This window comes from Heteronotia binoei, chromosome 1 (assembly GCF_032191835.1).
Source record: "Heteronotia binoei isolate CCM8104 ecotype False Entrance Well chromosome 1, APGP_CSIRO_Hbin_v1, whole genome shotgun sequence".
Lineage (NCBI taxonomy): Eukaryota > Metazoa > Chordata > Lepidosauria > Squamata > Gekkonidae > Heteronotia > Heteronotia binoei.
Window position 1 is genome coordinate 258123759 of NC_083223.1, and position 107085 is coordinate 258230843.

Here is a 107085-nt window from a genome sequence, read left to right on the forward strand (position 1 = left end):
AATCTGGCTTCTTATTCATTGCCAACCCTACGCGCAAGCACCCTTCTCCTCCTCCTCCTTCTGAGGGGTGGGTTTCTATTTGCAAAAGGGGGGGGGAGGGGTTTGCGACCGTGATCAAGTTTGATTCCGCTTTTTGAGGGGAGTCTTCCGTTCATAAAACAAGAAGAAGAGGAGGAAGACTCTTGATGCATTTTGCAAAAAAGGGGGAGTAGAGAGCTGCAATCCACTGGACTAGGAAGTTTTCTGTGGATTTAGGAGATCTCTCCCTATCCCTACGCTCTACTCTTCCAGGGCGTGGGAATGGGAGCGAAGGAGTCCCCCGGTGGGCTGAGGGAAAAAGGGCCCAGAGTTCTCCGTGTGGCCTTGAAGTCCTCCTTTTCGTTTCTCCACCAGACTGAGGCAAGGTGGCAGAAAAAAGGCCCAGGAGAGAGGAGGAGGAGAGCTGATCCAAAGGCTTGCGGAAGGACGGGAGAGGCTCCAGCAGGCAAGTTCTTCCGCGAAAGCGGGAGGGCTTGCAGTGTAAGCAGGGGGTACCTGGCTTCTTGAAGCCTGGCAGGACGCCAGGCCCCGAACCTCCTGATGAGGTCGGCTGGCAGAAGCTGGCAGCAGTCGGCTAGCGGGAGCGGGGTGTGTAGCGGGCAGCTAGGGGGAGGGGAGTGAAAGCGTGAGCGAATGGAATCCCGAAGGCCCGTCGCTTGAGACGGCGAGAGCCCCGGGTGCATTGGGGTCCATTAGGTCCGTGGAGCGAGGATGCCCATCCCTTCAAAGGGACAGGGCGGGTGCTCAGATGCCCAGACCTTCAAGGGGAAAAGATGATGCCCACTGCCTCATATAAAAACCTGGTGGAAGAACTCCATCTTGCAGGCCCTGCAGAACTGCAAAAGGTCCCACCCACAGGGCCCTGACCTCTAAGAGAAACTTGTTCTAGCAGGCTGGAGCCAGGGCCGAAAACACCCTGACCTTGGTTGAGGCTAGTCCGACGTCTTTTGGGACAGGGATCAACATAAGATGTTGGTCAGGCTCAAAGGGGCGTATATGGGGAAAGGCAGTCCCAAAGTTATGTTAGCCCCTAGCTGCTCAGGGCTTTGAAGGTTGGTAGCAGTCCAGAACCTTGAAAAGGATTTGTATTGGCAGTCTGCCTTTGAAGACTAGTGGCAGTGAGGCATTGGCAGGGTGGATATATTTCCCCCTTCAGCTTCAAGGGAAGGATAATATACAAGTACCATTAATTGAGGAATTCCTTCCTTCCTTCCTTCCTTCCTTCCTTCCTTGTAGACTTCAGCTACTTAGCCACTCTGAAAAATGGGATGCTGGATTCCAGATGTTCTTCATGTGTTTTTATCACTACTCCAAAAATCGTTACATTATTGACAACAAATTGCTTCTGCTAGTGTTCAGGGTATCTGGGGCTCTGGGGGGGCTGTTTTTTGGGGTAGAGGCACCAAATTTTCAGTATAGCATCTAGTGCCTCTCCCCAAAATATTCCCCCAAGTTTCAAAAAGATTGGACCAGGGGGTCCAATTCTATGAGCCCCAAAAGAAGGTGCCCCTATCCTTCATTATTTTCTATGGAAGGAAGGAATTGAAAAGGTGTGCCGTCCCTTTAAATGTGATGGCCAGCACTCCCTTTGGAGTTCAATTATGCTTGTCACAGCCTTGATCTTGGCTCCACCCCAATGTCTCCTGGCTCCACCCCCAAAGTCCCCAGATATTTCTTGAATTGGACTTGGCAACCCTACTATGAGGGGGCCTGTGGGGACACAGCCCCCTGACTTCTGGAAGAGGCCCACTGACTCTGGGGCCCCAACCAGCCCCTGGGGCCTCTGCCATGGCTCCAGGACAGTGGAGAGGTCGCTTCTGGGGCGGGGGGCATAAGCACTCCCAGCCTCTGGCCTGAGTTAAAGGCCCGCCAATCAACTGAGCTGCGGGCCCTTTAACTGGCAGGGGCTGCTTCTGCTGCCGGCCCGCACGTTATTTTACTGGTGGGGAAAAGACAGCGGCGGTGAGCTTGCCACAGCCCTCCGTTCCCTACCATTAAAACAGCGTGCGGGCTAGCAGAAGTCACTGCGAGCGGGGAGAGGAGGGGCAACAAGCAGGAGACCGCTGCGGCAGCAGGCGAGCAGAGCACGGTAGCTGGGGGTGGGGGGTGGCAGTGGTGGGTGGGGGCAAGTGGAGCGTGGTGGCTTGACGGTGCGGGGGGGGGGGTTGCCTGCCTAGGGCCTGTTCACCCTAGAGCTGCTTCTGGCAGCAGAAACAGCCCCAGTCCCCGCTACTTAAAGGGCCCATGGATCAGCTGTTTTGCGAGCCCTTAGCTCATGCGGGGCCTGCTTCTGCTGCCGGCCTGCACATTACTTTACTGGTGGAGAAGAGAGTGAGGTGGTGAGCTCGCCACAGCCCTCCGTTCCCTGCCACTAAAACAGCATGTGGGCTGGCAGCAGTCATGGCGAATGGGGGGAGGAGGGTCGGCGAGCGATGGAACGCTGCAGCTGTGGGTGAGCAGAGCACGGCAGGGGGGTGGCAGCAGGGGGCAAGAGCACCACGGCAGCAGGTGGGGGTGAGCGGAGCACCTTGGCTGCGGGGGCGGGGAGGGTTGCCTGCATAGGGTCTATTCACCCTAGAGCCACTCCTGGCAGCAGAAGCAGCCTGCAGCCCCCCCCCCCCCCCGCGGGCCCTTAACTCACGCAGGGGCCTGTTTCTGGCATGCTGCCAGCCCATGTGTTATTTTACTGGTGAGGAAAAGAGGGTGCTGATGACCTCGCCACAGCCCTCCATTCCCTGCCACTAAAACAGCACGTGGGCCGGCAGCAGAAGCAGTCCCCACCCCCCACCCCTGTGCAAGTTAAAGGACCTGTGAAATAGCTGATCCTCGGGCCCTTTAACTCACCAGGGGGCTGGAGGCTGCTTCTGCCCCCAGCCCAGAAGCAAGTTGGTTGGGGGGAGGGGAAGGGTTGCCAATTCCCAGGTGGGGGCAGGGGATCCCCCGGTTTGGAGGCCCTCCCCCCCCCCCCCGCTTCAGGGTCGTCAGAAAGCGGGGGGGGGGGGGAGAGGAGGGAAATGTCTGCTGGGAACTCTGTTATTCCCTAGGGAGATTTATTTCCATAGAAAATCATAGAGAATTGATCTGCGGGTATCTGGGGCTCTGGGGGGGCTGTTGTTTGGGGTAGAGGCACCAAATTGTCAGTATACCATCTAGTGCCTCTCCCCAAAATACCCCCCAAGTTTCAAAAAGATTGGACCAGGGGGTTCAATTCTATGAGCCCCAAAAGAAGGTGCCCCTATCCTTCATGATTTCCTATGGAAGGAAGGAATTGAAAAGGTCCATTTCAATGTGAGGACCAGAGCTCCCTTTGGAGTTCAATTATGCTTGATCTTGGCTCCACCCCTAATGTCTCCTGGCTCCACCCCCAAAGTCTCCTGGCTCCACCCCCAAAGTCCCCAGATATTTCTTGAATTGGACTTGGCAACCCTAGGGAGGGGAGGGCGGTGGCAAGAGAGAGAGGCAGGCAGGGAGGGAGCCACTAGAGGGAAGGTCATTTGGGGCACTGGGCAGGGCATCAGTGCCCCCCAAAAAATTTAAATGCCCCCCCCCCACCTTCCAAATTCTGACTACGGTCCTGTAATCCACACTGCTCTGAATGTATAGAAAGGGTGGAAACTAATTTTCCTTGAGCAGATTTCTGGTGACAACTCATGACTTTTTGGTAGGAATAGTCTAATGTAGGGGTGGCCAAACGGTGGCTTGGGAGCCACATGTGGTTCTTTCACACATATGGTGTGGCTCTCAAAGCCCCCACTATCCTGTCAACCAACTTGGAGAAGGCATTTGTCTCTTTAAATCACTTCTTCAAGCCAAGTCAGCTGGCGGCTTGGAGAATGTGTTTAAAGTTGTTTTCTTTCCACCTATCCCTCCCCCACCCATCTATTTTCCTTCCTTCCTTCCTTGTCTCAAACATCTGACATTCATGTCTTATAGCTCTCAAACATCTGACGTTTATTCTATGTGGCTCTTATGTTAAGCAAGTTTGGCTACATAAGAACATAAGAGAAGCCATGTTGGATCAGGCCAATGGCCCATCCAGTCCAACACTCTGTGTCACACAGTGGCCAAAAATTTTTTTTCCATGCTTGTGGCCGCCACCACCTCTTGTGGCAGTGAATTCCACATGTTAATCACCCTTTGGGTGAAGAAGTACTTCCTTTTATCCGTTTTTACCTGTCTGCTCAGCAATTTCATCGAATGCCCACGAGTTCTTGTATTTGTCAGAACTTAAGAACTTCAAACAGACCCCATGCTTGATTTCAAAGCTAGGATTTTATTGGAGAGAACTAAGTCCTGGTAGAGACGAGATAACAGTGATGGCCAGGGCCGGTACCAGCACAGTTTTATACACTAACACAAACATTTCACAAAGCTGCAATTCACACCCGTGAGAGCACATCTGTCTTCTCACCATCCATTATCAGTAAGGAGTTCGCCTCCTTACTTCTGAAGGCCACACGATTTGGCTTCAAAGGGCACCAGGGTGAGAAAGTACAGAGACAACACATAATTCAGTCTATAGCCCCAAATAACTTGAATACCAGTGGGGCAGGGTTAATTACTACATAATAAAACAGGGTTAGTAAAAGGTTACAAAATGGAGTCAGTTTGGTTCAGTCACATTTTGATTCCACTATAGATTCAGTACAAACTTTAAAGCAACAAGGCAATAGCAAAAGTTACAAGTTCTGACATACTGCCCCCCCTAAGCGCCCCCTCCACCACGAGGGGCTGGTTTGGGCTTGTGTGGGTACAGCAGGTGAAACTTTTTCAGCAATTGCGGTGCAGAGATATCTTGAAATTTAACCCATTCATCACAGCTAGGAGGGAAATGCTTCCACCTAATCAGATAGTACAATTGGCCCCGTTTGGTTTTGGAGTCCAGAATTTCCTGGACCTCATGGTGAGGTTGACCCCTCACTGTCGTCGGAGGGGGCGGTGGGGCCCTGGGATGAAAAGACGTGGGTCCAGGGTCCTTCCGGAGTAAGCTGCAATGAAAAACAGGATGAATCTTACTCAGAGACTTAGGCAAGTCAAGCTCTACTGTCACCTTATTGATAACTCTCTTGATCTTAAAGGGTCCCAGGAACTTGAAAGCTAATTTGCGACAGGGTTGCGAAGGAGGAAGGTTTTTAGTAGACAAAAAGACTGTATCCCCCACTTTGAAATCCCACGCCGGGGCATGCTTTTTGTCAAAGTGCTTTTTGTATGCTTGTTTAGCTTCCTCTAGGTTTTCCTGAACCACTTTCCAGCTGCTACGGAGCCCCTCCCACCACTGTTGACAAGACGTCGGCTCGGAGGGGCTAGCGGGGAGGCTGAGCGTGGGAAACGGTTTACCTTCGTAGCCGTTTATGATTTGGAAGGGGGAAGTTTTGGTGGAGCTGTGTAGGCTGTTGTTATAGCCATATTCAGCAAAGGGCAGGATGTCAACCCAGTTGGTTTGTTGGAAATTCACAAAACATCTTAAGTATTGTTCGAGAAGCCCATTAACCCTCTCAGTCTGCCCGTCGGATTGCGGGTGGTAGGCAGAGCTGAGGCCCTGTTCGATGCCAGCTAGTTTACAGAACTCCCGCCAGAAGTTGGCAACGAACTGTGGCCCGCGGTCACTAATGACCTTGTCCGGGAATGAGTGTAGGCGTACAATGTGGGTAAAGAAAAGCTGGGCTAGTTTTTTGGCTGTGGGGAGTTGCTTGCAAGGAACAAAATGGGCTTGTTTGGAGAAAGTGTCTACGACAACCAGAATCACCGTTTTTCCCTTGGAAGGGGGCAGCTCGACAATGAAGTCCATAGAAACTACTGACCAGGGTCTGGTGGCCGTGGGGAGGGGAACGAGGTGACCAGGAGTTTTACCTCCTCTCCGTTTTGCCATGAGGCAGGTTGGGCAGGCGAGGACAAATTCGGAGACATCCTTTTTGATTTTTGGCCACCAAAATTGCCGAATTAATAGATTGAGCGTTTTGACGTAACCAAAATGACCAGCCAGGCGGCTGGAATGACAGAGTTCCAGGACTTCCCTCCTGAGGGGCGGGGGCACGTAGATTTTATCGTTGTGCAACCACAGTCCGTTTTCCCCCTTTGTGAGACTGGGAGGTCGGTCAGTATCCAAATTCGCTTCGTTGAGTAATCGTGACACTAAATCTGCATCGGGGGGGTCGGTTTGCTTGCCGGAGCGGGTGGTGACCCCCCCTGATATGGCGGAAGAAGGAATGAGTGAGTCTACAATCTCCTCTCGGAGGCTTTCATGTTGGGGCATGCGTGAGAGGGCGTCTGCCAAAAAGTTTTTAGAACCAGGGATGTGTTTCAATACGAAATCAAATTTTGCAAAGAATCCCGCCCATCTGATTTGCTTTGCAGTCAGTTTGCGGCGGCCGGTGAGGGCCTCCAAGTTTTTGTGATCGGTCCAAATTTCAAAGGGGACCCGCGCCCCCTCCAGCCAGGATCTCCAGGTTTTTAGGGCAAACATGACTGCAAATGCTTCCTTGTCCCAAACTGACCAATTTCTTTGTTCGTTTGAAAACTTTTTTGAAATGTAGGCACAAGGCCGGAGGGTTCCGTCTCCCCCCTTTTGCATTAATATTGCCCCCACAGCGGCGTCGGAAGCGTCGCATTGCACCACGAAGGGCTTTAGCTCGTCAGGGTGGGCTAACACGGGTTCGGAGGTGAACAGACGCTTCAGTTCATCAAATGCTCTCTGGCAGTCGGGCGTCCACGTTAAGTGTGCGCCTGGCTTTTTGGCTTCCTCCCCCTTTCCCTTGGTTTTTAATAGTTCGGTCAGGGGGAGCATTACAGTAGCGAACCCTTGTATGAATTCTCTGTAAAAATTTGCGAACCCGATGAAACTTTGAAGCTGTTTGCGGGTTCGAGGGGGTTCCCAATCTAACACCGCTTGGACCTTGGCTGGGTCCATTGACAGTCCCTCCCCCGACACCCGGAACCCCAGGTAGTCGAGCTCTGTTTTATGGAATTCACATTTAGACAGCTTGGCATACAACTTGTGTTTACAGAGGGTTGTCAACACTTTCCTGACAAGAGGTACATGAGATTGGAGATCTTGCGAATAGATAATGATGTCATCAAGGTAGACCACCACCCCCTTAAAGAGGAAGTCCCGTAGCACCTCATTGATAAAGTTCATAAACACCCCTGGCGCTCCTTGTAACCCAAAAGGCATAACTAGGTATTCAAACTGTCCGAGAGGGGTGTTGAACGCGGTTTTCCATTCGTCCCCCTCCTTGATGCGGACACGGAAGTACGCGTCCCGGAGATCAAGTTTGGTGAAAATTTTCCCTTTTGCTACAGTGTTTAATAAGTCTTTTATTAGCGGGATCGGGTATGCGTTGGACATGGAAATCCCATTTATCGCCCGAAAGTCAGTGCAAAGTCTCAGGGTCCCGTCCTTCTTTTTTCGGAACAGGACGGGTGCGGCGTGGGGGGCTGTAGCCGGACGTATAAACCCACGCTTTAGGTTCTTATCCAAAAATTTCCGGAGTTCCTCCTTTTCCGCCCACCCCATAGAGTAGAGCTTTGCTTTAGGGAGCTGTTGCCCCGGGATCAGTTCAATGGCACAGTCCGTAGGGCGGTGGGGCGGCAGCTCGTCTGCCTCCTTTTCACTAAAGGCTAGTTTGAGGTCTCGGTATTCCCGGGGGATCGAAGCCACTTCCTCAAGGGTGAGGCAAGCTCGCTCGTTCTGGGGGGGAGCATGTGGCCCCCATTCGGGGCGCCAGTGGTGGTGCTCGCATCGCCAGTCGGGGAACCGGACGATTTGTTCCGCCCACCGTATGTCCGGCTGGTGTCGGGCGAGCCAACCTGAGCCCATCACCACGTCAAAAGAGCAGGACGGGGCAATTACGAAAGTCTCAATCCCCCAGTGTTCTTTAGTCCCTAGTGGAACTGCTTGGGTCTCAAGGGTACAAGGTTCCCCTCTCATGGGCCCCCCGTCCATCTGCTGGAACTGTATCGGCTGCGGTAGGGGCGAGGTGGTTAATCCTAGCGCCTCCACCAAGTGGGGGGTGATTAGATCTCGGTTACACCCGGAGTCAATCAGGGCTCGGGCATGCATGAAACGTTTCAGGTTGGGATTTAAGAGGGTAACGGCCATAAACACTAAACCCCCGGAAGTTCTCACCGTGAGGAGTGCCGGCTGCTTTTGGACCTGCTTTGCGGCACTCATTAAAGCAGGTCGCTGTCGTTTCCCGCCGACTCGGGGCCATCTGATTCCTCCGTCGACTCTTCCACTACGGTCGGCTCGGTGGTAAACTCCTCGTCAGTCGCCGCGGACGTGGCGGCGGAGCCTCGACCAGGCTCTTTTGGACGGCTGCTCTTCTTCTTCTTTGTCCCCGAAGTGGTGGGTTTCGCCGAGGGCGACGGAACCCCCCCCTTCACCGGGCAGTTGGAGGCGAGGTGGTTCGGGTCGCCGCACCTGAAGCACTTACGGGCAGTGGAGGGGGTTGAGGTCGGTGTGGCCTTTCTCCCCTCCGATTTCGTCGGGGTGAGCTTGGCGGCTTTCTTGGCCAGCTGCTGCCTTCGCATTCCCACGTGTTGGAGGTTAGATTCCACCTCTCCTGCCAGTTGGATCCACCCGACCAACGTGTCGGGTCTTCCCTGGCTGTAGCACCGATCTAGGATGTTGGGGTTCAACCCGTCGCGGAACGCGGTGTACTTCATGACCTCGTTCCACCCCCGCGCGGCCGCGCAGTACCCCATGAACTCGGTTGCGTACTCCCGAGTGGTGCGGTTGCCTTGCTCTATATTTCTGAGGGCAATCACAGCCTTCTCTTCCCGGAGTGGGTCGCCGTACTGGCGAAGCATCGCGTGCAGGAACCCGTTGACGGTGGCTATTTCGGGCTTCCTCCCCACGACGAGCCCCACATACCATTTGCGGGCTGGACCCCTCAGCCGGGAGGCGATGTGGTCTACCCGGCTGGCTTCCGTCGGGTAGCCCGCACCCCAATGGGTGAAAAATGTGTCGCACTGGATCGTAAAGTACTCCACATCTTCCCCGTTCCCATCGAACGTAATCTTCAGCTCTCTGGATGGGCCGTCGCCCCCCCCTGGGGCGGCGGGGCCGGGAGCTTGAGGTCCCACCGGCGGCGGGGCCGGGAGGATTGGGGCGGGCGGCCCCGCTGGTACCGGAGCTGGTGCTGCCGGCGGCGCCGGTACTGGTGGAGCCGGCGGGGCCGGTGGGGCTGGGGCCGCTGGGGCCAGCGGCGCCGGGAGTGGCGGGGCCGGCGGGGCCGGTGGAGCCGGGGCCACTGGGGCCGGGGGCGCCGGTGGTGCCGGTGCTGGCGGTGCCGCGGGTTGCCCGGGGGCCGGAAGAGCCGGCGGGGCCGGTGGGCCTCCTGGTAGCAGCTGCAGGACCGCCGTCTGCAGGGTGCGAAGTTGGTCGTGGATGGCGCCGATGTTCTGTTGCATCTCTTCGGCCATCGACATGCGGGACATGTGCACTTCTCCTTGTATCTCTCGCACCCAGTCGAACAACTCGTTGCGGAGGGTGCGGACCGGATCGCTCCCTTCTTGCGATCCCTGGCCTTCTTCTTGGCCTCCGTCGCCGTCTCCGGCCCCTCCGCCGCCCAGCATGTCTCGGTAGCGCTGCTCCGCGGCGTCGATGGCTGCGGTGGACTTCCGCGGGCTCCAGGATCGGGGCGACGGGAACGCGTCAACCGAAAACGGTGCTGGGACTTTGATTTTGCGCCGAGCCCCAGTCACTTTTGGGTCGAGTGGCGGGTCCTCGGGAGGGGTAGTGGGCTGTCCGTTGTCTGGAACTTTTGCCGCCATCGGACCAAGTTTCCAGCTTCGATAAGCCTCTAAACAATGGGATCACTGTTATAATGTCAGAACTTAAGAACTTCAAACAGACCCCATGCTTGATTTCAAAGCTAGGATTTTATTGGAGAGAACTAAGTCCTGGTAGAGACGAGATAACAGTGATGGCCAGGGCCGGTACCAGCACAGTTTTATACACTAACACAAACATTTCACAAAGCTGCAATTCACACCCGTGAGAGCACATCTGTCTTCTCACCATCCATTATCAGTAAGGAGTTCGCCTCCTTACTTCTGAAGGCCACACGATTTGGCTTCAAAGGGCACCAGGGTGAGAAAGTACAGAGACAACACATAATTCAGTCTATAGCCCCAAATAACTTGAATACCAGTGGGGCAGGGTTAATTACTACATAATAAAACAGGGTTAGTAAAAGGTTACAAAATGGAGTCAGTTTGGTTCAGTCACATTTTGATTCCACTATAGATTCAGTACAAACTTTAAAGCAACAAGGCAATAGCAAAAGTTACAAGTTCTGACAGTATTGTGAGAAAGGGAGAAAAATACCTCTTTCTCTACTTTCTCCACTCCTGCTATACCCACTACATAACACTACTTCTTACAGCTTCCCTATTTGAAAGCTGGTGTTTGTTCATCTGAGTTGTTTCAAGACAGATCAGACAAAGTTTGCCTTAGGTGGGGCCCACTGATACAGTCAGCAGCATGAAGTGGGAAAGCTTTTTCTGTACTCTGCCAGCCAGATGAAACATGATGGCTCCCCCAAGGCTAAATTCTTTCTAAAGCTAGGAGGGTGGGAAGCATGCAAACGTGGAAACAAGCACAGCATTTGGCCTGAAGTGGGCACAGGCTAGGAAAAAGGACTTGACTGTGCCACTTGTGTTGTAAAAGAAATGCTTTTCAGTGCATTTCTCATTCAACCTCACGTTGCATCCGCCGCCTCTTGAGGCTGCTGGCCTTGAGTGGGGCCTACTGTAGTTTTGTCGCCCACTCGCCTCCATTTGGGCAGGGCTGCTCACTTCATCTGGAAGCAGGGATGACTCACACATGAACCTTCCCCTCTTTATTGGGTAAACTTGGAGAGCATCAACAAGTTCCCCTTGTGTGTCCTTGAAATCCTTGTGCCTCATTCAGAGCAAACATTCCATCCTGCCCGGTCTAGAAATGAAAGATGGAAGGGAACAAGTCCCAGCTACATCCTGTTTGCTACCAGGGAAGAGAACAGAAGGTTTTTGACACCTAAAAGAGGAACAGATTTGTTAAGCTTTCAAGCCTAGCCTGTCATCTAAGAGGTTGAAGGACAGAAAACCTGGAAAAGATTTCAAACACTGGAATGAATAAAATGAAAGACTCACCTAAAGTATCAAAGCAGGTGATGGTTGTATAATACACAAAGATCGAATAATGCACAAAGCTGTTAAGAATAGTTTGAATACAAGGTCACAAAACATGCCCAGGAAAAAATCTCGGTTGTTTTGATGCCTCCCAAATTTTGGCTGCGATTGCCTGATGGGTGGTGGGTGTTTCCACAAAATCTTCACATTTGAAAGAATTTGACAGTCTTAAAATTTTTTAACAAAGATTCCTTAGACGTAGGGTGAACTAGCCTAGTAACAATCTGGTGGAGCTCCTCCCCTGTGCAAGTGTTCACAAGTGTAGCAGGGGTGGAATTCTAGCAGGAGCTCCTTTGCATATTAGGCCACATACCCCTGATGTAGCCAACCCTTCAAGAGCTTACAAAAAAGAGCCTTGTAAGCTCTTGGAGGATTGGCTACATCAGGAGGGTGTGGCCTAATATGCAAAGCAGCTCCTGCTAGAATTCTACCCCTGCCTGGTTGTGTTTCAGGTCAAGGAAAAAAAACATCTGGGGAAGCCTGAAGTCCCTCTGCTATCTGTGCCACCACGGTCCGCACCTGAATTGGGGCCCCGCGATTCTTCAGAATTTAGTTTCCATAGGGAACTCACAGATTCTATCTGACTGGTAGTCCCCACAGCAACCACATGTTACATGTAATGTCTAGTCTGGGGATAACTTGATTTCTGATTAAATAAGCAAGAGCTTTACACCACTTAACAAGACTTCATTCTGGAGTCAATTTCATCAGATGCGTGAAGTGCATCCTCATTACACGGAGTCACAGGTGTGAGGGCAGAAAAACAAACATTACAAACAGTAGGGACGAAATCCCAGGAAAATGCAGGCTGAAATTTTATTATGTAAGAATCAAATTTAGAGATGCCAGTCTCCAAGTGGAGCCTGGGAATCTCCTGGAATTTACAGCTGATCTCCAGCATACAGGGATCAGTTCTGTTGGAGAAAATGGATGCTTTGGAGGATGGACTGTATGGCAGGGGTGGCCAAACTGTGGCTTTGGAGCCACATGTGGCACTTTCACACATATTGTGTGGCTCTCAAAGCCCCCACCACCCCATTGGCCAGCTTGGAGAAGGCATTTGTCTCCTTAAATCACTTCTCTAAGCCAGCTGGCAGCTTGGAGAATGCATTTAAAATTAGAACTGCTTTCTTTCCACCTCCTCCCTCATCTATTTGCCTGCCCGCCTGCCTGTCTGCCTTCCTTCCTTCGTTCCCTCAAACATCTGATGTTCATGTCTTGCGGCTTTCAAACATCTGATGTTTTTTCTATGTGGCTGTTACGTTAAGCAAGTTTGGCCACCCCTGCTCTATAGTATTGTACCTCACTGAGGTCCTTGTCCTCCAGTCCCCAGACTCTACCCCCAAATCTCCAGGAGTTTCCCAACCTGGAAATGGCAACTTTACTCCCTGTCCCCCACTGGGGGCCAGGGAAGGAACTGGTAACCCTAAATATAATCAACCAAGGGACCACGTACCAATACTATTCCCAACAATGGTAACTGGCATTCAGCCAGTGACTTTATCAAAAGTACAGAGGAGCGTGTCCTTATTTTCATCTGTGAAATATTGGAGGGCCTGGCCTATAATATGTTTAAAACGGGAAGGAGAACTCCCCAAAGTGCTCTGAGGCTGCTTATTATGTCCAAACGCTGAGATCCAAAATATTTTCAGTCGGAGACCTGCTCACAGTGTCCTAGCTGAATTTAAGCATGGATGAAGTCCCAGTTAAATCATTGGCTGTTTATAGTGTCTCCCCCTGCCCCCGCAACCACACACAACGTTTCTTAATTTCTCTGCGCCAGGGATATAAAAGTGAATCATATGTTGTTTCTAAGAACTTGGATTAAGCGATTCCCTCCACCCCAAACACTGGAAGGCGGTGACAGATAGGAAGTGTTTATGAACTCTGGGGAGGGAGGGAGGAGGCAAGAAGTGGACTTCTCTCACAAGTTGGACATAAACAGCCCAGACCTCAAAATACAGCTTCAGTTTTTGCATGCTCACAGATATATGGACCACACTCATGCACAAACCCATGTAGTCAGGTTTGGGAGATAAACATATGATAGGGTTTCCAATCTTCAGGTGCTGGCTGGAGACTGGCAGAGATCAATTCCCCTACAGGAGATTGGCAGGTGGCAGAGATCTATTCCTCTACAGGAAATAGCTGCTTTGAAAGGAGGACTGTATGGCCCCTCCCCAAACCTTCAACTCCACCCCGCAAATCCCCAGGAATTTCCCAACCTGGAGCTGGCAACTTTATGTGTGAGCCATTTGCGCTGTCTCTCTCTCTCACACACACACACACACACACAAACAAAGCCACACCTCTCTCAATACGTGAGGACACATCCAGCGGAATCTTATTTGAGTAAATGCTCACCAGGTTGTTGAAGGTCATCATCACTAGAACATAAATATCGTTGCACACTCTGGGATCCATTTCCTTGAGATGAGAGCTCACCCGAGGCTTCTCTGCTTTATTTTCAAATACTCAAATAGAAGGATGTCAAAGGACAAGTCGAGGGCAAGAAGCATTCCTGTAAAGAAAGGAGATCTGCAATCCCACATCAGTAGGGGTTCTAATTACTGATACTTTCCTGGAAATAGACACCTCAGCTTCCGGTCTAGACAGATCAGGGCCCAGGAGAAAAAAACTGAATGTGCTGGTGGTGGTGGATGCTTGTCCTAAGCTACCAAGGATGGATGCGCTAGACCAAAGGTGTCAAACATATGGCCCATGGGGTCAGAGCCAGCCCATCCAACACACTTATCTGGCCCACAAGCAACTGGTCACTACCTAAATTGCCAGATGACAGAGACTATGCATTATATCCCTGTATACCAGGGGTGGCCAACGGTAGCTCTCCGGATGTTTTTTGCCTACAACTTCCATCAGCCCCAGCCATTGGCCATGCTGGCTGGGGCTGATGGGAGTTGTAGGCAAAAAAAAAATCTGGAGAGCTACCGTTGGCCACCCCTGCTTACTGTTCCCATGCTAATGCGTAATGGGTGGTGGAAGTGGGAGGGTGGGCATCAGGAAGATACTGTAAGGAAATACCGCAAGAGTGTGAATGTGTAAACATGTTTGTATTTTGAATAAAAATAATATAGTTAATTGGGTTTGCCTGTGTCCTTTTATAAATTTAATATCTCCCATACCTGGCATTACTTTTTATGTTACGCCTAACCCAGCTTAACAAAGTGACATTTATGTCAGCTCCAGCTCTTGTAACAAATGAATAATAGAATCATGGTGTTGGAAGGGACCTCCAGGGTCATCTAGTCCAACCCTCTGCACAATGCAGTAAACTCACAGCACCTCTCCCCCACCACACACACAATGATACTTACTCCACACCCAGAGGATAGCAAAAAATCTCTCCAGGATCCCTGGTCAAACTGGCCTGGAGAAAAACTGCTGCCTGATCCCAAGGTGGTGAACAGCAACCCTAATGCCCTCTCAGCCCCACCCACCTCGCAGGGTGTCTGTTGTGGGGGGAGAAGATATAGGAGATTGTAAGCCGCTCTGAGTCTCTGATTCAGAGAGAAGGGTGGGGTATAAATCTGTAGTCGTCTTCTTCTTCTTCCCTGGGAAGCCAGAAATTCCAGGGCCACCTTTACCCTTTTCCTTTCCTTTGGATGGGAGCAGAACAGGGGTTTTGGATAAAGGTCACACTGGATGTTTTTGCGTTAACTGCTTTACTTACTACTCTCGACTGGCAGCCAAGCAGTTCTCCAACTGAGCAGTAGATCCCTCTGAAAGCAATCTCATGATCCAAGGATGGAAGCATATTGGAGGACAATTATGAGTTTCCAAGGGATTCAATGACCCCCCCCCCCAAAAAAAATAGATTTTTAAATTAGTGGAAAACAAAGTAAATTAATACAGACTGCAGCAGCAGGCATATTTCAATGATGTGTAATAGCTGGGGAGGGGGCTTGGGCAGTGATCCTTGTGGAACATTATAAGTTCATCCCTTTTTGCATAATGGAGGGGACTTTAGAGAAAGGACTCCGTAAACATCTTGCTTTGGGCATGCAAAGAGCAGCCCATCCTCCATATGTGGGGTTTGCTGTTTCGGTGAATTCCTATGCGGTCTGCATCCCTTTCTTTTTCTCTCTTTCCAAGCTTATTTTAGCCTGGTAACGTTGGCATGGGATGGGGGAGAGGGAGGTTAAGGAATGCAGAAGGAGTTGCCAATTGGGCAAACCGCAAACAGGTGGCAGACAAAGCTCCTTTGATTCTTTCCTACAGCAGCCTTCCCCTCTTTCCAAGCATAAAAACAACTCTGCTGACAGGCATTCCCTCCATGTGACAGAGAACATAGGGTTGCCAGGTCAGGCTAGGAAACTCCTGGAGATTTGGGGATGGAGCCTGGAGGGGGAGGGACATCAGTGGGGTACAATGGCATAGAATCCACAAACTCCCAAAAGCACACATGAACATGGCAATGTTCATCTCTGTCTGTCTCGACGACGAAGAAGAAGAAGAAGAAGAAGAAGAAGAAGAAGGTTTTATACCCTGCCCTTTACTACCTGAGAGAGCTCTGAGAGAACTGTGACTGACCCAGATCACCCAGCTGGCTTCACATGGAGAAGGCGTGGGAAATCAAGCCTGTTAATTAAATTAAGGCAGTTGGGAAGGGAGTAGGGTTGCCAGGTCTGTGTTGGAAAATACCAGGAGACTTTGGGGGTTGATCCAGGAGATAGTGGGGTTTGGGAGGGGAGAAGCCTCAGCATGGTATAATGCCATAGACTCCACCCTTCAAAGCAGCCATTTTTTCCAAAGGAGCTGATCTCTGCCAGCTGGAGATCAGTTGTAAAAGCAGGAGATCTCCAGGCCCCACCTGGATATTGGCAACCCTAGGCCTGGGTAAAAGGGGAGGCTTTGCCGGCTTCAGCACCTGGCTTCCTAGTTTGTAAAGACATGTCCAGGCAAAGAGGGTGGGCAGAGCTGCATAAATTGTAATACTGGGGGTGGGGGCAGAATTGCACATAGTATTCCCAATGAGGCCACACCTTAGATCTATACGGGGCATTACAGTATCAGCTGTTTTATTCTCAGTCCTTTTCCTAATAATCCCTAACATAGTGTTTGCCTTTTTCACTGCTGCAACACACTTTTATTGACACTTTCATTGAGCCATCCATTATGACTTCAAGATCTTTTCCCCTCTCAGTTCAGTTAGAGGAAATGGCTGCTTTGGAAGATGGACTCTATGGCATTAACCCCATGGAACTCCCTCTTTTCCCCAAACCCTGCCCTCCTCAGGCCCCACACACCCCTGCCCCCTAAATTTCCACATGTTTCCCAACCTGGAGCTGGCAACCCTAGTTACCCGGGAGTTAAAGGCTAATGTTCTTTGTGTGGACCTAGAGAGAATTTTCCAGTAGTTGCATAGCAACAATGAATTCTGAGGCCTAGCCTGTCACCTGGAGTGGGGGCCAAAGCTGCATTTTCTGAATCCCTCTTGTACCCAGACCCTGTTTTACCCTCTCAGAGGCATCTAGGAGAGGACACCCGGTTTGGGGTTGGATCTCTGATCCCAACTAAGTGGACAAAACTCTGGCCGTCCCTGCTTCCACTCCCAAAGGCTCTACGCAGGACACTCCAACCTAGAGGCTGCTGCTGACCCCACAACCCTTGCCATGGCTAGTCAAGATGTGCTTCACATCAAGATCTTGTTCTGGTGAGGTGGGAATAGGTTGATCATTTGGGTCCCTCTGTCCCAAATACTCATCCACACAGGGTTGCCATTCCCCAGGTGGGGCCTAGAGATCTCCAGGAATTGCAACTGATGTCCAAATGAAAGAGATCAGTTCCCCTGGAGAAAATGGCTGCTTTGGAGGGTGGACTCTATGGCATTGTATCCTGCTGAGGTCTCCCCCCTCCCCAAACCCTGCCCTTCCCATAGGGTTGCCAATCCCCAGGTGAGGGCAGGGGATCCCCCGGTTTGGAGGCCCTCCCCCCACTTCAGGGTCATCAGAAAGCAGAGGGGGGGAGGGAAATGTCTGCTTGGCACTTCAGTATTCCCTATGGAGATTTATTCCCATAGAGAATAATGGAGAATTGATCCGTGGGTATCTGGGGGAGCTGTTTTTTGAGGTAGATGCACCAGATTTTCAGTATAGCATCTAGTGCCTCTCCCCAAAGTACCCTCCAAGTTTCAAAAAGATTGGATCAGGGGGTCCAATTCTATGAGCCCCCAAAGAAGGTGTCCCTATCCTTCATGATTTCCTATGGAAAGAAGGCATTTAAAAAAGGTGTGCTGTCCCTTTAAATGTGATGGCCAGAACTCCCTTTGGAGTTCAATTGTGCTTGTCTCAACCTTGCTCCTGGCTCCCACCCCAATGTCTCCTGGCTCCACCCCCAAAGTCCCCAGATATTTCTTGAATTGGACTTGGCAACCCTACCTCCCCAGTCTTGCTGCCATAGCCATATATGAAGGAATGCAAATACGAGCCAACATCCTTCCGACACTGACACTTCTGTAATAGGGCCATAATCAGGCTGTGACCAGCAGCTGTACCACCCATTTAGAACCCTGACACAATACCTAGGAGTCATTTTGAGGGGGCTCTTCCATTTGTGACATGAGAGTTTCCATTGGGAGAAAAAAACAAGCTGTGCTCTGAATTCTGACTTGACTCTACACCTCAATGGATTTCCAAGGAATGAGAAATGGTTTCCTCTCCCCTTCCCATACCCCTAACATTTTAGGTTGCGTTCTAAAGCACCAGAATGTTTTTAACTGTTTCAATGGTTTTAATAATGTAATGTCAACTGTTCTGTTTTACATGTTCTGAGCTGCCCTGAGCCTGCTCCGGTGGGGAGGGCGGGATATAAATCCAATAAATCTAAATCTAATCTCTGTCATTTGGGCCAGAGACAAGATTTTGGGTGGCATGTCTTGATGCCCCATTCCAATTTCAATTGTTAAATCTGTTTCTGGGCTTCCAAAATAGTTTCCAGGTCAGAGCCCATTATGTGTATGTCCATTTGTGGGGCATTTGGTTTTGGTTTCTCCTGTAGCATGAGGCTAGGCTTACTGGCTCGATTCAGTTACTTGAAGTTCAGGTGGAATAAATCAAGTAACGGGCAATTTGGACTTTGAGGGAAAAACAGGTCTTATCCAGGCTAAAGGTGAACTATTCAAACTAGGCTTACTGCCAACCTCCCAGTAGGGCCTGGCAGTTTCCCCAGAATTATACTTTTAGGGTTGCTGGGTCTGTATTGGAAAATACCTGGAGACTTTGGGGGTTGATCCAGGAGAGGATGAGGTTTGGGAGGAAGGTGCCTCAGCATGGTACAATACTATAAAGCCCACCCTTCAAAGCAGCCATTTTCTTCAGGAGAGCTGATCTTTGCCAGCTGGAGATCAGTTGTCAAAGCAGGAGATCTTTAGGCCCCACCTGGAGGATGGCAACCCTCCATCTAATCTCAGACTACAGAGATCAATTTATCTGGAGAAAACAGCTGCTTTTGAGGGTGGACCCAATGGCCTTATACCTTGCTGAGGCCCAGCCCTTCCCCAAATCCTACTTTCCCCCTAAAACTTCAAGAATTTCTCAACCTATACTTGGCAAACTTTATGCAAATCTATTTGAATGGCAAGATCCAAGCTGCTTGAACCAAGCCTCGAATGTGTGGAGTCCTAACAAATGAAAATGGCCTTTGTCCAATAGGGTTGCATGTCCAATAGGGTCGCCATCTTCCAGGTGAGGCCTGGAAATCTCCTGCTTTTACAACTGATCTCCAGACAGCAGAGATCAGCTCCCCTGAAGAAAATGGCTTTGAAGGGTGGACTCTATGGCATTATACTATACTGAGGCCCCTCCCCAAACCCCTCCATCTCCTGGAATCCCCGCCCCCCCCCCAAAAAAAAGTGGCCAGGTATTTTCCAACACAGACCTAGCAACCATAGTCCAATGTGCCTTTCTTCACCAGCTTGCCCCCATTAGTCTGGGATTCTTGGGCTCCAAGTCTTCCTGGCAAGAAGATTCCAGATAGACTCAGGTATAGCTGCTGAACAGAAAATGGGACAGTTTTGCCAAGCATGGCTTTCCATGGCAGTTTGGCATGATGACTTCATAGAAACATAGAATCATAGAGTTGGAAGGGACCTCCAGGGTCATCTAGTCCAACCCCCTGCACAATGCAGGAAATTCACAAATCCCCCCCCCCCCCCAATTCACAGGATCCACATTGCTGTCAGGTGGCCATCCCGCCTCTGTTTAAAAACCTCCAAAGAAGGAGAGCCCATCACCTCCTGAGGAAGAATGTTTCACTGAAGAACTATTGGAACTGTCAGGAAGTTCATCCTAATGTTGAGCCGGAAACTCTTTTGATTTCATTTTAACCCGTTGGTTCTGATCCTACCTTCTGGGGCCACAGAAAACAATTCCACACCATCCTCTATAGGACAGCCCTTCAAGTACTTGAGGATGGTGATCATATCACCTCTCAGCTGCCTCCTCTCCAGGCTAAACATGCCCAACTCCTTCAACCTTTCCTCATAGGACTTGGTTTCCAGACCCCTCACCATTTTCGTCGCCCTCCTCTGGCCCCGTTCCAGCTTGCCTATATCCTTCTTAAAATGTGGTGCCCAAAACTGAACACAATACTCCAGGTGAGGTCTTACCAGAGCAGAGTAAAGCAATACCATCACTTCACATGATCCGGACACTATATTTCTGTTAATACAGACCAGTATTGCATTTGCCTTTTTAGCCACCGCATCGCACTGGAAAAGCTGTCCCTGGAGAAACATTGCCTTTTCTTAAAGGTATACAACAATGAACTGAATCTATTCATGATCTCATACTGATAAACCGTAGGTAACTTTGAAAGCAGAGTTCGCCCAAATCATGGTAAAAGCCACATAAAACACACATGTATCCTTTATTTTTGCCTATTTACCCCCAAAACTATACCAAAATAATGCCTGAAAAGTTCCAGAGTTGCAAACTTACAGGAGAAAAAACATCCTCTCCCTTTAATAAAGGCTCAATAGAACTTTATTGAGCTTCATGTCATGAAAAGCTTCAGCTGCCCCTACACTACATCTTTATTAACATGACAGGACATTTTTCACCAGGCCAGTTAGCAATTGTAGATTATTTCTCCCATCATTTCCCCAAAATAAATGCTTAAAACAGCTTATGAAATGCAATCATAATAAAACAGTAGTTAGTCCAAATGTTGGTTTGTACCTCATATGGTTGCCAGCTGGCTAGAAACAAAACCCACTCAGCTTTTCTCCTGTGCTTTTACTAGCTGCTTAATCTACAGTGATCAGCACATGAACCTTTTCATGACATTGCCATGGCTTTTTGCTAATATCTGCTGTTAAAGACAGAGAGGACCTGTTTTATAGGGATGCCAACTTCCAGGTGTGCCCTAAGGGTCTCCAGATGGGATTACACCTAATCTCCAGATGGCAGTGATCAGTGCCCCTGGAGAAAGTGGCTGCTTCGGAGGGTGGCCTCTAGGGCATTGTAGCCCACTGAGGTCCCTGTCCTCCCCAGACTCCCTCCCTAAATCTCCAGGAGTTTCCCAGCCTGGGTCTGACAACCCTACTCCCCCTCCTCTGCCAGTACCCAGGGGTGACTGGGCAACCCTAGTTGGCAATCCTACTCACAAAATTTTCATTTCTGCTTTACAGAGGCGGATGAGGATACAAAAGCCGAGTAAGTAACCCTATTCCTATCCTGCGGCAACCCCTTTAGTCCCTCCATTACAGCCTTTAACCCTTAAACCTTCTTTAATGTTTTGTGTCTTAGAGCTCCTCTCCCCAAGCATTGTGATGCCCTGTTTTTATTTTCCCCTATGCTTTTGCTGCCACCTCAATGCTGAGTTGAGCAGCACATCTCTTTCTGTTCCCCACATCTTTCTGTTACTTCTCTGGTTCAAAAATGAGCTGACTTCGCACCCCTGTGATCCTCTCTCCAGTACATGCAGTTGAAGCAACTCCTGGAAAAATGCTTCCCGACGCAACTAGACATTGTAAGTGACTGGGGAAGGGTGGGAGGGATGCAGCAAGACATTGAGGTGGTGGGTGGAAGGAAAGTACCCTCAGTACTGGGGAAGGACCAGGAGTGATTTGACTGGCCCTGCTCATGTGAACGTCAGCAGAGCTCCGCTGAATCATTGCAAAGGTCAGTCTGGTTCAGCACCCTGTTTGTTTCATAGCAGCCAGTCAGCTTGTGCCCCTGGGATGTCCACAAGCAGAGCAGGAAGGCAATAGGCCTCTTTTGACCTTGGCTACCTAATGGATAGCATAAGGAGGTATACTGCTTTTGAACCTGGAGGTTCCATTTAATTATCAAGAATAACAGGAGCAGCCTTGATGGATGAGGCCCAAGGTCCATTTACGTCCACCATTCTGTTTCCTACAGTGGCTAACAACCCTGTGAGTGGGGTTGCCAGGTCTGGGTTGGGAAATATCTGGAGATTTTTTGGGGGGTGGAGCCTGCGGAGGATGGAGATTGGAAAAGGAGCAGGGTACAATGCCATAGAGTCCATCCTTCAGAGTCGTCATTTTCTCCAGGGGAACTGATCTTGGTTGTCTGGAGATCAATTGCAGTAGCAGGAGATCTCCAGGTGGCAACCTTACCTATGAACTAGGTGAAGCTGGAAGAGAGTGATCAGCTGAAGGTCATCCAGCAGGCTTCACAGCTGAGTGAGGATTTGGTGCTTCCCTGCTGCTAGACTGACTCAGTAACTCCTACAGCATACTGTGTATTAAACAGCTATGGCTTTACCTGGACTGGAGAGTGTTTCAGTGGAAATTCACCTGATGAATTTATTTCTTTATGATCTTTGTCAATCTCCTCTTACCATGCAGCTCACATTTCTGTGTGTCTAGCTGCTCGTAACAGCACGGGCCCGTGAAAAACATAAGGCAGGTGCCCAGGAGCTCTACAGTGCCCACCCACACTTTTTCTGGCTCCTGCCAGGTGTGTTTAGGAAGTGTGTGGGGGCAGGTAGGGCTTCTGGTTTACTATTAGAGATTTGATTAGCTGTGCAGATTTTTTCAAGCGTTGCTTTGGCGGCAGCCGCCCCACAGCACAAGGATCTGCACTGCGTTAAGTTGCAGAAATAATTCTGTGGCTGGCTCCACCTCCTGCGGGAGACATTTTGTAGCAGCCGTTTTGTTGCTGTGTCCGCCATGCATGCCCCAGAATTCCAAATGTACCTACAGGCTCGAAAAAGTTGGGGACCTCTGACATAAGGTGCTGTTATCACCTCCCTGTATGTCCAAGGGACTCAAGTAGGGAAATCTGCTCACCTGGAAAGGGCTGTCACTCATCCTAAATGGATAAACCTGTTCAGATCAACCTTAATATGTCCCCACTTGCAGCTGCCATGTTCAGTTGTCCCCAGTTAGAAGCAAAGAAACTACCAGGTTCCTGTGATGTCTATCAGTTTTGTCCTGTTCAAACAAGACAGATTGTGTCTCAGTTTTTTCTTGCCTCCTCTTCAGAGTGGTGACGTTGCCCCAGAACGAGGAGCCTTTGAGGTGATCCTTCTAGAGACTGGAGAGTTATTGCACTCTAAGAAAGTGAGTATCCAGTAGATCCTTTGACCTGGCACTCACCTGACTTTTGGAGCTCCTGGCAGGAGCGTGCTGGAGATGCATTTAGTTATACTTTGCGGCATGTTAAGGAGATACCATACTGGGGAACCATGGCTCCATGGGTACAGCACATGCTTCTCGGTAGGGGTTGTTTTGTAGAAAAATAGGTGGTGGGGCTCATTAGCATAACTCATTAGCATATGCTGCCCCCCCCAACAGCCAAAAGCAACCTGATGCAAGAAAGGAGAGCCCCAGGTAAGCAAGGCCTGCTTGGGCTGGCTAGAGATCCAGCCCAAGCAGGTCTCGCTTGCCTGGGGCTTTCCTGGGCCGCCCCTCCCCCCCATTCAGAGGCCAGCAAGCCACCCGCCACCCAAAATCACATAAGAAGTGGAGAAAGGATGGTGCAGGCTTCTCCAGGGGTTAATGAGGGCTGCTGGAGGTATGGCAAAGTCCCTGGTGGCTGGCTGGCTACCCTCTCTCCTAATCCAGGGATTGTTATGCAGCTGCATCTACAATTCAATGGACAATGTAGGTGGAGAGGAAGAGGGGGAACTCTCAGAAAGGTTCAGGAGCTATGCTCTTGTGAGCTCCTTCTGAATCCAAGGCCTGCTTCTCGGGCAGAAGTTCCCTCAATCAGTTCCTTGGCATCTCAAGTGTCAGAAAAGACCCGTCTCTGTATAGTTGCCACAAGTCAAAGTAGACCACTGCAAGTTAGATAGTCTAAAGGTCTTGCTTAACAGCAGGTAGGTGATTATGTTCCAGAGCAAAAAAAATCCTTCTGCTTCGTTTTGTCTGCTTTGACGGGCCCTAACTCTGGGGCAGAGTACCTGCTTTGAAAGTGCTGAGGTTCACTCCAGAAAGGGTCTGAGCTAGCTGGACTGGAAAGGACTTGCTCTGCTGTAGGAATGAGCTGTGGCTCAGTAGCAGGGCATCTGCTTGGCATGCAGAAGGGTCCCAGGTTCAATCCCCAGCATACCCAGTTGGAAGGACCAGGAACTAGGTGGCGTGAAAGATCTCCAACTGAGACCCTAGAGAGCCGCTGCCTATCTGAGTTGACAATCCTGCTTTTGATGGACCACACATCTAATTCAGTACACAGCAGTCTCATGTGCTCAAAAGCAGCCTATGCTGAAAGGTCCAATTCATTCATGACTTTCACAGTCTAGGGCGGGGGTCCCCAACCCCTGGGCCGCAGGCCAGTACCGGTCCATGACCTGTTAGCAACCGGTCTCTGAGTTGTATAATTATTTCATTATATATTACAATGTAATAATAGAAATAAAGTTCACCATTGCATCATCCCGAAACTATCCCTCCCCCACTAGTCAATGGGAAAATTGCCTTCCGTAAAACCGGTCCCCGGTGCTGGGGACCACTGGTCTAGGGCACAAGTAATAGGGCCTGTAAAGATCAGATGGAGTTAAGATTCTGGAATGCCTACAGACAATTACTGTGTCAAGCCAAGCTGGGACATCCCTGTTCAACAGAGACCCAGTATAACAAAGCATGAGCCCCCTGACATCTTTTAAATTTAATTCTGGGTATAAGCTTTTGTGTGCCGTTGTATAGCTGAACTAATGCAGTGATGCCACCTAGTGGGCAAAAGTCATGTCTCCCAATTTTGAAAGACACTGAATGGCAAAAAAATTCCCTCTACTTGAGAAGTGCAGCCCCCCCAAAAAGAATAGTTTTTTAAAAATGCATTAATTAAATGCAGAAACTATTACAATGCTTAATAATATATATAGTAAGTTTAATCTTTATTTTGTTCCAAAATAGCTGCTCTGTCTGTGTGCTAGCAAGTGAAAAAGTTTCTATATCCACTAGAAAAAAAACTCCTCAGATTAGAGCTACCTGGCTGCCTATCTTAAATGCAGGTTGCAAAGGAACTAAAATCCTGAGAGCCACTTTTCTGGGCTTTTGTAGTACATGTTTTGTGAGTATTAGCTTGATTAGCTCAGAAGAAGAAGAATTGCAAATTTATACCCCGCCCTTCTCTCTGAATCAGAGACTCAGAGTGGTTTACAATCTCCTATATCTTTTTCAGGACCTAATGAGTTTCATTTAATTTGCAAAACTGATTGCATAGGCCAGGGGTCCCCAAACGTGGCGCCTGTGGGTGCCATGGTGTCTGCCAACACCTCTTCTGGCACCTGACAAGTGTTTTTAGGAAGCGGGGTGAGGCCAGGTAAGGCTTTTGCCCGGCAAGGCTTCTGATTGGCTATTGGAGACCTGATTGGCTATGCAAGGTTTTTAAATATTGCTTTGGCAGCAACTGCCACCACAGCACAAGGATCCTAGGTTAGGGTTGCCGATCCCCAGGTGGGGCAGGAGGAGAGAGCCACACAGGCGTTCACGTTAAATCAACCTCAAATCCTTAGAAATTCAATTATTTATATAACAAATTATTCATAGAAAATACAGTGTAGCACAAAGTGCAAAGAAAAACTACTCCCGAAACAACCAGTCCTATATTGATGTCCAAAAGTTTGTTCCTTGAGATTGGAGTCCGGAAGTAGTGTGCAATGCCGTGAAAACAGAGTTCAGTGCTCCAATTCTTCTCTGTTAGCCAATATCTGGATGGAATGCAGCAAGGCAGTAAGACGCAGCAGGGATGTGCTAAATGCAGTGTTTCACGTGAGGCTTCAACGAGCTTCAGCAATGACTAAAACCATTCATATCGGAGACCAACGCTCCTACATTCGACAGACAATTGACAGACCCATTCCCATATGGAGAACTGATTCACAGGTATCTGAGGCTCAGCGGGGGCTGTTTTTTGAGATAGTCAACAATTTTTCAGCATAGCATCCAGTGTCTCTCTCCAAACTACCCTCCAAGTTTCAAAAGGAATGGACCAAGGGGACCAATTCTATGAGCTCCCAAAGAAGGTGCCCCTATCCTTCATTATTTCCAACAGAGGGAAGGTATTTAAAAGGTGTGTGGTCCTTTTAAATGTGATGGCCAGAACTCCCTTTGGAGTTCAGTTATCCTTGTCACAACCTTACTCCCAGCTCCACCCCAAAGTCTCCTGGCTCCATTGCCAAAGTCCCCAGATATTTCTTGAATTGGACTTAGCAACCTTATCCTACACTGTGTTAAATCAAGTGAAGCTGTGGGCGTGGCAACTGTTTTGTGGCTGGCTCCGCTTTCTGAGGCAGCCGTTTTGTTGCTGCTCCCACCAATCCTGTGTTAGAATTCCAAATAGGCCTGCAGGTTAAAAAATGTTGGGTACCCCTGCCACAGGAAATGTCAACCAGAGGTGGAAGGGCTTTGGTTTTAAAGATGCTGCCTTCTTTGGAGGGGCCGGTGAGCAACCTGAAGAGTCTGGGGCAGAGCGGCCATAAAAGCTGGCAGTTCAGGATGGAACCAGGGCAAGAATCTAGCAATACGAAGACCAAAACAGGCCGTATTGCCAACAGGCCTGGGGGGGGGGGGGAAATGTCATGTTGCTGTGCTACAGGCATCACGTGTACAAATGGGCGGCTGAGGCTCTCATGGCTAAGGTTGCCAACTTCAGGTTGGAAATACCTGGAGATTTTGGGGGTGGGGCCTGGGGAGGGGAGGGGAGAGGCTTCTACAGGGTATAATGCCATAGCGTCGTCCACCTTCCAAAGCGACCATTTTGTCCAGGTGAACTGCTCTCTGTTATAAATGATTTAGAGTTGGGAGTGAGCAGTGAAGTGGCCAAGTTTGCAGATGACACTAAATTGTTCAGAGTGGTGAGAACCAGAGAGGATTGTGAGGCACTCCAAAGGGATCTGTTGAGGCTGGGTGAGTGGGCGTCAACGTGGCAGATGCGGTTCAATGTGGCCAAGTGCAAAGTAATGCACATTGGGGCCAAGAATCCCAGCCACAAATACAAGTTGATGGGGTGTGAACTGGCAGAGACTGACCAAGAGAGAGATCTTGGGGTCATGATAGACAACTCACTGAAAGTGTCAAGACAGTGTGCGTTTGCAATAAAAAAGGCCAACGCCATGCTGGGAATTATTAGGAAGGGAATTGAAAACAAATCAGCCAGTATCATAATGCCCCTGTATAAATCGATGGTGCGGTCTCATTTGGAGTACTGTGTGCAGTTCTGGTCGCCGCACCTCAAAAAGGATATTATAGCATTAGAGAAGGTGCAGAGAAGGGCAACTAGAATGATTAAAGGGCTGGAGCACTTTCCCTATGAAGAAAGGTTGAAACGCTTGGGACTCTTTAGCTTGGAGAAACGTCGACTGCGGGGTGACATGATAGAGGTTTACAAGATAATGCATGGAATGGAGAAAGTAGAGAAAGAAGTACTTTTCTCCCTTTCTCACAATACAAGAACTCGTGGGCATTCGATGAAATTGCTGAGCAGACAGGTTAAAACGGATAAAAGGAAGTACTTCTTCACCCAAAGGGTGATTAACATGTGGAATTCACTGCCACAGGAGGTGGTGGCGGCCACAAGTATAGCCACCTTCAAGAGGGGTTTAGATAAAAATATGGAGCACAGGTCCATCAGTGGCTATTAGCCACAGTGTATGTGTGTATATAAAATTTTTGCCACTGTGTGACACAGAGTGTTGGACTTGATGGGCCGTTGGCCTGATCCAACATGGCTTCTCTTATGTTCTTATGTTGCCTGGAGATCAGTTGTAATCCCAGGGGATCTCCAGCCACCATTCGGAAACCGGAAACCTTATGAGGGAGGTAAATAACATCCCACTAAGCCTCTATTAAAGGAACTAGATTTTCTTTTTCTCCAGGCAGTAGGCAACGGTGACCCCAGAAGGTCTCTTCTACTCCTGATTGACATTTCCCATGCAGTCAGCTTTGCAAATTAAATTAAACGCTCAAAATCCTGAGCCAAACAAAAGATGCCCTGACCTGGAGAGCCCAGGCAGGCCTGATGTTGCCAGATCTAGGAAGCTACGCAGGGCTGACTCTGGCAAGAACTTGGATGGGAGACCTCCTTGGAATCAGTGCTGGGTTAACAATTAGGCCAAGTAGGCATTGGCCTATGGGCCCCCACACCTTTAGGGGCCCCAGGTTGGCTTTCCCCCCCTGCTTGCAGTCCTCCCAGCCTGCACACACAGGCAGCAACTGAGCTGCTCTTTGCCCAGCTTGCCTGGTGCGGCTGCTGCTGGCATAGTCACCAAGTTTGCCTCTCTCTGCCTCTTCCCTGCAGCTTTGTCAAAGGGGCTGTTGAGAAGGTGCCTGCAGGCTGCAGCGGGGGCCCTGGGCAACCAGGCAGGCCCTCTGATTCTGAGATAATTTGTGAGGGGGCCCCAAGATTTGGGCTGCCTAGGGGCCTCCACAAGGTTTAATCCGGCACTGCTTGGAATAACAGCAGTTAGGAGAACAGGGGTAGGCTTTATCCAGCCACCTCTTTGAATATCCTCCAGGCCCCGATTAGGGGTCAGTAGGGTTGCCAATTCAAGAAATACCTGGAGACTTTGGGGGTGGAGCCAGGAGGCATTGGGGGTGGAACTAGAAGCAAGGTTGTGACAAGTATAACTGAACTCCAAAGGGAGTTCTGGTCATCACATTTAAAGGAACTGCACACCTTTTAAATGCCTTCCCTCCACTGGAAATAATAGATAGGGGCACCTTTGGAGGCTCATAGAATTGGACCCCCTGGTCTAATCTTTTTGAATCTTGGAAGGTGTTTTGAGGAGAGGAACCAGATGCTATGCTGAAAAGTTGGTGCCTCTACCTGAAAAAAAAACAGCCCTTCTGGAGCCCCAGATACCCACATATCAAGTCTCCAATATACCCTATGGGAATCGATCTCCATAGGGTATAATGCCCAGCAGACATTTCCCTCCCAACCCCAACCCTGCTTTCTGATGACCCTGAAGCAGGGGAAGCCGGGGAGGGCCTCCAAACCAGGGGATCCCCTGTCCCCAACTGGGGATTGGCAACCCTTGGTCAGTCACCAGAAGTCACCATGACTTCCAGCTGTGCATATGCACACAAACACACTCACAATTAAAAATTGCTTTGTAAAACCTGTGCTGCTAGAGCAGAGGTTACACGTGACTTTGGCCTCTCTTTTGGCGAATGGGCAAAGCTGGGGGTGGTTGTCTCTCATGGCAGTGAATCGTTCCTCTTCCTCCCTCCAAGAATGGCGATGGGTATGTGGACTCCAACGAGAAGGTCAAACGGATCTGCAACATCATCAAGACCAAGCTGAGGCCACCGAGGTCCATGTCTGATCGGAAGCAACCAGCCGGGGCCTTCTCGCAAAAGAGCTCAGTGTTGGGCGATGCAGCAAGAATTAAGGCGACAACCTCAACAATAGGCAGTGCAGCAAGAACTAAAGGGGCTGCCGAACAGACCTTGGAAACGAAGCCCGAGGTGGAAGGGAGTTTGGGACAGGAGGATGCAATGAATGCTGGACTGCAAACAAAAAGTAACCTAGCGTCATAAGCAGCAAGGTAGTGGGAAAGGACTCCAGCAAAGGACGCTTGATGCTTGCATTAGAAAAAAGCAAGAGTCCAGGCAGGGCCGGCCCTAGACTGCCAGGCACCCTAGGCAAGGCTAACTTCTGACACCACCTCTGCACTGATAACATCACTGTCACATGGGGGTGCTCACTGAGTCCCATGGGGGCACTCAATTTCATGCACCCAGAAGGTTGGCGCCCTAGGCGATTGCCTGGTTTGCCTAGTGGCAGAGCCAGCCCTGAGTCCAGGAGCACCTTCAAGACTAACAAAATTCACGGCAGGGTATGAGCTTTCGTGAGTTGTATCTGAAGAAGTGAGCAGTGACTCATGAACACTCATATCCTGCCACAAATTTTGTAAGCCTTTAAGGTGTTACTGGACTCTTGCTCTTTTCTGCTGCTAAAAAGGTAAAGGTGGTCCCCCGTGCAAGCACCACTGGTTTCCGACTCTGGGATGACATCGCATCATGATGTTTTCACGGCAGATTTTTTTTTGCGGGGTGGTTTGCCATTGCCTTCCCCAGTCATCTACACTTTTCCCCCAGCAAGCTGGGTGCTCATTTTACCTTGAGACAGACTAACATGGTTACCCATCTTGAGGCTTATATATGGGGGATACATGTGGGGTGGCTGGAGAGGGGAGGGATGTGGCTCAGCAGAAGAGCCTCTGCTTTGCATACGGAAGGTCTGTGGTTCCATCTCATATGACAACATAAGAGAAGCCATATTGGATCAGGCCAATGGCCCATCCAGTGCAACACTCTGTCACACAGTGGTCAAAAAAACAGGTGCCACTAGTGGGGCCAGGACACTAGAAATCCTCCCACTGTTGCCCCCCCAAGCACCAAGAATACAGAGCAAAACTGTCCCAGACATAGTGTTCCACATGCACTGGGGCTAATAGCCACTGATGGACCTCTGCTCCATATGTTTATCCAGTCCCCTCTTGAAGTTGTCTATGCTTGTAGCTGCCACCACCTCCTGTGGCAGTATCTCCAGCACCTGCATTTAAAAGGATCAGGCTGTGGGGGATTTGAAAGACCTCCACCTGGGACCCTGGAGAGCCGCTGCCAGTCTGAGTACACCTTAATGGTCCAAAGGTCTGATTCAGTTTTCCGTATTACGTAGCTTCATGTGGGTTCATGTAGGAACAGCTATAAAAAGAGAAAAGGAACCAGAATGGGGTCCCCTCTCTGTTAAGAATCTTCCAAGTCATTGGGCCGTAGCTCAGTGACAGAACACCTGCTTTGCATGCATAAGGTTCAATCCTATGTGAGAGAGCAATACAGAGAAAGACTGTGCTTGAGAGCTGGTATTATATCCTATTGAAGTCCCTTCCCTTCCCAAACCCCAACCCTGGCTCCATCCCCCCCAGTTTCCAGGGATTTCCCAAGCCAGATCTGGCAACTGTATGTAGGAGAGAAGAGCCTTCAAAGAATCCTCCTTTGCCCTACATCCCAGGGCAGATTGGTCTGTTAACTGACCAGAAAGGTCCTGATGGGCTGCTGCTATGGTTGCCGGCTCTGGGTTGGGAAATACCTGGAGATCTAGGGGGGAGAGTGGATCCTGAGAAGGGTGGGGTTTGGGGAGAGAAGGGAGAGGTATGATGCCACCAATGGGGTATGATGCCACTGCGTCCACCTTCCAAAGACGCCATTTTCTCCAGGTGAGCTGATCTTTCCACCTCTCCCTCCTCCCTCTTGCGGCTCTCCGACATCTGACATCCAAGTCTTGTGGCTCTCAAATGTCTGAAGTTTATTCTATGAGGCTCTTACATTAAGCAGGTTTTGCCACCCCTGCCCTAGAGCCTGTCTACAACAACAGAACATGAACAGCCTCCCTCCTGGAACCAACTCTGCAACTGAAGCTGTAGACGACAGCCTCTCCCAGCAAACACATTGATCTTGTCTGTCTTCTTGCAGGATGTGAATATACCATGAGGGGCAGACTGATGACGGAATCGTCCGAAAAGGAGCAGCAGCCTTGGGCGATCCTTGATTTCCTCCTCTGCCCTTTGCAGGTCCAGTCACACACTTGCCTCTAATTGTGGCGGGCAAACAATAAAAGACTTTAAAAAAACTGATTTCCTAGGTTGTTTATTCTCAGGTTTTCTTGGAGAGGGGGGAGAGCTGGTGGGGGTGGGGAAGAGGAGCAAGAAGGAATATTTCCTTTTTTAATTCTGGCCTTCAGGGTCGACTGTTATGCTTTTACTTTCCCAGTCTGCTTCCTGGCTGCTATCTACATTGCAGGGCCATAGCTCAGTGAGAGAGCCTCTGCTCGACCTGCAGAAGGTCCCAGGTTCAATCCCTGCCATCAACAGCTGAAAGGACCAGGCAGTAGGTGATGTGAAAAACCTCTGCCTGAGACCCTGGAGTCCCACTGCAAGTCTGAATAGAATACTGATTTTGATGGACCATGGGTCTGATTCAGTACAAGGCAGCTTCATGTGTACCTCATGTGCAGCAAAAGTTACAGGATTAGAACTCGGAACAAACGCATCTAAGAATTACATTTCTGCAAAGTCTTTCGGTCAGGTCTTCTGCAGCATTGCCTACCTGGTATCCAGGACCAGGGCTTTTTTTGAGCAGGAACGCAAAGGAACACAGTTCCAGTCGGCTTGGTGTCAGGGGATATCGTCTAATATGCAAATGAGTTCCTGTTGGACTTTTGAAGAAAAAGGACTATATGCACATATATATTACACTTTTATCGGTCTCTTTAAAAATGCACAGTGTGGAATAAGTGGATAAAGATCATTGTCTCTGTGCTGTGGTAACAGGTCACCCAGTGAAGCTAGTGACAGGAAAAAGGGGATACTTCTTCACATAGCACACAATTAACTTACGGAACTCATGACCACATGATGGCTTTAAAAGCTAATTTGTGAAGGAGAGAACAATCAGTAGCTAAATGTTCAGAGCCTGTGTACTTCTAAATACCAATTATTGGGTGGGGCGGGAGAGGGGTGCAATAATTGGGAGATTGAAGTCTTAGTGGTCTGTTTATACGTCTCCTGTAGCATTTATTCCAGTGCTGATCTTGAGGAAAGACAAGATGTTATTCAGGCTCCTTCCTGACCTCAGGCTTCTAAGATTTCCTGAGATTCTGAAGGCTTCCTCGGGTGTTATGCACTCTGAAGTCCATTTTCAGTTTCAGTTATAAACTTCATGGCCGAGACTTGAATCTCTGCTTTTTGTCCTCACACAGAATTGTAGCATCCATACAGAATTAAGTATATTGTGGGCGTATGCACCTTTCACTAGATACCTGTGGGCTATTCTTCCCAGCCATAAAGGTCACTCAGCTCACTGTAGGGTGGACGGGTCTCCTCTTCTGGCAACTCTCTTGTGGCCCACGGCAGCGTCCAGCTGGGAAGTGGGGCCTCCGTGGCAGATCTTTGGAGGCAGGGATGCAAGAAGTCGGGGTGCCAACTCCAGCTTGGCGAAATCTGAGGAGATTTGGGGGTAATGCTGGGGCGGCTCAGCAGGAATGTGCCATCTCACCAGGACTTCCGTTTCTCCTGGACTCTGTGGTATCAGAAGCTGCCATTTCTCTCTGGTCCAAATCACTGTCCGGATCACTGTAGGACAGAGATCAGTTGTGCTTCTAGACAAACTCCAGGCTCCAGCTTGAAGTTGGCAACCCCATCTAAAAGGCAGGTGACGGTGGCATTGTAGAATGGTCCACATCACATTCCTGCTGATCCCACTCAGACTGTGGTCTCATACTCCATCATGAGCTTGGGGCTGGGGGCCAGGTATCCGTTGTGTGGGGCTGGGCTGCCCCCTCTGTGGCATTCCCTGCCCTGGCAAGTGCCGAGCTCAGGCTGCACTGTGGCCATGTGGATGCCGTGCTCACAGAAGACCTGCCGGACTCGCTCCATCACAGCCTCAAAGGTGGCAGTGTTGAAGCAGGAGACCTCCACCATGGCCACCAAACTGCCCAGGCCGTCCAGCTGCCAAACGTGGAGCTCCCGCACAGCTGCCACGCCTTCCGTGGCATGCAGCCGCAACTCCAGCAGCTGTAAATCCAGGTCCTCTGGAACGGCCTGCAGGAGCACCAGGGCGGAGCCACGGAAGGCTGGCCACAGCAAGAGCATCAGGGCTACAGCTACCACCACAGCAAGCCCAGGGTCCAGGTAGAGCAGCCAGCAAGGGACTGGTGTGTGTGGCAATGGCTCAGAGACGGGCCAGGCCCAACATGGGCGTCCGGTGCAGTGCCAGAAGCAGGATGTGTGACGCAGACACGGACTCCACAGGATGTGAAGAGTGAGTGAATACAAAAGGACAGCGGCAGGTCCCAAACAGGGCACCATCCAGCCAAAGCAAAGGGCTTGCCACGGTCCAGACTTGTCCGTAGGTGACGCGAGGTTGGAGTCTGAGGGTTCCTCTAGCCAGAACAAGCTCTTGGGTGAGGATTCATTCCCCAGGAGATCTGTAGAGAACAAAGAGAGAACAAGGAAACTGAAATGGAGAGGACATTTATTTTTCATTACAAATATTTCCCAGCTGCCATTCTTACACAGGGAGCTCAAGGGGGCTTACGATATTTATTAAGTACATAAAATATATTATGTAAAAAAAATTAAAAATAGATTATGGAAAAACATTACTAAAAAACCTTTAGGATCACAGCTTCGGATTGCTTTAATTAAATGCAGTCCTAAATAAAACTGTTTTCAGCTGCCTCCTGAAGACCGTACAAAGCAACTTTTAAAGAAAGCAACTTTACCTCCCTTTCTGCTTTGTTCCCCAGCATCTTGTACTCAGAGAGATGCTGCCCCTGAGCATGGAAGTTCCATTGAACTGTCATGGTTCTCCATAGACCCATTCTCCAGCTAACTGGTTACCATCAAAACTTGTGGTGGTGAATTTTGTGAGTTACTTAGTAGTAGCATTCATTGTATGCAGCCAAAGTTTGTTAATAATCAATTACAAAGATACAGAGTATAAAACATGAACCACAGATAACATTTTATATATAAATAAAACATATATATCCTTGTTGACAAGTTGGTAAAATGTGGTTTGGATGCTGTTACCGTTAGGTGGATCTGTAACTGGCTGACAGATCGCACCCAAAGAGTGCTTGTGAATGGTTCCTCATCCTCTTGGAAATGAGTGACAAGTGGAGTGCCTCAGAGATCTGTCCTGGGACCTGTTTTGTTCAACATCTTTATCAATGATTTGGATGAAGGAATAGAGGGAATGCTTATTAAATTTGCAGATGATACTAAATTGTGAGGGGTTGCAAACACAGAAGAAGACAGAAACAGGACACAGGATGACCTTGACAGGCTGGAAAACTGGGCTAAAACCAATAAAATGAATTTTAACAGGGATAAATGTAAAGTTCTGGATTTAGGTAGGAAAAATCCAATGCATGGTTATAGAATGGGGGAGACTTGTCTTAGCAGTAGTATGTGTGAAAAGGATCTAGGGGGTCTTAGTGGATCATACACTGAACATGAGTCAACAGTGTGATGAGGTGGCTAAAAAGGCAAATGCAATTTTGGGCTGTATCAACAGAAATATAGTGTCCAGATCATGTGATGTGATGGTATCACTTTACTCTGCTCTGATAAGACCTCAACTGGAGTATTGTGTTCAGTTTTGGGCACCACAATTTAAGAAGGATATAGACAAGCTGGAACGGGTCCAGAGGAGGGTGATGAAGATGGTGAGGGGTCTGGAGACAAGTCCTATGAGGAAAGGTTGAAGGAGCTGGGGATGTTTAGCCTGGAGAGGAGGTGGCTAAGAGGTGATATGATCACCATCTTCAAGTACTTGAAGGGCTGTCATATAGAGGATGGTGTGGAATTGTTTTCTATGGCCCCGGAAGGTAGGACCAGAACCAATGGGTTGAAATTAAATCAAAAGAGTTTCCGGCTCAACATTAGGAAGAACTTCCTGACCGTTAGAGCGATTCCTCAGTGAAACAGGCTTTCTCGGGAGGTGGTGGGCTCTCCTTCCTTGGAGGTTTTTAAACGGAGGCTAGATGGCCATCTGACAGCAATGAAGATCCTGTGAATTTAGGGGGAGGTGTTTGTGAGATTCCTGCATTGTGCAGGGGGTTGGACTAGATGACCCTAGAGGTCCCTTCCAACTCTATGATTATATATATATATATATTATATATATATATATACACACACACACACACACACATATATATGTACACACAAATAAAATAAAATGTTATCTGTGATTCATGCCCAGGAGCGCTGCCCAGTTCACAAAATTAGAGAGCAAAGCTCTACACAGATGTTCCAAGACGTGCTGAAAATTTCCTTCGACAAGCAATGGTTGTATAATTTCAACAGTAATAGTCATGACACACTTCTGGAATCTCCGTGTGTTTTGGACAACCTTCGTCTGACACTGTTTATTTTAATATCTGGAACCAATGCTCAAATGAGTGCATGTGTCAAGTTCCAGAAAACTGCTAATGCCATTGATGAAATTGACAAAATTGACAAGCAGACTTACGCGTTGCGTCCCTTTTCCTGCCCACAAAAAAATCCCAGACCAGAGAGGGCCACATAGAATAAACGCCAGATATTTGGGAGTCACATAGAATAAATGCCAAATATTTGAAAGCCACAAGACACAAATGTCAGATGTTTAAGAGCCGCAAGGGAGGGAGGGAGGCAAATAGATGGCGGGGAGGTGGAGGTGGAAAGAAAGCAACTTTAAATACATTCTCCAAGCTGCCAGCTGGCTTGGCTTGGAAAAGTGGTTTAAAGGGAGAAATGCCTTCTGCAAGCTGGCCAAAAGAGCGGGGGGGGGGGGCTTCTAGAGACAGACAATATGTACGAAAGAGCCACATGTGGCTCCTGAGCTGCAGTTTTGCCACCCCTGCCCCAGACTCACCTTCTGTCTCCTGGGCAGAGCTGTCAGTCCGTGTGGCTTTTCCACTACAGCAGGGTCTTGGGCCAGGGGCCACGTGCTGTTTTTCATGCAACCCTGTCCTGGCTAGGTGAATGGGGATCCCCACAGCCCCGATGCCCATCAGCACCAGTGTGTGCTCGGTGACTTGAGGGTCAGCTACCCTGCGGAATGCCTCAGGCAAAACGGTCAAGCTCAGGGCACTCAAGAACACAGTACTGACCAGGGTGCCTGCCACCCTTGCCCGCGCCCACCCAAAGGTGTTCCTCTCACTGGGTCGGTCTTCGGTGGCCAGCCAGACATCTGCCAAGGCCACTCCTAAGGCCAAGGCACCAGCCAGGGTATGGAAGGAGCAGGAAAGCAAGAGGAGAGACCCGGTGGCCCGACTGGCAACCACCTCCACCACAAAGAGGGAGATGGAAAGACAGAACTGGCCAGCTGGCCAACCTGTTGAGCCCCCAGTCCACAGGGACCCCATGCTGGTCCAGAATCCCATCTGCTCCTTCCTCTTCTGCCCACCCAGCTTCCAGTCCTGGCTGCCACTTCTACTCTGCTCTGCTTTCATCCTGGTCTGTTTCCTTCCTACACTGGGTGGCACTTCAGGGCACCTGCTTGAAGCCCAGTCTCCCTCCTGTCGTCTCCCAATTTCCAACTGCCTCTTCTCCCTGCCCGTGCCCACTTTCAGGCTGGACTCTGCCCACTCCTGCCCTTGCAAGTTGCTGGCTTTCTTGTCTGCTAGCCCTCCTCGGTGGCCTGTGCTCTGCTGCCTCTTTCAAGTTTCAGCTCTTGGATAGAAGTTTTGCACTCCAAATAGCTGGTGCACACAGCCCCACAGACTCCAGGGATCCTTTAAAGAGGCAGTTCTTTCTCTCTTGCTCTCTCTGGCACCCTGCCCGGGCTTCTACCAGCTGCAGAAGCAAGTCATAACCATGCATGTGATTCTCTATTACAAAACAGAAGTGTGCAGGGGGAGTGGGGGGAGAAATCCCTCCAGTAGGGTACAACATTGTTCTTGTGGATCCAGGGCGAGAAGAGTGTTTGCACATTTATGACTCATGCAGCTGCCCTCCCCTTCCTCCAAACTGTCCAGCAGCCAACAAGCTTAGTGAATGCCTGTACCAGCTTAATTGGGGGACATGAGTTGGGCACAGAAATGCCACAGACTGCAACTAGTGCATTTATTCGCCCAGGGTAGCTAAGCGGGGTCAGCCATGGTTAGGACTGGGATGGAAGGCTGCCAAAGAAGACTGACAGTTGCTACATAGAGGAATACAATGGCAAACTGTCTCTGAACATCTCTTACTTTGAAAACACACAGCCCCAGGGTTGCCATCAGTCTGTTATGACTTGACAGTACACTATTGTTGTTGTTGTTGTTACACCAGTTTGGTGTAGTGGTTGTGCACAATTTGTATTTGTATTTATTTGTATTTGTAGCTGGGATTCTTGCCCCCAATGTGTATTACTTTGCACTTGGCCACATTGAACCTCTTCAAACTCTGGGAGCCACAGAATATGTGTGAAAGAGCCACATGTGGCTCCTGAGCTGCAGTTTGGCCACCCCTGTTCCAGTTTGTCTATATCCTTCATAAATTGTGGTGCCCAAAACCGAACACAATACTCTAGGTGAGGCCTAACCAGAGCAGAGTAAAGCGATACCATCACTTTGTGTGATCTGGACACTATACTTCTGTTGATACAGCCCAAAATCTCATTGGCCTTTTTAGCTACTGCATCACACTGTTGACTCATGTTCACTGTATGGTCCACTAAGACCCCTAGATCTTTTTCACACATACTACTGCCAAGACAAGTCTCCCCCATCCTATAAAATTATACATGCGGTTTTTCCTACCTAAATGCAGAACTTACATTTATCCCTGTTAAAATTCATTTTATTTGTTTTAGTCTAGTTTTCCAGCCTGTCAATATCATCTTGTTTCTTGACTCCTACTGTATTTGCTACCCATCCCAATTTAGTATAATCAGCAAATTTAATAAGCATTCCCTCTATTTCTTTATTCAAATCATTTATAAAGATATTAAACAAAACAGGTCCCAGGACAGATCCTTAAGGCACATCCAAGAGGATGAGGAACCATTCACAAGCACTCTTTGGGTGCAATCTGTCAACCAGTTACAGATCCACCTGACAGTAATAGAATCCAAACCACATTTTACTGATTTGTCAACAAGAATATTACATGGAACTTTATCAAAAGCCTTGCTGAAATTAAGATAAACTATGGTCCCTGATAAGATAAGCATTCCCCTGATCCAGCAAGGTAGTAGCTTTCCCAAAAAAGAGATGTTAGTCTGACATGACTTGGTCTTGAGAAACTTTGATGGCTCTTAGTAATCACAGTCATCTTTTCTAAATGATCAAGGACTGATTATTTGTTCTAAAACTTTTCCAGGAATAGACATCAAGCTGACAGGTTAGTATTACCTAGATACCCCTTTCTTGAAGATGGAGACATTTGCCTGTCTCCAATCTTCTGGCATTTCACCTGTTCTCCAAGAATTCTCAAAACTAATGGGCAGAAACTCAGAACTTGCACCCACAAGTTCTTTTAGTACCCCTGGATGCAATTAATCTGGCCCTGAGGACTTAGTTTCATTTCAAGAAACTATGTGTTTATGTACTACCTCTGTCTGCTCTGGTGCAACTAGAATTAGTCTTTCTGTTTCTTTCTTCAAGTGCCCATTTTGGAGTCACAACCAAGTGTGTTTGTTATCAACTTTATTCTCTGTGTCTTTCAAATATTGTCCCTGCAAGTGTCTTTTCCTTCCAGTTGTCAAAGTGAGTTTTCGTTGCAATCCTGTTTTAAGCTTTGGTTTTCTGTTACCTTTAATAACTGTGCCTTGTACACTTCAACTAGAAACTTCTCTTTGGTTTTCTTGGTTTAGTCATTATCATCATCAATCATCATCATCCCCACTATTCCCTATTATTAAGAATATTTATAAGATACTTTCCTCTTGAAACTCAAGACTCAAAGCAGCGTACAAAACATATGGCCAATCTAAAATCAAAAGACACCAACGCATTCAGCAGTATTAAGTCTATTTACTACAAAGCACAAAGTAACCCACACTCCTTTCTTGATATCACTCACACTTCAACACCTTATTTCAATAATTGCAAAAAAAGCTCTGCAGGGACAACTGGTCTGCTGCTAAAATACTGCACAACAAACAAAGACTCTGCTGAGACAAAAATTTGAATAGGTGGCAATCTGTAGGCGAAGGTTATGATTGCAAGTCAGGCTCAAAAGGGCGGGTCATTTTTTTCTCCAGAACAAACAAATCAGGAGAGCAAAGACTGAATGACCGGATGAATGAACGAAAAAAAAATCTACTTCGAATACAAAGAGCGAGCAGATTCGTTCCTATGCCTTTAAGGCGAAGCTCCCGCCTCTCCGCTCACGTATCTTTCTGTCCCTCAACGGCCACCGTCGACTCTTCCGGCAACTTCCTCAGGTGACCCAAACAGCGGCCGCGAGACAGAATCGTCGCTTCCGGTGCTGCCGCCGCCTGTAGGAGGGAGTCTCCGGAGCCGAGCCCAGCGGGGGGTGAGGGGTGCCCTTCTCTTCCCCCCTCCCTCAGTAGCCATGGGAAAGGCGGGAGGGGGTCTCCCCCACGTGACCAGGCCTCTCCTTCCCTTGGTTTCCTTGACGGCAGTGCCCTGCAGAGGGGGGGAGGAGCCTCCTAGGGGATCCCCCTTCAGCCCCTCCCCCTTTCCAGATGACTTGCTTTAATACGGGGGGGCCCCCTCTGTTTTTATTCTTTAAAGTCTGCCTGGGGGAGCTGTAGGGGGGCTGATGTGGGGAGAAATCTGGGGGTAGTTATGGGGGGTGGAAATTGGCCCCATCCCTGACTGGTTCAATTGGACTTATTGTGGGGATGGGGCAGGGAGGAAGGGAGTTTGTGTTTGGGCTGATCTCCCAGGGGATGGAGCTGGACGTTGCTGAAGGACTTTTCGGGAATGAGACAGCAGTTATCTAAGAACCAGACATCTCCATAGGGAGTGGTCAGGGCTCAGTGGCAGAGCCTTTGCTTTTTGCATAGGTTGTCCCAGGCTCAGGCCCGGTATCTCTGGTTAAGGGAGTCAGGTGAGGCAAAACAGCTCTGCTGTCAGTTGGAGTAGACAAGACCAGTGTTCCCTCTAAGCTGAATTAGCTTGAGCTAGCTCACAGTTTTTTAGCCTTCAACTCACACATTTCTGTCTTAGCTCAGGAAGAATAACCCAGAGCACGATAATTTATGCAGTAGCTCACAACCTTAATACAGTAGCTCACAAAGTAGAATTTTTGCTCACAAGACTCTGCAGCTTAGATGGAACATTGGACAGGAAAGAAAAGGTCCCATGTGCAAGCACCAGTCGTTTCCGACTCTGGGGTGACGTCACATCATGACGTTTTCACAGCAGACTTTTTACGGGGTGGTTTGCCATTGCCTTCCCCAGTCATCTACACTTTCCCCCCAGCAAGCTGGGTACTCATTTTACTAACCTTGGAAGGATGGAAGGCTGAGTCAATCTTGAACCGGCTATCTGAATCCAGCTTCCGCCAGAATCGAACTCAGTTCATGAGCAGAGAGTTCAGACTGCAGTACTGCAGCTTAACCACTCTGCGGCACAAGACTTGCTTTAATAGACAAATGGCCGTACTCAGAATTATACATCTTTGTGTGGAAAGTTGGGTTTGTTCCTTGTAAAAATTGGACCTCCCCCAAAATGGGCAGGGACTTTCCTTTTTATTTTATTATCCTTGCTCCTGTAACAGTATTCTGGCATGCAGAAATGAGGAAGGTGAGGGTACTTTACCTTCACGAACTTGGCAGGGCTGGATCAGATCTATGGTCTGTCTAGGTCAACATCTATTTTCACTCAGCAGCTAACTAGATGTGCCCAGAAGGACTACAACAGGGTATGAAAACCATACCTCACCAGTCAAAGCACCCTCTGTTGTTGCCCCCTCCAGCATATTGATATTCAGAGAGTTACTGCCTCTGAATGTGAAAGTTTTATTATTATTTATTGACTTTATTGATTTATTAAGGTCACCCAGCATGCTTCTATGGTGGAGTGGGGATTCAAACCCAGTCCTTCCAGATCCTAGTCTGACATTCTAACCACTTCATCATTCTGTCTCTCTGTTTAGGTTTCATGTAGTCATCACGGCTAAAGTCATTCATTCTATGGCACCAAATTCCAGTTGCTGGTCATTTTTTTTTTTTGAGCGAAGAAATGCTTCCTCATGTCTATCCTTAGTATTCCTCTTATCAGCCTCAGTGAGTGCCCCTGAGCTCTAGTATTACAGGAAAGGGAGGAAGAGTTATCTTTATCTGTCCTTTCTACTTTATGTATGTTATGGAAGAGCTTTCCAAGAACACGTCTAGGGGAGAAACCAGAGTTTTGGCTAGCAGAGCATACAGTCTTTATTAAGGATGAACAGCCATATTGATGCTTGCAAGAACAGATCATTAAAGCATCCTGAACAAGATACTGAGTCCTTTTGTTATAGGATATAGTAGGGAAAGGTCAGGGTCTAGCATTTGAAAGAGAATTCAGTAATTCTGTTCCCAATCTCTCTAACCTCTGTTCAGAATACATTCTACATTCCAAAAAGAAAAACAAACCGTGAAACTCTTCCCTCAGAGATAACATGGCACCAACCATGCGGGAGCAGAGGTCAAAAAAGAACAGATCCACAGTGGGAGGATGCAGGCAGGAACACAACGTTTCTAAAATTTGGCAAACCAACATAGGCGTATAATTTTAAAGACTATTATAAGACATGTGAAATTCCTTAACAGCGTAAAACAGTACTGAATCTGCAAGGGGTACAAGGGACGGGTGGGCAGTGCTTTGTGGCTGAGACCTGCAGTCAATCCCGGGGCTTCTGCTGTTTTCTTTTGACAGAGTTTCCTGCAACAGTTAATGATGGAGTGCACGGCACTGGAGAGCCTCATCGAGATGGGCTTCCCCCAGAACAGAGCGTACGTCTCTATGTCTGCGAAGGGTGGGATACAAATTTGATAGATTAAATAAGAATATGGGAGGGGGGAAAACACAAGGCAGAGAAAGGGCAGCCCTTCTGGAAATGCGTCTGTGATCATTGGGGGGGCAGGGGGACTGGAAGTGAAGCACAGCATCCAGAGCTTAATTCAGCAAGGCAAATGGGAGAGAGTTAGTGTGTGTGTGTATGTGTGTGTGTGTGCAGGAAGGTTTCCCTGCTGTCTCTTTGTGCTTGAGCACACAGCTGGATCTGCAGAAAACAGTGAAGGAAGTAGAAGGGGAGATTCTGCAGCTTTTTAATGGGCATGGGCTGCTTTCTACATCTGTCTTTGGAAAAGCGGAGAGGTGGGGCAGGCTTGCACATGTACATTGACAGCTTTTCTCAAGGGAACCATGAACCCTAGTCCAAAAGTGTTTTTGCTCTCTTTCAGAGAGAAGGCGCTGGCCCTGACAGGAAATCAGGGCATTGAACCAGCAATGGATTGGTGAGTGTTATCTGGGTGTGGTTTTTCTGTTTTGCAAATTCCTGCTCCTTTTTCTTTCCCTGACCAGTGTGCCTCTGTTCCCTCCAGGCTAATGGAACACGAGAACGACCCTGACCTAGATGATCCCTATGTAGCACCCCAGGGCCATGTCCTGAGCACTGAGGAGCCTCCTGAGGGAAGGACGCCTGAAGTGGTGGAAGGCGGAACAGGTCAGAGCAAACCGGGATGTGCTGAGGTGGGAAGACTGGTCTGTGGTAACGTCAGTAGAGAATCACCTTTATCCCAGCTTGGTTGTTGCCAGCATCTGCTGTGGGCAGAGGGTGCAGAAGAGCTAGATTTGGTTTCCGTTCATGGTTGCTTTTTCAAACTAGGCTAAGACAGTCATGGGCTCCTCTTCCAGTGACTTGCGCAACCAGAAAATGTTGCTTGTACAATTGGACAGTCTGTTTTTTAAAAACGCGTGCATAATTAATTTTCTCACCTCTCTTTAAATCTCAGTATTGTAAATAAAACACCCCTCTATTTAAACTGCCCTGACCTGGATAACCAAGGCTAGTCAGAGCTCAGAAGTGAAGCAGGGTCAGCCCTGGCTACTGTATGGTTGGGAGACTTCCAAAGAATACCAGAATCATGACACGAGGCAGGCAATGGCGAGGCCACCTCTAGATATTTCTTGCCTTGAAAACACTGTGAGGTTGCCATTAGTCAACTGTGACTTGATGACCAAAAAAGAATTTAAAGCAAATTAAAATGGTTTTACGTTCCAATGCTGATATGGTTAAAATTTACTCCTAATGGTGTCAAAGAAGAGATCTTCAAGCTGACTAAGGAAGACCTGGTGTGCAATTGCGAGAAACTCTAGTGGCACTGCCCACAGTCAGGCAGCAAGATTCCAAAGATTATAAACATTCAGACTTTCACTACTACAGGTAGTTCTTGGAAAATTTTCTGCCTGTTAAAATAAAATGCAGAGGCTCACGAAATTTTGTGAGAGGAAGACAGTACTATGCCAGACTTCATAAATCCATCTTATTACTGCTTCCATTTCTTTCTGAATCTTCTCTTCTCCCTCACCATCTCAGGCATGGTTAATCTTAAAGAAAAATCTCACTACCCTTAATATATGTTACTTACTGTTTTAGCTAAACACTATACAAAACAGAGATAAGCTCTGCTTAGAGGTCCCAAATCTTTTTGAGCCTGTGGACACCTTGGGAGTTCAGACACTGGGTGGTGGGCACAACCACGAAACAGCCACTGTGGGAGGTAGAGCCAGCCACAAAATGGCCACTGCAGGAGGCAGGAGAGAGAGAGATACAAAGGAAACCCAAATGCATGGAACAAGAAGAGTAATTTTTAAAAATACACTGTAAAAGAGGAGAGAGACAATAAAACAAATACTATAGCAACAGCTTGTGCTGAAGCAATGTTATTTTAATCTGCACAGCCTGTCAGACTCCCAATATTAACTAGATCCCCTGCTGGGCTGTAGCCCCAGCTGGTCATACACTTTCTAAAAATACTTGATGGGCAAAAAAAAAGGTGTCTGTGGGTGCCATGTTGCCCACAGGTACTATTTTGGGGACCGAGAAAGAAAGAAAAGAAAAGAGAGGCAGGAGAAACTTAATCCAAAAGAACTGAATCCAGAACCAAAAAGATTAGTTGTGAACTAATATAGGACCAGTTACTGAAAACTATATATGGAACCTAAATATTATCAAAAATACATTATCAAATGGTTAAAACATTTATGGGCCCAGTTGTAGCCTCATTACAGCATAAAAATTCAATGTATACATGAGGGAACTATTGCGACCTGATGCATTTCGGCCCAAATAGGCCTTCTTTAATAGTCAAACGATGTCTGTATGTAAAGGCTTATGATACAACAGTAAATACCATATAAAAAACAATATACAAGTTGATATAAGACCAAGAAAGGAGTTTAAAAATCAAGAATAGATTACAAAAGGCAAAAGAATGTTCTGAGGCCTCCTTGAGGCAACTGTGCCTTGACTTTGTGCCTTGGTCAACTGCATACATGCCAAGTGATGTTTCTTATTGTTTGCCTTCCAATTTTGGTCCAGAGAGTATAGGTGCGGTCTACTGATGAGAGCCATGTACCATAGATAGTGTTAATTCAGGGAAGGAGAGGCAGAAGTTAAAGGTCAAAGTCTTGAGAGGAGAGGTACAGTTTTCAAGCACAGTTTCAAACAACATCCTTGAGGTGTTTGATGAGGGGTGGACCCTCAAGTTAAAAAAAAGTTAGTTCCTTGATCTCTCTCCTCAAACACTCAGCTTTCCTCCTCCATGGGTCAGAGGATAATAGGAAACTTTTCTCCCCACAGATCCCATGTTAGAGGAGTTAGCCGAGGCAGATAACCGGCGCCCCCTGAGTGAAGAAGAGAAACGGGAGCAGACAAAGAGGTAATCATCCAGGGGTGTGTGTGTGCATGCAAGTGTGTTTGTTACACTACGATGTATAGTTCTGTGCATGGTAATCTAAAGGGCCCTAGCAAGGTTTGTTGCATTCTGAAACCTTTTTATATTACAGTCTACTTAAGCAGATGTCATAAGAACATAAGAGAAGCCATGTTGGATCAGGCCAATGGCCCATCCAGTCCAACACTCTGTGTCACACAGTGGCAAAAAATTTTATATATACACACACTGTGGCTAATAGCCACTGATGGACCTGTGCTCCATATTTTTATCTAAACCCCTCTTGAAGATGGCTATACTTGTGGCCGCCACCACCTCCTGTGGCAGTGAATTCCACATGTTAATCACCCTTTGGGTGAAGAAGTACTTCCTTTTATCCGTTTTAACCTGTCTGCTCAGCAATTTCATCGAATGCCCACGAGTTCTTGTATTGTGAGAAAGGGAGAAAAGTACTTCTTTCTCTACTTTCTCCATCCCATGCATAATCTTGTAAACCTCTATCATGTCACCCCGCAGTCGACGTTTCTCCAAGCTAAAGAGTCCCAAGCGTTTCAACCTTTCTTCATAGGGAAAGTGTTCCAGCCCTTTAATCATTCTAGTTGCCCTTTTCTGTCCATGAGGTTTTTTTTAATCTTTGGTGTAATTCTGGGGAGAACTGTTCAAAGTGCCTGAAGCTTTCCTCTCTGCAGAAGATCTTATCCAGAAACCCCTGCAGTTTTAAGGATCCTACCAGAAATGTACTGCACTTTTACATACATAAGCCAGTGTGGTATAGTGGTTAGGATCTGGGGGACATCTGCACAAATAATCCCAATCCTTACATGAATCTTGCGGTATAACTCTGGTCCAGTTGTTCTCCCTCAGCCTAACCCACCTTGTTCTCCCTCAGCCTAACTCACCTTGTTCTCCCTCAGCCTAACCCACTTTGTTCTCCCTCAACCTAACCCTCTTCAGCCCAAAATGCTGCTCTTGGGGGAAAGGCCTCAGGGACAGCTGGGTGTGAGGCGAATGTTCACAATTGGACATGAGGATCAGCAAAATTCATGCCCCCCCCCCCCCCAAAAATCCTATGTGTGTTTCAATCCAATCAGTGCAAGAGCATCTGTTTCGCATACTTAAAGTCCTGGTTTCAGTCATCAGCATCTCCAGGTTAGGGAAAGCCTCAGCATGATATTTGGGAGAGCTGCTGTCAAGCAAAGTAGACAGTACAAGGCTCAGTGTAACAATGGAGCTGACTGAGTACAAGGCAATTTCACTTGCTTAGGGATTATGTGTAGAACATGGCCAGAGGGAACCATACTAAACTAGATGGACCACTCTTAGGGTGCATTTCAGATATCTTTAGTGCTTTCTGTATCTTTAGTGCTTTCTATAACGTCGACTGCGGGGTGACATGATAGAGGTTTACAAGATTATGCATGGGATAGAGAAGGTAGAGAAAGAAGTGCTTTTCTCCCTTTCTCACAATACAAGAACTTGTGGGCACTCAATGAAATTGCTGAGCAGTTGGGTTAGAACAGATAAAAGAAAGTACTTCTTCACCCAAAGGGTGATTAACACGTGGAATTCAATAATAATAATAATAATAATAAATTTATTTTGTATCCCGCCCTCCCCCGCCAAAGGCGGGCTCAGGGCGGCTCACAGACATTCACTGTCACAGGAGTTGGTGACAGCTACAAGCATGGACAGCTTCAAGAGAGGATTGGATAAACATGGAGCAGAGGTCCATCAGTGGCTATTAGCCACAGCATATTGATGGAACTCTCTGTCTGGGGCAGTGAAGCTCTGTAATATTGGTGATGGGGGGGGGGGCAACAATGGGAGGGCTCCTAGTGTCCTGGCCCCACTGATGGACCTCCTGATGACACTTTGTTTTTTTGGCCACTGTGTGACACAGTGTTGGACTGGATGGGCCTGATCCAACATGGATTCTGTTACGTTCTTATGTTACATTATCTTGGAAAAGGGAGATTCTTTGTAAAGGGAGATTCTGTGAAATGACAGGCTTGAAGCAGGGATTTTGGGAAAGCTCAAGGGTGCAAAGTAGCACTGTGACCCGCCCCTTCTCTGACTATTCAGGATGATGGAGCTGATCTCCCAAAAGCAGCGGGAGCGAGAGGAGCGGGAGAAACGGGAGAGCATTGAGCGGGAGAAGCAGCGCCGGAAGCAGGGCCAGGAGCTCTCCCTCATCCGCCAGAAGCTGCAAGAGGACGAAATGAAGAAGCTGGCGGAAGAGAGGCGCAGGGAGAAGATGGAGGAAAAGCTGGCTAAGTGAGAGCCCTGCGGTCAGGGAAAAGGGAAAGGTTCCCCAAGCCAGGGAGGTTGCCTCTACGGGCTGGATGGCAGGAAGCCTAGCTGTGGGGTTAGGCAAAGGAACTGGCCACAGGGGCCGTGGCTCAGTGGAAGAGCAGCTGCTTTGCATGCAGAATGTTCCGGGTTCAGTTCCTGGCATCTCCAGTGAAAAAGGATCAGGTAATGGGTGACGTGAAAGACCTCTGCTTGAGACCTTGGAGAGAGACTGCTAGGCTGAGTAGACAGTCCTGACTAGGGATGGGCACAAACCGGGAGAACAGAGGTTCATTGCGATTTGTGGGACCACAGGCCTCACCAGTGACCAAACTGGTTCGTTTCATTAGGTTTGAAACTGAGTGAACTCGCCCCTTGGACTTCACTCATGCACGGCACACCTTGCAAAAGCTATTTAAAAGGGAACGTCCCTTTAAATGGCTGTTGCAAGGCATGCTGCTGCAGCCTCAGCTGGGGTTTTGCTGGGCAGCCGGACTGCCCAACAGAGCCTGCAAAGGAGCTGATCCTTAGAGGAGAACTCTCCCCACGGAGTCAGCTGGGGCTCTGCTGGGCAGCCTGGTTCAAACCAGATTGCCTGACAGAGCCTGCAAGTTGTTTCAGTGATCCCTTGGAAGCAGGGGGTGGGGGAAGTGAAAGGAATCTCTGAAACAGCTTGTGTCTATTTCAGCCTAACAGCTGACAGGCACAACAGCCCCACTGTTAGGTGGAAAGAGAGACTAGCCATTTCAGTGATCCAGTGAGAGCCAGTTTGGTGTAGTGGTTAAGTGCATGGACTCTTGGAATCCAGACTTGGGCAGAAATGTTTCCTCCCTCCCAAAATCCTAGAACTCAAGGGCATCCAATGAAGCTGATGGGCAGTAGGTTCAGGATGGACAAAAGGAACTCTTACTTTACACAGAGTGACTAAAATGTGGAATTTGCTGCCAGAGGATGTAGCGATGGCCACAGGAATAAACAGTTTTTAAAAGGGATTAAATAGATCCATGGAGTATGTCTGCAAATAGCTACTAGCCACGATGGCTGAGGGGACCTCCACAATCAGAGGCACTAAGCCTCTGAATCCCAGAGCCAAGAGGCAATGTTAGGGGAAAGCCTCAGCCTCTGTGTCCTGTTGTTGGATATCCAGAGGAACTGGTTGAGACCACTGTATGATACTGGATGCTGGACTAGATGGACTATTGGTCTGATCCAGCATTGTTACGCTCAAAAGACCGAGCCTGTGCGTGGGTAGCATCCTTGTTTTTACACCGACCTCCGTTAAACTGCTCTTTTTATCCCCAGGCAGCGTGTGCGAGAGAAGATTGAACGTGACAAGGCCGAGAGAGCCCAGAAGGTGGGTGTGCACAGGAAGGGGATGTTTCTGCTGCTGTTCTTCAGTGGGAGGAAGAGATCAGAGTCTCGGTGGCTTTATGGGTCACTCAGTGTGAGACACAACAGGATCGGATTCAAAGGTTGTTTCCCACTAGCGGGAGGAAGGGGAGTTTCTGCTGATTCCACCCCACACACACACACACACACACATGCTGCCCTGAGTGCCCCTTGTCCCCAAGGCAAAGCATGTCAGGAACCAGCCAACCCTCCTGCCTTGCAGATGTGAGTTAAGAGTTACACCAGTGGAGGATAGTCTCAGCCCTGTTGGTCTGCAGTGGAAGAGCAAGATTCGAGTCCAGCTGCAACTTGGAGACAAAGAAAATTCCCTGTGCATATCTGACAAATGGAGCTTTGACTCTCAGAAGCTAATACCCTGGAAATCTTGTTCGCCTATAAGGTGCTATTGGGGTCAAATCTTGCTTTACCAGTGGAATGACATTTGGGTTCAGCAGAAGCTGGATTCATGACAGCTGAATCTTTCAGTACAAGCTGTTGGAATGTCCTAGTGTTGCTTTCTGTCTGCTTTCTGTCTTTGTGTGTGTTGCATTGCAGCTTTGCAAAGAACCCAGTACAGGTTGATTTCCTTGCAGGCGAGTGCTCCAGCCTGCTTGCAAGTAGACCTATGCCTGGAGAAGTGTGCTGCAGCTTCCCATGTCAGGTGTTGGGTGACTGTATCTCGATGGACCGATTTGCATGTTAATTGGGGGCGGGAGGAGAGCCTCCTTCCGGTAACTTGTCACGATGCAAAAATACAACAACCCAAGACATTTCTGCTGCCCAGAGCAGCTCTCAGAAGCAAGTCCCTCTTCACCCAAAGGGTGATTAACATGTGGAATTCACTGCCACAGGAGGTGGTGGCAGCTGCAAGCATAGACAGCTTCAAGAGGGGATTGGATAAGCATATGGAGCAGAGGCCCATCAGTGGCTAATAGCCACAGCATATTGTTGGAGCTCTCTGTCTGGGGCAGTGATGCTCTGTATTATGCTTGGGGAGTGGCACAGTGGGATGGCTTCTAGCCTCACTGGTGGACCTCCTGATGGCACTTGGGTTTTTTGGCCACTGTGTGACACAGAGTGTTGGACTGTATGTGCCATTGGCCTGATCCAACATGGCTTCTCTTATGTTCTTATGATTGTCCCTCGGCAGTCCTGTCAAACGCTCTATGAGATCATTTACTATTGCAGTGGATTGTCAAAATGGTTTCAGCATCTTCTGTGGAACTGGGCTGTTCTCAGCCATCTGATCAATGCTGCTGGATTGTCCTTCTGGGCTCTACTGTGGCCTCTAGTGCCTGGCAGTGATATCAGGTGTCACTTCCATCCTCAAATCAAATGTTTTCTGCGAGGCACTTCTTCAGTAAAACCAAGGTGTCCGACTTGGAAATTAATACAGTGTTGAGAGCTTTATGTAAACCTCCTTTTGAGACTGTGGCTTCATGTGGTCTGAAAGGGTTAACCTTTAAAACTTTGTTTTTAGTGGGAATAACTTTGGAAAGAAACTTCCTTCTTCATGCTTGGGGGGAGCACAGTGGGAGGGTTTTTAGTGTTCTGGCCCCACTGGTGGCCCTCTTGATGGCACCTGGGTTTTTTGGCCACTGCATGACACAGAGTGTTGGACTGGATGGGCCACTGGCCTGATCCAACATGGCTTCTCTTATGTTCTTATGTGACACAGAGTGTTGGACTGGATGGGCCACTGGCCTGATCCAACAGGGCTTCTTTTATGTTCTTATGTGACACAGAGTGTTGGACTGGATGGGCCACTGGCCTGATCCAACAGGGCTTCTCTTATGTTCTTATGTGACACAGAGTGTTGGACTGGATGGGCCACTGGCCTGATCCAACAGGGCTTCTCTTATGTTCTTATGTGACGCAGAGTGTTGGACTGGATGGGCCACTGGCATGATCCAACATGGCTTCTCTTATGTTCTTATGTGACACAGAGTGTTGGACTGGATGGGCCACTGGCCTGATCCAACAGGGCTTCTCTTATGTTCTTATGTGACACAGAGTGTTGGACTGGATGGGCCACTGGCCTGATCCAACATGGCTTCTCTTATGTTCTTATGTGACACAGAGTGTTGGACTGGATGGGCCACTGGCCTGATCCAACATGGCTTCTCTTATGTTCTTATGTGACACAGAGTGTTGGACTGGATGGGCCACTGGCCTGATCCAACATGGCTTCTCTTATGTTCTTATGTGACACAGAGTGTTGGACTGGATGGGCCACTGGCCTGATCCAACATGGCTTCTCTTATGTTCTTATGTGACACAGAGTGTTGGACTGGATGGGCCATTGGCCTTATCCAACATGGCTTCTCTTATGTTTTTATGTGACACAGAGTGTTGGACTGGATGGGCCACTGGCCTGATCCAACATGGCTTCTCTTATGTTCTTATGTGACACAGAGTGTTGGACTGGATGGGCCACTGGCCTGATCAAACATGGCTTCTCTTATGTTCTTATGTGACACAGAGTGTTGGACTGGATGGGCCACTGGCCTGATCCAACATGGCTTCTCTTATGTTCTTATGTGACACAGAGTGTTGGACTGGATGGGCCATTGGCCTGATCCAACAGGGCTTCTCTTATGTTCTTATGTGACACAGAGTGTTGGACTGGATGGGCCACTGGCCTGATCCAACAGGGCTTCTCTTATGTTCTTATGTGACACAGAGTGTTGGACTGGATGGGCCACTGGCCTGATCCAACATGGCTTCTCTTATGTTCTTATGTGACACAGAGTGTTGGACTGGATGGGCCACTGGCCTGATCCAACATGGCTTCTCTTATGTTCTTATGTGACACAGAGTGTTGGACTGGATGGGCCATTGGCCTGATCCAACATGGCTTCTCTTATGTTCTTATGTGACACAGAGTGTTGGACTGGATGGGCCATTGGCCTGATCCAACAGGGCTTCTCTTGTGTTCTTATGTGACACAGAGTGTTGGACTGGATGGGCCATTGGCCTGATCCAACAGGGCTTCTCTTGTGTTCTTATGTGACACAGAGTGTTGGACTGGATGGGCCATTGGCCTGATCCAACAGGGCTTCTCTTATGTTCTTATGTGACACAGAGTGTTGGACTGGATGGGCCACTGGCCTGATCCAACATGGCTTCTCTTATGTTCTCATGTGACACAGAGTGTTGGACTGGATGGGCCATTGGCCTGATCCAACATGGCTTCTCTTATGTTCTTATGTGACACAGAGTGTTGGACTGGATGGGCCATTGGCCTGATCCAACAGGGCTTCTCTTATGTTCTTAAGATGAGCACCTGAGTTACATGCTCTGTTGGTAGATAAAGAGCTTTGCATTTTACATAACAGACTGGTGTGAGACCTGCAAGGAAGTCCAGGGTCACTAAGCAGAGGCAGTTAATGGCAAACCGTATGGGGCTACCATGCCAGCTGCAACTTGACAACACTTTACATACACACACAACTGATAACTAAGGGATGCACAGAATAAACTGAATGGCAAGTGGGAACTCTAACTTTGGTTGTTGGCCTTAACTTCGTGCTCCTGTCTGAGCGCAACATGGTGGTATCTTCTTGTTTTAAAATGCTTTGTCATCCCTCCTGAAAATCACAACTGGAGGCTGGTGCTTTATTCTTGGGGCTGTGTTAGTCCTCCTAGTGGCAGATGTCCTTAGCTCAGGCACTGAAGATGCTTGACTCTGGGCTCTAGAGAACAGTTTTCCCTGGAAAAAGGGGGCCCCTCCAGGGAGCCCTAAATGTACTAATTGGCGCTCTGGAAATAGCATTACCAGGGACAGCAGCCTGGGTTGCTTATGCTATCAAACCAGGCCTAACAGAATGAATGCAGACCGTCGCGATCGCTGATGGCTTTGTGGCGGGGTCTGCTGTGCACATAGCATTGAAAGGGAAATGCCCTGCAAGCTCCGGACCCAGGGGCTTCCATCCTTCTGCAGCAACCCTGGTCTGGCAGCATAGCATATGGCAGCTTGAATCGTTTTCTCTTTTCTCCTTTCTCCAGTTTGGCGGCTGCAGCAGTTCTTCCCAAGCATCCAGCCCACCTGAGCCAATTGCCCCAGCACCGGTTCCCTCCTCACCTAGCCAGGAACCCCCTGTCAAGCGAGAGTACGATCAGTGCAGGATACAGGTAATGGATCAGAGGGGGGCAGGAGGGCAAAGGCCTCATGATTTCTCTTGGGCTCTACTAAAGACAAATGCGTTTGTCAAGGAGACTGGAGAGATGAGGCTTCGCTGATTGTGGTTTTCCCTGGTTAGAAAAGTAGGTTTTAGCTGTGGGTTATACTTTGTGTGCACTCTTGCTTTTTGGTCCAGGTAGGCTCCCAGAATCACTTGCAATCAATGCTAGCCTCATGAAACTGCTGTAGCAGCTGCATTATATTGAGAGCAGTTGACCAAAGATGATTGTGCAGACAGAAGAACTGAGAGCAGCAAAGGAGGAAAGTGGGAGGTGGAATTGGCTCCGGGCCACATTGTGGTTAGCAGCATTGTAAGCTCTCACTTTGGTTCTCACAGCATTCCAGTTGCTGCTGCTGCAGTTAATTTCTGAAGACCACAACAGCCACAAGGGGAAGCGCGCGCACACACACACACACACACTCTGGCATCACACACAGAGCTGATCATGCTGGCTGTAGGGTGGAGCTTCCCTTACCTGGGACCAAACTGGAAGGGCCATGGCTCAGTAGACGAATTACAGAGTTGGAAGGGGCCAACCGCCTGTTCATTGTAGGATCAGCCTAGAGCAGGGGTGGCCAAACTGTGGCTTGGGAGCCACATGTGGCTCTTTCACACACACATTGTGTGGCTCTCAAAGCCTCCACTGCCCCATTGGCCAGCTTGGAGAAGGCATTTCGCTATTTAAATCACTGCCAAGCCAGTCAGAATCTTGGAGAAAGCATTTGAAGCTAAAGTTGCTTTCTTTCTACCTCTGCTTCCCTCCCCCATCTATTTCCCTCCTTCGAACATCTAATGTTCATGTCTTGTGGCTCTCAAACATCTGGTGTTTATTCTACGTGGCTCTTTCATTAAACAAGTTTGGCCACCCCTGGCCTAGAACATCGTCCAGCCTGCTGCCAGTGAGAGGAAGCTCACCACCTTCTTAGGCAGCTGATTTCACTGCTGAGCTATTCTTACGGTAAACATTTTCCCTTATATCCAGCTGGTATCTTTCCATGCTTCATTGAAATCCATTGTTGCAAGTCCAATCCTCTGGTGACCTCAGGAGCTCCCTCCCCTCCTCTAAGTGACAGCCCTTCAGATACTTCAGGAGAGCCATCGTGTCACCCCTCAACCTCCTCTTCTGCAGACTGACCATTCCCAAGTCCCTCAGCCTTTCCTCACAGGGCTGGGTCTCCAGGCCCGAGCATCCTCGCTTCTCTCCTCTATACCTGCTCCTTTCCGTCTGCATCCTTTTTTGAAGTGCCTCCTGAACTGCACATAGTTCTCTAGGTGTGGCCTGACCAATGCAGCATACAGTGGGATTGCGATGTCTAACGATTTCGACGTTATGCCTTTGTCGATACACCAGAAGACCCAATTCTCTTTTTTCCCCTGCTGCATCACACTGATCTCAGGGAGGGACATACGCAGAGGCATTTCTTCCACACGTTTGCACCGTGCAAACAATTGGCCAGTTGTATGGAGTTGAGGGCAGCATCTTTGTAAGAGAGCGACAGTTGGTTTTGTAGGTGTTGAAGCCACTCTCCCCTTTTCCTCCAGCACACAAAGCCTCCTCAGTTGGCCTGACCTCTCTCCTTCAACAGGTGAGGCTGCTGGATGGGACGTCACTCACACAGACCTTCAGAGCCAAAGAGCAGCTAGCGGCCGTTCGGCTCTACGTGGAGCTGAATCGCAAAGACGGTGGCGAAGAGCCCTTCATCCTCCTCACGAGCTTCCCCCGGCGCGTCTTCACCGAGGAAGACATGGAGAAGCCCTTGCAGGAGCTGGGTGAGTTTGGGACAACTGGCTTGCAGGGTTCCCTCTCCCAATGCTCCAGGCATGACTAGAATCATAGAATAGGCAGGGTCATCCAACCACTAGCTCACTATGAGTCTCATATGGAATTGGTGGAGCGCACAATCATGGAGTTGGAAGGGGCGCAGAGGCCATCAAGCCGCTTCTCTGTACAGGAAATCCAAAGCTATAGCACCCCTGGCAGACTGGCTGGTCCAGACTTTGCTTGAAGAGGTGCAGCCCTCCCTAAAAATATAATGTAAGAGGTAGTATGGTGTAGTGGTTAAAGTGTTAGACTTGCTCTGGGAAGCCCACCTTCAAATCCCCACCTTGCCATGGAAGCTTGCTGAGTGACCAATCACAGGCTCTCAGCCTAAGTTACCGCACAGGGTTGTTGTGAGGATGAAACAGCAGAGAGGAAAATGACATAAGCTGCTTTGGGTAAGGGAGGAGGTAGATAAAATAATTCGTTCTGGGCAGAATCATGTGACGAGAAATCCACCTTCCCCTGCTAGCTGGATCCAAAGCATACCTCAAGAATAACATCAGTTTGCTGGGGACGCCTTTAAGCCCAAAAGTGGAGGTTTAAACACACTCTTAAATGTTTTCGTGCATAGGGAAGTTACCCACTAAGTCAAGTTATTTCTTTCTAACGCTGCAAGTTCTGGTCTTTCAGAGAACGGGTAGCTTGGTTTGTGGAGAATTCTAGTCTCCGTTGTCTTTGCTTCTGCATTTAACATCAGACTCTGTCATGTCATATAATACAAAGCTGAACTAACAGCAACATAGAGCCTTATTTTTTACATAAACTGCAACTCACTGAAGGTCAGTGAAAATCAACTGTTTGGCAGGGTTCTGGGAATCCTTGACTGCTGGTATTTGGATTCTCTGATTTTGGATTCTGTGATGGGAAACGAACAACTAATCTTTGCTCCTCCTCCCTCTCCCCAAGTGTTCTTGCTGAGCTCTCCCTTCAGCTTCTTTCTTTCCTCGCTGCAGGTCTGGTGCCTTCAGCCGTGCTGATCGTTGCCAAGAAAGGGAACAGCTGAAAAGGGACCCTCTTTGCACTCTCAACCTTGGTCTCAGCCCTCCTTCCTCTGCAGCTGCTGGAGGTGAATCTCTCCTTCCCTTTGGGGGCTGCCTCACAGCCCTCCTCCCTTTGGTTTTCCAACCAGCTCTGCCTGCAGAGACTCCAAAAGCAGCGATCTCATTCGGGCTGGGATTCAGAATCAACGATGCTTGGAGGCAGGAGGGGGGGTGGTAGAGGTGTTCGGGCTCCCTCCCGGCCACTTGGTGAGGAGGGGCAGCGTTGCAACTTGGCTGCCCTCTGGGGCCCCCCGAACCATGAATAAAAAACCCTGTTTCTCTTCTGCGTCTTGTTGTGGCTGTTCTTTACCTGCAGAGAGGCAGAGCAAGAGTCGGGGCTTGAGGTAGTGCCGTTTCTGCTCATCTGACTGGTCTAGGGCTTATATCAATATCAAATGTGAGAAACACAATTTGAATATAACGGGCTATCAGAAAAAAATGTGGCCACCAATTACATATAAACACTGTATTACAGCAGCAACTCCATGTATATAACGTTAACGAAGTATAAGGTATCATCATACATGCAGGGCTTTTTTTGTAGCAGGAGTTCCTTTGCATATTAGGCCACACACCCCTGATGTAGCCAATCCTCCTGGAGCTTACAGTAGACCCTGTATGAAGAGCCCTGTAAGCTCTTGGAAGATTGGCTACATTGGGGGTGGGGGGGTGTGTGGCATATGCAAAGGAGTTCCTGCTGCAAAAAAACCCCTGCATACATGTATCCTCATCATACAAGAGAAGCGATAATAGCCGCAAAGAAAATGGTGGAACTAAGGTCTGAATGATTGGAGAAGTGCTTCAATTAGAAAATTATAGGTGTTTTGCATGTGAAGCCTCAGGTTGAGGAAGGTGAATGCACCGAAACTAGTCCCCTACTAGTGCTTCTGACCATGTCGGAGCAAACAACGGAGGACTTCCTTGAAAGAATTTCTAGTTTTGTTTTGAGACGCTTGAAGTGAAGGACGTTCAACTGTGAACAAACCAGAGAGACTATACATGAGCTGACTGTGTATTGCTGTTTGTTTGATGATACATGATACTTTGTGAACACTGTAAAGAGACTATACATGAGCTGATACATGATACTAATGTTGCTATGTACATGGAGTTGTTGCTATAATACAGTTTATATGTAATTGGTGGCCACAGTTCTTTCTGATTGTCTAGGGTTTACGCAACTTTATGCACTTCCTGTTGGGGCCAGGGGTTCATGTATCGCTACAAAGATGTGAATGTGGTCATGCTGTGGCAATGATTCCATAACAGATGAAGCCGCCTTCTACTGAATCAGTCCATCAAGATCAGTATTGTCTGGCAGCAGCTCTTCAGAGTCTCAGGCTGAGGTCTTTCACATCACCTGCTTCCTGCTTCTCTACCTGGAGATGCCAAGGATTGAACCTGGGACCTTCATGCCAAGCAGACGTTCTACCGCTGAGCCATGCCTCCCCCCCAAGCACCCTGGCGCTCATTGGAGTGTGTGTGAGCCCTCTGGCCTGCTCACAGTCTTGTGTATGGCTTCCTGCGGAGTGGTGAGGGCTGAGATGTTTGGCTGGAGTTGTTCAGTAATATGCCCTCTGGGAAACTTCTGTAGCCCATCCCACAAATGAGCGACACACAGGGGGAGAGCACTTCCATTCCAGCCAAAGAACTGATGAAAGGATTGCTTTGCTGCAACTCAGCCCTGACTTGGATAGCCCAGACTAGCCCAATCTCTGAAGCTAAGCAGGGTCGGCCTGCTTGGAGGGGAGACCACCAAGGAAGTCCAGGGTCGCTATGCAGAAGCAGGCATTGGCAAAACCACCTCTGAACTTCTCTTGCCTTGAAAACCCCATGGGGTCACTGTAAGGCAAGCTGTGACTTGAACACAGCACTGTCCACCACCACCACTACCAGTTCAGTGTGACTAATGATGAATCCTGGGGACAGTGAATTAAAACAGGAGGGCACCTCATCTACCTTTTTAAAGTTGTTGTCTTTCTGGTTAAGAGGGAAGGGAGAGATTGTGGATGGAATCACACAAGGAATCTGGCCCAGCAGTATCCCGGTATTCTTTGATGCATACAGGGGCATTCACACAGCTTCTGTCCTGCTACCAGGAGAGGCACTGGCCACACACGCATAAGAGGAGCATTCAGACTGCTCTTGCACATGTGGGGTGGGTGCATCACACCCCCAGCCATTCAGAGAAATAAGCCTTACATATGGTTTAGAGATTTGCTACTGGGAAGTTCCTGGTAGCTATTTAATCCAATCCCAGCCCATCCTAAAATGCAGGTATGGGTGGGACTCGGGTGGCAGATGTGCACGTGTGATTGCGCACATTAGATGGGAGGCATGGCTAGGTCAGGCCAAATCTCTCGTGTGATCGCACCCTGTCTATCCCCTCCCTTTTATGTGGCTGAAGTCATTGGAGCTGATTTCCTAAACATCCCTAATATATAATTTCGTTCTGAGAGCATGTTGCAGTGTTTCTGATGCAGCTCAGGATCATTCAATACAACTGTGGGGTGGCTGATCCAAGGGCAGATGCTGCATAATCCATGGAATTCACTGCTCAAGATGAATTCCAACTTAAATGATTTTAAAATCAAGATAGATTCATAGAGGATGGGGCTTTCTTACTGGCCCCGAGCACACAAAAGAGACCAGGGCTCTGCATTTTTTGCAATTGGGGCCAAACTATTAAAAGACCAACAAAGAGCTAGTATAATATGACCTATTGGCATAAATGATATATATAAATAGTAAGCAGTGGTTGTGAATTCTTTATTAGGCAGTGGTGTACATGAGAATGCATAAATAATGAATACATACAGGAGCACCCTGGCTAATCATTTCTGTAAAGTACCTTCTAGAAGCTCTTCAGGACCATGCAGTCTTTGCCTGCTGTCCCTCCTTCACAGCCAGTTATTTTAACACTGCAGACATCTGAAATAGATCAACCACCTTCAGAGGCAATCTACCACTAAATATTGGAGGTGTGGGAAGAAGGCGGCTATTGCGTTTCTGCCAGTTTGGTCTAGTGGTTAAGTGCATGGACTCTTATCTGGGAGAACCGGGTTTGATTCCCCACTCCTCCACTTGCACCTGCTGGAATGATCTTGGGTCAGCCATAGCTCTGGCAGGGTTGTCCTTGAAAGGGCAGGTGCTGTGAGAACGCTCTCAGCCCCACCCACCTCCCAGGGTGTTTGTTGTGGGGGGAGAAGATATGGGAGATTGTAAGCCGCTCCGAGTCTCTGATTCAGGGAGAAGGGCGGGATATAAATCTGCAATTCTTCTTCTGCCCTGCAGCATTATGGAAAAACTTTATGCCGGACTATGTGGGCCTGATCCACAGTGCTGCTCCTATTAAATCACACAGTCCCAGAATATTAAAAAAGGGGAAACAAACAGTGCTTGTTAAAGGCACAGAGCTGATGGGGTATGGGACAGCATCAACCTATAACTGGGGTCCCCAACCCCCAGTCCGTGGCCTGTTAGCAACCGGGCTGTGAGTTGTATAATTATTTCATTATATATTACAATGTAGTAGTAATAATAAGACAACATTGGATTTATATCCTGCCCTTCACTTCAAATCTCTTGAGTCTCATAGCAGTTCACAATCTCCTTTACCTTCCTCCCCCACAACAGACACCCTGTGAGGTGGGTGGATTTGAGAGAGCTCTCCTCAGAAGCTGCCATTTCAAGGACAACTCTGTGAGAGCTATGGCTGACTCGAGGCCATTCCAGCAGCTGCAAGTGGAGGAGAGGGGAATCAAACTCAGTTCTCCCAGATAAGAGTCCACACACTTAACCACCACACCAAACTAAGAGAAATAAAGTGCACAACTGTATCATCCAGAAAACACCGTCCCCCCAAGTCTGTGGAAAAACTGTCTTCCACAAAACCAGTCCCTAGTGCCAAAAAGGTTGGGGACCACTGACCTATAAAACCTAAAGACCCCCTTGTCTGTAGCCTCCGACACTACATGCTGCTTACGCCTCCTAATTGAGGTTGATTTCTTTTGAACAAAGTTTGTGGTTGTACAAAATAGTTTATTAGTATAAATATTCAGAACACAAAAACTCTCCAGGTGGGTTAAAGCAGCCTAAGAGTGGCTGTATGGAAACAGAAAAGCAAAACAGTCCTTTTAAAGTGAGAGGAAGATGCCAGCAGGCCTGCTGCTCTTCAGGTACGCTGCAACCATCAGCACTGCCCTCTGGAGCTTCTTCTTTCCAACATGTTACAGTTTTCCTGGAGGTAGCATAAAGCAGTACTGTGTGGAGAGATGGGTGGGTAACTTCTGCCAGCTGCTTATTCCCCTTTCTGCTTCTGTTTCTCAAATGGGTCAGCAATCAGTAGAACACCGCAGTAGGCAAGACCTAGGAGGACGGGACGGATGTCAGCGGCAGACAAGTACATTTGTTTAATGGCATTCACCCTGCCTCTCCATCCAAAGACCACTAAAGTACCAAAACCCCAACAGCATAATTTTTAAAATTAACATTGCACAGTAAAACAAGGTGCCGTGACCTGGATAGCCCAGCCTAGCCCAATCTCGCCAGATCTCATAAGCTAAGCAGAGCTTAGTATTTCCACGGAATACCAGGGTTGTTAGGTGGAGGCAAGCAATAGTAAACCACTGCTGAATGTCTCTTGCCTTGAAAAACCTACAGGGTCTCCATAAGTCAGCTGTCATTTGACAGCAAAAAAACCAACCCAAAAAAGCAAAGTGAGGTGCCTTTCTCATAAACAACAAACCTCCCCAGAAGGAGAGGGAGTACTTGGATATTCTTATCCAATGGAACACAAGCTGAAAGGAGGCTTTGCAGGGAGTTCCAAAGGTTCGGGGCAATGTGGTGAGTAGTGTTCCCTCTAAGCTGAGTTAGTGTGAGAGATGTTTAGCCTCCAGCTCACACATATTTATCTTAGCTCAGGAAGGACAACACCAGAGCACACTAATTTATACAGTAGCTCACAACTTTAATGTCAGTAAGTAGAATTTTTGCTCACAAGAGTCTGCAGTTTAGAGGTAACACTGGTGGAGAGAAGTGTGGAAGAGCTTCCTGTGACATCTAAGGCAGAAGCCGAACTCCCTTAAAATTCACAGGCTCAGATTATGATTGGAGGGAACATCATCCAGACATTCTATTGAAGCACGGAAGGGCTGAGTCTGACCATTGTGTGGATAAGAAAAATCCAGCTTAAATTCCACACAAGAAAGGCAGGATGTAAATCCCCCTTCCCAAGGTTATCGTGCCTTTCAGGGCACAAAACCAGTAGAAGAGACACACCAGGGAAGCGGCAGATATATAGTCAGCAGTGTTCCCTCTAAGCTGTGTCAGTGTGAGCTAGCTCACAGATTTTTAGCTTCCAGCTCACACATTTTTGTCTTAGCTCAGGAAAAATGGCCCGAGAGTAAATTAATTTATGCAATAGCTCACAACTTTAATGCCAGTGGCTCACAAAGTAGAATTTTTGCTCACAAGACCGCAGCTTAGAGGGAATATTGATAGTCAGCAAATTCCATTACTTAATAAAAGATAATGATGGAGGGGAGAAAGAATTAGTATGCAGGCTAGGCTAATCAGCCACTTCAACAGAGCTCTTAATGATAACACTGGCAATCTTGCAACAGACAGGGCAGCTGTTGCCTCTCGGAACTGTGGCCACTCTTGCTATTTCCTGGAAGGGTCTCACTGGCAAAGCACCGCTCTGCAAGCAGGAGGTCCAAGGTTTCAGCCTTGGCATCTCCACTTCAAGGATCTCGCACAGCAGATGCTGGGGGAGACGCTGGAGAGCTGCTGTCATTCAGAGGAAAGAATACTGAGCTTGAGGGATGAATGGACTGACTGACTCATTGGGTGCATTCACAGTACACTAAATACGGTAATCCATTTTGCAACTGGATTTTTACTATTCTTACATAGTAAAAATCCAGTTGCAAAACACATTATTGTTAGTATGAATGCACTCATATTGAAGCAAGGCAGTCCAGTTCTGAGCTGTCGTTTTATTCAGGATCATACAGGAAGGAAGGAAGCCCTGGCCATCTGGATCCATGCCATGGTGACACTGAGACTAGACTATTGTAATGTACTGTACATTGGTCTCTCAAAATCAATTTGGAAACTCCAGTTGATGCAGACTTGCACAACTCTGTTACTAGCAGGAGGTAAATGGAGCATGCATATTATTTCCATTCTACCATCACTCCACTGGCTGCCATCAGTTATCAGTTTCAATTTAAAGTATTTGCTATTACATATAAAGCCTCCATGGTGTTGGGCTCTCATGCCTGCAAGACTGTCTCTTACTGTATGATCCGTCACAACAGCTTCACTCATCTGAGTCAGGCCTTCTGAAAATGGACAAAATCAACAACTGCCTGTTCCTGTACAATTGCCTGTTGTGGTCCCCCACCTTGTGGAATGGCCTGCCTGAGGTGGTCAGGAAGGATCCCCATGCACCTGGCTTTCTGCAAAACTTTCTGCAGAATTATTCCAGGAGCCTTTTTCTATGCGGTCAGTCGGGTAGCACAAAAAAAAGCAAGGGCCCAGTAGCACCTCAAAGAAGAAGAAGACTGCAGATTTATACCCCACCCTTCTCTCTGAATCAGAGACTCAGAGCAGCTTACAATCTCCTTTATCTTCCTCCCCCACAAAAGACCCCCTGTGAGAATATCAAGAAGGCGCCAGACATTTTTCTGTTGGGATTACAAATGGAAAAATTTCCAAAACAAGATAGAACGATAATTTGGTATATGCTTTCAGCTGCTCGGACATTATTTGCGCAGATGTGGAAGGAAGATAAAATACCAGAAAAGTGGGAATGGACTTTTAAAAGTTATGTATTGGAGTGAAATGGACAAACTTACAAGAATCTTAAAAGAACATGATTTAGAGAAGTTTAAAAATGAGTGGGGAAAATTTCAAAAATATGTTGAAAAACAATGGAATGTTAAGGGATATTTGGCGATCTTTGACAATGATTAAATTTTAAAGGAACGTTAAATGGATTATAGTAAAAAAGTAAGATTATTGGAATATATCTTTTTTCGTTCTTTTGACAATGACTAAAGGACTAATATGAAGATGGACTACAATTATATAACATATGGTTTTGTTTTTCCTTTCCTTTTTTTGTTTTATGATGCTTTCTTTTTTATGAAGATTCTTTAATAATAATAATAATAATAAGTTTTTATTTATATCCCGCCCTCCCCGCCGAGGCAGGCTCAGGGCAGCTTACAAAGACATGATGTGATATCATGAAATAACAATACAGGTAAAATCAATTCACAATATAAATACAAATATAAATATAAATTAATGTTAAACCTGTTAATTTAACAGGTTAAATTGATTACCTTTTTTTTCAGCAAATTAATTAAAATACACTGCCGGGGGTCACCGAAAGGGGGGGGGGGGAGGGGGGAGAAAATGCATAACTTTTAAAAGTCCATTCCCACTTTTCTGGTATTTTATCTTGCTTCCACATCTGCGCAAATAATGTCTGAGCAGCTGAAAGCATATACCAAATTATCTTTCTATCTTGTTTTGGAAATTTTTCCATTTGTAATCTCAACAGAAAAATGTCTGGTGCCTTCTTGATATTCTCACAGGGGGGGTCTTTTGTGGGGGGAGAAGATACAGGAGATTGTAAGCTGCTCTGAGTCTCTGATTCAGAGAGAAGGGTGGGGTATAAATGTTTTAAATGTATTAATTTTTAATAACAAATGGTAAGTATTATTATATATTACAGTATAATAAACTGTTTTAACTGGAAAAGACCCCCTGTGAGGTAGCTCAACCAACAGTTCTTTGTTATAGCAAACCAGGCATACCTCTCAGTACTAGAGACTGGGAAACAAATGATAACTGGAAAGTTTTGTGTTCTGCATGAGGGCTTCCCGGAATCATCCGGCTGCAGCGGAAATAAGACTACCCTGGACCTGACCCAGCAGGGTTCTTCTCCTGTCCCCCCACCACCACCGAAAACGGAAATCTTCGCACTTTAGGGCTGTAGGTCCAATTCAAAAAATATCTGGGGACTTTGAAGTGCTATACAATGTTGTAACAGTATGGCGTTCTTACCCAGCGCATGAAAATGTTATGAGAAGCTGGAGGAAGCCAACGCGAAACAAGGGTTCCAGTACGACCTTGTTCTTTTCTGGACTGCTGGCTGCACGTATTAAGAGACGGTGAACAGTCTTTATATCAAATTTATGTCACCTGGAGTTTCTTGGATGTATTTGGCATTAATTTGCGGAAAATATTGAACTGGTTTCCGGTGAACACGTTCCTTATTTTACATAAAGGACTAATTGTATGTTCTATTGTAAATCAATATATGCATATTTAGTCACTGTTTATACAGTTCTTTTTTTTTTGCGGAGGCTGGTTTTCACGGAAGCTTATTGTTTTGGATTCCTCTGCCCAACTGGGGACTGGTAACCCTCTCGCGCTGGGCCCCCCGCACTCCCGCACTCACCGAGGGCGAAAGTCATCTGGGCGACGTGCAACACGTTAGGGGGGGCCCTCTGCTGCCTGACCTTGCGAGAGCCCAGATACACCCAGATGCCGGAGCCGATCAGCGCCAAGCCGCTCAGAAGGCGGCAGCTCCAGCAGGACTCGAAAAGGGGCGTGTGGGGGGCTGGAGGAGCCACCTCCGTGCTGTTGGACGACATCGTTCTCCCCCTTGGAAGAAAAATGGCGGCGCCCACAAATCCAGGAAGCTGCTCGTGTGCAGGGCAACGGGGTCGCGTTTATTTTCGTCCATCTCTCGGGAAGGGACGGTGTGCATCATAATTACAGTCCGGGCAGCCGATGCCGCAGCAGTTATTAGTTCCGCTTTATTAAATTACTCTGGCTCCCGGTCAACGTTGGGGGACTAAAGGAAATTTCAAAGGGCGGGGCGGGGCGGGGACGGCGGGGCAAGTTTATAACCAAAAAGGTGGATGGCGAAACCAGGAGAAAAGAGGTGTTTGGACCCCCCTCCCGGTAGGATTGCCAAGTCCAAGAAATATCTGGAGACTTTGGAGGTGGAGCCAGGAGACATGGGGGTGGAGCCAGGAGAAAGGTTGTAACAAGCATGAGTTCTGGCCATCACATTTAAAGGGATCTCACACCTTTTAAATGCATTCCCTCCATTGGAATTAATGGATAGGGGCACCTTCTTTTGGGGCTCATTAGAATTTGACCCCTCAGATCAATCTTTTTGAAACGTGGAGCGTCTTTTGAGAAGAGGCATTGGATGCTATGCTGCAAATTTGGTGCCTTTAACTCAAAAAACAGAGGCAGAGCAAGAGCTGGGGCTTGAGATAATGCAGTTTCTGTTCATATGGCTTGTCCAGGGTTTACACATCTTTATGCACTGGAGAAGGAAAAATCTTGATTCTGCCCGTTGGGGCAGGGGTTTATGTATTGCTACAAAGATGTGAATGTGGTCATGTGTTCTGACAAATAAAAAACAGTAACATACCTCATACTGGAGTGTGTGCCGGAAAGAGATGTCAAACAGACTGGATGAAGTTTTAATTTGTGAGTGAGTGAATGGAAACTGTCAGAGATCGCTGAGGATCTACTCTTGAGGAAGCCTGCTTTGTGAAACACTGTCTATGAGCTAGTGGGAGTGTTAAGCCAGGGGTGTCAAACATGCAGCCGGGGGGCCGAATCAGGCCTCAGAGGGCTCCTATTAGGCTCTGGAGTAATTGGCTGTCTTCTGCTTCCTTCTCCCTCTCTCTTGCTTCCTTCTGCATAACAGTTTGCTTTGCAAGGCTTGCTCAATTGCACAGGAGCTACAGGGCAAAACCTATATTTTCTCCATTGGCTGAGGCTTCTCCCTTGAGGAGGAAGCGGGGGGGGGGGGGGAGCAGAACTTGCTTTGTCAGGATCTCTCAATTGTGCAGAAGAGCTACTAAGCCAAGACTCCCTTCTATTGTCTGAGGCTCCTCCCCCTCCTGGTCCCCTGGGGAAGGAAGAGCCAGAGCTTCCTTGGCCCAGTTCCCTAGATCAGGGGTGGCCAACAGTAGCTCTCCAGATGTTTTTTTGCCTACAACTCCCATCAACATTTTGCCTACAACTTGACAATGTTGGCTGGGGCTGATGGGAGTTGTAGGCAAAAAACATCTGGAGAGCTACCGTTGGCCACCCCTGCTCTAGATCGTACATCAGAGATACAAAGAAAGCACATTTAAGACCAAGGAGTGCTAATATAAGCATGTTTTATTTTAAGGTTAACAAACAAACCTTTAAATGTGTTTTGTCTGTGTCCTTTCTAAAGTTTATATTTCTGCTACCTAACCTTAAATAGGAACACACATGGCCCGGCCCAACAGGGTCTCATTTATGTCAAATCCAGCCCTCATAACAAATGCGTTCAACATCCCTGTGTTAAGCGGTTTGTTGGAGTGGCTTGCAGAGCTGAAATTGCACTGAGATTCCACCATGAACATCAATGAGAACTCTTGAATTTTGGATTTTTATTCTTAGACTTATTGAGAGAATCCTGGAATCCCTGGAAAATTACACAGAGTACACAGCATCCTAGCTTACAATTGTGCTAATCTTTTTGATGAATTATATGGAACCTTGTATATGAATTGTAAATGATGAGCATGATTTGTATCTTATTAATCCATTTTGTACTTGGAATATAGCACATATATAGATTTGTGTCTAGTTGTTCTGCACAGTTGTTTTGTTCTTTGCCATTGTTTTCACTGTGTTCCTTGCCCAGGCCCAAAGTGGTGATCAGCGTTTCCCTGGGCATGTAAGAAACAACCACTGGAACTAAACAATGATGCAACCCTTTCTGCTGTCCTTCTCATTACCTGCTTAAGTTCACAGAATCAGCATTGCTGTCAGATGGCCACCTAGTCTCCGTTCAAAAACCTCCAAAGGAGAGCGGAAGCCTGTTCCAGTGAGGAACCACTCCGTCAGGAAATTCTTCCTAACGTTTAGCTGAACACTCTGGATTTAATTTCAGTCTGCTGGTTCTGATCCGACCTTCTGGGGTGACAGAAAACAACTTGGCACCATTCTCTATGTGACAGCCCTTCAAATACTTGAAGATGGTGATCATATCACCTCTCAGTCATTGAGAGCCAGTTTGGTGTAGTGGTTAAGTGTGCGGACTCTTATCTGCGACAAACGGGTTTGATTCCCCACTCCTCCACTTGCAGCTGCTGGAATGGCCTTGGGTTAGCCACAGCTATCGCAGGAGTTGTCCTTGAAAAGGCAGCTGCTGTGAGAGCCTTCTCAGCCCCACCCACCTCACAGGGTGTCTATTGCGGGGGGAGAAGCTATAGGAGATTGTAAGCCGCTCTGAGTCTCTGATTCAGAGAGAAGGGTGGGGTATAAATCTATAGTCTTCTTCCCCTCCTGGCTAAACATTCCCAGCTCCTTCAACTTTTCCGTGTAGGACTTCATCTCCAGACCCCTCACCATATTTATTTCTCTCCTCTGGACACATTTCAGCTTGTCTATATCCTTCTTAAATTGTGGTGCCCAAAACTGAACACAGTACTCTAGGTAAGATGTAACCAGGGCATAATCAAGCAATACCATCACTTCACAAGATCTGGATACTATACTTCTGTTGATACACCCCAAAATCACATTTGCCATTTCAGCGGCTGCTTCACACTGCTGATTCATGTTCAGTGTATGAGAACACATAAGAGATTTATACACAAGGAGGACCCTGGCTGATCATTTCCCTATCTTTAAAGCACCTTCAAGAAGCACTTCAGGTCCATAAAAAAGTTTTTGCCTGCCATTTCCCCTTCACAACTGATTAACACTGCAGACCTCTAAAAGAGAGCATCCACCTTCAGAGGCAATTTTCCACTAAATATTATTGTGTGGGGGTGGGGGCGTGGGGATGAACATATGGAGCTGCCTTATACTGAATCAGACCTTTGGTCCATCAAAGTCAGTATTGTCTTCTCAGACTGGCAGCGGCTCTCCAGGGTCTCAAGCTGAGGTTTTTTCACACCTATTTGCCTGGACCCCTTTTTGGAGATGCCAGGGATTGAACCTGGGACCTTCTGCTTCCCAAGCAGATGCTCTACCACTGAGCCACCGTTCCTCCTGTCTATTGTTTTTTGCCCTACAGCATCATGGGAAAATTTTATGCTGGACTACATGGGCCTGATCCACAGGACTGCTCCTATTGAATCACATAGTTCCAAAATGTTTTAAAAGGAGGGAACAAACAGAGCTTGTTAAAGGTACAGAGTTGATAGGATGTGGACAAAGACGTAACGCCAAAATAAGAGATTCTCCCATCTCAGTTTGTAGCCTCTGATACTACACACTATCAATGCCTACTAAATTTAGCCTGGTTTACTTTGAACAAAGTTGGGGGTCTTTTTTGTACGTGAGAGTTTTTATTATTATTATTCAGAAGAACACAAACTCTGTACTTTCCAAGTAGGACAACACAGCCTAACACTGGTTGTATGGAAACAGAAAAGCAAAACAGTCCATTTAAAGTGAGAGGAAGATGCCAGCAGGCCTGATGCTCTTCAGGTACGCTGCAACCATCAGCACTGCCCTTCGGAGCTCCTTCTTTCCAACTTCTTACTGATTTCCTGGAGGCAGCATAAAGCAGTGCTGAATGGAGAGATGGGTGTGTGACGCTCCTCAATCCTCTTTCGGTTTCAGTTTCCCAACTGGGTTTGTAATCAAAACAATACCCCAAACAGCAACACCTAGGAAGACAGAGAGCGGATGTCAGCGGCAGACAAGTACATTTGTTTAATGGCATCCACCCTGCCTCTCCATCCAAAGACCGCTAAAGTACCAAAACCCAAACAGCTTAAAATTACGTAGACAGATAGCCCAGCTAGCCCAATCTCATCAGATCTCAGAAGCGAAGCAGGATCAGTATTTGGATGGAATACCAGGGTTGTTACGTGGAGGCAAGCAATAGTAAACCACTGCTGAATGTCTCTTGCTTTGAAAAACCTACAGGGTCTTCGTAACTCATTTGACAGTGGAAGAAAAGGTAAAACAAGGTGCCTATTTTATAAACAACAAACCTCCCTGGAAGGGGAGGGAGGTTATTCTTATCCAATGGAATATCAGCTGAAAAGAGGCTCTGCAGGGAGTTCCAAAGGTTCGGGGCAATGTGGAGAGAAGCATGGAAGAGCTTCCTGCAACATCTAAGGCACAAGCTGAACTCCCTTAAAATTCACAGGCTCAGACTATGGTTGGAGGGAACAGCATCCAGCCATTCTATTGAAGCACAGAAGGGCTGAGTCTGACCAGTGCGTGGATAAGAAACCTCCGAAAATCCCAGCTTAAATTCCACAGAGGAAAGGCAGGTTGTGAATCCCCCTCCCCAAGGTAAGCATGCCTTTTGGGGCACAAAACCAGAAGAGACACACCAGGGAAGAGACAGATATATAGTTGGCAAATTCCATTACTTAATAAAAAGATAATGATGGAGGGGAGAAAGAATTAGTATGCAGGCTAAGCTAATCAGCCACTTCAACAGAGCTCTTAATGATAACACTGGCGATCTCGCAACAGACAGGGCAGCCGTTGCCTCTCAGAACTGTGGCCACTCTTGCTATTTCCTGGAAGGGGCTCACTGGCAAAGCACCGCTCTGCAAGCAGGAGGTCCAAGGTTTCAGCCTTGGCATCTCCACTTCAAGGATCTCAAAGAGCAGATGCTGGGGAAGACACTAGAGCACTGCTTTCATTCAGGGGAAATACTGAGCTTGAGGAATGGATGGACTGGCTCGTTAGAAGGCAACTTTATACTGAAGCAGGGCAGTCCACTTCTGAGCTGTCCTTTAATTCAGGATCATACAGGAACGAAGGAAGCCCCTTACCTTAATACAGCTTGTCTGGCCACCTGGATCCATGCCACGGTGACATTGAGACTAGACTACTGTGATGCACTGTACATCGGTCTGCTCTCAAAATCAATGTGGAAACTCCAGTTGGTGCGGATTAGCACAACTCAGCTATCAGCGGGAGCTAGATGAAGCATGCGTGTTATTCCCATTCTACAATCACTCCAAAGGCTGCCATCAGTTACTAGATCCAATGGCTGCCATCAGTTATTTGGTATCACATATAAAGACCTTCATGGCTCTGGACCCTCATATCTGCGAGACTGTCTCTCCCCGTATGCTCCATCACAACAGCTTCACTCATCTGAATAAGGCCTTCTGAAAGTGCCAACCTGCAAATGGACCAAATCAACAATTGCCCTTAACCTGTGCCTTCTCTGTGATGGCCCCACCTTGTGGAACAGCCTGCCTGAGGAGGTCAGGAGGGCTCCCCGCTCACCTGGCTTTCTGCAAACTATGCAAAACTGAATTATTCCAGAGGGCTTTTCTCTGTAAACAACGGGGTTGCATGAGAAAAGGGCAAGGGTGCAGTAGCAGCCTGAAAACTAAGAAAAATTGTGGCAAGGTAGCACTGTGACTGTCACAAAGTTGCCTGGATAAATTACTGGGGGACTGTGGTCTGTACTACTGTGTATGGTTTGGACCCCATCATGTAATTTTGCATCACTGAATGTGTCATGTCAACACTTCTGCTTTGCTTCTGCTGTTTTTCTTTTAGATTCTGCCTGGCTCTACAACCTAAATTCTATTTCATTGTTTCCTGAATGTCTCAACCTGTCAATAGTATTGCCTCACTCCATATAATCTGCTTTGAGTCCAGGTAAGAAAGGCAGACTATAAATAAAGTGAATAAATAAACCCTCTGACCACACATACTTACAGATTAATACCTTGAGAGGAATAATTGACCTCAAATCAACACTAACTTCAAAGAACTGGCAAGTCTAGACAATCAAGCTAATGGTTCATATTTATTGTTCAGGGGCTGGATAGAAAATAGATTCTTGATACACCAAACATGATAAATCTCTGTATAAGGCAGGCAGGCAGACAGGCAAGGAAGGAAGGAAGGCAGACCAGTGCTGGTAGCAGAACTGAATGCAAAAAAGATGCCATTAAGTGACTCAAGAAATTGAGCTCAGGGGAAAAAACAAGCCTGACACTAAAGCCAATTTACTAGCATAGACAGCTTCAAGAGGGGATTGGATAAACATATGGAGCAGAGGTCATCAGTGGCTATTAGCCACAGGGTATAGATGGAACTCTCTATCTGGGGCAAGTGATGCTCTGTATTCTTGGTGCTGGGGGGGCACAGTGGGAGGGCTTCTAGTGTCCTGGCCCCACTTATGGATCTCTTGATGGCACCTGGATTTTGGGGCCACTGTGTGACACAAAGTGTTAGACTGGATGAGCCATTGGCCTGATCTAACATGGCTTCTCTTACGTTCTCATAGATCCAAGTGGGCAGCTGTGTTGGTTGGAAGCAGTAAAACAAAGTAAGAGTCAAGGAGTCTTATTCCGAACATAAGCTTATGTTAAAACTTTGTTAGTCTTAAAGGTGAACTTGACTCCTACTTTGTTCTTATGATTCTGTTTATGGTTTGGAAATGGTAATCACGATCCAGTAAACCAACATTTGATGCAGCTCAACCAACAGTTATTTGTTACAGCAAACCAGGGGTACCTCTCAGTACTAAAGGCTGCGAACAAATGGTAACTGCTTTGCGTTCTGCTTGCAGGTTTCCCCGAATCATTCGGCTGGAGTAGAAATAAGACGACCCTGGACCTGACCCAGCAGGTCTCTACTGTCCCCCGCCCTCTCCCTCCCACCCCCCTTTTTAACTTGGAGGTTCAAATGTGACCTAAGTTGTACGACCAGAATAAAATGCAGATTCGCACATGGTTACAGACTTACGGGCACTCTTTACCATTTTGCCTGAATGCCACGCCTCTGATACTGGGAGGCCAGTGAGTGAAGATCCCTTTCCGAGCTGAGAGGCACTTAGCCCACCGCCCTCCCGCACTTACTGATGGCGACGAACATCTGGGTGATGTGCCACATGTTGGGAGGGATTCTCTGCTGCATGACCCTGCGAGGGCCCAGATAGATCCAGAAGCCGGAGCCGATCAGCGCCATCCCGCTCAGGACGCGGCAGCCCCAGCAGGACCCGAAAAGCGGCTTGGGGGCAGCTGGAGAAGCCACGTCCGTGGAGTTGGACGACATTGTTTGCCCCCCCCCCCTCCCTTGGAAGAAAATGGCGGCGCCCACTAACACTTACAAGAGCCACCTAAATCTTACAGGAAGCTGCTCGTGTAGGACAACGGAAGCGCGTTGATTTATTGGACTAGCGTTCCATCTCTATGGAAAGAAGTCAGCCCTGTGTTAGTATAATTAAAGTCCGGACAGCCGATGCTGCCGCAGTCGTTAGTTCCGCTTTATTACATTGCTCTGTACCGTAGTCAAAGTTGACGGACCAAAGGAAATTTAAAGGGGGAGTGGCGGGGCAAGTTTATAACCAAAAAGTGGGGAGGGCGGTAGGGTTGCCAGCTCTAATTCAAGACATATCTGTGGACTTTGGGGGTGGACCCAGGAGCAAGATTGTGACAAGCATAATTTTAGTTAATATTTTACTGGAGCTGTATAATCTTTTAATTTTTAACTGTATTTTTATATCATGTGTTTTACCTTTTTAGGTCCCTCTAGATTTTTACAATTTTTTCTGGGGGTGTTGTTGGTCTGCATTGTACTGTGTATTTGGTCATGGACCGTAATAAAGCAAATTGAATTGAACTCCAAAAGGAGTTCTGACCACATTTAAAGAGACCACATGCCTTCCCTCCATTGGAAATAATGGGTAGGGGCAGGGGTCGTTTTGTAGAAAAATAGGTGGTGGAGCTCATCCAGGGATTGTTATGCAGCTGCACCTACTATTCAATGGACAAGGAGGTGGAACTTTCAGAAAGGTTCAGGAGCTGCGCTCCTGTGAGCTCCCACTGAATCCAAGGCCTGGATAGGGGCATCTTCTTTTGAGGCTCATAGAATTGGATCCCCTGGTCCAATCTTTTTTTAAACTTGGAGGGTGTTTTAAGGTGAGTCACTGGATACTATGCTGCAAATTTTGTTCCTCTACTTCAAAAAACAGCCCTCCCCCTTTACCCTCAGATCAATTCTTCATTATACCCTATGGGAACTGGTCTCTATAGGGAATAATGGAGTACCCCGCAGACATTTCCCTCCCCCCCCCCCCTCCTGCTTTCTGATGACCCTGAATGTTGTAAAAAAAAAATGTTGGATTTGGATTTTATTGTTTTCGTTATTGTATCACGGCTTTTTCCCTGTCCTTAACCTCTCAGTGATTCTCCCTCTTAATACTGGATTTCCCATCTGGGGATTGGCAACCCAAGAAGGCGGGCAGGTTTGTAACGAAAAAGCAAGTGGCAAGGCCAGGACAGAAGGGATGATTCAGTGTCAAACTTGGAAGAGTCTGGTAGAACCTTAAAAACTAACATTTGTGGTAGGGGATGAGCTTTCCCGAGTCACTGCTCACTTCCGCAGATAACCTCACAAAAGTTCATCTCCTGCCACAAATCATGTTAATCTTTCAGGTGCTACTGGACTCTTGCTCTTTTCTACAGCTACAAATAGACGAACATGGCTGCCCATCTTGAACTTTCAAATTTGGGTTTGCCTCTCTGCATAGTGTGCAAAGTGGCCATGAGAAACAGCCAGTTAGGTATATAGGTATGTATAAATTATTGTCGCACAGTCAAGTCCAGCTCTTTGCGACCCCATGGACCAAGTCATAGCAGGCCCTCCTGTTCCACCATCCTCCGAAGTCTGCTCAAATTCATGTTAGTTACATCAGTAACACTGTCCAGCCATCTCATCTTCTACCGACCCTTCTTCTTTTGCCTTCTGTCTTTCCCAGCATCAGGATCTTCTCCAGGGAGTGCTCCCTTCTCATTTGGTGGCCAAAGTATTTGAGCTTCAGCATCTGACCTTCCAGGGAACAGTCAGGGTTGATTTCCTTAGGACTGACTGATTTGATCTTCTTGCAGTCCAAGGGACTCTCAAGAGTCTTCTCCAGGACCGCAACTTGAAAGCATCCATTCTCCTGCACTCAGCCTTCTTTATGGTCCAGCTCTCACAGCCATACATTACTACTGAGAATACCATCACTTTGACTATATGGATGTCTCTACTTTTTATTATACTGCCTAGGTTTGCCATAGCTGCCCTCCCAAGGAGTAAACATCTTTTAATTTCATGGCTATAATCGCCATCTGCAGTGCATAAATACTTTTATAAAACACTGTATGCTTGTTCACAGAAGTAACAGAAAATGCCTGTGATCTTCGAGACCGAGTGCAACCCCCCAACAGAGTCAGAATGACTGGTGGGCTTACCAGTTGACATCAGCGTTCCCTCTAAGCTGAGTTAGTATGAGCTAGCTCACCATTTTTTAGCCTCCAGGTCACACATTCTTGTCTTAGCTCAGGAAGGATGGCCCCAGAGCCAACTAATTTATGCAGTAGCCAAATTGCTTGCTCACAACTTTAATGCCAGGAGCTCATGAAGTAGGTTTTTTGCTCACAAGACTCCACAGCTTAGAAGGAGCATTGGTTGGCATGGGCTAACAACTGCAAATGCAGACCGAGGCTTTCTCCTGATAAGAACATCCAAAGAGCCCTGTTGGATCAGACCAGCAGTCCTTCTAGTCGCACACAGTGGCCAACCAGTTCCTCTGCAGGGCCAGCAACTGCGCATACAGATCAAGGCCTTCCCCTGATAAGAATATCAGAAGTGCCCTGCTAGATCAGACCAGTGGTCCTTCTAATCTCACACAGTGGCCAACCAGTTCCTCTGCAAGGCCAACAGCAGGGCATAGAGGCCAAGGCCTTTCCCTGATGTTGACTCCTAGTAAGTGTATTCAAAGGTTTGCTGCCTGTGTATATAAAGATGAGAATAAGGGCACTGAATATGGACACCCAACAGTGTCTCTGTTTTTCCTTGTGGGAAACAGGCACGTGCATAATTCCAGGTGGATCACCACGTCTGGTCTGCAGTAGGAGAGCAAGATTCAAGTCTAATAACACCTTAAATACCAACAAGAAGTCCAGCATATCTGCTTCTGAGAGCCAAAGCTCCCTTTTATAAGACTCGCATAGGAATGGAGATTCCCGAGCCCTTCTGTCTCAGTCACAGGGCTTTTCTTGGCTTGGTATCAAGAGGCGTGGCCTAATATGCAAATGAATTCCTGCTGAGCTGTTTCTATTTTTAAAAGGCCCTGCTCAGTCATAAGGTGGGAGAGGGGTTGCCAAGAAGGAAGTCTGGATGCAAAAGTACAATGCAAAATATAGATCCAGGTGGGCAGCCGTGTTGGTCTGAAGCAATACAACAAAGTCAGAGTCCAGTGGCACCTTCAAGACCAACAAAGTTTTATTCAGGGTGTGAGCTTTCATGCGCACACACACTTCTGTCTGTGTGCACACCATTTATTTTATTAGATTTATATCCCACCCTCCCCTTAACGGGCTCAGGGCAGCTCACAAAAGCTCACACCCTAAATAGAACTTTGTTGGTCTTAAAGGTGCCACTGTACTCTAACTTTGTTCTAATGCAAAATATTATCCACTTGATCAGAGGAGGGGAGAAAGGCTTTGTCAGTGTGTATGCAAAGCCTAGCAGTTTCTAGCACATGCTGGGAAAGTGAAAGTAACAGAACTGACAGGTAGATCATCTAAGTGACAGAAGGTGGCTGGTTGCCAGATTGCATCAGCCTGGGCAATGTCAGCATGACTCAGCAGCAAGCTGATTGGTTACCTGGCTGGACCTGATGTATAAATGTACAAAGACACTTTACTGTGTGTGGGATATGTATGGTGGAGGTGCAGCGGAGCATTCTGTCGGATTGGAGAGTGGAGGTGTAAATAAATTGTATATAGTGGTTTTAACACTGCTGTGTGCAAGCCTTCATTCTTTGCGTCACTAAAACCACCCTCACTAAGCACAGGCGCATCAACAGGCTTAGGGGTAGGAAGGGCTTAGGAACACGAAAAGCTATTCTTGTACGCCCTCATATGACCAAGAAACAGAACCAGGGTTTGGCAGGAAAGCACCTGATGCAGTAACCTTGCTGAAATGTTGCATGTCTGGGTCTTCCTAGTGCAGGGATGGACAAACTTGCTTAACATAAGAGCCACATAGAATAAACATCAGATGTTTGAGAGCTGCAAGACATGAAAATCAGATGTTGGAGGGAGGGAGGGAGGAAAATAGATGGGGAGGGAGAGAGGTGGAATAAAAGCAATTTTAACTTTAAATGCATTCTGCAAGCCATCAGCTGGTTTGGCTTGGGGAAGTGATTTAAAGAGACAAATAGATGGAGCAGGTCGATGGAGCGGTGGGGGCTTCATGAACCACACAATATGTGTGAAAGAGCCACGTATGGCTCCTGAGCCACAGTTTGGCCACCCCTGCCCTAGTGTCTGCACAGGAGACCTCGTGCAAACACCCAACATAAGCTGCCTTGAAGCAGAACACAACTATGACAAAACAGAGATCCCCAGGATGGCACTGCAGGTGGAGGGGGGGTGGTCTGCTTGATTTGGTGAAGCTTCTACTCTGCAAGCCCCCCTGAACCTCCTCCTCTATTTTCTCCTGGAGGGTTGCTGCTGTCCTGACTGGGATGGCCCAGGCAGGCCCCTTCTCATCAGCTCTCAGAAGCTAAGCAGGCTCAGCCCTGGTCAGTATTTGGATGGGAGACCACCAAGGAAGACCAGGGTCGCTACGTAGAGACAAGGCAATGACAAACCATCTCTGACGTCTCTTGCCTTGAAAACCCTCCAGGGTTACCGTAAGTCAGCAACAACTTGACAATAGAAAGGAGGAGGAAGAGACTGGATTTATATCCTGTCCTTTACTTGGGAGTCTCAGAGCGGCCTACAATCTCCTTTCTGCTCTTGAGACTCTCCTTTCTGCAAGAACTGTGACTGGCCCTAGGTCATACCATCAGGTGCATGTGGAAGAGTGGGGAATCAAACCTGGTACTTCCAGATTAGGGTTCACACTCTTAACTGCTACATCAAACAATCTGCTCTTGAGAGAGCAGCTCTGCCAGAACTGTGACTGGCCCAAGGTCACACCAGCAGGTGCAAGTGGAAGAGTGGGGAATTAAACCCGGTACTCCCAGATTAGGGTCCGCACTCTTAACTACTACACCAAACTGGCTCTGAATAAAAATGCATGCTATGTCCTGGGCAGGGGGACGATCATGGGGACACAGTTGTAAAAGAAGGTCCCCCACACCTTACACGGGGTAGCCTGAACCACAGCGATGGGGATCCTGCACAGTATGTACATGCACGCAATGCACAGAGACCTCTCTTCCACTCTCATGGTCCTTGCAATATATAATAATAAGAAGATATTGGATTTATATCCCGCCCTCCACTCCGAAGAGTCTCAGAGCGGCTCACAATCTCCTTTACCTTCCTCCCCCACAACAGACACCCTGTGAGGTGGGTGGGGCTGACTCACAGCAGCTGCTCTTTCAAGGACAACCTCTACCAGAGCTATGGCTGACCCAAGGCCATGCTAGCAGGTGCAAGTGGAGGAGTGGGGAATCAAGCCCGGTTCTCCCAGATAAGAGTCCACACACTTAACCACTACACCAAACTGGCTCTCCCTCCCCATTCATCATCACAACATCACCCCATTCATCATCACAACTGCTCAAGAAACTAGCCAGCCAATGAACAGATGAGCCCAGAATGCTGTTCCAAGGTGCTGTTGCCATTTTTGAAGGCCCTTTAATCTCCCACTGCTTCCGGAGCAGCAAATCGTACACCACAGCAGGGAAAGCAGGCGGCTGCGGTTGAAAACCAGATGATGTCCTTAGCAGGCAGATGGCAAAACTCCTCCAAGCTCCATCATGCGATTACCAGCCGGTTCCAAGCATCATCAGCAACAAACAGTCTCTCTCCATTGGGTCTCTGGAGCACAACTGAGCTGATCGGAGTGCCTATGGGGCAGGCCATTTCCACCACCAGCTGCCGCTACTTTTCCCAGGGCCACGACGGTCTCTGGGCCACGTTCTTCTTGGTTTCAGCTGCCTCTTTGAGCACAGCCATCACTGCAGCGTTCAGCTTTCGCTGCTCAGACAGCTGCTGAGGGCTGGTACGAGCAAGTTCCTGGAGGGAGAAAGAGCACATAAGGAGAGCTCTGCTGGATCAGATCTTCTAGTTTCCCACAGAAGCCAAGCAGTTGCTCTGGAGAACCAGACAGACAGGACATAAAGGCCAAGGTCTTTTGCAGAAAAAGCCCAGCAGGAACTCATTTGCATATTAGGCCGCACCCCCTGACCACCATTGTTTCACAAGGCTTTTTTGTAGAAAAGCCCAGCATAAACTCATTTGCATATTAGGCCACACACCCTGACATCACCATTGTTTCACACAGGGCTTTTTTGTTGGAAAAGTCCAGTAGGAACTCGTTTGCCAAGCCAGCCGGAACTGTGTTCCTGCTCAGAAAAAGCCCTGCTCTTAGCACTGGTATTCAGAGGTTCTGCTGCCTCTACATAAGAAAGTTGAACATATGAACATATGAAGCTGCCTTACACTGAATCAGACCCTTGGTCCATCAAAGTCAGTATTGTCTTCTCAGACTGCCAGCGGCTCTCCAGGGTCTCAAGCTGAGGTTTTTCACACCTATTTGCCTGGACCCTTTTTTGGAGATGCCAGGGATTGAACCTGGGACCTTCTGCTTCCCAAGCAGATGCTCTACCACTGAGCCACCTTCCCTCCCCATGTTCCCTTTAGCCACTGCAGCTAGTGGCCACTAACAGATCTCTCCTCCATGAATCTGTCAAACTGTCTTTCAAAACCGTCTGTGCTCACAGCTGTCACCATGTCCTCTGACAAGAATTTCCACAAATGAGTTATTTGTGGTGTAAAGAAAAGGAGGAGATCCACGGGGAAAGGGGAGAAGGGGTTTGGCAACCTTACGATGGGACTAATAAGGACAAAATTCTTGGGAACTTACAATAAAAAAAATATGAGCTGCAAATCTCATCCTCCTTTAATTCTTGTTCCACCACAATCTTCCATTGCTCCACATCCTCTGTTCAGAGGATCCAACTAGTCACTGGACTGGCAGTGTTGCCAGGAAAACCAGCGCCAGTCCTGTAGGGCCACACTGTTCAAGTATTCGTAGATCAGAACCAAACCTTGCGTACCATCTTCCTCCTATTCTCCATGGCTACAGCACTTGATTGAATTCAGCCAGGCCTTCTGATCACTTGAGAGTTCTGTTGTTCACTTTCCTGGGCCAGGTCAACTTCCAGTCCGTGTTTTTTAGGCCTCTTGTAAATCATAGACAGTTTCATGAGGGGACTGAATAAACATATGGAGCAGAGGTCCATCAGTGTCTATTAGCCACAGAGTATAGATGGAACTCTCTGTCTGGGGCAGTGATCCTCTGTATTCTTGGTGCTGGAGGGGTCCACAGTGGGAGGGCTTCTAATGTCCTGGCCCTATTAGTGAACCTCCTGATGACACCTGGTTTTTTGGCCACCGTGTGACAGAGTGTTGGACTGGATGGGCCATTGGCCTGATCCAACATGGCTTTTCTTATGTAACCCTTATCAGCTGAAACAGCTCAGCTGGGAGAGTCATAAGAACATAAGAGAAGCCATGTTGGATCAGGCCAATGGCCCATCCAATCCAACACTCTGTATCATACAGTGGCCAATACACACACACTATGGCTAATAGTCTAAGATCTAATCACAGGTAGCATCATCTGTACCTGTACTGGCCTGCTCCTTGCCTTTCAAGAGAATGGATCCTAAGCCAATAATCTCTGCTGACCTGTTATTCAACAGTAGGACACAAGCCCTGCATACCAAAAGGTCCTAAGTTCATTATCTTGCTTCTGTAGTTACGTCAGATAAAAGAACAATTTTCAGTCACTTGATATTTACATATACTTACGTATATGAAATTGCCTTCCCTCTAAATAAGCTAGTTTCCTGACACATGGAGTCTCTGTAATACACCTTCAAAAAATTGTAGGCCCCTAAATGGTCAAATGTGATACGCCACCATTTTCAATAAAATCATTCATAATATTCAGACATGCTGATTTAGAAAGCAAAATTAATTAACTACACCCAGTTTAATGGATTGAGCATATTTTAATAGATATCAATGTTGCCAGAACATCAATACTTTCAGAGATACAAAGTTTTAAAAACAAAGTTTTCTACTTTCTGTTCATCCTTATCTCTTATGTAAATGATGACTAAGGCAGTCATATAAGAATTCTTTCCTGGAAGTAAACTCCATTTAATAAAATAGGACTTACTTCTAATTAAATGGATACTCTGTTTCCGTCACTCCATTCATGCATGGTCATCGCCTGCTTATTTTGCCTGTCTCTTCATCTTTGTGTTTTATTTCTCTCACTGTCAGAATTTAGATAGCACGCTCCTTGGGGCACAGCCCTTCTCTTTTGAATATTTTGCTTAATAAAAATTATGTATGTTAATGGTACTATAACGTTATACAACAACAAAGAATAGTTTTTTGAATCTTTAATATTTTTCACTGCCTGTTCAAAAAAATGATACAAACCAAAATCATTTAACAAAGTAAACCACAGCTTCATTACAGAATGAGACCGCTAGTCCAGTACATCACGCCTCTTTAGCAACCAAGACTGTCTGGGAGAGTCAGAATTCAAATCCTCACTCTGTCATGTTTACTGTATAGAAATGAGCGGGTCATTCTCAGCCTAATCTACCTCACAGGGTTGTTGTAAAAATAAAATGATGTATGCCACCCTGAGCTTTTCAGAGAACAGTGGGATTAAAAAAGTAAGAACAAATAAACTACATAAACAAAAACCAGTTTCAGCACGATTTTAGCTACTACGCCAGCATACCTCCCTTGACACCACTTTAACTGTTTTACATGTCACGTTGTACTATTAGTCCATTTCACTTGGTACACTGTATTCAGATTTGCAACAACTTTCTAAAGGATGTTTCTCAGCCCCGAGTTGGCACAAACTAAACTCGGGATCCTCAATCTTGCAAAGCAAGTGTGCTGTTCCCCCCTCCCAACATACTAGGATTGTCAACCTCCAAGCAGAGCCTGGAGATCTGGAATAACAACTCTTTTCCAGACCCACCCCTCTGGGGAAAACTGGCTGCTTTGGCAGGTGCCCTCTATGCCACTAATCCCCTGCGGAGCTCCCTCTCCAAACCGTGTCCTCTCCAGACTCCGGCCCCAGTCCCCAAAAACCGTCTGACCCAGAACTGGCAATGGCAACCTTAACAATTCTAGCCCTTTGGAGTGAGACGCTCTGCGAGCATCCAGCGCTCTGCAGCTCCGCCTTTGCTTGCTCCGACCTCGCAGCCGCTCCGCAGGACCTGCCCACCTTTGCTCGCTCCTTCATCTGCGTATCGTCGGGCGTCATCCCCGCCCAGAGCACAACCCCGGCTCCCATGACCCCCACCATGCCCAGGACCGTCTTCACCGCACGCGCTATGGACACCATGGAAGCAGCGGCGAAGATGCCCAACCTCCTTGAGCCGGAGCGCTGTGGGGAAGGGAAGGAGCGGCGCACATCCATAGAGAACAGGAAGCCTGTCCAGACCAGAGTGTCCTGATCCATGAAATAAAGAGAGCAAACCTTGAGTTCAGTGGCACCTTTAAGACCAACAGTGTTTTTCACGGTATAAACTTTCGTGTGCAAGCACAGTTGGAATACTGTGTACAATTCTGGTCAATGCACCTCAAAAAAGATATAATAGCACTGGGAAAAGTGCAGAAAAGGGCAACTAGAATGATTAAAGAATTGGAAGTCTTTCCCTATGAAGAAAGGTTAAAACACTTGGAGCTCTTTAGCTTGGAGAAACGTCGACTGCGGGGTGACATGATAGAGGTTTACAAGATTATGTATGGGATAGAGAAGGTAGAGAAAGAAGTACTTTCAATGAAATTGCTGAGCGGTCGGGTTAGAAGAGGAAGTCCTTCTTCACCCAAAGGGTGATTAACACATAGAATTCACTGCCACAGGAGGTGATGGCATCTACAAGCATAGACAGCTTCAAGAGGAGATTGGATAAGCATACGGAGCAGAGGTCCATCAGCGGCTATTAGCCACAGCATATGTTGGAGCTCTGTCTGGGGCAGTGATGCTCTGTATCTTGGTGCTTGGGGAGGGGCACTGTGGGAGGGCTTCTAGTGTTCTGGCCCCACTGATTGACCTCCTGATGGCACTTAGTTTTTTTGGCCACTGTGTGACACAGAGTGTTGGACTGGGTGGGACATTGGCCTGATCCAACATGGCTTCTCTTATGTTCTTCAATATGCCCATGAAAGCTTATACCTTAAATAAAACTTTGTGGGTCTTTAATGGTGCCACTGGACTTGAACTTTGTCCTGCTGGGTATTAGGATTTTTTTTTTTTACAGTAAGACAGTTCAGCAGTGGAACTGGCTGCCTAGGAAGGTGATGACCTTCCCTTCACTGGCAGTATACAAGCAGCAGCTGGATGAACACTTGTCAGTTTAGTTTAGTTTATTTGATTTATATCCTGCCCTCCCCAACAAGTGGGCTCAGGGCAGCTTACAACATATCAGGGATGCTTTAGGGCGGCTGATCCTCCATTGAGCAGGGGGTTGGGTTAGATGGCCTTTATGGCCCCTTCCAGCTCTATGATTCTATATGAGAGCCAGTTTGGTGTAGTGGTTAGGAGCACAAACTCTAATCTGGGAGAAAGGGAGTTTATTCCCCACTCATCCACATGCATCTGCTGGGTGACCTTGGTTCAGTCACAGTTCTCTCAGAGCTCTCAGCCCCACCTACCTCACAGGGTGTCTGTTGTGAGGAGAGGAAGGGAAGGAGATTGTAAGCAGTCCTGAGACTCCAAGCGAAGAAGAGGTATAAATCCAATCTCCTCCTCCTTTTTCTCCTCCCCCTCCTCTCTCTCTCTTTTTTTGCTTTTTCACCCTTTTGGGTTTACCCAGGCCAGCAAGCTTTAATAACATTGTTCATCCTTAATTCAAAGTAGAAGTTTCAATATTAACTCTTATAAATAATACTAAAAATTAAACTAGGGTTACTAGATGTCCTCTTTTTAGAGAACGTAATGTCCTCTTTTTTGTGTGTTTGTCCTCTTTTTGGTTCTTTTAAAAAAAAACTGATGAAAATGTCCTCTTTCTGGGTGGGAAGGATACAAATATTTCTAGTTAGTAGCACAGCTTAAATAGTAGGGTCATTTAAAATGAGATGTGTCACAATGATCACTTGTATGAAGTAGTCCATCCAGAAATATGGGTTTTTTTTGCTTTTAAACATACAGTAAAAGGTAAGGGTAAGTCATTAGGGTTTGTAGGATCTTTCGGGCTCAAGTGCCGTGTTCTACTGGAGAAAGTTTTTCTTCCAGACGTTTCGTTCTCAGCTGCGGAGAACATCCTCAGTGGCGTTGCAGCCGGAGCAGGCGCTCTGACCTTCTTGGCTGCTGTGCGTTGAGTGGGGCCAGAGCTGCTGGAGAGCTGCTATTTCTAGGCTGGAGGGGGTGTGATGAAAGGGCAATTGGTTTGTGGATGGGCCCATTGTTTGGTGGGGCTTCCTGGAAGGGTAGTGATAAGGAAACCCCACCAAACAATGGGCCCATCCACAAACCAATTGCCCTTTCATCACACCCCCTCCAGCCTAGAAATAGCAGCTCTCCAGCAGCTCTGGCCCCACTCAAACGCACAGCAGCCAAGAAGGTCAGAGCGCCTGCTCCGGCTGCAACGCCACTGAGGATGTTCTCCGCAGCTGAGAACGAAACGTCTGGAAGAAAAACTTTCTCCAGTAGAACACGGCACTTGAGCCCGAAAGATCCTACAAACCCTAATGATGTTACCAGCCGTGAAAACCTGAAATCTTTGATAAGGGTAAGTCCCTTTGCAAGCACCAGTCATTTCCGACTCTGGGGTGACTTTGCATCACGACATTTTCACGGCAGACTTTTTTACGGGGTGGTTTGCCATTGCCTTCCCCAGTCATCTACACTTTCTCCCCAGCAAGCTGGGTACTCATTTACTGACCTCAGAAGGATGGAAGGCTGAGTAAGCCTTGAGTCAGTTACCTAAACGCAGCTTCTGCCGGATTGGACTCAGCTTGTGAGCAGAGCTTGGACTACAGTACTGCAGCTTTTACCACTCTGCATCATGGAGCTCGTAATACAGTAACCCTAATTAAACTCATATGATGATACTGGCAACCTGCCAGTCAATCAGGATGGACAGGAGACTCTTGGAATAGCTACAGAGCAACTATGCCTTAAACAGCAGACTGATGTGCAGGAATTCGACAGGTGAAGCTTTTCCAGCATGTCGAAAAAGTGTCGAAGAAGCTGCAGCCCTGCTAAAGTTTCTGTCCAAGGTCCTGGGGCATGCCAGAAAAAACAGAAAGGTGGCAACTTGAGATCTCATTAAGGAGAGCCTTGTCACATAATACCAAGGGATTATCCCCAGGGAGTGGTCTGCAGGCTGGGAGGGACCAGGCTGCTACGTGGGGGGAAGTGAGGCCTTGGCGCTGGGTAAGTAAGCAATGGTTATTTGAAGGTTTTTCGGTGGGTTGCCAACCTGTTTAATTTGCAGGGTTGCCACCTCCACATTGGGAAATTCCTGGAGATTTGGGGGTGGAATCTGGGGGTAGGCGGGATTTTGGCGGGGGAGGGATCTCAGCAGGGTATAACATCAAAGTTAGAGATGCCACAGCCTCCAGGTAGGACCTGAGGATCCCCCCAGAATTACAGCTCATCTCCAGACTACAGAGTTCAGTTGCCCTGGAGAAAACGGATGCTTTGGAGGGTGGACTTTGTGGCCTTGTACCCCAGGCTCCATCCCCAAATCTCCAGGAGTTTCCCAACCTTGATCTGCAACCCTACCCCATCCCCTTCCGGTGGTCAGGGGGGAACCTGACAACCCTACCTACAGTCTACCATCTGAATCAGTCATCTCACCTCCCAGGAAATGCATCTACAGTATGTAATCGGGAGAGCAGTTGTAATACCAGGCAATGTTCCCTCTAAGCTGCAGAGTCTTGTGAGCAACAATTCTACTTTGTTAGCTACTAGCATTAAAGATGTGAGCTACTGCTTAAATTAGTGTGCTCTAGGGTCATCCTTCCTGAGCTAAGACAAAAATGTGTGAGCTGGAAGCTAAAAATCTGTGAGCTAGCTCACGCTAACTCAGCTTAGAGGGAACACTGATACCAGGAGATCTCCAGGCCCTACCTGGAAGTTGGCAATCATTAACAATAATTAGGCCCTGCTCTTGTGCCTTTTAGGAGCCCTGTGGTGCAGAGTGGTAAAGCTGCAGTACTGCAGTCCAAGCTCTGCTCACAACCTGAGTTCGAGTCCGGCAGAAGCTGGGTTCAGGTAGCCGGCTCAAGGTTGACTCAGTCTTCCATCCTTCTGAGGTCGATAAAATGAGTCCCCAGCTTGCTGGGGGGAAAGTGTAGATGACTGGGGAAGGCGATGTCAAACCACCCCATTAAAAAGTCTGTCAAGAAAACATCATGATATGACGTCACCCCAGGGTTGGAAACAACTGGTGCTTACACTTAACCTTTTACTTGTGCTTTTAACACTGACTGGTTGTGAAGGCATAAGTGACAGTATTGTATAGTGGGCTCTATGCATTGATGAGTCCCTGGATGGGTGAGAACAAGCTCTTTATTAAGAGTAGCATAGTAGATGGCGCCAGCACAAGACTGAGAACTGGGCCAACGGGGCCAAACTTATATACATCTCTGGGTTCCCGCGCAAGCATGTTATTGGGTCATTCAAACCAGTGGGGGCTAGTGATTGGTCCAGGGCTACAGAGATTTGGATCCTGCAGCCCATTGTTCCCCAGTCCCCAAGCTCAGTCCGTATGGCTCCAATGAGCCAGGCAGGAACACCCAAACTCTTCCCTGGAGTCCACATACATAACAGTGTATGTGGCCATGTCCTAAAAACCTTCCCCTCCTGAAAATCTGCACATCCAGACAGGGGCACAGGAGCAGAGGACTCCTCCCCCCCACACACACACACACCCTGCAACTGTCTCCCCCACACACACAGACGCCACCCTTGTCTCCTTCACCAAGGCATCTCCCTCTGCTCCCCACCCTTTGTGCCAGTTCCTGTGACAATCTCCTTCTTTCACCCTGAGCTCATTAGCCGTGCTCTGAGTTTCCATGAGCTCAGAGGGTGATTAATACCCAGGGAGTAGATGGCTGATCACTCTGCCCCACGTCCTGGGCTAACCTCTTCCCTGCTCTCCTGGTCCCCCTTACGCTTTCTTCTCTCGTCCAGCCTAGAGCACGTATACCCTCTTCCGAGTGGCACACAGAGAGGGGTCCTTCTTGTCTGTTGGAAGAGAGAGAGGGTGCTGAGAGGCAGAAGAGGATCCACCTGAAAATTTGGGAGGAGGACTAGATCAGGAAAAAAAGGTGAGAAAGGAAGGGGGGACAGTGAATCTTTCTGGTGAACTTCCAACGATGTGCATCTGTGCCCCCTGGACAGCTGCTCCCCCATGTTCTCTGTGTGAAGGAATCTGGGGTGTGCCCCAGGCCTAATCCAGAGGTTGGCAAAGTTTGACATTTCCTGGAGCTCCCAAATTGGCAGAGCCCGCCCCCCCCCCCCCCCGCCCTGTCCTAACTTGGCAAAATGGACCAGAAGCAGAGCCATAGCCAGGATTTCATGTTTGGTGGGGCCCACAGCAGGATTTATTGTTTGGTGGGGCCAAAGGGCTGCCTTGTTTGGCGACCCTGGGTTCTTGGAACTATAAGTTGCCTTGAGTTCTACAAAGTAACTCCCCCCTGTCACTCTGCTCCCCTACCCCCTTTCTTATGTGCCCCTCTCTCAGAGAGACAGAGACCTGTTGACTCTCCCCCCCCCCCCCACTTTGCTCTGCACGCTGTGTTAGGGAAAGGGAGACAAAAAAGCAAAAAGACCAGCAGCAATGATGCTACTTGTTCAGAGTGGCAGTGAGCAAAGGGGACAGATTGGGGGCCTTCTAATGCAGGGGCCATACAGTTGGAAGGGAGGTTTGGCCTGGCCAGAAGTGGCTTCAGAGCATTCTCAATGTCCCATCCCATCTCTCCCAGCTGATGAGCCCCCCAGGGTGGTCTCCTTGAGCCTCCCCACTCCTAGAGTTGGCACTGGGCGTGCCCCTTGTGTTGTGTCTTAGAGATATTGGTGGGCTGGCATGGCATTTCCAGCCAGCCTGGCAGGGACAGAAACATTTTGCTTGTTGCTAACTTAGTTTTCCAGCTAGAGAAGCTGATAACTCAAGACCAGTGTTCCCTCAAAGCTGAGTTAGTGTGAGCTAGCTCACAGATTTTTAGCCTTCAGCTCACACATTTTTGTCTTAGGAAGGATGACCCCAGAGCACACTGATTTATCAGTAGCTCACAACTTTAATGCCAAGAGCTCACAAAGTAGAATTTTTGCTCACAAGACTCTGCAGCTTAGAGGGAACGTTGCTCAAGACCTCAAAAGACAAAACCACAATTACTAAGGCAATTGCTGCTTTCATCCCCAGCTGGCACTATGGTTGCCCATTTCTAAACTTGTTCCTCTGGTTGTCCCTTTAATATCAGTTTAGGCTGCACCAGTAGACTGGTGATATTATTTAAATCCTGCCTGTTTCTGCAGACTGGTGGTGGAAAGTGCCATCAAGTCCCAGGCGACCCCAGAGGGTTTTTCAAGGCAAGAGGCGTTTGGAGGTGGTTGGCCGTTGCCTGCCTCTGCACAGTGACCCAGGACTTCCCTGGGTGGTCTTCCCATCCGAGCACTAACCAGGGCTGACCCTGCTTAGCTTCCAAGATCTGACAAAATCCGGCAAGCCTGATTAAACCTCTATTAAGGAAACAGAACTCTTTTTTTTTTTTTTTACCAATTGATAACAGAACTCAAGTGGCAGCTCGAGTATTTGGAGCTGAAGCTTTTCCTTGGTATTAAGAACGTTTCAGCTTCTTAATTTCTGGGCACCCAAAACTATTAGGATCTCTAACCCTGGAGCAATCTAAAATCCAGGGCGCCTTAAATTCTAGGTAAGGGCTGGAGGTCCCCTGGAATTACAACTGAATTCCAGGCTACAGAGATCAATTCCCCTCGAGAAAATGGCTGCTTTGGAGGGTGGACTCTTTATGACATTATAGCTTACTGAGTCCATGCCCTCCCCAGCCTCCCTCCTTAAATCTCCAGGAATTTTCCAACCTTGAGTTGACAAATGAGTCTCTTCACTTCTTTTTTCAACCAGTGTGTGTAGTCAAAGATTTCAGGTTTTCACGGCTGGTAACATCATTAGGGTTTGTAGAATCTTTCGGGATCAAGTGCCGTGTTCTACTGGAGAAAGTTTCCAGACGTTTCGTTCTCAGCTGCGGAGAACATCCTCAGTGGCGTTGCAGCCGGAGCAGGCGCTCTGACCTTCTTGGCTGCTGTGCTGGAAGGAAAACTTTCTCCAGTAGAACACGGCACTTGATCCCGAAAGATTCTACAAACCCTAAAGTGTGTGTAGTGCTTAGAGTGCCAGACTAGGATCTGGGAGACCCAGGTTCGAATCCCCACTATGCTATGGAAACTTGTCGGGTGAACTTGGGCAGTCACAAACTCCCAGCCTGACCTACCTCACAGGGTTGTTATGCAGATCAAACGGAGGAAAGAACCATATAAGCTAATTTGGGTTCCAACAGGGGAGAACAGCAGGATATCAGTAAATAAGACCAAATAATAAAGAGATCTACTGCCAAGACCCCCAGTTGAGATGATCATAGGCAGGGGCAGGCCTTATTTGTTTAAAGAGCCAATTATAGAAGACCCCCCCCAAGGGCCCTATGCCCTCCCATGCAGCTTCAAGCATGAGGTAAATTCCTGTGAGTCTTATGTTCTTCTGTTTTAACAGCCCCTGCTTAGGAGTGCAGCTAGTAATGCTTTGGGGGTCACTCCAGGCCTTTGCCCCTATGATGTGGATGTGGGGAAATATCTTGTGGTTCCTGGTGTTTTCCCCCCTGCAGTGAGGGATTATCTGGCACAACGCAAGGCAAATCTCTTTAAAACACCTCAGGCCTCTGTGAGCTCCCAGGCCAGGGTGGGGGCACTCCTCCGGCCCTAATCCGCCTTGAGCTTCCCCACTTTCGGCTCTCTGCTGCTAGTGAGGAACTGGGGCAGTGATTCTGAATACCCCGCCCCCAAGGTGAAGACCACAGGACAGAAGAGACACGTATGAACACACTGGATCGGCCCATCAAGGTCAATCTTGTTGCCTTGTCTACTCAGACTGGCAGCAGTTCTCCGGAGTCTCAGGCTAAGGTCTTTCCCATCACATAAGAACGTAAGTGAAGCCATGTTGGTTCAGGCCAATGGCTCATCCAGTCCAACACTCTGTGTCACACAGTGGCCAAAAAAAAACCAACCAGGTGCCATCAGGAGATCCATCAATGGGGCCAGGACACTAGAAGCCCTCCCACTGTGCCCCCCCAAGCACCAAGAATACAGCGCTTCAGTGCCCCAGACAGAGAGTTCCAACAATGCTCTGTGGCTAATAGTCACTGATGGACCTCTGCTCCATATGTTTATCCAATCCCCTCTTGAAGTTGGCTATGCTTGCAACTGCCACCACCTTCTGTGGCAGTGAATTCGTTTGTTAATCACCCAAAGGAAGAAGTACTTCCTTTTATCCATTCTAACCTGGCTGCTCAGCAATTTCATGGAGTGCCCATAAGATCTCGTATTGTGAGGAATGGAGAAAAGTAACTCTACCTTCTCTATCCCATGCATAGTCTTGTAAATCTCTATCATGTCACCCCTCAGTGGGAGGGCTTCTAATATCTGCCTGGTCCTTTTAACTGGAGTTGCTGGGGTTTGAACAGGGGACCTTCTGTGTGAGGAGCAGATGATCTGTCACTGACCCACAGTCCTCCCCAGGAGGCTAGGCCAAATTCTGCTTGGCTCCAGACCTGAGGTGTATATCTGCCTCAACAGGCCCCTCCCTCCTACATCAGTTAAGAAGCAGGTCAAGGGGGTCGTGCTAAGCAGGTCCTCCCACGATGGACTCTCCATGGTCCAACTATTGGGGCAGTTTTTGAACCATACTTGGAAAGGCTGAAACAAGCCTCCAAAAGCATAATTGGTACTTCAGCAATAGACCATGCGTGCAGTTATGTGCGATGGGGCCTACTGGGCAGTGCCAGTGACAATATGCCCTCCTAGGGCTGCCAACTTCCAGGTGGCATCAAGAGATCTCCCATTATTACAGTTGATCTCCAGATGACCAAGATCAGTTTCTCTGAGGAAAATGGCTATTTTGGAGGGTGGACTCTATGGCATTATACCCTGAAGAGGTTCCCTTCCTTCCCTCCCCCAAACCATGCCATACTCAAACTCCAGCCTCAAAATCTCCAGGTATTTCTCACACCCAGACTGGGCAACATTAGACCTCTCCCCAGCTTCCTATACCCAAAGCAGTTTAGAATAATTTCTGATTTTAAATATTCTTTTTTTCTGTAGTTGTATGTTTACAGAGACATTGGTTACTTATTTCATTTATACCCTGCATTTTCTCAGTTCAAACCCAAAGTTTTCTCCTTTCTTCCCAACAACAACCCTGTGAGGTAGGGTAAGCTGTGTGACTGGCCCAAGGCCAACCATCAAGCTTCCATGGCGGAGTGAGGATTCGAACCTGGGTCTCCCCAAGTCTGACTGGCTCTCACAATAGCTCTTTAAACACAGCCAAGTGGCAGATTAGCTTCTAAAGCTCTAAGTCAGGGGTCTCCAACCTTTTTGAGCCTGTAGGCAGCTTTGAAATTCTGGCACAGCATGGCAGACACAGACACACAATGGCTGCCGTGGAGGAGGAGCCAGCCACAAAATGGCTACCACACCTTTCCTTCAGTCACCACAATGAAAATCCTTGGGCTGTGGTGGCAGCTGCTGCCAAAGCAACAGTTTAAAAAAAACAACAACACCTGCACAGCCAATCAAATCCCCAATGGCCAACCAAAAGACTTGCTGGTCAAAAGCGCCACCTGGCCCTGCCCATCTTTAAATGGTGAGCACCTGGGAAAAAGAAGAGAATAAGAGATTGGATTTATACCCCGCCCTTCACTCGGAGTCTCAGAGCGGCTTACAATCTCCTTTCCCCTTCTCTACCCCAACAGGCAGCCTGTGAGGTAGATGATGCTGAGAGAACTCTGAAAGAGCTGTGACTGGTCCAAGGTCACCCAGCTGGCTGCATGTGGAGTAGTCAGGAATCAAACCTGGTTCTCCCAGATTAGAGTCCACGCACTTAACCACTACACCAAGCTGGCTCTGAAAAGGTGCTGACGGGCATCATGTTGGGGACCCCTACTCTAAGGCATTCCAGGAAAAGATTAGGGAGCCTTAAATTACCCAGATTTATCCTTATACCATGGAGCACTGCAATTAAGTACAATCCTTCAGGAAGTAGAAAACACAAAAGAGTACAATTCAAACAAACTATGTTCACCGAATGACTTTGGAAGAGATTGTCTGGACCAACCCAACTCCCAGACGATATTGTAGAGCCCCCTTCCCCCACCGACTGTTAGGTTGGTTCTGCAACGCTGTGGGACTAATGAAGAAAATTTTTAATGCCGGGCATGTCAGCTACTTCCAGTTTCTTTGGACAATTATCCAGTCCCGCCGCCCCTTCCAACAAGAAATCAGAACTCTTTCAATAACCAGAATGGGAGAAAAGGCTAAAAAAAGATTAAAGGGCTTATCTGAACATGGAACATCACAAACAAAAACCCGACTGCAAGCCGCTTCACAAACCTAAAAATACATTGGTTTTAATACTGGCAAATTCATCTTTCATTGCAGACTCCAGATGTAAAGAGCTGTGGAAAAAATTGGATTCAGGCCAAGATGACATATTGTAAAGGTTATTATTTCAACTGTCTGTAAATGGTTAGGAAGAAATGCTATACAAAAATAGGACAGAATAGTAACTGTATTCAGTGATGACCGGTCGTCAGTCAGGGAGGCCAACAATGAAACCCTATTTGTAGTTACTCCGTTCCAAAGCCACTGATTTCCATGGGCTTAGACTGGAGTTAATGTTTATTTTATTTATTTATTTATTTTAGTCAATTTATATTCCACCTTTTCCCAGGAACAGGCTCAGGATAGATAACAATATAAGATAATTTAAAACCAGAACAATATAAAACAATACAATGAACTATAAACAGGTTATAAATAAGCTATAGTTATAGATGGCGGCTCAGTTAGGCGCATTTCATAACATACTGAAGGTCTAAAACACTAACTGAAAATAATAGATGGTATCGCAGCGCAGATGGTATCACAGCAAAGAGGCCAGCCAACAGGATAGGACACCCGCTGCCCCAACCAAAGGCCTGGCAGAATAGCTCCATTTTACAGGCCCTAAGAAAAGTGGTAATTCAGTGAGGGCCTGGATCTCTGTGGAGAGCTGATTCCACCAGGCTGGGGCCAAGGCCAAAAAGGCCCTGGCCCTGGTTGAGGCAAGTCAGATGTCCTTCAGGCCAGGGACTGTCAGTAGGTGTTGTGGACTGTATCGTAATGATCTTCAGGGCACATATGTGGAGAGCAGTCTTGTAGATATGTCAGTCCCAGGCCACATAAGGCTTTAAATGTCAAAACCAAGACCTTAAAACAGATCCAGTACTCAACTGGTAGCCCGTGGAGTTGGCGCATAGGATTATCACAAATCATTTAGATCAGGGTTTCCCAAACTTTTCTTTCCCATGACCCGGTTATTTTTACGCTTCTCCTTTGTGACCCACTAAAATTTGAGGGTGGAGCCAGGCGGCTTTGGGGGTGGAGATAGGAATTATGTCATTTCCTGTGGTGTCACTTCCATGTCAAGGGCCAAGTGATGTCACTTCCAGGGCACACTGAACCAAAACTCCACCTTTTCCTGTGATGTCATTTCCAGCAGGCACTCCCCCAAACCTGCCTTTTCTTCTGAAATAACATTGTTTTAAGAAAAATCTCTCTGAAACTCATGCTGATCCAAAATGGCGGTGGAAAGTGGGTGGTCTGCAACTTTTTCATACATTCTCAGGGTCCTCTCTCTCCACCCCCACACCAGCATGCACCTATCTGTTTGTATGTTCTTCCCCAGTTTGCAAGCACTCCTAATGCCCATGTTCAATTGCCTGCACCACCTACACATCCCTTCCTCAACAGCACTGGCCAGTGTATGTAGTTGGGAGTGCTGTTGCCATTGCCATCAGGAATGCCAGCACTGTGTACCACCCACACTGGGCCCTGGCAGCTGCTGTACCTCAAAATATGCTGACACATTTAGTAGGCCCTTCCTTCAGCTGCTGCTACTGGAACCCTGCCTCAAGCTTAGGGTTCCCAAATCCCCCGCTAGGCCTGGAGACTCCCGATTTGGAGCCTCCTCCCCCCGCTGGCCATAAAAGGTAAAGCGGGGGGGAGGGGAGGGGGGAAAACGGCAGCCCTTCCCACCCAGCCCCCGATCGCAGCAGCCAGAGCTCTTCCGATTTCTCAGGCTGCTTCCCGTCCCCAGTCAGCTGGCCGGTGAAGGGAGGGGAGCCCAGCCACGCCCCCAAAGGACCATGTGCCTTTGCACCTCCGGAGGTGAGTTCTGCCAGCTTCCTATTCCATGCCATAAAGTGCCCAGCTGGTGTGCCTGTGTTGCTGTGAGAAGCTGGCAGCAACTCGTGAGTACAGAGTCCCCTGCATCAGATTTGCCAGAAACGGGGGGGGGGGGGGGCGGGGGGGAGTGGGAGGGGGGTGGAGAGGGAAACGTCTTCTCATAGGGTATAATGGGGAATTGATCTGGAGGTTTCGGGGGCTCTGGGGGAGCTGTTTTTTGAGGTAGAGGCACCAAATTTTCAATATAGTATCTAGTGCCTCTCCCCAAAGTATCCCCCAAATTTCAAAACGATTGGACCAGGGGGTCCAATTTATGAGCCCCAAAAGAAGGTGCCCTTATCCTTCATTATTTCCTATGGAAGGAAGACATTTAAAAAGGTGTGCTGTCCCTTTAAATGTGATGGCCAGAACTCTCTTGGAGTTCAATTATGCTTGTCACACTCTTGTTCCTGGCTCCGCCCCAATGTCTCCTGGCTCCACCCCCAAAGTCTCCTGGCTCCACCCCCAAAGTCCCCAGATATTTCTTGAATTGGACTTGGCAACCCTACTCAAGCTACAACCAAGCTTGCTTGGTTTCAAGAAAATCTGTTGACAGCTATTTTTCATACTTTTCCTTGGCTGGAACACTGGAAAATTGCTGTGAAAGATAGCAGAGAATTGTACTGCAATTAATGAATTAATTTCAAGTTATATGAAGTTCATACAAGCTTTTCTGCAGTTATTTAAAAAAGGATATTTACGGGGCTTGCAGCTTTTTACTGGCTGTGTTTCCCATGCCTTTAAAAGCAACCTGTCATGCCTTTAAAAGCAACCTGTTGTGCAGATATTTAGCCAGTGAACTTCTTTCATCCTTTTTAATATCTACAGAAGGAGTTTAATTTTGGTGTCAAACAGCTGGTAAAAGCAGGACCAGTAAAATGGTGCCTCTTTCATAGTATCATCCCTTCCAGTGCTGTTGAGATATACAGCAGCAATCTCCAATATTCTCTTTCTACCCCACATCTCTCACTCTCACTCACTCACACAGAAATGTCATAGAAAGGCCAGCTGGCTACAACTGGGGGTGCCAATCTTTCATTGGCTGAGCTCCTATGTCTGCAACAACAGCATAAAAGAAGCCATGTTGGATCAGGCCAATGGACCATCCAGTCAAAAATTCTCTCACACAATGCCCCCAAAGCACCAGAATGTCCATCAGTGGGGCCAGGGCACTAGAAGCCCACCACTGTTGCTCCCCCCCCCCCCCCGAACCAAGAATACAGACAGAGCATCACTAGGAAAGGAAAGGAAAGGAAAGGAAAGGAAAGGAAAGGAAAGGAAAGGAAAGGAAAGGAAAGGAAAGGAAAGGAAAGGAAAGGAAAGGAAAGGAAAGGGCCTTACCATCAGTAACAATTCTGCCAGGGGTCATTTGGTAAAAAAAAAAATAGCTACTGGAATGCCCACTCCCTGCCCCTCCCAGCTGAACCCCCCCCCCTTCTTTGTCGCCCAGGCCTCCCGGTGAGATCTCCCGAACAGAACATACTGCAAGGCACATGAAAGCTCATACCTTGAAGAACACTTCATGGGTCTAAAGTGCCAGTGGACTCCAGATTTTCTCTCAAACACTGGGAGGGGGGAGAAGGAAGGAGAGGCAGCCCAGCTCCTCTCTGCACAACACAGAGACAGGGGAAGGAAGCCAAATGGAGCTCAGGCTTTCCAGTCTGTGTCAGTCTTCAAGGCTAGCTTTTCTCTGCACAACACAGAGATGGGGGAAGGAAGGAAGCAAAATGGAGCTCAGGCTTTGCAGCCTAGTCAGTCTTCAAGCCTATCTTTTCTCTGCACAACAGAGAGACGGGGGGGGGGGGAAGCAAGCAGAAGAGCTCAGGCTTTGCTGGGGGCGGGGCTAGCTTTGACTTTTCTTGTGACCCAGTATTGAGGCTTCTGTGGCCCGGTACCGGGTCACGACCCTGCAAACGGGAAACATTTTCTCTACCATTCTTGAGAACCAAGTAAATTGCCTCTCAATGTGATCTCACTTTACTCAAAATTCATCGTAAAATTTATCCACAATGTCAGACGCTATGCTAGAAAGGATGAGGCGATGTGGGAGATTTTATACATTCTAGAAACGGTGTGCCCTGACCTGGATAGCCCAGTATCATCAGATCTTGGAAGCTAAACTGGGTCAGCCCTGCCTATTACTTGGATGGAAGACCTCTAAGGAAGTCCAGGGTTGCTTTGCAGTCAGGCAATGGCAAACCACTTCTGTTTGTCTCTTGCCTTAAAAACCCTTTAGGGTTGCTGTAGGTCAGCCGTGACTTGAGGGCAGAAAAAAGAAACCATGTGCCAAAAAACAACAACAACCCCACCCACAGATGACAAAAGATTACAGTATTGCTCTAGAATTCTCAGTTTTTCTAGAGTATTTTTATCCTAGTGTCATCCCACAGATGAGCTCGTCTCTTGATTGCAGGGAAATTCCTTATTTCTGTGTGGAGGAAAAGGAAATATCCCTAGCATTAGACAATGGTGCGAGACAGGAAAAGAACCCCTCCCCATAGTTAAAGGCGACAAACAGTCCTGGCACTTTCACAGCTTTCTTATATACACACATACACTCAGTCTTAAATCTTGGAAGGGGGGAAAGGCAGCTACCTATGCTCTGTCTCCCCGCCACCCCCTACTTCCTTACCAGGATTTAAAGCAACATCGAGAACTGCATGTTCAACTGGAGGACCTTAACCAAGATGGCCCAGGCTAGCCTGATCCTGTCAGATCATGGAAGCTAAGCAGGATCAGCCCTTGTTAGCATTTGTATGAGAGCCTATCAAGGAAGTCCCAGGTTGCTATGCAGAGAAGAAGAAGAAGAGATTGGATTTATACCCTGCTCTTCATTACCTGTAGGAGTCTCAGAGCAGCTTACAATCTTATTTCCTTCCCTCTCCCCACAACAGACTCCCTGTGAGAGTAGGTGGAGCTGAGAGAGCTCTAGCAGAAACTGCTCTTGAGAGAACAGCTCTGAGAGAACTGTGACTGACCCAAGGTCACATCAGCAGGTGCATGTGGAGGAGTGGCGAATCAAACCTGGTTCTCCCAGATAAGAGTCTGCACTTAACCACTACACCGAACTGACTCTCAGGGAATGGGAAACCACCTCCGATTGTTTCTTGCCTTGAGAATCCCACAGAGTGGCCATAAGTCAACTGTGACTTGACAGTACTTCCCACCAGAACCTTTACCTTCCTCCCCCACAACAGACACCTTGTGAGGTGGGTGGGGCTGAGAGAGCTTTCCCAGAAGCTGCCCTTTCAGGGAAAGCTCTGTGAGAGCTATCGCTGACCCACAGCCATTCCAGCAGCTGCAAGTGGAGAATCAAACCCGGTTCTCCCAGATAAGGCACTTTACACATGCCCAGCAGCACACTTCTCTTTATTCTGACTTCTCAAACCTTCGGACAAGCAAAATCTGGGACTTAATTATTATTGAGGTTAATTATTTTAATTGAAGTTAAACCTCAGATATTCAACTAGCTTGATTTGTTGTCAGTATTATAGATTCAGTGTAGGCAGCCCAATCCTATGCTTGTTTATTTGTATGTAAGTTCAATGGAACTTCCTTTCAGGTGGGTAAACACTGGGTTGTAACCTTAATCAGCTAAAATGGCAGATTGAAATTTTTTTAAATACAATTGATTATAAAAACTATAGATAGCAATTGTCATTCATAGAATAATAGAAACATAGGGTTGGAAGGGGCCTCTAGTCCAACACCCTGCAGAATGCAGGAAATTTAAAAATACCTCCCACAACACATTGTCAGTGACACTTGCTCCATACCCAAGAAGGCAAACATTCCCCCTTATCTTTCACACCTGAGGTAGTAACTTCTTTTGATGTCTTCTGTGATGTGTGTGACCATTATCTCAGAAGAGGCATTCCCTAATCTCTTGAACACAGAAGTGCATGCCTCTTTTGATGCTGGCTGTGATATGTGTGATAAGAAGAGCTACTCTCCTTTCCCTTTCGCACAGGAGGGGATGCCTCTTTTGAAGCTTGCTGCGATTTGTGTGACCATTCCTTCTCCTTTACACAGGAAGCCTCTTTTGATGCTCACTGTGAGATGCATGACCAGAAGAGGATTCCCCTTTCTCTTTCACACAAGAAGAGATGCCCCCTTCTGGTGCTCATTGTGATATGTAACCAGAAGAGGCATTTCCCCTTTCTCTTTCACACAGGAGGGGGTGCCTTTTTTAATGCTTGCTGTGATGTTTGTGACCAGAAGAGGCATTCCCCTATCTCATTCACACAGGAAGGAATGCCTCTTTTTATGCCTGTTGTGATTTGTGCGACCATTATCTAATAAGAGGCATTTTCTTTCACACAGGGATGCCTTTTTAATGTTTGCTGTGGTATGTGTGACCAGAAGAGGCATTCCCCTTTCTCTTTCACACAGGAAGGGGTGCCTCTTTTGATGCTTGCTGCGATCCTTGTCTCAGAAGAGCCATTTTCCCTTCTCCTTCACACAGGAGGGAATGCCTCTTCCTAGACAGCTGCTACTGCATGTGAGTATGTCAACAAGCCGCACATCAAGCTATTATTTAATGGTTTAATGAAACTATTATTGCAAAACAAATAAAAATGTGACTTTTCCCTCCCAAGCAGATGTGTGCAAGATAGATTTAAAAATATGCAAAGAGAGTCCAGTGGCACTTTTAAGACTACCAAAGTTATGAGCTTTCATGTGCATGCGTGTTTCTTTAGACCAACACAGCTACCCACCTGACCAAAATTTATGCTGTTAACCTACTGAGATTTCGTTTGTTGGGAGACAGCCCTTTTCATTCTTCTTCTCTCCTCCTTCTGCCCAGGCAGCTGGACCTCATAATTTCGGTTTAGAGCCTTGCCTCACAAATGAGGTCATGACAGAAATGATGAGGGGCTGCGATGGCCCCGAGACGACCACCGAGGCCTGCGCTCCGTGCCAGACACCAGCAGGGAATCTGGAGTGCTGCAATCGACCCGTACCTGATGGAACAGGGCTCAGCACCGATCAAGAGATGCAGTGGATCTCGGCCAGGGGGGACAGCCCCCTAAGAGCATCATCTTTAAATAGTCAGGTGAGACTAGAACAATCCTTAGAAATTGTAGATCAGGAATAAGCGTCCACCCACACGTTATGATAGTGGCACACTGGACTGTTTTGCTCAGCCCTCAGGGCCAGACCTCTGCTCAAGCAAGCAGGGCACAGGCAGAGCTGCAGGTGGGAAGCAGTATGGGAGAAAGCAACGGGCCTGGCTTTTGCCCTTTACTGCTTCCCAGACCTGCATAACCAACAGTCTTGTCCAACAGAATTCCTGAGATGTTCGCAACTCTGCTGGGGAAGGGAGGGGGTTGGTTTGCTACAAGTGGGTAAGGCCGAGTACAACCCTTTTCTCTTCCACCTCCATTTTGTTTGCTGGTACACCAACATCTTCACAGCCAGACACTCCCTATTTCAAGGCACTGGGTCTAAAAAGGCTGCCTGACCTCTGCATAGATACTTTCATCTTTAGCTGGTAGATTACCTCAAAAGGAGTTACGTGGCTTCTCCTGTGTAAGATCCATTCAGTTTTATGGGATGTACTTCCAAATATATATATGCCCAAAATGGGGCTGGGAGAGGGAAGGCAGCATGGTGTAGTCCGATCTCGTCAGATGCAGAAGCTACATAGGGTTGGTACTTGGAAGGGAGACTGTCGCGGAAGACTTGGTGGAGGAAGGCAACGGCAAACCATCTCTGCTCCTCATTTGCCTTGAACATCTTTTGCTGGGGTTGCCATAAGTCAGCCGTTACTTCACAGCAGTTTACATACAATATGAAGCTGTGGTGTCTTGGGATATTTTTCTAACAATACACAAGAACATAAGACAAGCATGTTAAATCAGGCCAATGGCCCATCGAGTCCAATACTCTTTGTCACACAGTGGCCCAAGCCCAGATGCCATCAGAAGATCCACCAGCATGGCCAGAACTCCAGAAGCCCTCCCACTGCTGCCCCCCAAGCACCAAGATAGACAGCATCACTGCCCCAGACGATGGCTGGTTCAACACTTAGGGTTGATCCTGATTTTATGAGCACTAAATCTGCCTGCAAAAAACTCCTGTTCAAAAGTACTCTTGTAAAGTGAGGAGCAACTTTGGGGTGAAACCGCTTTCAGTGCCAATTCAAGAAAATGAGTGTAGACAACTTAAGATAATGCAAAGCAAGACAGAAGCAGGCCTCAGATTCAGCAGCAGCTCACAGGAGCGCAGCTCTTGAACCTTTCTGACAGTTCCCTCTCTTCCTCACAGGAGCGCAGCTCTTGAACCTTTCTGACAGTTCCCTCTCTTCCTCCCCACCTACCTTGGCCATTGAATATTAGGTGCAGCTGCATAACAATCCCTGGATTAGGAGAGTGGGCAGCCCGCCAGCCAGCCACGCCCCCAGCAGCAATCATTAACCCCTGGAGAAGCCTGTGCCACCCTTTCTCCACTTCTTATGTGATTTTGGGTGGTGGGTGGCTTGCTGGCCTTTTGACTTGGTGGGGGAGGGGTGGTCCAGGAGAGCCCCAGGCAAGCAAGGCCTGCTTGGGCTGACTGGATCTCTAGCCAACCCAAGCAGACCTTGCTCACCCAGGGCTCTCCTTTCTTGCATCGGGTTGCTTTTAGCTGGGGGGGGGATATGCTAATGTGTTATGCTAATGAGCTTCACCACCTATTTTTCTACAAAGTGACCCCTGGACAAAAGTGATGGTGGTATGCAATGTAGATGAACATTTTAAATGCGCACCAAGAGAGGATCTTCTATCAAGTTTAGAAACAGCAGATAATGTTACAGGGTTTTTGTAGCAGGAATCCTTTGCATATTAGGGCACACACCCCTGATGTAGCCAGTCCTCCAAGAGCTGACAGGGCTTTTAGTTCAGGGCCTACTGTAAGCTCTTAGAGGATTGGCTACACCAGGGGGTGTGACCTAATGTGCAAATGAGTTCCAAAAAAGCCCTGGTGTTCTAGCCACCATAATGGTTTGCAACTGCATATCAGTTGTACACATACTGTATGCCTCCCAACTTCTCAGGTGTGAATCAGCCCTCATACCTTGCAGTTCAGGCTGATCCTGCTCTGGTTTGTCCCCAGCTCTTCCTAAGCCCTCCGCAGGGTCTGGGCGCTGATCCCTTCAGGGGCCCTCCCTTGGAGCTGTGTGAGAGCCTCCCTGGGGAACCATGTGATGAGATGTGCCGAGAGTCTGGTGAGCTGGCGTGCGAGGAGATGTGTGGCCGAGGGCCCTCGTGCAAAGGGAGTTGCCGGGAGTTGCGGTGTGAGGAACTGCATGACGACATATGCAAGGGATCCAGCCAGTGTCTTTACGAAGACCCCTACGATGAGTCAGATCCGGGGAGCCCAGCTGGCCGGAAGAATCGCCTGCCCTCCATCATAGTGGAACCCATCGAAGTGGGTGACGTGGAAAGCGGGGAGCTACGGTGGCCCCCGGAAGATCTCTCACTGCTGGAGGATTCCGAGCAAGATGAGCTCTTTGCAGAAGGCGAAGAAGCACCAGGGGCTGGTGAGTCAGGCAGGGCGGAGGCAACAGGGACGGGACCCTAATTCTTTATACTCGAGGGCTTCTGTTTTCGAGCATTGTTCTCTGTGGTTTTTGTTCTGATTGCCAACTGTCACTCCCTTCATTGTTACACACTGGTGACAGCTTCCTGGTGGCTTGGTTGCATCCTGTGTTCCTTCACTCTTCACTGGATTCCTGATGGAAAAGCCAAAACAGTGAAGTTTCCTGCAGTACATTATCAAAATTTCACAATATATGTAAGCAACAGGGTGCAAAATGGTATACCTGAAGCTGCCATATACTGAATCATGGTCAGAATTCACTCCAGGGGTAGGGAACATTGGCTCTCCAGATGTTTTTTGCCTATAACTCCCATCAGCCCCAGCCAGCATGGCCAATGGCTGGGGCTGATGGGAGTTGTAGCCAAAAAACATCTGGAGAGCCAACATTCCCTACCCCTGGCTGGCAGCAGCTTTCCAGGGTCTTAGGTAGAGGTCTTTCATAGCACTTCCTACTGGAGATGCTGGGAACTACACCTGGGATATGCATACAAAGCAGAGGCTCTTCCACTGAGCCACAGACCCTCCCCTGGATATTTCCTAGTGCTTTAGTGTTCATATACAGGCCTGGGAAAATATGCGGAATTTGAACAAGATGGATCCATTGAAGAAATATGTCCACCTTTAGAGAGATCGGGGGGATGGGTAAATCCATCTTTTAGGCCAGGGGTGGCCAACGGTAGCTCTCCAGATGTTTTTTGCCTACAACTACAGCCTACGTGCTGGCTGGGGCTGATGTGAGTTGTGGGCAAAAAACATCTGGGGAGCTACCGTTGGCCACCCCTGTTTTAGGCAAATCCATGGGTAAATCCTGCTTTTTTGTAGGAGAAACTTCTTTGCATATTAGATCACACCCCCTATGTAGCCAGTCCTCCAAGAGCTAACAGGACTCTTATAACAGGGCCCACTGTAAGCTCCTGAAGAATTGGCTACATCAGGGGTGTGTGGCCTAATATGCAAAGGAGTTCCTGCTACAAACCCCCCCCCAGGTTAATCTATCAAGATGAGCAAAACATACGTTTTGACAGGGTGTCCCCCAAACACAAAAACAGGGACCACGATTTACCAGGGACAATGACCCCAAAACATCTGCTAATATTCTACCTTAGTTGGTGCCAACTGGATAAAGGGAGCTTCACCAATGGCCTCTGTGTAACTGTTCCAGGGACAAGTTACAGCTCCTGCTGCTTTACCATTTGCCTAGCTTACTGGCTGAACAAACAGAGGACCAGGTGATCTCAGAAACTGGTGTTGACAATCCCAAGGATGGCTGTCCCAGAAGCCTCTTTTCACTGCTCTTGTCTCTTGGTCAGGAGTTCTCAACATGGCGCTCTTGGGTTCTCTAAGTATTTTTAGAAAGTGGGTGGGGTCAGTTGGGGCATTTGCCCAGAAGTGATTCTGATTGGCCCATTGAAGACTTGATTGTTTGTCGCAGATATTTAAAAATATTGTTTTGGCAGCAGCTGCCACCACAGCACAAGAATCTTCAATGTGTGACTGAAGGTAAGCCATGGTGGCAGCCATTTTGTAGCTGCCTTAGCCTCCTGTGGCAGCCATTTTGTGGCAGCTATGTTGTGCCTGCGCCCACCATGCTGTGTCAGAATTCCAAAGTCGCCTGTGGGCTGAAAAAGGTTGAGAACCCCTGTGCTAGGTGAAATGGCTTCAGGAAGAGGGCTACCACACTGCAGATGTTTAGAAAGAAGCACAAGGCTGCTTTGTTTGCAAGGGTTTTCGATGGTGGTTCGTTTCCGTAGGCAGGGCTTTTTTTTGAGCAGAAATGCACAGGAACACAGTTCCGGCTGGCTTGGTGTCAGGGTGTGTGTGGCCTGATATGCAAATGAGTTCCTGCTGGGCTTTTGCTACAAAGAAGCCCTGTGTGAAACAATGGCGACATCATTTGCTCCAATTGTCATTTGCTTCAGGGGAACAGATCTCTGGAGATTGTATTCCAGGAGAGCTTCAGGCCTCACCAAGCAACCCTAGGCCTAACAGGCCCAGCCTGGGTGCACACGGTCATCCCACAATCCTTTGCAACAGCTCAGCAGCTTATTCAGATTTGTGGCTTCTCTTTAATTTCCCCCACTGTTCTGTGTTTTCAGGGCTGCCCTCTTTCGAAAGCGACTTAGAGGAGGTGCTTCTGTAAGACCATCTGAGGCATTCGTGGGATGGATGGAGACCAGGGACCATGGAAAGCAGGGGGCAGTGGGGCAAAAGGACTTTTTATGATTCCAGACATTTCCTTGAACTCTCAACTGGAGGATCAGAACTCCTGGGCTTCGAAGTAGGGAAAGACCCAGAAGGCAGGAGGGCCGAAGAAATGGCAGCCAGCAGGAAGGGTTCCAGCAAGATTACAGTAACGTCATTTTGGCAAATGAAAATGAGAGGCTTTCAAGGTGGAGGCCATGCCTGATTTTGCCCCTGGAACACCTATATTCTTTTCCTCCAGATCACTTTTTTTCCCATGGGGACTTTAGCATCAGCTTTTACTTCTCGCCCCAGTTACACCAAAGCCCATGTAGCTGTAACTCTGTGTTGTGTCATTCCCTATTGCAACTACCTCCAGTTCCCTCCCTTTGCCATATCAAAATTTAGTGTGGTGTAGGGGTTAGAGTACTGGACTAGGACTGAGGGAAACCCGGGTTTGATTCCCCACTCTGCCACGCAGCTTGTTGGCTCACCTCAGACCAGTCACCTTCTCAGCCTAACCTACCTCACAGGGTTGTTCTGAGGATAAAATGGAGAAGAGACAAGATCCTGAGCTGCCTGAAGGAAGGGCGGGATACAGTTGCAATAGACAGACCGATTGTAAACTCCTCAGGGCAGGGATTTTAAACAATTGGCTTAAAGCTGCTTGGTAAGTCCCCCAATGTTGGTAGCACTGTATATTGAAAATAAACTTTTCTCAATTGCACAAGAGATTCTCCCATTATCTTTTTTCCGGTTACATTTTTGAGTTACATTCCACCACCATGCTCATTCTGGCAACTGTCTTTGGAATTTGTTAGGAACTTTTGCTGAGAGAATGAGGACACACCCTTGTTTAAAAAAATCTGGAGAAAAAAGGGAATGGTAAATACCAATGTTGTATGCTGCAGAAAAACTCTACAGGTGAAGGGAGGTAGATTTTAGCTAATTCACTCCATCAAACAGCAGACATATGATTCCTAAACAAAGTAGGAGTTCAGTAGCTCCTTTAAGACCAACCAAGTTTTATTCAGAATGTAAGCTTTCGTATGCATGCTTACTTCATCAGACAATGGAATGGGGTACAGTGAGCAGAGCTACATATAGCTGGTGGGCAGTGGTTAAGAATGCAAAACACTACAAAGTTAGAATCCAATGGCAAAATAGTGAAATTAACAAATTGAAAGGACATTTGGTCTGGATAGCATTTGCGTGGGAAACCAATAAAATAGTAACATGTCAGAATGGGAGAATGATGGTGAGAATGTCATAAGGCAATAAATGGAGTCTGTTAATTAAATGGAGTCTGTTAATTGCTCTATTCTTGCTTTCAATTCTGGGTTAAACTGAGGTCATGTCTTTCCCAAAGATGTTCCTGTCCACCTAATTTACTTTTTATCATGTGACATACATTATAAACATCATTCTAGTTTGTCATTAGAAAAAAAGAATACCATTGGATTCTAACTTTGTACCACTTTGCATTCTTAAGCACTGGCCACCAGCTATATGTAGCTCTACTCACTGCATCTCATTCTGCTGTCTGAAGAAGTATGCATGCATACAAAAGCTTACATTCTGAATAAAACTGTGTTGGCCTTAAAGGTGCTACTGGACTCCTACTTTGTTCTATTGCTTCAGACCAACACAGCTGCCCACCTGGATCATCCTATTCTAAACAGTTCCTGGTGGGAATCTCTTATTGCCCAGGGGAGCAGCATTTTGGAGGGAATTTTGGCTGCAGGAGTAGCAGGGAGGCGTATCAGTCACTCCCCACAAACAAACCCCCCTCCCTCGTCTGCTCAAATTTTAGGCAGGATCCAAGCAGTTCTTACTTCCTTAGCAAGATTCCAAAATAGTTCCCAGCTGAAGATTGCAAGTTATCTCTTAATAAGGATTCCTTATTAAGGAAGCATATCTTCAAAACAATCCTTCATGAAGGCCACAGGGCCTGCAGCAATTCGGGCTTCTTGTGCAAATATGGCCACCTCCATGTTCACTGAGTATCCAGTGCTGGGGGCAAGCCAGAGAAGTCATCACGTCCTGATTGTGGGCTTCCTGGAGGCAGTGGACTGGCTGGCATTCAAAACAGAATGCTGTTTTGTATTCAGCACCACTCAAAGCACCCTAATCAGAAGTAGGGTTGCCAGGTCTGTGTTGGAAAATACCTGGAGACTTTGGAGGTGGATCCAGGAGAGGTTGGGGTTTGGGGAGGGAAGGGAAGGGAAGGGAAGGGAAGGGGCCTCAGCATGGTACAAGGCCATAGAGCCCACCCGTAGAGAGCCAGTTTGGTGTAGTAGTTAAGTGTATGGACTCTTAACTGGGAGAACCAGGTTTGACTCCCCACTCCTCCACTTGCAGTGGCTGGAACGGCCTTGGGTTAGCCATAGCTATCGCAGTTGTCCTTGAAAGGGCAGCTGCTGTGAGAGCCCTCTCAGCCCCACCCACCTCACAAGGTATCTGTTGTAGGGGGAGAAGATATAGGGGATTGTAAGCCGCTCTGAGTCTGATTCAGAGAGAAGGGCGGGGTATAAATCTGCAGTCTTCTTCTAAGCAGCCGTTTTCTCCAGGGGAGTTGTTCTCTGCCAGCTGGAGATCAGTTGTAAAAGTAGGAGATCTCCAGAGCCCACCTGGAGGCTGGCAACCCTAAATTTAGAAGCCTATTCAGATCTATTCAGTGAGGCTTGCTCCCAGGACAGTGTTCTTAGGAGCACGCTGTGATGCTCGGATGGCTATTAGATCGACAACCATGACAGCTAAATTCATGTTTTTCTTTTCCAAAATGTATAGGCCATCTTTCTGCCCTCCTAAAAGCCACCAAGGCAGCTAACAAATTAAAATAATTATGTTTAGGGGCAGTCTGTCTCTGATAATTAGTTGCTAGGGAGTGTTGTTGCCTGCTTGGGTTAGATGGACCTTCAGTTGGAGCTAGCGGAGCTCTTCTTATGTACTTATTGGTGGTGGGAGTGAGGTGGGGAATGGCAATAGCTTTTTGTGTTTCCGGAAACTATAGCAGGCCTTGTAGTGTCTGTTCCTCAGAAGTATCTAGAGAACAAACACAGCATAGTAGTTGTGGTGTGCACACATCAAGTTCCCAGAGCTACTTGACGTTCAAACACTTCTGTACAAATAAAATGGTTTCTGTTGCATTCTTGATGTGGTTATTTCCTTGCAAAGCCACGGTTTGCGGAAGAGAAAGCAGTGGTTACCCAGGAGAGGTAAGGTTCTTCCCTGTTCCTTTCAGTGTATTTACTGGGCTCATTGGAGCTCAGGCCAACAGAGAGAAAAAAGGCTGTGGTATAATCAGGCACAGAATTCAGCTTCCTGAAGCTCTGTGCTTTCATGTGAAATGAAAGCAAGTTATTCTAGTTTAGAGGGCTAGGTCCTTGTTTTAACTTTAAGTAAAAAGTGTATTCAGAGACAGCTAAATATTTCCACAGAGATGTCTGAAAGCTCATGGACACTGCCTGATGGAACTGTGGAAAGAAAAGGTGAGCTAAAGCTGCCTTAGAGTAAGTTGGACCCCACCCAGTTTATCACTGTCTCTTCTGGCCAGCAGTGCCTCCCCAGGCAAGGTCTTGGGGCAAAAAGGGTCCTTCCCAATCCCCAATAGCTAAAGACCCATTTTAACTGGAGGTGCTAGTTTGGCAATGCAGGCCTGAACCACTGGACCAGGGGTGGCCAAACTTGCTTAACATAAGAGCCACATCGAATAAATGTCAGATGTTTGGGAGCTGCAAGACATGAATGTCAGAAGTTTGAGAGAAGGAAAGGGAGGAAGATGGGGAGAGGAAGAGAGGAACTTTAACTGCATTGATTTAAAGAGATTTAAAGAGACAAATTCCTTCTCCAAGCTGGCCAGCAGGGGAGGTGGGGGCTCCGAGAGCCAAACAATATGTGTGAAAGAGCCACATGTGGTTCTCAAGCCACATTTGGCCATCCCTGCACAGGACCATCCTCACTCAGAAGTTGCAAGATATCATC

General features: G+C 47.8%; 5 protein-coding genes across 5 annotated transcripts; 2 read left to right on the forward strand and 3 right to left on the reverse strand.

The window, feature by feature from the left end:
* Positions 1 to 31888: 31888 nt before the first annotated feature.
* On the reverse strand, positions 31889 to 36914 carry LOC132588033 (proton-coupled zinc antiporter SLC30A1-like). The gene is made up of 2 exons (XM_060260421.1): positions 36074 to 36914; positions 31889 to 33635 (listed from the first exon to the last, which is right to left on the reverse strand). Exons 1-2 carry the CDS (start codon positions 36651 to 36653, stop codon positions 32911 to 32913), a joined length of 1305 nt encoding a protein of 434 aa, XP_060116404.1. The 5' UTR covers positions 36654 to 36914; the 3' UTR covers positions 31889 to 32910.
* A 2605-nt stretch (positions 36915 to 39519) lies between these two features.
* On the forward strand, positions 39520 to 56045 carry UBXN1 (UBX domain protein 1). The gene is made up of 10 exons (XM_060254167.1): positions 39520 to 39663; positions 42015 to 42091; positions 42542 to 42595; positions 42683 to 42804; positions 44944 to 45022; positions 47120 to 47311; positions 48629 to 48680; positions 52724 to 52849; positions 54486 to 54669; positions 55675 to 56045. Exons 2-10 carry the CDS (start codon positions 42033 to 42035, stop codon positions 55722 to 55724), a joined length of 918 nt encoding a protein of 305 aa, XP_060110150.1. The 5' UTR covers positions 39520 to 39663; positions 42015 to 42032; the 3' UTR covers positions 55725 to 56045.
* A 3736-nt stretch (positions 56046 to 59781) lies between these two features.
* On the reverse strand, positions 59782 to 64777 carry LOC132582554 (distal membrane-arm assembly complex protein 1-like). Its single transcript, XM_060254178.1, has 2 exons — positions 64241 to 64777; positions 59782 to 60129 (listed from the first exon to the last, which is right to left on the reverse strand). The coding sequence occupies exons 1-2, from the start codon at positions 64434 to 64436 to the stop codon at positions 60062 to 60064; spliced, it is 264 nt and encodes an 87-aa protein (XP_060110161.1). The 5' UTR covers positions 64437 to 64777; the 3' UTR covers positions 59782 to 60061.
* Positions 64778 to 68121: 3344 nt separating this feature from the next.
* LOC132582563 (distal membrane-arm assembly complex protein 1-like) lies at positions 68122 to 72032 on the reverse strand. Its single transcript, XM_060254190.1, has 2 exons — positions 71646 to 72032; positions 68122 to 68465 (listed from the first exon to the last, which is right to left on the reverse strand). The coding sequence occupies exons 1-2, from the start codon at positions 71839 to 71841 to the stop codon at positions 68398 to 68400; spliced, it is 264 nt and encodes an 87-aa protein (XP_060110173.1). The 5' UTR covers positions 71842 to 72032; the 3' UTR covers positions 68122 to 68397.
* A 26108-nt stretch (positions 72033 to 98140) lies between these two features.
* Positions 98141 to 103167, forward strand: LOC132588065 (uncharacterized). The gene is made up of 3 exons (XM_060260422.1): positions 98141 to 98395; positions 100435 to 100861; positions 103017 to 103167. Exons 1-3 carry the CDS (start codon positions 98198 to 98200, stop codon positions 103058 to 103060), a joined length of 669 nt encoding a protein of 222 aa, XP_060116405.1. The 5' UTR covers positions 98141 to 98197; the 3' UTR covers positions 103061 to 103167.
* The last annotated feature ends 3918 nt before the right edge of the window (positions 103168 to 107085 follow it).

Coding starts and splice junctions, on each gene's coding strand:
- LOC132588033 (XM_060260421.1), bottom strand. CDS start 36,653: ATGAAAGCAGAGCAGAGTAGAAGTGGCAGCCAGGACTGGAAGCTGGGT. Junction 33,636..36,073: donor CTCTGCCCAGGAGACAGAAG/GTGAGTCTGGGG, acceptor TGTTCTCTACAG/ATCTCCTGGGGAATGAATCC.
- UBXN1 (XM_060254167.1), top strand. CDS start 42,033: ATGATGGAGTGCACGGCACTGGAGAGCCTCATCGAGATGGGCTTCCCC. Junction 42,596..42,682: donor ATTGAACCAGCAATGGATTG/GTGAGTGTTATC, acceptor TGTTCCCTCCAG/GCTAATGGAACACGAGAACG. Junction 42,805..44,943: donor AGTGGTGGAAGGCGGAACAG/GTCAGAGCAAAC, acceptor TTCTCCCCACAG/ATCCCATGTTAGAGGAGTTA.
- LOC132582554 (XM_060254178.1), bottom strand. CDS start 64,436: ATGTCGTCCAACAGCACGGAGGTGGCTCCTCCAGCCCCCCACACGCCC. Junction 60,130..64,240: donor CCAGATGACTTTCGCCCTCG/GTGAGTGCGGGA, acceptor CCGTCCTCCTAG/GTCTTGCCTACTGCGGTGTT.
- LOC132582563 (XM_060254190.1), bottom strand. CDS start 71,841: ATGTCGTCCAACTCCACGGACGTGGCTTCTCCAGCTGCCCCCAAGCCG. Junction 68,466..71,645: donor CCAGATGTTCGTCGCCATCA/GTAAGTGCGGGA, acceptor CTGTCTTCCTAG/GTGTTGCTGTTTGGGGTATT.
- LOC132588065 (XM_060260422.1), top strand. CDS start 98,198: ATGACAGAAATGATGAGGGGCTGCGATGGCCCCGAGACGACCACCGAG. Junction 98,396..100,434: donor CATCATCTTTAAATAGTCAG/GTGAGACTAGAA, acceptor GTTTGTCCCCAG/CTCTTCCTAAGCCCTCCGCA. Junction 100,862..103,016: donor CGAAGAAGCACCAGGGGCTG/GTGAGTCAGGCA, acceptor CTGTGTTTTCAG/GGCTGCCCTCTTTCGAAAGC.